General features: G+C 40.5%; 11 protein-coding genes across 21 annotated transcripts; 5 read left to right on the forward strand and 6 right to left on the reverse strand.

Moving 5' to 3' along the window:
* Positions 1 to 3,225: 3,225 nt before the first annotated feature.
* rd3 (retinal degeneration 3, GUCY2D regulator) lies at positions 3,226 to 17,829 on the forward strand. 4 transcript variants are annotated; one of them, XM_063902645.1, is made up of 4 exons: positions 3,226 to 3,285; positions 12,250 to 12,301; positions 13,864 to 14,176; positions 16,601 to 17,827. In XM_063902645.1, the coding sequence occupies exons 3-4, from the start codon at positions 13,887 to 13,889 to the stop codon at positions 16,956 to 16,958; spliced, it is 648 nt and encodes a 215-aa protein (XP_063758715.1). In that variant the 5' UTR covers positions 3,226 to 3,285; positions 12,250 to 12,301; positions 13,864 to 13,886; the 3' UTR covers positions 16,959 to 17,827. The 4 variants fall into 4 exon arrangements, with proteins under 4 accessions (XP_063758715.1, XP_063758714.1, XP_063758713.1 ...); XM_063902644.1 differs by lacking the exon at positions 3,226 to 3,285 and adding an exon at positions 12,050 to 12,105; XM_063902643.1 differs by lacking the exon at positions 3,226 to 3,285 and having other exon boundaries at positions 12,094 to 12,301; positions 16,601 to 17,650.
* si:ch211-22i13.2 (uncharacterized protein LOC553945 homolog) lies at positions 17,751 to 20,656 on the reverse strand. Of its 2 annotated transcripts, none has more exons than XM_063902648.1 (7): positions 20,475 to 20,656; positions 20,063 to 20,135; positions 19,579 to 19,740; positions 19,357 to 19,418; positions 19,148 to 19,238; positions 18,784 to 18,873; positions 17,751 to 18,690 (listed from the first exon to the last, which is right to left on the reverse strand). In XM_063902648.1, exons 1-7 carry the CDS (start codon positions 20,475 to 20,477, stop codon positions 18,683 to 18,685), a joined length of 489 nt encoding a protein of 162 aa, XP_063758718.1. In that variant the 5' UTR covers positions 20,478 to 20,656; the 3' UTR covers positions 17,751 to 18,682. The 2 variants fall into 2 exon arrangements, with proteins under 2 accessions (XP_063758718.1, XP_063758717.1); XM_063902647.1 differs by having other exon boundaries at positions 19,148 to 19,241.
* A 975-nt stretch (positions 20,657 to 21,631) lies between these two features.
* rhag (Rh associated glycoprotein) lies at positions 21,632 to 30,332 on the reverse strand. Its single transcript, XM_063902549.1, has 10 exons — positions 30,053 to 30,332; positions 25,829 to 26,012; positions 25,221 to 25,371; positions 24,958 to 25,105; positions 24,512 to 24,678; positions 24,288 to 24,425; positions 23,618 to 23,739; positions 23,398 to 23,471; positions 23,219 to 23,292; positions 21,632 to 22,968 (listed from the first exon to the last, which is right to left on the reverse strand). The coding sequence occupies exons 1-10, from the start codon at positions 30,234 to 30,236 to the stop codon at positions 22,894 to 22,896; spliced, it is 1,317 nt and encodes a 438-aa protein (XP_063758619.1). The 5' UTR covers positions 30,237 to 30,332; the 3' UTR covers positions 21,632 to 22,893.
* Positions 24,896 to 61,626, forward strand: si:dkey-12h9.6 (macoilin-1). 2 transcript variants are annotated; one of them, XM_063902547.1, is made up of 11 exons: positions 24,896 to 26,032; positions 53,425 to 53,566; positions 53,686 to 53,812; positions 54,044 to 54,167; positions 54,469 to 54,647; positions 55,622 to 56,069; positions 56,160 to 56,318; positions 56,955 to 57,125; positions 58,116 to 58,242; positions 58,847 to 59,021; positions 59,258 to 61,626. In XM_063902547.1, exons 2-11 carry the CDS (start codon positions 53,447 to 53,449, stop codon positions 59,446 to 59,448), a joined length of 1,821 nt encoding a protein of 606 aa, XP_063758617.1. In that variant the 5' UTR covers positions 24,896 to 26,032; positions 53,425 to 53,446; the 3' UTR covers positions 59,449 to 61,626. The 2 variants fall into 2 exon arrangements, with proteins under 2 accessions (XP_063758617.1, XP_063758616.1); XM_063902546.1 differs by lacking the exon at positions 24,896 to 26,032 and adding an exon at positions 51,434 to 51,638.
* On the reverse strand, positions 46,814 to 49,448 carry LOC134877127 (cysteine-rich venom protein TEL1-like). The gene is made up of 7 exons (XM_063902514.1): positions 49,249 to 49,448; positions 49,034 to 49,158; positions 48,681 to 48,771; positions 48,308 to 48,450; positions 48,059 to 48,153; positions 47,441 to 47,523; positions 46,814 to 46,999 (listed from the first exon to the last, which is right to left on the reverse strand). Exons 1-7 carry the CDS (start codon positions 49,445 to 49,447, stop codon positions 46,872 to 46,874), a joined length of 864 nt encoding a protein of 287 aa, XP_063758584.1. The 5' UTR covers position 49,448; the 3' UTR covers positions 46,814 to 46,871.
* A 125-nt stretch (positions 61,627 to 61,751) lies between the features above and the next one.
* Positions 61,752 to 70,027, reverse strand: nrbp1 (nuclear receptor binding protein 1). Its single transcript, XM_063902548.1, has 18 exons — positions 69,521 to 70,027; positions 69,017 to 69,272; positions 68,384 to 68,506; positions 67,434 to 67,535; positions 67,243 to 67,332; positions 67,072 to 67,112; positions 66,825 to 66,919; positions 66,578 to 66,661; positions 66,071 to 66,129; positions 65,651 to 65,749; positions 65,425 to 65,557; positions 65,028 to 65,118; positions 64,756 to 64,806; positions 63,978 to 64,113; positions 63,788 to 63,841; positions 63,609 to 63,672; positions 63,441 to 63,496; positions 61,752 to 63,344 (listed from the first exon to the last, which is right to left on the reverse strand). Exons 2-18 carry the CDS (start codon positions 69,239 to 69,241, stop codon positions 63,249 to 63,251), a joined length of 1,599 nt encoding a protein of 532 aa, XP_063758618.1. The 5' UTR covers positions 69,242 to 69,272; positions 69,521 to 70,027; the 3' UTR covers positions 61,752 to 63,248.
* Positions 70,028 to 71,400: 1,373 nt separating this feature from the next.
* On the forward strand, positions 71,401 to 83,043 carry capn3b (calpain 3b). 2 transcript variants are annotated; one of them, XM_063901666.1, is made up of 23 exons: positions 71,401 to 71,923; positions 73,507 to 73,576; positions 74,022 to 74,140; positions 74,573 to 74,706; positions 75,148 to 75,316; positions 75,693 to 75,776; positions 75,870 to 75,961; positions 76,077 to 76,154; positions 76,348 to 76,508; positions 76,644 to 76,813; positions 76,901 to 76,912; positions 77,150 to 77,358; positions 77,473 to 77,506; positions 78,412 to 78,435; positions 78,648 to 78,740; positions 80,044 to 80,121; positions 80,211 to 80,268; positions 80,349 to 80,413; positions 80,670 to 80,738; positions 80,815 to 80,893; positions 81,143 to 81,259; positions 81,405 to 81,463; positions 81,849 to 83,043. In XM_063901666.1, the coding sequence occupies exons 1-23, from the start codon at positions 71,612 to 71,614 to the stop codon at positions 81,873 to 81,875; spliced, it is 2,313 nt and encodes a 770-aa protein (XP_063757736.1). In that variant the 5' UTR covers positions 71,401 to 71,611; the 3' UTR covers positions 81,876 to 83,043. The 2 variants fall into 2 exon arrangements, with proteins under 2 accessions (XP_063757736.1, XP_063757737.1); XM_063901667.1 differs by lacking the exon at positions 78,412 to 78,435.
* Positions 82,247 to 92,054, reverse strand: LOC134876634 (zinc finger protein 106-like). Of its 2 annotated transcripts, none has more exons than XM_063901664.1 (21): positions 91,974 to 92,054; positions 91,495 to 91,625; positions 91,335 to 91,396; positions 90,782 to 90,985; positions 89,617 to 90,693; positions 89,179 to 89,527; positions 89,032 to 89,092; positions 88,081 to 88,235; positions 87,920 to 87,980; positions 86,905 to 87,685; positions 86,777 to 86,817; positions 86,548 to 86,690; positions 86,224 to 86,358; positions 85,859 to 85,975; positions 85,508 to 85,699; positions 85,122 to 85,184; positions 84,790 to 84,909; positions 84,374 to 84,445; positions 84,210 to 84,281; positions 83,877 to 84,023; positions 82,247 to 83,768 (listed from the first exon to the last, which is right to left on the reverse strand). In XM_063901664.1, the coding sequence occupies exons 2-21, from the start codon at positions 91,621 to 91,623 to the stop codon at positions 83,712 to 83,714; spliced, it is 4,038 nt and encodes a 1,345-aa protein (XP_063757734.1). In that variant the 5' UTR covers positions 91,624 to 91,625; positions 91,974 to 92,054; the 3' UTR covers positions 82,247 to 83,711. The 2 variants fall into 2 exon arrangements, with proteins under 2 accessions (XP_063757734.1, XP_063757735.1); XM_063901665.1 differs by having other exon boundaries at positions 91,858 to 91,992.
* A 363-nt stretch (positions 92,055 to 92,417) lies between these two features.
* Positions 92,418 to 94,382, forward strand: churc1 (churchill domain containing 1). Its single transcript, XM_063902480.1, has 4 exons — positions 92,418 to 92,628; positions 93,233 to 93,368; positions 93,838 to 93,908; positions 94,045 to 94,382. The coding sequence occupies exons 1-4, from the start codon at positions 92,590 to 92,592 to the stop codon at positions 94,135 to 94,137; spliced, it is 339 nt and encodes a 112-aa protein (XP_063758550.1). The 5' UTR covers positions 92,418 to 92,589; the 3' UTR covers positions 94,138 to 94,382.
* Positions 94,383 to 95,639: 1,257 nt separating this feature from the next.
* Positions 95,640 to 103,777, reverse strand: ttbk2b (tau tubulin kinase 2b). Of its 2 annotated transcripts, none has more exons than XM_063902479.1 (15): positions 103,341 to 103,777; positions 102,752 to 102,874; positions 102,519 to 102,666; positions 101,826 to 101,899; positions 101,596 to 101,736; positions 101,393 to 101,497; positions 100,846 to 100,911; positions 100,675 to 100,767; positions 100,457 to 100,582; positions 100,209 to 100,366; positions 99,768 to 99,957; positions 99,085 to 99,299; positions 98,536 to 99,001; positions 97,419 to 98,113; positions 95,640 to 96,909 (listed from the first exon to the last, which is right to left on the reverse strand). In XM_063902479.1, exons 2-15 carry the CDS (start codon positions 102,818 to 102,820, stop codon positions 96,561 to 96,563), a joined length of 2,895 nt encoding a protein of 964 aa, XP_063758549.1. In that variant the 5' UTR covers positions 102,821 to 102,874; positions 103,341 to 103,777; the 3' UTR covers positions 95,640 to 96,560. The 2 variants fall into 2 exon arrangements, with proteins under 2 accessions (XP_063758549.1, XP_063758548.1); XM_063902478.1 differs by having other exon boundaries at positions 95,640 to 96,912.
* A 1,051-nt stretch (positions 103,778 to 104,828) lies between these two features.
* mideasa (mitotic deacetylase associated SANT domain protein a) lies at positions 104,829 to 114,400 on the forward strand. Of its 3 annotated transcripts, XM_063902050.1 has the most exons (14): positions 104,831 to 105,385; positions 105,816 to 106,598; positions 106,713 to 107,545; positions 108,890 to 109,108; positions 109,668 to 110,013; positions 110,356 to 110,422; positions 110,507 to 110,649; positions 110,744 to 110,847; positions 111,049 to 111,124; positions 111,277 to 111,365; positions 111,850 to 111,993; positions 112,290 to 112,406; positions 112,538 to 112,704; positions 113,441 to 114,400. In XM_063902050.1, the coding sequence occupies exons 2-14, from the start codon at positions 106,064 to 106,066 to the stop codon at positions 113,712 to 113,714; spliced, it is 3,114 nt and encodes a 1,037-aa protein (XP_063758120.1). In that variant the 5' UTR covers positions 104,831 to 105,385; positions 105,816 to 106,063; the 3' UTR covers positions 113,715 to 114,400. The 3 variants fall into 3 exon arrangements, with proteins under 3 accessions (XP_063758119.1, XP_063758120.1, XP_063758118.1); XM_063902049.1 differs by having other exon boundaries at positions 104,829 to 105,385; positions 105,816 to 107,545; positions 108,893 to 109,108; XM_063902048.1 differs by having other exon boundaries at positions 105,816 to 107,545.
* The last annotated feature ends 15,210 nt before the right edge of the window (positions 114,401 to 129,610 follow it).

Below are 129,610 nucleotides of genomic sequence, written 5' to 3' on the forward strand. Positions count from 1 at the left end.
CACTGGCAAATACTGCTATGCTAACACACTTTCTGATATATATTTGCCAAACACAGACAAGCATGCCAGAGGAATCAGGGCAGTAGAGTAGATGAGCACACAGTGAAAACCAGGGAGATCCAAACTTTGGCATTAGGTTTTTTTAAAAAAAGAGAGAATCTCCCTGGGCTTTGCTACAGGATCGTCCTCTCCCACACCCCTCTCAGAAATGTTAATCTGACCACATGGCAGGTTTGCAAAGCCCCGTCGCTCTCCGAGAGAGATTAGGAGGGCAGGAATGTTAACTCTCTGCTGATGATGATGATGATGATCAGCGATGGAGGAAGCCCTCAAATCCACTGTGAACTAATATAGAAACACCACCATTAAAACTCCCCGCATTAATACTACATTAAAACTACTTTTCTCACCCCAACCTCCATTACAGTACTCAACAAGCTTATGTTAATCTTAACTTAGTATTGGTATACATTATGGTTTCAGTGGTGTATTTCCTACCTACTATAATGTCTCTGTATTCATTTCATCTCACAAGGCATGGGCAATATATTTTTTAAATTTAAATTGCTGTGTCCCTGAGTGTATCACTGTATTGTGTTATTGGCTTTGTATTGTTTCAAGTTGATTGCAGTCGTGTGTAGCATTATTGCTCAGGCAAAAGGTCCCTTTAAGATCAATAAAATACAGATCAATAATGACTGCAAAATGTGCTCAGTTCATAATAGATTTTGAAAAACCCATTAATCAGCACATCTGAACATGTTGGGTCAATTTTGCAGGGGGATAAGTGCCACTGTTTTATTCAAATGATTTGTTATGTGAAGCATGGGACATAATGAGTGTGGATTAAAAATAGAAAGTCACCCAAAATAGAAATATAATGTATAATGCAAAACTAATTATAATCCATAATCATAATGACATTATTCCGAAAGGGGACGTTTTGCAATTAAGTATGTTCTAATTCCAATCAGATGTGCTTTCACTTCAGAAAACATCTGAACCCATTACTATTTGTCGAAAAGCCGGAGTTCTTTGGCACTTAGGTATTGCAACTTTGATAATTGAGTCAATAAAACACATCACAGTGAAACGTATAAGATACTTCCTCAACCACGTTTAGTTTCCTCTCTGTGTGATGAACGCCACGTGACAAATCTGACCTTTTTTTTCCTCTCGGCTGTAAATGAGTGAAGGCGTTTGAGGGGAAAATACTTTGGGTTAATGTTTCACCGTACTGTACTGTCACTCGCCAACATCTCAGACTTTGATCACAGAGTAAAGTTGGTTCAACCGGCAATAAACAATTCCCACTGATAAAAAGGTTGCTAACAAGAAAGAGAAGAAGATCAACAGCAAAGTGAACCCACTCTCTCCCCTTGATTATGCAAAATGCCTACAGTAAAGATAAATGGAGTCTTTGAACAGCCGTTATCAGATACTTAAGGAGGGCTGCAGTAGCTCGTCAAATTCCGAACCAGAAGACACAGAGAATTTACATATCAGCAGCAGAATATTTAAGTTTGATTAACCACAATCAGGATTTTTGTCTTTGTTTAGCATCTTTTTGGCAATTTAAAGGGGCCCTATTATGCTAGTATGCATTTTCAGGTGTCATATACTTATTTTTTGCCTCTATGGTGACTTGTATATATGTTTTATTTTTTGATTTGTCAACCCCTTGGAGATGCCCCGCCCCTTAGCCTATCACGTACAACGTGTTGGAGAGATAGCCAATAGAGGAGTGTTTCATAGTGATGTCCCCATGTTACAGAAGTAGACAAAGGAGCCCAATGGAGGTTTTTAAGGCATGGGGAGAGAAACTCCCTCAGGAGGGAACTTTAGGATTTGAGCCTTTACAGACTATTTACATAAAACAACATCTTTATTACACAATACAGGAACGGGAAAACCCCTAAAAGCACAATAGGGCCCCTTTAACGAAGTATGAAGCTGGAAGAACTCAAAGTACAATCAGATGAATTACCTGTTCAATAAAAAAGCTTTGATTAAATTATTTGTTGCTTGATGTGATGCATTTTGTCGTTCGTCACGCTGTTAATTCTGGCTGTTTAGCAATGTGTGTGATGATGTCCTCCTCCTCCAGTTCCCAGATTTGTATGGTCCACATTTATCTTTGGAAACAAACAACTGCTGCTGTTGCACATACCTCATCTCCTCCCACGCACACACACACACACACACACACACACACACACACACACACACACACACACACACACACACACACACACACACACACACACACACACACACACACACACACGCACACACACACACACACACACACACACACACCACACACACACACACACACACACACACACACTGAAACGCGGTATCACAAAGATGTATGTTTCCGACAATAGACATTCTGTGAAAACAGCAGGCTCACTGTTGGGAATACGCTGTTTTGATACACTCCTCTCCTACACACACAAACACAGATTATACACACACATCTGTGGATATAGATGTCTCCCACACTCATGTCTCTCTGCCCTCTGTGTCCAACAGATTGTTGCTCGCCAGATTAAACCACATTTAGGGTTCATTTTATACAGTCATACTAACAGCATGGCTGTAGGAATAGACATGCCAGTTGATGAGTCTACCAGTTCGAACCAAATATCTCAACAACTGCTGGATAGTATTTTTATCAATTTGTTGAACTGTTTTTATTTGCATTTCCAGTATTTTAAGCTTCCATGTTGCATGTTTTTTATTGATTGTATTAACCTTTACAGTTTTAGATGCACACGGCTCCTGTTGAATATATTAATAAGATACATATAGAAATGTGCCCAGTTGAATAAAAACTCCTGACTTTGATGATCCTTTGACTTCCTCTAACAGCAGGTTTGACATTCATTTAGTCTAGGCTAATTTCCCAAGGAAAATCTCATCTTGTGGTGATCAAAAGTGATGTTACAAATGTACACACTTACTGAAACACCCTACCTCCTGATAACAAAGTGAATACAGAATTGAGTTCATGTTTGTTGATTGATAAATGAATCGTTTTATTAATATCACATTGCTATATTAAGACTGTTTGCTATGACACTTCAATTTATCTCATTTCTACACCTAAATTGGAGTCAACCTGTGGTGAATTCATTTGATTGCATCTGATAAGGAAAGGCACACACCTGTCTCTAAAGATCTCACAGCTGACAATGCTAATCAGAGCAAAAACCAAGCCATGACTTTGAAGCTGCTGCACAGCTCTGAGACGGGATGGCGTTGAAGCACAGATCTGGGGTAAGCTAAAAAATAACATGTTCTTTTGCATTGCAGGGGAATACTATGCTCATTTTCAGTTTCATAAAATTGTATTTAGTGCCTCTACTCTGACATGTCTCCATGCTTTAATGTTCAGAAAGCTCTTTATTTCTCTCATACTGCCTGTGCTGCAGCACCTCTTTTCACCCTCTGTCTGAAACCAGAGCCCAGTCTGCTCTGATTGGTTAGCTGGCTGGCTCTGTATGTCCTGCACCTTAACTTATCACAAACAATGTGTTGGAGAGTTAGCCAGTAATAACGCAAGTGTTACATAGTGATGTCATTATGTTACAAAAGTAAAAAAATGAGTCTGTGGGAGAGAAACTCCATCTTGAGGGAACTTTTGGATTTTAGCCTTTGCAGACCATTTACATACACAAAACCCCATAAAACACGGAGAAGAGCACAGCTGCAAGAAGGTAACACCCTTTTTGATTAAATTAAAGACCCAACAGGATGTACATGGGATGATTTTGCTCGGGCAAAAATAATTATTGATATAACACAATGGATATAAAACTCATGATACTAAAATGGGTCACAATAAAAAAAATTGTGGGTGTGGCTAAACTCTACCAAGTGCTGTGGTTGTGCTAGAGGGAGGTCACAATTGACCCAAATTGGATTACAATCGACCCAGTGTTCAATGGTTGTGTGACTAAGGCCTGTTTTTGCATACAGGCATGTGGGATTTCACTTTGAGTCCTTACTCACTTCACTACAGTTACCTTCAATCGCTGTAGAAATCTGTTGATTTAAAAAAATAAGATGGTAATATGATACCAAGCTGGATGAATGTGATAGTTATTTTGACTTTTTGACCCCTTATAAATCCAACAAATAGTTGATTAATTAAGGAAACAATATGCAGATTCATCTGTAATGAAAATAAGAGCATACCCACAATGATTTGATCACCAGTGTTTTGACCACATGTTTTGCTTTGAATCATCCTCTTGCAAAGTCCCAGAGGATATTATTTATTTTATCTTTGTGCCCTGTTATTCAGGTCTTAGGGTGCTCTGTGCTTTTTAGTAGGTCATAATGATATCTCAATAATTGGGAGAAAACACTCGTGATCCTCCAGCAAATGTTCAGTACCCATTGACTCGTGCTGCAGATGCGTCAAGCTGACAGTGTTTGCAGTGTTCTCTAAGACATGCAGACTCTCAGTACAGACTTAATCAATGTCCCAATAATTTGGCAATTCCCAGTCTTCAGAGATAACTTTCTGCACAGAGAGTGAACTCCAGTTGGCAAATAGGAATTATTCATTAATTTCACATCACATTTGGAGCCATCTGGCCCTGCAATATGGGCGTCCAATGGGCAGAGACTCAGGCCTCTGCGCCAAACCCGCTGTCTGACTGGAGGCCGGCTGTTGATCTGCACTCAGCCGGGGGAGCAGCGGAAAAACTAGGATATGTTTTATATAACATGTTTTTACAGAGTATGTAATCCCTCTTCTTCTTCATGTGTTTTTAGAGATGTTGATGCCTCAAGCTGCTCGGATAAGGTCTTAATTATAATGTGAAAGGTGTCTCAACAACAGAGAAGTATCTGCAGGTCCCCTCAGATCAGAATTGAATAACAATAATAACCGCTTGTTTGGCCGCACTTGATTAATATAGCCCACTAGTTCAGAAAAAAACTGTTTAACTTTCTTGACAACAGTTAGCCTAGACAAAAGATCCATAAGCAGCCTGATATGAACTTGGGTAGGCTACTAGCTTAGCTTAAATTCACTACAAGAGTTTTTAACTGAAAATTAAACCGTCTCAGTTTAACGCAGGAGTTTCAGAGGGGCTGGTGTTTTGTCTATTCAGTTCTTTGTAAAGGGCCAGGCTGTTTCCAGAAGACAACTTTATTAACCTTCCAGGGGAAATTGAGCAGCTATGCTAATCTAATAATAGAGTTGAATTTCATATCTTAAAAGTAACACTATCTACTTGACCCTGAAAAACAGACAAGAATGAATTATTTTTTCATTCAAAGTCCATTGTTTAAGGTAATTTCCCCTAAATTTAACAGATGTAGTGTATTTTCAACCATTACCCAACATGTTTACGGGTCATAAATATCTTTCCTATCCATACCATTCCATATGCTCACAGCCTTGGTCAAGGAAGCACTACCCACCATCTGCCCCATCATAGTAGACATAGTGAACTTGTCAATGTCATCTGGCATAGTCCCCCCCAGCCTCAAAACTGCCTCAGTTACTCCTATCCTCAAAAAGCCTGGTTTGGACCGGGAGGACCTCAACTACCTCTCCAACCTCCCTTTCCTCAGCAAAATCCTGGAAAGAGCAGTTGCCGCCCAACTCCAACAACACATGTCCAACCACAAGCTCTATGAAGCCCTTTAGTCTGGCTTCAGAGCCCACCACAGCACAGAGACTGCCCTCATCAAAACTACAAACAACCTCCTCATCGCATCTGATTCCAGCCTCATCAGCATTCTCATCCTCCTGGACCTCACCGCAGCCTTCAATACTATATCCCACACTATCCTCCTCAGCTGCCTGTCTGACCACCTTGGGCTCAGTGACACAGCTCTTGCCTGGTTCGAGTCCTACCTCTCGAACCGACAACACTTTGTCACCTTCAGTGACTGCAGTTCCCCATCAGCCCCTGTCAACCAAGGTGTACCTCAAAGGTCTGTGCTTGGACCCCTCCTCTTCACAATCTATATATTCTCCCACTTGGTCAAATCATCCGCCACCATGGTCTCAACTTCCATTCATATGCTGATGACACACAGCTCTATTGCTGCACCAAACCATCCACTCAACTCCCCCCTCAATCCCTTGTCAACTGCCTACAGGACATCCAAAACTGGATGTCGTCAAACCTACTTAAACTTAACAGCACAAACACAGAGCTCATGGTTGTGGCTCCCAAGTCACAACACCGGAAGGTTAGGGATATGCTCCTCTCCGTGGACGGCTGCTCCATCTCTCCTTCTTCTGAAGTCCGCAACCTGGGGGTCATCCTGGACACAACCCTCTCCTTCCAGGCTCACATCAAATCGGACACTAAATCTGCTTTCTACCATTTTAAAAACATCTCCCGACTCCGGCCTTCACTCTCCGACTCTGTGGCAGAAATGCTCATACACGCCTTCAACACGTCCCGATTGGACTACTGCAATGGGGTCCTCTCTGGGGTTCCCAGCAAAGCCCTGGAGAGGCTCCAGTATGTCCATAACTCTGCCACCAGAGTTCTCACCTGCACCAAGCCATGGCAGCACATCACCCCCACCCTCATCCACCTTCACTGTCTCCCGATCAAGACCCGGATCACTTTCAAAACCCTCCTCCTCACCTACAAGTCTCTCCATGGCCTCGCTCCACAGTACCTAACCGACCTCCTCCATCCTTACACGGAGTCTGCGGTCCTCAGACACGGGCCTTCTCTCTATTCCCTCGATCTCGCCTCCGAACCTTTGGTGACATGGTGTTCAGTGTTGCGGCCCCCACCCTCTGGAACGCTCTTCCTGCAAAGATCCACAATGGCCGCCTCCCTGGACATCTTCAAATCCTCATTAAAAACTCACCCCTTCACCATAGCCTCTGACCAGTAACCCATCTCAGTCCCCCGTTCTTCTACCACAACTGCCTTTATTTAGTTTTTTTTTCATTTTATTTCTATTTATTTTAATTGCCCTACTTTTCCGTTTGTTTATTTGTTTTTTGTCTGTCGTCAAACTATGGAAAGCTGGCTTGGGTACCTAAAGGCGCTTTCGATTTTTTTGAAATGATTATTATATGTTGTGAACGGCATTAGTTCTTATCCCTAATTGTCAAGTTACTACTATAATTCTATACTTGTATGCAGGAATGTTGGGAAAACAAGTCATGTGTTTGAAATGAGTCGTATTCAATGGTTTCACTTACTTTAAACCAGTAAATGCTGAACCTTTAGGCTGCTGTTCAGCTAAACTTTTCTATATGTCGCCTTATCCAGCAGTTCAGACCACTGTGAGAGTTATTAGCTCCCAGCGCAGATTCACTGACCTTAGTCCGCAGTCCACAGAGGCTTTTCTAGTGAAATGGGACGCTGGACAAAGGCCAATGAAAAAGGGGATGTCAGCATATCCAAGTTTTTTTCTTTTTTTTTCACTCATGTGATCTCTCCTGAACTTCCTTCCCTCTAGTCACAGCGGAGGGCAGCGGGGTGACTTTACCTCCAGTCATATGTTATAGAACATTTCAAGGCTTTGAGATTACATAATGAAATTGAAAGGGGGAAATTCTTGGTGACTATTGAAGCAGACAAGATAGAAGCACAGGAAATGAAAGAACTATAAGGCTATAGACAACGGTTAAGTTACACTACACTAAATAAATGTCTCAACAGCTTTGTGTTAACAGCTGTTAATGTCTTTATTATTTTATGTATCTTAATCCTTCTGTTTAGTTTTTTCTCCCCTGCTGTTTACAGGAACTCCCTTGTTATGACACGCCTCACAACTCTTCTTTTCACTTTTAAGGTCTCAACAAATGACCTCTTTTTAATGTATACTTATATATAGATAGAAGGGCAAACGTGTTATAGTAGGTCATTGTGAAGAATGACTTATTTCAAAGTGTTGAGTAGCATAAAATACAAAAAAGTACACAAGTACACTACTTAAATCCACCTTTCCAACACTTGTTTCAAGGGATTTCCCTTTTATTTGTTTAATTTAATATTCTTGAAATGTACACTGATCCTCCTCCACTGTCAGGATGTATGGTTTGTGCTCGGCTCATCATGTGACTGTTGCTCAGTTCACTTGAGTGAGAAGTGCACAAAGCCGTGTGTGTGTGTGTGTGTGTGTGTGTGTGTGTGTGTGTGTGTGTGTGTGTGTGTGTGTGTGTGTGTGTGTGTGTGTGTGTGTGTGTGTGTGTGTGTGTGTGTGTGTGTGTGTGTGTGTGTGTGTGTGTGTGTGTGTGGCTCAGTGAAGCAGCCTGACTATCCAACAAAGCTCACATTCAGCTGAGTGTATGTCCGTCGTGACACTTCACTGCTGGTTTCTTCCCTGAAGGATTCAAATGGCTCAATTGTCTTTTAATGTGCTGCACAACAAGCACTAACAGTGTATGTGAGGCGAAGCGTATCCCTAGTTCAGGCCACACTTTGCTGCACATGTTTGTCTAACTTTCCCTGGCAGGTAGTCTCCTGAAGCCCCCTGCCCTCTGTTCCTTGTTGTTATGGTAGCTCAGTGAGGAATGTGTTCATGTTCGTGGATTAATATTTGCTCAAGAGGTGTGGTGGAAAAACTTTTACATCTGAAGAATGTCAAATATGACTTCTTGAAACAAAAAGGTTCACACTCAGGAGCTCCCTTTTTTCTCCACCCAAAACTCCACCTGTGATGATATGTTATCCCAAGATGTTACAGCAGAGCTCAAGAAGAGAAATGAGGGGAACAGCTCAGATGAAGCCTCTCTGCAGCTCAGATGGTGAGAAGCTTCCCTCTAGTGGTGTTTCTGAGTGCTGACACACTACTTTTAGCAACGTCAAACATTTCATTTGGTCCTACGATCCCCCCCAAAATAAGAAAATGAAGGCCAGCGCAAAAAAAAACATGTACCGTTTTTTTTTTTTTATTCTTCTAAATTATGTATGATGTAAATAGAGACACTGAGTCTAGTAGGGATTAGAAGTGAATGAATCAACCAAATGACCTGCAATTTTCACCCATTTGCTCTGTAAGTGTTGTACTTTCAAAAGAAAAGCTGCGACAGGAGACTTCATTTTTTTATCTGTAACTTATGGAGACAAAAGACAATATTTGGCGTAAAGTTAAAATAAATTGATTTGAAATGACTTCAATTATCTACATTTTAATGAACATTTTAAAAGTAATATTTTGTCTAATTTGTTTTCAGCTATCTCATCAGCCACATAACATGAGCATGATGCAGTTTGTTACTAGCCTCAGTATTTGTGGTGTCGTTCAGGATCATGTGACCAATCTGCGCTTCCCCCTGAGCACAACTGAATCACTGTCTATATATGACGAGTCATGATCTGCAGACTAAGATGACTAGCTTATATATCAGGATCAGCTTCTGAGTTGTATTCTGTGTATATGAAAGAACATGGTTGCACTATAAAGCAACCTGTTAGTGCAGTTATCACATGAACAATGTGACCTTTGATAACCGAAATAACAGAAAGAATCAGTGTAGTTATCAGTTTAGCAGCGAATTTAATCATTATAATTATCTGGCAAGAAAGGAAGAGTGATAACATAGTAATGTTGGATTAAACGTTTTGCAAACAGAGCATCATGCATTTATTTAAATTTAACAACAAATGTGACTCCTATCATTCTTCAAATTGTATTTTTAAGAAGTACAAGCATCGTAGGAAAAAAACATTTGCTAAGTTACACGTGGGAGCCATACCTTACATACAGTAGGATAGTTTAAAGATCCAGCCTGCAGGTTAACTTAGCATAAAGAATGCAAAATACGGGTTATAGTGTTATACAAAGCTGCACTGACTGTCTACCACCACTTTGTGCTAAGTTAAACAGCGTCATCATTATTAATAAATGAGCATATTTGCCAATAAAACCATTCCTTTGAAATACACTCTCTGATTGGTTTGAATGCTTTTGACGCGTTACCTTTTCTAACATAATATAAAAACAATGATTCAATCCTGTTAAGGCTTTCAGGGTCAACATTAAAGGGTCAATTTTATGTGACTTTTCTGTAAATGACTAACTGAAAACCCACTAATGCAGCACGCTCTGTCTGATAACCCACTGAGGGTCAACACAAACACCTGGTGTGACTCACACTTGAGTGACTCATGCTCGGATCTCGTCATGCGTCAGCGCACACAGGTGTCTTTCCACCATTCACAGTAAATGTGAGCTCCCCAAACCTCCCAGACATGCAGCAGAGCCCGGGGAGGTTAAAATGTGTTTAATGGAGGAATCACTTTAGAGGATTAACGCTGTCATCTATGTGGATTACAGGGAGAGCTTACCTTCCCATCTGTCACCTTCAAATGAGACACACTGCCTTTATACGCCGCAGGCCTCACTCACTCTCTGTGGTCAGTCATTCATTAATTCAGACTTGAAGCACACAATAGCCCTGAACCAAAGCAGTGACTGTGCTCGTTATAGCTTCTCCTTTTGACCAAATGTAAGCACCGTCTGAATTATAATGTGCTTCTTTCTTTAATATGGTTATATTTGTTTGATTAATATGTAATTTGCTGTTTTGGTAACACTATGACATCCTCATTAGGCGTTATAATGAGTCTATAGCTATACAATTATAGTTATTAGCACCAGATGAATGATCTAAAATGCTTTCTCAATAAAAGTTATACCAAATTATAAAGTATTTAAAAGAACCTAGAAGTCACACACATAATTGCTGCTCGTTCATTTTTTTCTTGCAAGGATAATAATATATCATACATGGCATAGCACTTATAATGTGATTTATAAGTCATTTTAAATTGTCAGTGTTTGCTCTAAGTAAAAAGTATGTTATAATAAGATAAGATAAGAGGGAACTTTATTATCCCTTTGGGGAAATTGAGGCATAAAGTCATTTTAAATGGTAATTATTTGCTTTTTGGATTTCGATTACTGAAATAGCTCAATTATGTTATGATTATTAGTCACTTAGTGGCACATTGTTTGATTTAAGTACAGTGAAAAATATAATTGAAACTGTAAGAACAACACAAAACATGGTGAAATAGTAATAGATTTATTTCCAATAAATAATAATTGAAAGATGGATATTGTATTTTGACTATTTTTTAGAAGATGAGATTTATCCACATCGATGAGCGCTGATATCTCTAATTATTTAGTGCTATAAGCAGATTATAATGCATTTATACTTCTGTTTTATAATGCATTATAGATGTACATCAACAGAGTTACGGTTTCTTACTCAAGAAAACAAAAGATCGGCTCCATCTCTTCATAAATCTCTCTGTTTCTTTGTTTACACTGCTGGATGTTGGTGTTTCTGCACCGACTTAATAGAGTTCATAGTTCAGCCAGCATTTTATCTAGCTGTATAACACTGAGGAGGAGGAGGAGAGAGGAGGAGGAGGAGGATGTGTGACGAGCATTTCAAGGTTACAGTTAATGTGTGCAGATGGAAGGCTCTGCTCACACCTACACACACACACAGATAAGCCAACAAACCATGATATCCACCTACACAACCACTGCAAAATCTTCTCCATCACACACACACACACACACACACACACACACACACACACACACACACACACACACACACACACACACACACACACACACACACACACACACACACACACACACACACACGCACTTCTTCCTTGTAATTAGCACATTTCCTCCTATAATTCATGCACGCCCGTTCTGGGCTCATTATCTCTGTTAATTCACACCGGCTGACCTCTCGCACATGTTGCTCTCCACTTAGCAACACAGTGCACTAACCCCCCCCCCCCCCCCCAAACCCCCCAACCCCCCACAACAAACAACACACTTTGATTTATCTCCCTTATTTCCATCTCTGAGCTCTCTACCCACTGTGTCCTCTTTATCTGCCTCTTCATCGCTCTCAGGCTCCCTCTCAGCTGATGGAGCTTATTGTGGACAAATAGGCTTAGGAGCATCACTATGGCAACGTCCAATCGTAAAAAAGCTACATAAGCACTTCATCAGGGTCTGTGATCCAATGGCTCCCATTGGAGATGGTGCCCCCAACCTCCTGCAACAAGTAAAGGCAGGCCAGAGAGGCTCATGGGAGGAGGAGGGGGGAGAAGGGAGGTAGGGAGAGAGAGATAATGCTGTGTGACTGAGAGAAGACGAGAGAAACCATTCCTCTTCTCGTCTCTCTGCTTTTCTTTCTTGCCTCTACAGCATCCGTCCACACATCTGATGTCTGAGGACTTTTCTTTTTCTGTCTTTCAGTGATTTTGTTTCCCGTGGAGTTCCAAGAAAAACTTCAGCAGAAGAAGAAGAGGTAGGAAAAAGTGCTCATTCTCAATCCTGCTTTGGAGTAAACGGAAACAAATGATGTGATAGGTTCTGTGATGTTTCAACATGTGCTTTTAAAAGAAGGCAGCCGTCCAGGTGAGGATACAATCATTTGTAAAGCTGAACAGTATAGGGATATTATTGGGAAGAAAGAAAGTTCAAGATAAATGAAAATCTCTGGATATGTTATTAATTAAAAATACATCAGATTTGAATGGAAATTGTCTCAAACCATCTCCAAAAAAGAGTTTCAAGGATTAATCAATACACAGATATTTAATTATCTTTCCTTCCTACTTATTTGAGATATTTGTTTCAAGCCAAATACCCAAATGTAATGTTTAAGGTAGATGTGTTACTTCTCTTGATCTTGCTTTATAGAAAAATACTGTTGTGGGTCGGACTGCACAGAACAGGTTTTGTTGTTAGTTTTTTTCTTGAATATATCAAAGAAAAAATAGAATTGGCAGATCTATCAATAATACAGACCATGCAAACTATATTGATCATGTTTATTTATTTTATTATTTAAGTCTAATTTATGTACTACCTGTTTGAAAGACTGTATCGGCTGCATGTGTGACTCCATTTTGAAGGGTTAGTCAGCTCAGAGGTAAAAGCAGGTGAAGGCTGCGACTAATCTCTCTCTGTGGCTCTGTTGTGAAAGCTTTCCTCTCCACATGGTGATAATCAGCACCAAAACACCCCGCTACAGCAGCAGACTCATATCCTTACGTATGTATATAGATGATATATGTTGGACGACTAATGGTTGCTGATTGATTTTATTTTAATTGGTTATCATTTCAGCACTCACTGTAGTCATGTCTTGTTGTAGACTCCTCTTTTTGCCCTGAATAAATGCCTCACAACACCTGCATCAGAGGCCTCTTTTGTTGTGTTTTTGTACTTTCATTCAAAAGAAATGCAAACAAAAGACTACCTATTAAATTAAATTGACATCCGCCTGTGTGGGAGAGGATAAGACACCTGCATAACAAAGAGCTGGTAGACTAGGTCATCGGTTTCAGTTTCAAGCTCTGCAAATTACAAAGAGTTCAATAACTGTGCAACCTTCTTTTAATATGCATAATTATCAACTCAATACTTTAAATACAAACAGCCAATCTTCTTTTATTGGCGTGCAACATATATATTTTAAAACCCAACAGCATCAGTCGGCTTTCCTTTTTCATTATCTTGTCACACAGCCTTGAAGTTCATCAGAAGTCCTTTATTCGTTCCACAGCGGGGACGTTCACAATGTTACAGCTTAGAGACAATGCAAACAAAAGGCAAAATTGTATAAAGTACAGAGGCAAGCACACATGAATAAAGAAAGTATTTACTTTCTAAAAAGTGAACAAACAGCGCTGCAGCACAGGCAGTATGAGAAAAATAAAGCGTTTTCTGAGCATTAAAGCATGTAAACGTGTCATAATTTAGCACGTCTTCTTCATTAATAATTTGAGCATTCAGTTTTGCAGTTTTTGTGTCCTTTGAGGTCACGTCTCATAATTTCGCTGTGGTTTTCATACTTTCATCAAGGGGCTGTGCAGCAGTACAGGGCCATGACCTCTTGGTTCAGCTGGAATGAGCCGTACAGCCGGACCCCCCGACGGGACCCGGGGGAGGTGGTCAGCGACACCCTGATGCTGGAGTTCAACTGGCAACTGAAGGAGGCAGAGAGGCAGCAGAGAGAGAGGGACAACGAGTACCGGCGGCTGCAGACCGGAGTTGATTACAGCTGGCTGGCCAACACACCCCGGTCCTCCTTCAACATCAGCACCGGGGAGAACTTCGGTCTTGAGGAGCTCTGCTCCAGGGTCCCACCGCCCTACTGTGGCCTGGTCATACTCAAGTAAGGACACACAACTGTAGCTCAATATTATTGCAGGATGGCCAACTCATAATTAAGAAAATAACTAGGAAATATCAGGATTTCACATTTGATTTTAGCTTCAGCTTTCATACACTTAAAAGTGGACAATATGGGTCAAGTGTCTTCCCTAAGAACACCTCGACATACAGGATGATCCACTGAACCCCAGATTGAAAGACACCCATTTGTCCCTAAACCACAGCCTCCACAAATGAGATCAAAATCATATTGTTTTTTAACTATATTAAACTGTGTAGACAAAATACACACAATGTCCAAATTGAAACCCCAGTGTGTGATCCCCAGTCCAGCTCATTAAACTCAATGAAAGAGAAAAATAACATCAATACATTATTTTATTTCACTTTTAACCAAAACTGTTTGTCCTCCATGGACATTAGAGCTTTTCTGAACGGTTATTTAACTGTGGCTCAAATCCAAACTGTCCTCTAAAATCCATGAAACCTCTCTGTTATCCCTCACACGACTCATCTATTTTTTATATCTCTGTTCTATAATTTGCAACAAAGATGTCGTGAGCCTGTAGGAGCATCTGTTCACAGAAAGCTGCCGAGTCTCAGGTGTCTTGTTAGGGGTCGACAGATTTTTGGGAAGCAGAAGCACTGTCAGTGAGCAGCGAGGTGCTAAACGCTGAGTGGAAGTGTCACTAACTCACACCCACTGTGCGGCGTGTTTTTAATTATATACTGCACAGGGGATTCCTCTGTTGGAGTAATTAACCAACGCTTTCTCCGACACTACATCTGGGTTTTCCCAAATGCCGTCTTGTCCTTAAGATCTCTCACTCTCTGAAACCCCATTAACTTCCACAAAGTACACGCACAAGTTGATGATACATAATGATTTACATAATAATAAGTAAGTGATTAAGAATGAGAGGGATGAATTAAAAAAGTGGGAAGGTTGTAGGGATTTTAGCTTTCTTTTATCTTCTTCTGTGACAACTATAAGAAAAACATTGTCAAAATGCACAGATTAAATAAAACGCTCCAAAGACGGCTAGTAATTCGACCTTAAATTAAAATGTAAACTCAGCTATACTGATATCTGATGCTGTAGAGCTTATATTTCCAACTAAAAGCAGAATTATATTTGTTAGTTATTCTACATTATCAGTATTAATGCCAATAAACAGTAATGCAGCTTTGAGTAATATATTAAAAAGATGAAGAACTTGCAGCATAGATTCAGAGGCTCATCATTTTTCGCTGATGACCTTTGCTGGTCAATCAATAACTTTGATCGGGTCATTATCTAATGTTAATCCTCTACTTAAGGTCATACGATCCATTCTCTAGAGACTGACAGCAGGTTTTAGTACTGTATTTTTAATGGTGACATTAAGTAAAAGTAAGTACATCATAAATTGTGCCTTTAACTAAGCACTGTTTCCCTACCATTGGTAAACTGGTAATTAGACTCGTAACAATTCAAGTATAATAAATATGTATTTGGCCTCTGAAAGTGTCTTCAGAGCTATGATTGAATCATTGGTTGAGTAAAGCAGGCCAATCATCAGGTAAGCTGAAGCACTTTCTGGACAGCAGGTCCAAGACTGAAGTTTATTTAAAGGCTTGTTAAGGCCTCAGCACCCCTTGTCAGGAGAGGAGGAGGAGAAGGAGTAATTGGGTTGTTAGTAAGAGTGTGCTGGTTACACCGGTGGGGGTGAGTGCCTTTTATAACATTTGGCGTTATGTGAATGATGTTGTGCTTTTAAGGTTCTTTCTTCAATTCACCCGCAGTGCGCGAGAAAATGAGTTTGACTACTTCTTCCTCCAACCAGAATTTCCAGGTAGAGAGACGGTGGAAAGTAAAACATGATCAAATTGATCTGGGGCTCCTGAATGAACTTAATGGGATTAGTAGTCCCAATGAATCAAATGTGTGATAAAGATGTTGTAACCGGGCTTTAGTCGTGTATGTTGACAGGGATGGAGGAAGATTACTGATTGGTGTTAAACTGATTTGTGCGAGTTTATTTTTGTACTTCTGACCGGATTACTTACCTTTTTAGATGGCTATATTTGATATCGTTTAGAGCCTGTTACTTCTGCCAATCAGTGGATTAAAAAAAAGCTACAGCAAGGTTAACTTAACAAGGCTCAACAATAACGTTTCTGTTTTACCTCCTATTATACTGATGGATGTTGGGGAGTGTGAGCAGAAGTGCATTTTGTGGCACCTTTAACCCCATCCAACAGTAATGTTCAATATCCTGAAGTAAAACAGTACTTCACTGTAGATAGGTGAGAAATTAAACCACTGGAGGACACAAAAACTAGATTTTCAGGAGCTTTTAAGTGACTCATCTCAGGTGTTTATTATATTGAACGGACAGTTTGTACCTCCATGAACCAGCAGCCTGTGTTCTGTTCTGCACAGGTTCAGGGAGGCTACGCAGGCCAATGAGCCCGACGTACAGGAGGTGTCCGGCCTGTTTCGCACCGTCCTCCTGGAGATCCTGGATGAGCTGAAGGAGGAGCAGGAGGCACAGCGGCTCGCCAACCAGTGGAACAACAAACGCGCCGTGAGCATGTCCCTCATGAACTTCAGGTCCCGCATCAAGATCAACCCGTTCGGCAGCACCATGGGTCTGACCTCCTCTGTGACCGACGGGACGGGGCTGAGCGACCTGAAGACGGTGTCGGAGGATGTGGAGAGAGGGACGGAGAGATCCCAGAGGACGTGGAGCATGCCTGACTTCAGACACAAAGGAACCAGCAGTAGCAAGATTGTCTGAGGCGTTCCCGGGACAGTGGTGCTTGGACGTTTCAGTTGGACAGATGCTGATGTTCACTTGGCACCAAGCGAGGCAGGATAATTCCCACAACTCTCTCTGTCTTTGCAGTATGAGACCAATCAGCATTTCATCAATTTACACTCACACATTAAAGGACCGGTGGTGCTCTCAGATTCTCTGTACTCAACTTCACTTCTTATCGAAAGCTTTTTAACTAATAAAATGATCAGCTCTTACAGTGATACGTTTTATATTTAGTATAAATTCAGAGCTTTCTTTCATGCCTGATAGGAATCTTTATTCAACTGAAATGTTCTCTCGACTCATAAATGTTTCAGGAGCTTATTAAATATGTTCTTGATTCATCACACAACTCTAACTGGGTGCAGAGGTGAATGGTCGGTTCTGTCAGAATGTTTGTTGCTTGAGATTTCTGTATGAATTGTCTGTACATAACAAAATAACCGCTATAACTGTCTATGCTCAACATGAATGTCATTCATGTCATGCTCTCTACAGACTGCTCAGTTTTTTTCCAAGCAGCACTCCAAGACTCAGCACAATAATTCATCATTCAAGGTCGTGAAAGTTTGTCTTCTGTTCTTCACCTGCAACAGGGCTTAAAATAAAGACTCAAATAAATAAATCACTAAGTGTTCCTAAAAAGTTAAATCTTTCCAGCGGTCCTTTGCTGTTTCTTTTCCGTTTGTCACACTCCAACAATTCAACATTACACCAGGTTTACTCCATCATCTAATCAAAGCTTCTGTATTGATACAGGAGGGATTGTAGTATTTTTATATTTCAATTTAATAAATGTCTGATGTTGAAAAATATTCATTACAGAATATGGGGGTAATGAGGAAGACAGTAATACCAATACAGATACCATCAAACCAGTCAATTCTTCAATCATTTTAAACAAAATGTACATATTAAATATCAGTTATCACTGATAACACTTTGGCTCTCACAGCCAACATTTATTTGGAAACATAACAGTTTTAATATCTACAGAAATTAATACATGTATGGGCGTTCTTACATGTGGTAATGTGGACATAAGTGATTGACAGAGCCAGGAAGTTAAAACAAATATTTAACCTTTAAAAAGGAGAGGTTTGTAAATAATCTGGGGTGCAGATTTGAAAAGAGAGCTTACCAGACCTGTGTAGCCTACTCCTCACCACTAGCATCTGGTTACTAGCATAGCATTCCCCAATTCCCAGCCAAACTGTCGGCAGGAGAGTTGCCTTGTGGGTAATGTAGGTGTCTATTTTGACAAGAAGAGAAATGCAAGAAATAAAAAAGACAATATCTCTGGTCCATTATGAGTCCGGGAAATGCTAAATCAGAGGTGACCAAACGACCAAAGCTTGGTTACAGACACAATTTTGGATGACACTGCTAAACATAAACACTTTTCATATCACAAAAAGCTATCAGACTAAGCTGAAGAATTGGCCACCTGGGAAGTGCCCAGTGAAAAAGGAAGGTAGTGGTCCGAACGCGTCTCAATACTTCACTGCGAGAGCTCGTGCGCTCCGTCAGGCTTGCTGCTGCAAGATGCATCTCGTTGTTTCTTTCTCAGAGAACTCTTCATTGTTGTTCTCCAAATTGTTGTTTCCTGACTTCTGCAGAGTTTTCCGAGACCGAGCCATGACTGCTGTCCATAGCGGCATCACAGGGTTGAGTTCAAGAAGTCCAGTAGTTCTGCTCGATTTTTATCCCGCTTTATTTAAATAAAAAAAGGCAAATCTAAATCCATTCACAAACTATCAAGATACATTTGATTCCTTACTTGACAGCAAAAAGGAAAGATTACCTGTTTGTCTTTCTTTGACTTCTTTACTTTCATCTTTATCTTCTTCCCTGAAATCATGCTGAACTTGCCCTTTTTCTTGTCCTTCAAGTACTGAAAGGAAAACACAGATTAAGTACTAGATTACACAAAAAAGGTTGAATGAGAAAATGACATGTGATAGCAAATGTCACTAGGTATAAGAAGAGCATGGTAGCACTGGTTAGAGCTAGAAAACTTGTAAACGATAAAAACCACCACCCAATTAAATTGCTTTCAGGTATAAAAAATAAAAGATCTTATGAGTGAATGAGGTGAAATTAATCAGAGGATGTCCGAATGAAAACGGTGAACCTTCTTGTCTGATGGGACCTTTAAGGGCAGTTACCTTGGATATTTGAACAGGTCCCGTGTTTTCTTCTTCTTTTGTTGTTTTCTTGTCCTTTTTTACGTTTCTGTCGCTTCTCTTTCTTTGCTTTCTGCTGCAGGACATACAATAAGTTATGTTTGAGTCATGGTCAGTTTTAAAACAATTCAGTAACTTTTAACAGAAGCTTATTGTCAGTTATCTAAATGAGATCAAATGTCAAAGATTACTTTTTTGGGCTTTTTCTCCTTTTTCCTTTTCTTAGACTGCTTTCTGGATTTACTACGGGAGTCTAAAAACAACAAAACACATTGTAATAATACACGTATATTAGTACAGTTGTTATAATAAAATAGATCAAATTGAAAAAGCATTCATAAAAACAATTCAACACACATAAAGGTTAACCGGACAAAGATTCCTGCATGTGTTGCAGACTTTGAAGATCTTACCGCTGCTGCTAGAGCTACTCCGACTGCGGCTGGATGAGTGTGATGAACCGGATGAAGAGGAGGATGATGAGGATGTAGATGACGAAGATGACGACGATGAACTGGAAGAAGACGAGGAGGAAGATCTACTGCGGCTGCGTTTACGCTTCGTTTTTTCACGACCTGAATTATCAGAAGACAGAGATTAACTTTGTTTCTTTGTATTCGAAGTTAATCTTACAATATTATTACAGAAAGCAAGACTTTTAAAAAAACTAGTAACTTTTTAGATGAATAACCAACTGTGAGCTGATGCACCAATGAGATTATTAGGATGATTAATCACAATATTAATTACACACATTTTAAAATGAAAGTTAACCTATTCAACACATATTTTCAACCTGCAATAACAGCTTTTTACAAGAGATGAGGCTTCTTAAAAAGAAGTTCCATCGTACAGGACCATAATGACTGATATTTATTATTAGGAAAACTGTCGTGCCTGTGCTCCTTGATCTCCTCCGTTCATCGGTTCTGGAGCTCGAACTGGACACCCTGGACTCCGTTCTCGTTGACTAGAAAAAAACAAGACAAATACTTAAGCGAAGTGTATTTAAGTGTGATTGAGGTCATGAAGTGACAGGAGACACATTTATTATATTGAACTCTGATCAGCGTTTCAGGAAGAAGGCTCTAACTTATTAGGAAACACTGCAAATATCTGACTAATCGTCTAGAATAGATAACCCTGATAAATAAAACTAGCTAACAAACTTCTGTTTACGGACGCAACACATTTTCAGTTATTTAATGCCCTTTCTCTTGTGCTAAACCGGGCTACTATGCTAAAGCTAAAATGCGGTTTGTGCTATTTAATAATCTAATGCTGGGGAGAAATTAAGTTCTGTACTCACCATGGCGTCAGCAGAATACAGTTACTATATCAGGGATATATGTACTGCCACTATAACCGCTGTAAAAAAGGGTAAAAATATACATTTAATCGCCAGACTCTTTCGTAAATTAGCATTAGCCAGCACTCTTAGGAGACATTTTGTAACCCATAATGCACCGCTGCTAGAACGTTCAAAACAAGGGAGCGTAAACGGCCGAGAGGCGGTTAAATGGCGCAACCCAGCGGCAAGGAGCGGAACAGCACGCAGCAGGCATTTCAAACAGGTGAGTTAAAGTTGTAAACTAACATAGCATATTTCCAATTAGGACTTTCAATTTGTAATTGCATCCATATAAACTAAGAACCACAGAAGAATAGGTTCTAACTACCATGCTTCTTCACTTTCTAGAGTAACGTTTTATAGTGATTAACGTTAGCCTAGAGTTTGTTTATTATGCTAACTTTTACGTTACACAGGTAGCTTAGCTGAATAGAAAGCAGCGTAATATGCAATAAAGCAGCTTGGAAGTAAATAATGTCTTCGAAATGTTCGGGACAAGAACAGTTGAGTAGTGGTTTCAACTTCATGGTGATTTAAGAGGTGTGTTTTCAGTGTACCTAAGTGATATAAATATGGTAGGCTAAAATCTAATATCACGTACATTTTTGAAGTACGTCTTTCATGGTGTCCAACGGATAAAAAAACGACCTTTTCAATGACACAAAACTTAAAGTCTATGCAGAAAACCAATATTATGTTCTATAAACCCGTTATAACTTGCTAATATTAATAAGCATTTTGAAATATATTAAATATGTCTTACGTGATTTGCATTGGTTTCCAAGTCATGTGACCCACTGACTTCAAATCAATGCAGCATTGCATGACTGCACTGGACACGTGTAGGACACACTTTTTTGGATATTAGTCCACCTTCTAATTTATGTAAATACCTTTATGAAAATTCAGCAGATTTTAAATGGAAAACTCTTGGATTCTTGGACAAACCTCTCTTCCCTCTAGCACTACTGAGGCCTTATGAAACACCAGGAAATCACCAGCATAAATACTATGCAAATATTAATTGTTCATTTTGAATCAAGTTTTCCAGTTAATAGATTGATATTTCCATAACTATTTGCAGTTTTACTTCAACAACAACACATAAACACTGGTATTGTACAAAAACATATTTATTTTAACAGTATTAGTATATTATACAAATAAGAGCACAGGCCCACTGTATAAAAATACAAAATGTGATGTGTTTCTGTGTTCTGGGCATCATACATCGTTTGACAAACCAAAATATTGATTAACAATACTGTATGTGTAGTCAGTTTTATCTCGCCCTGCAGTTCTTTATTTTAATTTCACAACAAAAACATGTCCTTCAGCACTCCGACGGCAGAAGAAGAATATAGTTGAACACCCAAACATTTTAAAAAAGTTTATTGATCTTCACATTTGCGCCTTGTTTTTTATGTAACATTTTTTACTTGTAAGTTCCTTTTAATTATTTTAAAGGCATCTGAAAATATTCAGTACCAGTTGCTCTTTCACAACAATGCAGGACTTTGATAAAACTGACCATGTCAATCCGTCTAAAAGCTAACTGTATGTACATGTAAAGAATACATTGGATGTAAATAGAAAGCAGACAAAAAAAGAACTTTAGCTTGCCCAGTAACAACCAATTTAATGCTAAATACATTCATACTCTATGCATTAAAGAAATTGTACAGCTGCCAACACATAGATAGAAAACGATCGTACGCAGCGGGAGATAAGTTCATTAGTTACAACATATAATGCGACTATCCCTGCCCGCGTGAGAGCCCCGCTGCTGGTTTCATACAGGCTGACTCTGACTCCTTGCAGAAGGACCGGGCTCCAGTGAGGTGACGTGAGGCAGCGGATCAAAAGAGGTGTAACCCCTCTCTTTTGACCCCGGCCTCAGCAGAAATACATTTGCCAAGTGTATGGAAAAATAAAGAATGTATGAAAAGAAATACACACTATACTAATATCTTTAAAAAAACGTGCTTTAATGCTTTTGAGAATATAAAAATGAAATAAAGAATAAGCTTATGGAAATGCATCAGCAGTGAATCTACGCTGGGCCCACTGTGGTTTTAAAATCAGTGTTTCAAATTATTCAAATGTTTTGTCTTGGTGTCAAAGGGATTAACCAAATATTTATGTCAACAATTTTTAGAAATGTGAAAATATTCACTGCTCACACTGCTGGAAATATCTTTGCTCATAAAACAGTTTCGAAATTGACTTGTGTTGCTTGGTTGAGCAAATCGTCAAATTTCTTGAATGAATGTAATCACATTCATATCATTGACAAATTGACATCTGTTGACATGTTCTAGCTGATTATTGATCCTTCACATCTCAGTTTCTTGCTCAGGGGACAGAAAGCAGATATTTAAACCTCTGCTTTGTTCTTCGAGTGATCGGCGTGAGTCAAGCTCTCCTCGTGCTCCTGCTCCTCCTCAGGAACCTGGAAAAAATGAAGTCCAAATTAATTTTATGGATCATATTGAAAGGAAACTAACACCAGTGTGTATGTATATGGATATCAAACAATTAGTAGCTTATATGCTTTACCACCTCGGGGTGGTCTACCAGATGGTCTGAATTAATACAGGAAGAACTATTCTCCATGAATCACTTCAAAAATGCATCTTTCACTTGTGATGCTTGACAGTCAGACACCACAGATATTATTTATGAGGAGAGGGATTTCTTACCTCCCAGTAAAGAGAGTCATCGTAGCAGTTCTGGTCTGGAGGCTGGCCCCAGAATGGCAACTTCATTATTAAACCTTGAAGAAGAAAATGAATTGTTTGATCACTCAGGTTTTTGCTAGATCGTAAAACCCTCATCAATTTAAGTGTTCTGTCACATCTCACGTTTCATCTCCACCTACCTGTAATTGCACCTCCAACCAAAGCGAACCCTAGGGATGAAGCCAAGGCAGCAGCTTGCATGACAGCATCACCTCTGAAGAGGAGTAAGAGGAGGGGAGACAGGGATGAAGCTGACATTTAACGGAATCATAGCATTACTTCATAACTGCAATATAGTCACATGTTAATACATATTGTTTGTGTATATGAAGGATTAGTGGTGAGTGAAATGTTCCTTACCCCTCTTTCTTCCCCAGAGCCACAGCCACAATACCAGCCAATCCACCCAGGATCCCAGGCATGCCGTGCAGATTGTGGACTCCGCAGGTGTCCTGGATGCCCAGGTGGGATGCCAGGATGGGCTACAGAGGAGAAAAAAGATCTCTTGTTGAAACCAAAGGAGTGTCTTTTTTGAAAGGTGAAGTATTCTGATCTTAATAGAAGGGCATATGCCTTTTATATTACAAGGAGTTTTGCAACTAATGAGTCAATTGTATTATGTATTAGTCTAGCTAATATGTTCTTGAATTATCTGTTCCAAACTAAATATCAACACATTTCAGAAAATGCCCATCACAGCTTCTCAATTTTCAAATGTTGAACAGTCCAAATCCCAAATATATTGAAATCACTGTAGGAGAGTAAGAAAGCCCAAAAATAAAGGAGTATATTTGATATATTATATTTATATATATATAAAGGAATTTTAGACGGGATTATTTCCATGGTGACTCCAAAATGTATTATCTTACAATAAATTCATATTTAATATAAATGTATTGTACATTTCTCTGGATTCTGTTATTATCAAGATTTTCTGGAAAAAAATGAATACATTTTCGTCTAATGGTTTTCACCATGCACTTAAAAACAGCATTATTGTTTTTGCTCGGCTCTGACTTTCACTCACAGTAAGGAACTTGAAGCCCAGGGTAGAGACCGTGCCAGCCACTAATCCAATCAGCATTGCCCCATATGGCCCGATGTTCATGTCCGCACATGTTCCCACAGCAACGCCGCCAGCCAAAGTGGCATTCTGAATGTGCACCTTTAGTACATGAAGACATAAGAAACAGTTTAGTACTACATTGTTTCTTGAATTATATAATATTTCGGATATTAGAATTATCTGACCATGTCGAGTTTTCCTTTATGCTCCACCAGGCTGGAGATGGCGTATGCAGAGAGCACACAGGCAGCCAGGGAGAGGTATGTGTTGATGACGGCTGTGAGCTGAGGGTAGCCCGGTTCAGCGATGGCAGAGTTAAAACTGGGCCAGAACATCCAGAGGAAGACGGTTCCTGTAGTCGAGTGGGATGAGAAAACAGCATTTACATCAGTGCAATTCCTATCAATTCACACTGCGAGTAAGGAACTTTTAAATACATTTTGGCCTTACGTTTGATACACATTAACGGTCACTTTTTGCTGCATTGTTATTTGTGTCCACTAGGTGGCATAAGTCGTACATGTGCAGGCCAGTGATGAACCAGTGAGAGAAAATTACAGCCAAATAAAACATATCACTCTCGTAAACAAATGGCCCTATTAGATCTGTTTGAAGTGTAAGTGGCTCTTACCAATCATAGCAAACATATCAGAGTGATAAACGGATCCCTCGTTATCATGTCCGTTTCTCAGACCAGGTCGGTAAAGGACTCGAGCCACTGCCAGGCCAAAGTAGGCTCCATAAGCGTGGATGATCATGGATGCTCCAACATCACTAGCCTGTGGAAGAAAGGTTTATAAAGTTAAATGAAACCCAGTTTACACGGTGAATGTTGCATCCTATAATGTAGGATTTAATGTTATGGTTTGCTCATGTAGTTCATCTTGTACTTACTCCGAGCACTTCTGCCACTAGATGTTCGTTGATCGAGAAGATGGTGATCTCCAGTATGGTCATGATGAGGAGCTGCACAGGGCTGGTTTTACCCAGAACAGCTCCGAAGGAGATCAGAACTGTAGCTGTGCTGAAGTCTGCGTTGATTATTCTGCAGAATGGAGAAAACAACAAGTCTTTACTAGAGATGAACTTGTTGGTAAAGAGATTAATTGGGGTTGTTTTGGCTGTTCGTGTAATTTACAGGTTGGGGCGTATGACCATTTCCACTGAACTATACATTTGAATGATAAAGGGATTATTATTTGCGAGAATCTGTACCAATCAAAGACATTGCCTTTAGTCTGTTCATACATGAAGGCCAAGACATCTCTGTAGGATCATTATACTCAATGCTTTATACAAACTGCCTTATATACGATAATAAGAAGGAAACTAAAATCCATAGACCAACACAGTTAACCTTTTAGCATTTACAGAATCTCAAGGAAAATGCTTGCCTAATGATTTATTTAGCAGCTAATTAGTTTGTGATGCATATCAACTGCATCAATTATACATAATGGGGTTAACTGGTATCCATTAGGGTGCGGAAAAGACTTTCGTACTTAAAGATGCTGATTTTGATTTTGCCGTCGGTCAGGTGCCAGATGCCCTGCGTGAGGAGGCCCCACTGCAGGCCGAAGGCAGCCAGCAGTAAGTTGATGCCCACGCTGCTGAAGCCGTATCTCTTCAGGAATGTCATCAGGAACCCGAAGCCGATGAAGATCATGACATGGACGTCCTGAAACACTGGAGACATGAGAGGGAAGGTCAGTTCTGCTGCTGATTGAATGACAGGGCCCTGCTTTGTTTGAAGAGTCCTGCTTCAGCCTTAAAATTAAATCAGTTGAAACCCTTTTATCATATGCTGCCTACACTTTCAAATTACCCAAGAATTCGCTTTACATGGTGGTGTTTTTTCGACTTTGTAGCTAAAATGATTCATTCAGCGGTCACTGGACTTCACGTGAGTCATTTCCTTTAACACTGGCTGTATTGTTGGCTGTGACCCTTTTACTTGGAAAGAAATTCAATAAGACAGTGAATTGGATTCTGGGAAACGCTCCTGCTGTTTTATGTTGTGTTTGTGGCCTTGTACTGTTTTATATTAAGTGCATATGACCTTAAATGTTTAGCACACGCTTATTTATTACTCTCATTTGATAGTCGGACAAAGACGGCAGAGTTTGGATTCACATCCCATGTTTTATCAGCAGTACATGTTGTTTTCACTATATTCTCAGCAATGAGGACAAACAAAAAAGTCCAAGAGGAGATACTCAATAAGTCTGGTTTAAGGCCATGTCATTTTGGGCGGATTTGTGAAGGACCCCCGGGAGCCTCTATCCAAACAGGAAGGGGGATTCCTGTTTCCAGAAAGCCTTTGAGTTTAATATGATGAGCCTCTCCTCTGGAAAATTCATCAAGGTGGAGGTGAGCGCAGGCTGAGGAACAATGTGCTTCATTTCCCGACTGAGTAATGATCATAAAGGTAGCCACTATTGTCTCGACAGGACACACTAATGCTTGCACCGCTAGAGGATGATTGGGTGGATTCTGGGTCCGATCCACCCTTGCCAACAATTGAGGGGGGTTCCCAATTTGAGACTGTCCAGAACAGATTATCAGGAAACCTGTTGTGCGAGGTTTACATTGTCTACCTTGTTGACCCTTCTCATAAGCACCAGTTGAGCTCTCTGGGGTGCACACGTTGAGCTTTTAAATGATATTTACAATTTCAGATCCTGTTTTGCAAAAGGGACAGCAATTAAATGTTGAGCAATTAATTCTAATAGCCAATTAGAGCGAGCTGTTTGGAAAGCAAGTTTTAAGGCAACCAGCAGAGACTGTGAAGACACAGAGCATAGTAAACGATAGCCTGGTACCAACCCCTTGAAAATCACAACATGTTTGTACCATTTTTTTTATGGTTTCAACAAACAAGATATTTTTGTTTTGTGGGGGCCGAGATAAGCTAGCTGTAGCTTTTGTGCTAAGCTACGCTAGCCAGTAGCTGTCTGTAGGTTATAATGTAATGTTATAATACACAATTATTATTTATGATAAACATGTCTACTATACATTTTCATTTAATACACACACTAATGCAAGCATTGGTTGAAAAGCAGCCTTAAAACCATTGACTCATAATAGAGGTTAAATTCATCCACACCTATTTTCAGAAACATTATTTACCTAGAGAGTATTTCAGCACATTTTAGCCTTTGATAACAGGTGAATAGGCAGTATCTGAGGATGCTGCTGTGTTTCTTCATATGCCAGAAACACAGAACACTAAAACAGATGTTATTCTGACGGCTGCTTTAATCATTATCAGATACAAACAGAGCTGCTCAAATCAACTCGTCAGAGCGGTCGCCTGGCTGCTCCACATGCAAAATATTATTTCAATGGGATTAATGAGTTGTTTAAACCAATGAGTACCCTCATTCACTTAAATACAAATAATAACAATCCAAAACACTGTGTTACTAATATCTTATCACCACTCTGTATTCAGGGGTAATTAAAGAGACAGCTCACGTTGTCAACCTATCATATACATTCTCCATGCTCAGTAAATAATTTATCCAATAACAGTGGATAATCATTCTTTTTAAAAGCCATTCTGCTCATTGCATTTTGGGGAAAAGGTTTTAGCGTTCAGTGTCATATCATCTCTAAAGAGTTTTTAATATTTAACCAAACAATTGTGAAATGTGTGTAAATGATCAGCTGTAAGAATCCTGATGTGTGTTTAGTGCTGCAAAACACGTGGTCAGCTTTTTGAGCACTGAGCGCTGATATCGTCAGTAGTGAGTAAAAGTGTAAATATTGATTTGGCTCACATCCACTGAGCTGTTTGCCCCTTCAACTTGCACTTTGCCCCCCCCTCCCAGCTGGGCAAAAAGGACTTGTTTTTTGTAGAAGGGGCTTGTAGTGAACAGAATCTTGAGGATGGGGAGGAGGTAAAGTTGGAAAGCGGCCACATTGACTGGCACCACGCCCAGATGTTAGGTAACGCTTAGTAATTTTCTGAGCCAAGACGATAGGATCCCCTAAGGACCTTCTGTAGACTGTAGAGCAGTGATGCAAATATCACAATATAAGTTATTATTATTATTACGTTTATTTTATGCCGAAGCACCAAGTATCCTCTTCTCTCATTCTTAAAGCGAGCTCCTGATTAAGATACAATTGCTGGAGTCTTCATTAGAAACATATGCAGTGTTTCATCATCAGAACAACCAGAAATTGTTGATAGCTTTTCTGTGCTCCAGTCCTTACGTCCTTTGATCCTCCAACTGCAGATGTCTGGTATGCGTTGGATAGCAGATCTCTGCACGCAACCACAAGCATTTATGTTATCCAATACGTTTGAAATGGTCATGGCTCACATAACATAACAGAAGTATTTGATTCTTGACATTTTTTAAAACCGTTTGTAGATTTATCAGATCTGAACATGGACGTTTTGGATTGTTGGCACACTATGTAGATACACTTATTTTTAAACCACACTGCAGGTTGGTACTGTTTGTGACTAAGAAACTGTTTTGTGCTCACCTTCAATGTCAGTTTTACACGTAAACACATTACATTTTCATTTGATAACTTGTTTAGAGGTCAAATTTGGGACTTAACAAGTGTAATGTGGAAATATTCTGCATTACTAATGAGATTTAAACCTCACTAAGCAATATTTACACTTTCCTGGATGGATGATTCAATGATGTTAAAGGAACAAAATTTGCGATTTCTAAGAATTTTTTGACAATTAAATCCAACTTTTTGAGGAAAAACCTCATCAGAAACAGAGTATAATTCAAAGCAGAATACGTTTTACATGTCTTAAAACATGCCCGCAGGAGTTCCTTAAATTTGAACTCTGCGAAGTGTGATAACGGGTCAAAGAAGAAACCAAAAAAAAGGAAAATGAAATTCTGAAGAAGACTATATTGCTAGACATGTTTTAGTCTATCCTATCTGAATAAGAATATCTGTCCAGCTAATCTCTGTGGGTCACGCCTGCCCCGCCCAATCATGAACAGACTTTCATGCAGCACATCAGTTTTGTTATTGCATTTATCTTAATGTTGTCAAGAGGCAAAGAAAACTACTCAATAAATACCACAGTTTAGTCAAAAACTGAGCTTTTTCTGGACTCTTGTCCATCTGCCTTTGTTCTTCATTATCTGCACGACATGTTGATTTAAATCACATGTGGCCTCCACTGCTTGAGACTTGACACGTCTCCCTGCGGGACACTCTTTGACTCCTCAGCTGCAAGTGTATGAATAGACTTTGTGAGGGATGAGAATGTGACCCCATGACTCCTTTTATTGCATTCAGCAGACCTGCTCTGCAACCAGCCTCCAAATTCTTCTATTTCTGTTTGCAGGTAATTGGAAAATTACATCTTTAAAACAGAAATCCCATTAAAGAGTTCAGTGCAGTGAACACTTCAAAGTTCAACCCAAGAGTAGCAAAGCTGTGAAATGGGGAGGATTGGTAGATTTATTTATTTCTAAATCAAATAATAAAAATAAGATTAGTTTCAGGATTTCTCAAAACACTTCTTAATCTGACTTTTGTGTTTTATGCAACGTGAAATCATGAGACCTCAATAAGGGCATTCTTTCTCTGTTAACATCAGAACTGCAACAAAGCCACAACCATCAGACAAAACATCAAACTCCATTATTTTTTAACCTCCTTTAAAGAAGTGACCAAACATTGGGGCATCCAGTAGCAGAGCTTCCCTCAGCGTGCGCCCCAGGTAAACTTACTGGGGTAGAGATCCATGGGCATCAGCTCGTCATGGCCACTGTTGTTGGAGGGTGTGTCATGCTGGTCATGACTTTTCCCATCATCATAGACCACAAACACTGCAAACAGGATGATGGTGATAATCTCCAAAACCAAGGCGATGATGGGGAACTTCATCCTCATGTTGGTGGAGTACGCAGGCATCCTGACACCAGCAGTGGTTATCTCTCGCAGTCCCTGACTCGGCCTGACCCTCACTATCTGTCTTTTTTAGGGGTTGTGCTGTGTGAAGGGAGGGAGAAAAGTGGTGTCTGGTTTTAAACTGATGCAGGTTTTGTAGTGACCAATGACAGGGCAGAAGCCTGGGGCCTGGGTGGTGAACACCCCCCTCATGCACTCTGCTCACGGGGATGGGTTTCCTCTGTGGACGTCAGAGGGGACGAAGCCAAACACAAACATAATGACACTCGCAAGTGAGCGGACATGAGAAAAAATACCTAATGACTGCTCCTTCCTACTCATTCCTCACTGTCAATGTTTTGTTTGTTGATATATTTACTTTAACTTGAATGTTGGGACTGGAGTATTTCTCTATTTGTAAAACGTCTCTAAAAATAATAGCAACCCTAACACTAACAAAGCTTTCTCTTTCCTTTTTGGATTCCTCATTTATCCGCTCTACTGAACACTGTTCCTCTTTCTTAGTGCTAAAGACTTATATATGATATTAAACACTTTTCATACAGATTACTCTAGTGGAAAGTAGCAATACAACCCCATAAATAATACTAAAGTGCATGTCAAATTAATTTGTTTCGACGTTCTTTAAATAGTTACAGATGTTTTTTTATCTTGAAATGGATTTGGTTTAGTTGGGACTGCCCTTAAAGAAGGAAGTTGATTTAGATTAACAATGCTGCATTTCACAGTTGCCATTCAACATGTTACCTTTTTTTTTATACTGCCCTTGTTAATTGTGAAAAGGGATCTAGGGATAGACTGCTAATGCATCTAAAAAACAAGTATAACTCTCAAGGTTCAGAATGTGTCTTTTGTAGTGGAGTAAAAAAGTATTTGTTCCCCTCAAATTGTAGTAAATGTAGCATTAAACTAAAACACAATGAACAGTAAGTAACTTAGCAAGAATTTAGTTATTCCATTGAGTCGTTGGGAGGAAGGCGTCGCCTCTTAGGTTCTGTTGTCTGATGTTGCTTTAACAAATGCAGCAACTGATACACACAGTACATGCATGTGCTTCCTTTCCCACTGGAAACCATCCAACCTCTGATTGCCCTGCAGGTTCTGATCCTGTAAATGGCTCCCACAGTGACAATCTGAGGCCTCTCACCAAATTACCCCAGGCCAGAGGTCCGTCATTTGGGGTCCGAGATCTTTATGAATGAGCGGAGTACTTAATCACTGCCAGCAACACATTTCTGTTCGTATTGAGGCAGAGTGAGGGTTTTCCCAGACCCTTTGGAAAATTGCTTCCAAATGTTGAGAAATATCAAAAACTCTGCAGAACTGATCTGCTCGTGCTGAGCATGTGTTTACAGCATTTTCCTGTAATATTTGGCAGATACTGAAGGCTTTTTCAAGGGATGTGGCCATGTTTGTTTTTTCACAGTCAAGTGAGCTAACTTGAACAGCATGGGAGGATTTCTGGTCCAACTGCCACAGTCATTCATTCATGACGGCCATAGATATGCCCGCACATTAGCTGTCTCTTCTTTTAGCTCTTTTGTTATTGGGATTTAGTGTATTCATTACAAAACAAACTGTTTGTTTGATGCCTCACGTTAAACACACTGAATACTTTAGTCTCCAGAGTAGCTCTAACCCTGAGAAATGTTAGTATAACGGCGGAACCGCAATCTGCAATAATTTAGCCAATTATTATGTCTGTGGTTTTGCCATCAACTTTCCTCCGCTGAGCTTTAATCTGTCAGCAATTTGACAGAGAGCGTTAAAAAACTGTTTATATAATGAAGACTTTTCAATAAGGAATCACTCTCAAACACTCACTCATCTCAGCAGGGTTTCCCTCGAGGAACCTTAGGTTGTTGATTTTTGTTCCCCTTTTTTTCTCTAACCTTGCATATGCATGATTTAGTGTCTGGATTACAAGTGAAGACATTCAGACTGATACTATGCTTTAATCTCTTTTATATCACTTTTATACAGGAATTAATGCAGGAATAGAAAAAAATAAGATAAGAAGATTGGCTGCTGGGCCTTAAGAATGTGACTACAGGAAGGATACAATTATCTTAGCATAAAGCCTGAAGCAGAGGAGACTGCATGTTATTTGTTAGCTTCCTCGCTAAAGTTCTACAGGAGCTAGCCATGCGAGTAGGCTAGTCTGAAAGCTATCCTGCTATATTTGACTTTTTGTTTTTTGTCTTTCTTAGGTTGTTGTAGTTTACGGAGTTTCAAGATAAGAGTTCATAAAGGAAGCCCGTAATGTTGCATTACATCACATTTGGGCTACTCTCATTTGTTTCCCTTCTACACAGTGTTGTATGTAGAAAAGTTAGACAATTTCATCAAACTATCCAAATGATTGCTGCTGGAAAGAAATGTGTTGGCTTGTTTACGTTCACAGAATATGAGAAACTTTGAACGTTAAAGCATCAAAGCAGAGAGAAAAACAGTTTAGCTAAACAGCCAATTCCTGTATCAGCTCACATCAGTTTTAATCTAGCCTCCCTGTGAACTTACAGCAACATTCCAGGAAAACCATTAGGCGATTTATCTCTGCTCACTCGCAACCCCACCGTAAAGCGCAGATTTGTGGAAAATAAACAAGCCATCAAGCCTAAATGTCCTCCATCCTTTGTCTCGGATCTCCACGTGCCGTTATGCAACGTACATGACTACACCTCTCTGAGGTCCTGCTTTGAAAACACACTGACCGTACAGTTCTCCTTCACTTGGGCCATCTATCACAGAAGAGAGTCTCAATGTAAAGGCAAGATGACTCGGGGGTTTGTAAGGGGTCAAAGGGCGAAGGAGCTGGATGATGGAAGTTTACTTTTGTTCGCTTTACTTTTCAACATCAGGACAATCCTGAACAGGCTTTAATCTGCCACATGTAGGTCGATCAGAGGTTCAGAGCTTCATTGCCTCATGTACTGTTATAATATATTCTTTTTGATGAAAACTTTTACTTTATTTGAGCATTTAGAGAAGATAGCATAGAATTATTTGACATTTATTATCAGTTTCCCTTTTGAAAGGTTGTGTATCGGATCAAAATGTTGCCTTTAATCCATTAAATCTATCATATAACCTTTTTCTCAACACGTTCACCAGTGTTGTGGCTCGTCTCGTGTGGGGGGCACCACCTAGCAGCTGATGTTTTCGTACTAACATTCCTGTGTGTGGTTGTGTTTGTTCAGCTCTTTCTCATGCAAAGGTCAACTCCACATGCATCATTATTGGATGCCCTAACCCCTAAAGCATTTACTTCTTATCACTTGTAATGAGGACCATCAGATCCTCAAAAGGAGTCCTCCTCCCAACACTGCAGGACACAGACCTCTGCACTCGTGTGAAGCAACGTATATGCTTCTTGTTGGATACCCAAGGGATCAACACCACATTCCTCCGTTTGGAGGACTCTTCCATAAAGAGATATGTTTGTGGCTGATTGGAAACAGAGGCCAGCTGGTGTGACAGACAAACCCCAGGTCTTTTCTCCTCATTAATCATAACTGTAAAGAAATCTTTTGTTGGGTGGGGTAACATCTCATAAAGCTTTACATAAATGTGCGTGAGCTCTAAAGGGCTTTGCGTGAGGAATAGGTTTACCTGATTTATGAGGCCCGATTTAAAAAAGAAAGCGGGACAGTTCCTCCAGTGAATGTTGACCTCGCCTGAAACTGAGGCAGAGTAGATTCTTTGAAGTCTTCTAAGCAGCTAGTGCATCCACTGGGAAACATTTGTGATAGTGTTTCTCTTTATAATCTGCTGCAGGTTCAGTGCAGCGCTGCAGGGCTCAGAATGCCTCAAGCTGGAAGTAAAAAATACTGCGTGCTCGAGTACGATGGCATGTATCTGTAAAAGTTAAGAGCTGTGGTTATGAGTTTGTAGGTAACTTGAATAAAGAAGTTACTTAACTGTCTATCATTTTTATAGGTTTTAATGAAATCTGAGCTGATATAACATCCTGAATCATATAGCCACAAATAAACCACCTAAATATGTGATAGCTACTTTGGTTTGTTCAGGAGTTAGAAGGTCTAATGTCGAAACAATATGGGCTAGTTGTTTCAGAGTTGTTACTTTAAACTGAGAGGACATTTCAATTCAAATGTTTCCAGGTTAGAACTCATTTCATTATTATTCTGACACCACCTGAATCCAGAATAACAGCTGCATGTTTTTGCAAAGGTAACAAGTGAAACCTCATTTGTGTATCCAAAGTAATGGGTTCTTCTTTGGCCCATGCTACTTCCTTTGTTTCACCAATATTGTGAAAACCGGGCCAGCCGTTTTTCTCTAATCCTGCTGACTTGACAATCAAAGTGGAAAAGCTTACTTTCTTGACTGAGCTAACACATCATTCCTTAAACTGCTTTTAAATAACTAAATAAGCTGGGTGAGGAAAGATACATACACATACATAATGCAGGTTATGAAGAACACATCCCTGATAAGTAATTTGTCTGCACAGAAGGAAAAATGAGTTGTCATTTCTTTGCATCTGTCTGGGACACAGTTGAACATACTGTACGCATGTCACCACAGAGGTCGTGGCCAGGTTGGATCACGGTTCAGATAGAGTTCAGTGTTTCACTCAAGGACACTTTGACGACAGGTGCGGATATGTCGGCGCTCTCTGGGATCCAACTGACACTGGAGTTATGGAAGTTATGAAACATGGCTGTCCCCACTGTAGTGCGTCCCAGTCCCTCTAATGTAGTGTAGCAGTATTTCACCTGAGCAATGAGTGAGGAATCTCTTGGCTTATGAACAGTTATGTTAGGATTAGTCACGGAAGGGATCATATTCACATGTGCCGTGCATTTTTCACATTTCTTGCTGCAGAAGTCGTTTAGTCAGCAGATGTTTTTTCTGAAAAGTGTTGAGGAGCTGATATTCCCCAGAAACATGTGCTGGTTATTTTCTGTGAAAGGGTTTGGGCTATTTGCTTTGAGATCAAGTCGTCTTTCTTCCTGATCAACAACTGCAGCCTTTTAAGCTAGGTGTAATGTGACAGCAGAAGCATGGATCACTATGCTTACGGTGGGCTCAAAGAAGTGGTCCAACTCAGAGGCTCAGTGTGTGACTGCTGTTGAAGCTAATGATGAGTCCATGGCTGCTAGGAGAAAGGATCTGTTGTCTTGTTTCTGAGAAGAAACCAGAAGACACCGTACCCAGAATGTGCAGGATAGATCATATTGCATCTCTGTCCCGAATACAAATCCTTGAAATTACTATTAATGCTGTCCTAGTTTTTAAATAAGTAAGAAAGTCTGCCATGGGTTTGATCTTTTCTTCCTTGTTTACAAAGAACAATATCAGTCAAAGCAACCAATCATTGTTTTGTGATATTTAATTAACCTCATGGTATTTTCACTTTCAAGAGAACATTTCATTACCCTGGGGGCAAAACTCTGCTCAACAGCCTTCAGGTTAGTCTGCAAATTTGATTAAGTGACATCTTATTCACAGATGTGGCATCTTTGAAGATGAAATTGAACAAATGGAAATCATTAATCCTCTGACGAGTATGGAGTCCTCCGTAAATGTCACGCTAGTCTGCATTTAGATGTTGATATTCACTGTGATGGGGACGCTATAGCAAAGGTGAGGTAGTCTGTTGCTTGATGGTGAAATTGTGACAGTGAAGGTTGACTGTTTCACTCCGGATTTTTTCAAACTGTGGTGGACGGACTTAGGAGCCATCACCACATACAAAAATATAAGTCCAGGTACCACATGATTCATTTTGGCCATTTCATTCCCCATACCCCTGGTGCATCTTGGGGGAGTGAGCTTGAATGCAAAGGATGATAACTCAAAGACACTCCTCCTCTCTTACCGAAGCCCCCCTGAAGGTTCCCCACCCCTCGCTTCCTGCCGCCCGGGCTGAGGGGAACAGTTGCACACCCTGATAAGCCCGCTCGGAGGGAAGCCTATGCAGGCGGGTAATCAGCGTGTCAGATGCTAGCAATCAAGAACAATCACAAGCATTCATCATGTTTATGTTGCGGTGGCTCTTTTATGCTTTTTAAGTGAACTGCAATTGTTTGGCATCCCATAGTTTTAAGAGGCCATACATCTGGTAGAATCGGTCAATGACAGGTGAGATGAAAATAAACTATGGCAACACGTAAGGAAACATTTGAGCCTTGAATAAATCCAGATTGTTTTTCTGTCAATGAAACGATTCTTCCATATAACATGAACATTTCCTCTTGCATCAGCACTTTTAAAGGCTTTGTACACGAGATGCAGATAGGCAGTTTGAGGAATTCTGGGAGAACTCCAATGTTTAACAGGTGTGTGCAGGATTTTACGCCGTGCCTATCAAGTAACCGTGGGATATGCAACAGGCATCAGTCAAAGCTGAGCGCCGACAGAGGAGCGTGAGTACAGTATGAACGCTGTGGGACCAAAACCACATGTGCAGAACGTGATACGGAGAAATTGCAGCTATGTGTTATTCTGTGACAGCAGGAATATGTACAGTAACCCTCCGATGCACGCTACGGATTTTTTTAGCAGTGGGGTTATGGTACTTGAAAAAATCCTGGAGGGATAAATATTTAAACAATTTGGCGTCACATTTTAAGCATTTAGGAAATATTTTAAATGGAAAAATTCAACTTAATTAGAATTACGTAATACTTAGTTAGTTGGGTTCCATGAAAACCTAGTAGGTCTACAAATACATCTCAGACCGTGCTTACTGTTTACAGAAACAGTATGCGGCCTATTTGCAGGGGGGAGCGGTTACTTTGGTCACTTTGTAGTGCCGTGGGACGTCTTGCATAGAGATAAATCTTTTCTTTACTTTCTAGTTTCCTCAATTATAAAGATAACTCCAGCATGTTGTGGTCCCAGGCCACTGCAAGTATAAAATGCATGATAACACAATACAATTTAAATGGTGACATTTCTCCTGGTGAGAAAGTGACAAAAAACACATTTAAAGAGCATCATGTGTCAAATACTGTCATTTTGAACCACATTTTCCTTTTGGTTTTAAATGTCAAGCTTGTACGCTGCATTGTAACAGCATGAGTGGTTAACGGACACGTAATAGCACCTCTGTCTTTTTTCTCCTTCTGATTTCCCACAGTCTTTATCTTAAGACTTTTAAATCCACCAAGCCTGAAAGGAATTGCCTGCCATATTGTTTTTGGATGAGAGCCTTTGGTTATCAACGCTCGAGCTTCCTCAGTAGTACATCCTGATGTCATGCTGCCTCTTAGACACAGATCCCGCCTGCAGTGATGGTGTAATTGCTTTATCTAATGCAGGCTTCTTTAAATGACGCTTAATTGAGGGGCCTTCGCCGCACCCTTTCCTCATGTGGCTCCACGCGGCAATCAACCTACTACATTATCTCCACATCTTAATAAAAACTAAAATGATTGGACCACAACCCAGGACTTCCCATAGAAATAGGAAAAACGGAGGAAGGAGGGAGGGAGGGTAAAAAAAGCAACCAAAAAAAACATCCTGACTTAATGGAGACTGGGCCTTCAATGCACAGGATGTAGGGAGATTGCTGGTTTGAGGCATGCCGGTGAAGTAGAAAAGGGAGGACAAAATTGAAAATGACTTGTCACGCGAACGCCAGAGCAGACCACACAGCTGGGAGGAGCTTTGTGTATATATCATACAATTAATGACTACAGTATTTCAAACATTTACACATTGAAAAAACAGCTTGGTATGCAGCAGAAGGACTGGGTCATGGAAGTTTCAGCTGTGTAATGCATCCCATTTAAAGCTATTGATTCAAAGCAGTTAACTGATTATATCAAAGAATTTCCCGGAGCCACATGAAACAGAATGTATTTTAATTATGTATTCTGTATGATGATCCAGCTGTTTGAATGTTTTCACACATGTGAGCTATTATAGGAGGCATGTTAATTACATAAGGACTCCACAGATGTACAGTATAGGGTCCATTTACTGTACACGGGAGGCATCTGTTCCGATGTAACGGGCCGTGTTTAGGTTATACAAACAGCCTGATGTGATAATCTTTGCACTTTTCTATAACGGTATGCGTTTGTTTATGTGTGAGCATGCAATGTTTGTTCCAGGCTCACTGTAAAAGTCACAGGAATGATATTGACATGATATTATACAACCGTCTTTTATTTCCTATGGATTCTTCTTTGGTTGCTTTTTTTTTTCGGCTGATCATCCTTTTTTTGTGCACGTTATTTCTACAATATTTATTCATTTCTATTATTTAGTTTTTGAGTAATGCTTTTCTTTTGGTCCTGAAATGCCTTTGAAATCTACTTGTTGGGAAATGTAACAACACAAATACATCGATAAACCAAAAAACAAAAGACAGAATTAAGATGTGCTTACCATTGCATAACATTATGGCTGGGTTTATCAGGAGTTCAGACAGAAATTGCCTAGAAAAGACTGGACAACACACAAATTTGACCGGGGTGGCACTAATTGACGAGCACACAAGTAGAAAAATGGTCCTGGAGCTTTATAAATCTGTTTCATAAACATTAAGAGACAAGTGGAGAGTCTAAACTGTGGATACATTGGCTGTTTGGGGAGCATCAATGTTGACAGCCCAATATTACAATGAAAAGAGGATAAGTTACTTATTAAACTAAATCTTTGAGAATGAAGTTTCAGGAAGGAACAACTGTCTTTCATCAATGGATGGAACTTGTTTTGAGTACCAAAGGCCTTCTTTTTCTTCCTACCCGTCCACTGAATCATGCTTGATAACATCGATGCCATCCCAGTCAATGCTGTGACAAAAAGACTGTAGATAAAGTCACTTCATTAGACAAAAGAAAGGCTTAAAGATATGTTCAAAAGCTGTTGAAATAACTAGTAAGTAAGCAAAGTAAGTTAAAGCTAGTCAGTGAACATGAAGCGTATTGTAGGGAGAAATAGTTCCAAACGTGTTCTGTACATTTTTTGTCATGAAACTAACATGGGATTTAAAGTGTGGTTCAGCTTTGACGTTCTTACAATATTTAAACCAAAATTGTCGGCGTCATTATGAATTGCAAGGAGCCATTGAGAACGTATGTCAGGTTTTTTTTATTCTGAGGGTGAGCCAATCCTTTGAAATTAAACCCATTCATCTTTAGGGAACAGTGAGAATACTTCATATGTCTGCAGTGCAATATGTAGTAAGAGCTGTACTTGCTTATGACAGAAGTTTAAATTAGAGGATTCTCACCACATTACATGACATACTGTTTACTTGTTCTCATGTTGTTCATTCATGTAAGCATTTAGAGACCTCTATGAATCTCTCTCTGCAGCTCTGTCGTTTATATTCCCTAAGAAAGTTTGAACTGTCACTGAAAATATATTGTCTCCCTCAACCAGATGCAGATGTGTTTCCCTATAGAAAATAATAGAAAACATGTGAGGAATTCATAGGAATAATTGCATTTTGTTATTCTGGAGCAGACGTTGATACAATGCGCACTTGAATGATGAAGATTAAAAAATGTATTTCACTTTTATTGCAACGAGTAACGACTTGGACATGAGTGACAACTCAAATATTTACACATACTATTTGCCAGATGTAACTATAACATACTGTAAGTTAACCAAATTAGCTTACTGAGTGTTAGCATGCTACAACCCCTTTAGACTAAGGAGTTCAATCTGACCTGACATTTCAAAATACTGTCTCAGCAGTTTTTTTTTTATGTGATCTCCTTCCTTAAAATGTTTTATTTGTAGTTTATTTGAAAGCTTGGGATGCTACAGTGAATTCTTGTTTACTGATAGCTTTTAATTGACGGAGCTATAAATGCTTTATAGCAACTTTATCTCCACTAACTAATCTTACTGGTGCAAACTGATTTAGTGAATCACTAGTTTGAATCTAGCCCTATTACTCGTATGGTCACTCAGAACTTAATAAGGACTTAACACACAAATTAAGTTACGGATTACTAAATAGCTGGGGTAACCTAGTCCTGATCTTTGACCTTTCAAACTATCTTCTCTCACGTCACATAACTGCTGTAGCACCAATGCATTGGCTGCCACTGAAATAATGAACGGTGAGCCATTGACCCTTGCATGACCAAGCCATTCCTGAGTGAAGCTTATGGATTTGGTCCCTGCATCTGTCTGACACGGCTAATGGCAAACAGATTTACCAGGATGAGAAAGAGGAATGTGCTCGCCGTCTTTTGCGTAAATGTCAGGCCCGGCAAACGGCTGTGTCAGATTACTGAGGCAGCAGCGATAAGCAGATGTAAAGACCCGTGGGGCTTATTTATTATTAAGGCAGAGAGTGAGAGCACTGCAGTGAGAACAGCGCTCTGGAGAAAATAACGCGCTCTCATGCAATATTTGTCAGGACGTTGGGCCTCCCTCTTTTGATGATACACCGGGACTGTTAAATAGTAATTCAATTTTTCCCAGACATTTATTTTCAGGAAATCCATACAAAAATGATGAATATGAAAGGTGACAGTGAAGTTTAATTATTCACATGAGCCAACTTTTGAAAAGACAAGGCGGCTCTAAGAACATGTAAGAACGTATTGAGTTTCTGGGCAGAAAAAGTGTTTGACTCTAGCGGTATAAGATGTGGTTTCCTTGAAGTTGCAGTAGGTTGAGGATGATATGCAGCCAAAATGTGCATCTACATCCTCTGTTCATATGGTGATGATCATTTTTCCCTTAAAAATCGCATAATTATAAGAATCCTGCACATTTTACAAGGTGTGTACTGGAAATAGCTGTAACCTCCATTCATGTCGCAGTCAAATTCAAAATCAAACCTCAAATCCTGCGCAGATCTTTTACCGCTTTTTTACTTGTGTTGTCTGACTTATGGAATCCCATCAATTCCAATAACTCTAAAAGGTTGTTAATAAGGCCAAGCTAACATTTAGTCAAATAGCACTTAGCTATAAACGTAACGCTGGTTTCAAAAGTTCCAAGTGCTACATGTTGTGCTCATCAGTTCTGATTTGGTTACCAGGAGCTACTTTTTCTAAGTCCTGCAGGCTTCATAATGTTGTCAAGAGTAAATATACAGACTTAAACATTGTTTTTTACTGGTTACAGAATCTGAAGGCTGATATTTGGCCGTAAAAAAAGTGTCATTATGATCCTGTTACGGTCAAATTTCGACAGATATGACCATTGGCATGGGAACCTTGAAACACATAACACAGTCTTAATGGACGAGGTGAATGCAAAGCTGTATTAACACTATATGTGCATATGGCTTTAGTCATCTATAGATCAAGCCCGCTCTGCTCAGACACTCCTTGTTCAGTGAGGTTTAGGCGTTTCCATCAGGATGTCTTTGGGGCCCCCAGCCTCAGAAATTTCATAGCCAGGAACTCTTTCACTCCATCTGGCCCTTCACTTAACACACACGCACGCACGCACGCACGCACACACACACACACACACACACACACACACACACACACACACACACACACACACACACACACACACACACACACACACACACACACACACACACACACACACACACACACACACACACATCAGTTACATGCTGACAACAGGTGCCCGAATGCATTTCTGACTACATGCCATATTGCACCTGGACTCTTCTGCTGCTGTGTTGTTTTCCACTGGAAATAAATAAAGTTTCTACATAAACAAATATGACAGTTTACATTCTGGTGCTGAAATGTGTATTGAACCCAAATCTGACTCAAACAAGAAGGGAGAAGTTAAATGTCCTCCCTTAACACTTTGCACTGTCAGTAGCTTCAAGGTTGAGGCTGTTTTAGATTAAATTGACTTAGTGTTCATCCTGCTGGCAATTTGTCTTTGGTGAGTACATAAAAGTTACCTACAATACACATTGCACAACTCCATTAGAATATGCAATTATACTGCTCTGAATGTAGCAGCAATAAGTTATTAACAAAGAAATGTTTAGAAAACAGTCCTGGATTCAGACCTCATCGTTTGAATCATATAACTCCAGCCAAGTTTGTATTTGCTCTTAATCTTCATGAAGATAGTCTTGTTTGGACATGTTTATCTTGAGTTTAGTTTGTGTAGATAAGGCTAGATGCTGATCGGCTTGTTTTAAACAAGCTGCTTTTCTTGCATTTTGCACTGTAAGATGGATGTAAAGCTACTTTTGGCACCTCTTTCTCATAAAATACCCTTTGGAGCCGCTGTGTAAGCTATAAGCAATGGTTTTGTAACGGATTTAGGATGAACATCTCATAATCCTATTTGATCTTTTCTCTTGTGCTGCAAAGAATTTGGACCAAAATCCATTCATTAAGAACGTATTTATCATATTATAGAGATCTGATATGTCTTTATTTTCAAAGAAAATGGATTTTAGGATCCAAAGATATCCTACTATAAGCCAATTAAAAATAATAATGCACATACTAAATCTTGAAACCTCTTACTGAATGGATTAATGCCAGAAGTACTTGTGCAATAATCATGGCACAGTAGCCAATTACGGAAAACCAGTATAAAGTTAATCACAGACAACTATCAAACTCATAAACAACTCATAAATACGATTACAATAATTAAAAATCAACAGAGAACAGTAAAAAGAATAAAAAGGCGTCACATGGACCAACCACAACTAATTGGAAGCCTCTTTAAAACTGCAAAATTAACTTCTAAATGACTTCGCTTTCATTTCGTTGTGGTTGTATGTTTTGCTCTACATTGTGTTTGGGACACGCCCACACTTTAACCATTTCCTTTACTGCTGCCTTGGGACCTCTCTCCCAGTGTTTGTTTAATGTACATTTTCTGGAGAACTATTAAGTGAGTGTAGCTATCAGACAGGCAGCGACGAAAGAACAACACCCGTCTGCTGATGGCTGACATGAACCAGACCTGTTTGATTTAGCTGGGAGTGCTGGGAGAGCTCAGTCTTTGGCCACTGGTTGACCTCGAAGCCATCACGCTAGCTCATGAAACAATAACCACACCAACAGGCACCAGAGGAAGCACAGGGCGCTCAAAAGCACCCAGTCCATAGCTTCTCGGGACAATAAAGGGAAGTATGTGGTTACTATAGGACCCGTTACCACATACAGATTCGATATGAAGTGTTTGCCATGGCTACGACCCTCCTTCCTTCTGGCCTTTATCGATGAAAGTGATCCGTCAGTGTTTTGGCATGTGGCTGAGGAGATATGTTTTCTGTGTTTTTGTGATGAAAGCTCAAGAGGCCAGCTAACAAGTTTTTGTTGTGTTGCACTTAGAGGGAGGTCTGAATGCTCTCAGTGGGTAGGAGCTCACTCCCCACAGGTGACGCTTTGATACAGGGAGGATTATCGGGCCTTTAGCCCTCATTTAGGACCGTAGGGCATTAAGATCCCCGGGAGCGATGTTTCAGTCACTCAGGCATTACAAAAAATTCTGTTAGGAGGGGAGTGTTGACAGTTCAAACCTGATAGTAGGCAATCTTGTTAGAAACTCATAACCTTTCAAATATCAACAAAAAGTGGGTGAAAAAGTCTGACCTGACACTAAATAGAATATGATTCACTCCATTAAAGATGCATGTTAAATAAGAGATAGGCTACTTTGAGTTGTGCTCTTTCACTGCTGGTTTTCATTTAAAGAACTTCCTACATTTTATATAATATTATAGAAGTTAATCCTGACTTTAAATCAAACTCAATAACTTGCAACAATTATTCAGATAATATTTGCTTGGATTTAGTTACCAGAAAATAATCACCTATTTTCGAAATTGATTATTTGTTTTTAATGCAGAAAGTGCTTTTTAAGCCTCTTGAATATTTTGGTTTTGTGCTTTTCCTACTTGATATTTAAAAATACCACACTGGGATGGACATTTTCTACATTTTTCTGACTTTTTATAGGCAAAATGATTAATCATTGCAATCTAGAAAAGGATTGTTAGCAGCAGCCCTAAACTCGACTACTGTTTTCAATGAGTAGCTGGTCCAGCACCATCGAGTGTTTAATCTTGGTTTTAAAGTCAGTTGGAAACAGTCACTCAAATATAGTTTGCTGCACTGAGCCCTGAGATCCGATTCAAATGGAGTGAGGATATATTTTTTTCAGCATCCTGTTTCCAATCCAGAGGGACTGTGATGTGTGGAGATAACGGCTCAGACTAAATGAACTGTCTTTAGTCTGGACGGACTGATGTAACTGATCTCCCGGTGTCTTCCTGTCTATGACAAAGTCTTTTTGTGTCACCGCCAACTTTACAGTCTTGTTTCCACACCTGTATCTTAGCCTTTTCCTACATGAGTTAATTAAGAGAAATAGCAAGGGAAATGTATCCTCTGCACTAAATTACTTTCTCCGTCACTGGTCATGCACAGGGCTATTTGGCAGAGCTGTAGTCTGTGTTACCATATCTGATCAGTGAGGTTAGACGAGGTAACTGCAAAGCCCAGCTTTGCTGCAGAAACTTGCAGGACTGACCGGTTCACATTGTCGATATAACCTATATTTATCACTTTTTATACTGATGTAAAACCCGCAACAAAGCAAAACATGTGCAGGCTCATTATTTGTCCCTAATGAATCTCCTGTTCAGGAAGACAACTTGACGCCAAAGTTGTAAACATTTTCTGGCCCTGGGATCAACTGTTGTGGCTCGCTGCTGGAGTTGATAAGCCCCACAGGATGGCACAGTTGGGCTTATCGAGTGGGGCCAAACCAGAAGCCCTCTGCTATCGCTGGGCACACTTGCAGAGGAAAACCTCATCCCCTTATCTCCCCTCTGCTGGGGCAATAACCCTCCTTCTGTCTCCCCTGTCTGCTCACTTCAGGTGCTGTTCTGCTTTCTTCTTAGTGGACCACTAGGGGGGTTGCAGTGACGGAGCAGAATTAAGAGGCTCAGACCTTTCTATGACTCCTGCATGCTGAGGTTTAAAGAGCAAGTCTCCGTTGGCATGGACACAATATTGGAGAAATGAAGCCCAAGAGTTTATTTTGAATGCATGCAGTTTGCCATCACATAAAAGGCAGCTAATTTCCAGACAATAGCAGTGCGTGTGACGAGGTGGCAATAGGAAATCCAATGTTGAAGTTAGTTGGATTATTTAATGAGCCGAAATGAAAACAACCTCTTGTGTAAGTGCTGAGTGGAAACACAGAAAAAGCCAGTCTGGATGCGTTCCAACCAGCAGAGCCTGTGCTTCTTAGATGTATACTGCATCTGCCTTACTCATACAAACACAGCCTTATTTAAACCCCAGCCTGCTGTGTGGAACATGTGCCTCTGACCCCCGAGGAGATTCACACTGTCTCTGCCTCAGATGTGGGGAAGTAGGAGCATCTTTTTTTCAAATGAGCTGACAAAGTAAAAGCGTCGATTTGAAAGAAAAAGCTGCAGCCTGTCGTCACTGAGGGCGTCCTACTGGCCATGGAGGCTCATTCTGCCGCCCGTAATGACAACTTCAAACAGCCTCATGTTTTGCTCCTCAGCCACAATAACAACGTGCATTATTAATAGTCACACACACTCCAAACTCAGTTAAAGAACTTTTAGGAACCTCTTGCCTTCTTTTTCCTGTAATTATATATTCATCTTAGTGTATATATATTTTATAAATACTGAATAATCATCCTGTAGTGTGCGAACCAAAGTATAACTAAGAACCCCATTACAAGTTAGTGAGTCCTGCATTGAAAATCTAACTTATGAACATATACAGAAGTGTCAGCGGCATGTTTTCCTCAATTAATATTACCGACAGTTTAATTTACAGCAGTATCTGTCTGTGAATGGGGTAACAGAATGATGATTGAGCCTATGATCATTATTATCAACCTGGATTCTGTGGCGATATTCCCAGAAATATCACAAGCAACGACACTAGCTGTGTTTGGAATCGCATCTTAACGATTATTCTTACCAATGGGGATAAAAGTACAAAATAGGTCTAATTGGAAATACTAGTGTGTACAAACGCTATTTACTCAGTTGGATTCCAACATTTGTGATGCTTACCATACACATGCTAAACACTTTCTTTTGAAATGAAAAGGAATTTGTTTTAAAGACAGGATGTCATCATATCTAACAGGAAGTTACCTTTTCACCCTCCTGTGGAATTAATACAGAATGGATTCCACAGGAAGCCCTCCCAAAATCTACCTGCCTGTGTTATCAGTGTATCATAGTAAAACAAATAGGGTTTTAGGGATTTTTGGTGGTCTTAAAACAACAATCATTGCATATTTTAAATACTCCCAAATACTAATTATTTATTGCTTGGTGCTTGGACATGTAAGATTTAGGAAAACATTAGTAGGCATTTTAAATAGATGTTTTTCTAAATCAGCCACAGCCATCAGGTGTGGTCACAGACTGTGTTTGTTTCTTGGCTCTGTCATAGGATATCCATTTGAAATTAATTTCCCTCCCCACTCGTGCCAAATCCACCCTCTCAAAAGAGTTCTCTTCCTCTTTGTGCGTTTAATCCTCACGTACAGTCAAAGGGCACCTGCTCCTGGAGCTTGTGTTTGCCCAGTCAGGTTTCCTTCCTGTTCTCGGGTTTAATACTTTCAACTATTTCCAGGTTTTTATTATTCAGCAAAGGGACACAAGCTTCGAAGAGAAGTATCTTTTATTGATTCCGACTGATATGTCCGAGCCCACGAGGGCCTTTAAATGATCTGAGAGGTGCACTTGCAGGAGGCGGGACACCAAGAGGCCACGTCTGCGTTACTGCAGGTCCACTGCTTCTTCAGATCAGGACAGTTGCCGTACTTATCAGCGTAGGGACAGGGGTTGGCTGCAAGAGACACGTGAAAGGATAATGCATGCATTAATAAAAATAACTTACCTCACTGTTTGTAGTCAAAGAAAGTCTTGGTTATTACATTGAGAACCAGGAAGTAGACAAGGTAAAACTGGAGATAGCCAATATCAGAAAGATGGATGATCACCTTAATATTTAAAACTAAGATATAAAGAATAGCAACTATAGTAAGCAACCCTGCCAATAACGTAAATACCATCATTAATAAAACAAAAATGTGGTATTTATTTATTCTGTTGAGACATTTGATCTAATTTATAGTCCTTCTAATAATGAAAACTCGCAAACTGAAATACAAAAAGCAGTAATAGAATACACATTATTTTATAAAGTTTTACCCAAACTCTAATCATCCATATTTATTTAAAACTGGTTGATAAGATAAGGTCCTGCAGTGCAGTATTTGCCACTTACTGCAGAGTTTGTTGTTGCAGGCATTGGGGCAGTCACCGCAGGAGGGTCCTGATTTGTAGGGGCGAGCGTACTGGATGTTTCCGCTGTAATGTAGGCCAGAGCATCAAATATTAAACTTTACAGCAATAGACACTCCCACTCAGCCCAAACATGTCACGAATATGATCTGAGAAGGCACAGCACTGAGTTATTATTTAATGACTACTCAGCATGTGTAGAAAGACAAATCAGAGGCAAACTGCAGTTTTACTTCTCATTACTTTAGATCACCGTTCTTTTCGTGCCTCTAGTTAATTATACTGATGAAGTTGTATACATTGTTAGCGTTAGAATAGCAATTCAAGTAAGGGACGATATTCTCAAATGTAAAAAACTATAGCACTTTTATAAGAGAAGGAACATAAGGTTAAAGATTAATACTTTTTGAAAGCTTTCTCTTTTCTTTTTCCTAACTTAACTTCCAGATATATTTAATAATACATCACGGAACTTGATCTTGGTCCCTTTTAACTCAATTAACTCGTGCATCAATATATTCATATACGTTTCCATACTTTCAAGTGAGAAAGTATGCTGGACTTTTCATTTGAAAAAGAGGGGAAGATATGCTTTACTCACGGTGGGCAGTACTGGCAGACGTAGAAGTACTTGTATTGAGAGTTGGGACAGTAAGCCATACCACAGCCAACCTTGTTGGACCTGTACCAAACAACCTGTGCAGAGGATAAGAGTTCAAATCAAATCTTTAGAAATTCATAGCAATTATGTTACGATTCATACTGTTTTCATAGTCACTCAGTGTTCTCTTATTTGTTCGCAAGTGAGTCACAATCAACAAGTGCTCTACAAACAGAGATATAATTGTACCTGTGTGAAATGTCCGACCACTCGTCCATTGGTAGATCCCACTCCGTAGCGCCAGTTCTGCACCTCGTCGTACCAATTCTGGATAGCGTTGCTCCAGGTGTTCTGGAAGCTGGACATGTACAGGTTCTCTCCACAGCCGCTGGCTAAAAGTTCAAAAAGAGGAGGCAGACACTTGAGTCTTTTTAAAACCTATTATAATGTATGCTCAACTCTTCGGAATCGTCTTCTTTGTTAAAGTCAGGAAATTGAGTTGAACCGTTGTACAAGGATACAACCTGGTTGAGTAAAACTGTAGTTCTCATCTCTATCTGCTAGTGAAATGATGATGATGAAGTGCGTTCTTTTAAAACATTAGGAGTTACAATGAACTTACTGCTGATCACTCTGGAGCTGTCAGGGCTGTGTTTCATGGAGCAGGTGTTGGCCCATTTCTGAGCGTTGGCTGCAGCCTCACTGCTCCAGCTCTGTGGTGAGCAGAGGACACATCAGCACATGTAGACCACCACAGTAAAACACCAGAACATCTACAGGCGCTGTGTGCTTGCGTGCTTGCCTGGAAATCATTTTATCTTCTACTGATATTCTGCACGAGGGAACCATGTGTAAAATCAAATCAAACTCTAATAGGCTAAATCAAATGAGAAACCATGTTCAGAATAATAATCAGTGACGCACACTATGGTTTAGAAGTTGTGAAATAATTTGAATGCAACATCAGGGTATTACCATTTCCAACATGTTGCTGGCAGTAGGCTGAACATTTCTCCTCAGTTGATTGTGCTTGTTCACAATCTCACTCGGGTTACTTTGTAACTGGAGTCTGGACCCCCTGGTAGGTGGTTCTGCAGGGTCTGACAAAAAACACAAGGTTTTGTGAAGTTTGATATGTATGATTATTCTAAATCATATTAAAAACTGAAATGATAAATATATAAACTCACCCCCCTTCAGAGATGGATTTTCAGTGAAGAAAGAGGAAATAATGTTTAGTTTTTTACACATTAGAAGAAGAAATAAAGACATGAACAGATACAAAAATATACAATCACTGCAATGTGTTACCAGCCGGGCTCCTAACACCAAGGTGCCAGCAGCAAAGACCCCCAAAGCGCACAGGAAGGTGAAAGTGTTCGTAGCCATGGTTGAGACAAGGACTGTTACCCTCCGAGAGCCACAGGTGTCCCTTTATATATTCAGGTCCCCACAGACATGTGACAACTAAAAACACAGTGTCCAAACGTCCTTGATGATGTATGGAAAGGTGTGTTTTTGCATTGTACATGTGTTCTCCATGGTAACTGTGATAAAGGGGCACGCAGTGTGTCCCTGTTCTACGGCAAGGTTATGAGCAGAGGGTGTGCAGTTTACAAAAGGAAAATGCTATCTAAATTAAACATGATTATTAAAAAGGGTAAACTAACATTTGAAGTATTGATAAGATAAATATTGTCCCGAGTCGTTAATATGATCCTGTTCTTTAAGATGCATAATTATCTTGCACATCAAGGGATGGCCGACCTTTGAGGGTCTCCATATTCTGAGTATTTGACATTAATCTCTACACAAATATCCAAAAGGAACAAGTATTGCTGCTATTGCACAACTTCCATTCTAGTCTGATTTAAATTCCTAGTTTTCTTATTCATGTTATTTAGTTTTTAACACATACTTGAAATAATTGTGGTCATTGTGCACATGTAACAGAGCTTTGACTGTTGAATTGAAATTCTCAGTAAAATATTTTTCTTTTTAAATCAAAAACTTTTTATTGAATGAAATCTGGAAAAACTGAAAATGGTTTAAGGCAATAAAGCTATGGTCTATAGATTGACGAGCAATTCCCACAAAGGATTTATATAACCAAGTCAAAATAGTTTGTATATTGACATTATCATACTTCATGTCTTTTTTGCCGAAAACGTCCTTCATTAGGTTTTGAAAAGTGACCCTACTGAACATAGTGTTAAAGTGATGTGTGTCCTCAGAGGTTATTGACTTTGCAGTGACCTTATAAATATGGCCTGTAATGGCATACTATTTACAGATAATAGGACTAAAGCCAATTTGTATGAAAGGAAGTGTTGGAGTGTAACCAAGTACAATAACTGCAGTTGTGTACTTAAGTACAATATCGAGGTACTTGTACTTTACCTGGGTATTTGCTTTTCATGCACGTTTCTCCTTCTACACCACAACACATAACAGGAGAATGACTTATTATATATTTTATACCTTTATACAATTATTTGACTGTTATCAGTTCTTTTCAAATTAAAGATTTGCGAATTGGAAAATATTTGGAAAATCTTTATTTCATTATCTAAATATGCCAAACATTTACCAGTCAGCTTCTGAAATGTGAGGATTTACTGCTTTTCCTTTATCGTTATCTTTAATAATTTAAATAAATGTTCAATCATTTTGAGGTTTGACCTGTTTTTGGACAAAACAACAGAGTAAAGGTCTTGGGCTTTAGGTGATGAGATTTTATACCCATACACGTCATTGGATCAGTGTACCCATAATGACCATTTGATCATTTTGTTCTCATTCATGCCCACAACAAAACATATGAATTTCCTTTCCTTTGTTCTCTTGGCAAATATTGAGACACTTTCAGAATTTATCAAACGTTTGGCTCTAAACTAGGTTTTTCTTATGTTTCAGGAAAAGAAAAACAGTAGTCCCATATGCACAAAGACGGAATAAAGTATGATAACAAAAATCGCTTTAATTTGGAAGGATCAAAATCAAGCATGTGATATATATGAATATATAACACATTTCATATCTAAGATGTGCACACATATGTGGTGTAAGAATATTTTATATGGAAGATATTCATTTAATAAACACAATGGGTTTTTTATTTTTTTACTATTGATCAAAATGTGATTTCATGTTAAAAAAAAGATCATTTGTTTTGTTATATATACTTGTCCAAAGGTTGCGTCATTTCTCCTTTTCATACTAAATATAGTCTTTGGGCACAAACGGGTTAAAATATTAGGTACAGTGTGTACAGTGTGTTGTTCTGCTCCCCTCCTGCGATGAACACTTGTAGGTACAACACCCACTGCGCATGCGCACGGTCTATCTGTTTCCAGACATCATCATCATCACAGGTTGAGCTGCACATCCTCTTCCACGGCGAGGATCTGCTTCCTCTATTTCGGCTCTTTTTTTCTGCCTCCGCTGCCGCTTCTGCTGCTGCGGAGCGAAAACTACAGCAAGGAGGGAGTAGAAGCCATAAGATGAAGAAACGATATGTGGACGCGAGCAGGCTACGGAAAATGAAAAAGCTGAAAATAACGGAGAAGCTGTCTGAAAGGTAGCGTCGCCTGGCGGAGGAGGCTGCTGCTTTTGTTGTGGTGCTCCGTCGTCTTTGTGTAAATTTCAGCCGTCGTCATCCAGCTCACCTGTCTGCCTCGCATCACTTCATCCCTTGTCTCACATTTATATGTATCAGTCTGCAGCTTTAACACGCTGCGTTAGGATTTCACTGCGCACACAAACACGAGCGTAGAAAATGTTGCGCGAGTTACTTCACCCGACATTGTTTACGGAAAGACAGAAATCAGCAGCTGTGCAAGTTAACGTCGGCCTGCTTCCACTCAGGCATGTTACATCTGCTTTTACACTGTCTCCTGCGTACACAATCAGGCCGAATTACGCGAACAATTAACGCATTCTTTTTATTTGCTGTATATTCCTGCTAGGCTTTAAAAAAGCGCCTGTAATTTTGCACTTACATCATTTGTTATAGTCTAGACAGAGTCCAGACAAGAAAAGACTGCCTCAGGAGAAAGAAACCACTTGTTTCACATCAGCCATACAGTAAAATAAAACAACAACACTTTAATTGCTTACACTTTATTTTCAAAGTGTAAACACTGGCTTCTTTATTTTGGTGAATGTGTAATCAGATTTATAATTGTTGCTCCTTTTATTGGGAAATTGTATGCTTTTATTTATTTTTAGTTATATTTGGCATCTTTTATCAAATGTAAATAGATTAAAATACTCTTTTCTTAATAGCAAAGATATATCTGACTTATTTGATGAATTTATCATGCGGTAACGCTCAACTTATTTTTTTAGTTACTCTTAAAAATGTAATATTGCTTTTTTGTTGGGAAATGACTTGCATATGTGTCAGTTATATTTCAATTATAAGTAAGATCAATAAAGAAACACTCTTTTTAAGTAACCTATAAAGACAATTATAACTTGTATGAGGAATTAAAGCTCTTCAGATAAAATATAGGTTTTATTTTTGCATATTTAGCATTTTCCTATTCTTACAAAACACATGTTGGATCATTTCAAATACATTTGGTAACGGTGACAATAAAAGGGAGGTTTGTAACTGGCATGTGCAGGAGGATGCTGGTGCTCCCTCTCTCCTCCAGATGAAATATTGTCATGGTAACCAAACAAAGAGGGGGTGATGTGATGTGCAGAACAAAGGAGGAAACCAAAGCTCCTGTTTGGCTCGTGGTCGCCCGACAAAATGAATGAGGGAACAGTCATTGTTCTGTGCTGCCTCTACTTAAGAAGGACGGACCGCAGATTTAAGACGCAGCTGCCCAATTATAGGTTTAACGACGTGTATCCGATTTCCTGCTTTGTTTTGGATTCTGTGTGCGTTAAAAAGGCTTCGCTGTATCTGAAACATGTCAGAGTCTAGAGTACACATTTGTTTTTAATTCAGAGAGTATAATCACCCCGTAATTATGTTTAATGTGTTCTATTTAAATGTACTAAATCTGCAACATCGATTAGTTTTTATCTATTAAATTAATGACCTACTATTTTGATCATTGTTAAACTGGTTTTGATTAATGTAAAAATACACAAACACTTTTGAAATGAAGCTTCCTTAATGAAAGTGTTTCTGTATGTTTACTCATTTATCTCGTATGCAAACTAAATATCTTCGAATTGCGAGCTTTTTCCTTCTAAGGATGTTATCTTGGTCTTTAAAAAAACACTTATCAACGTTTGTTACGTTTCTAATGATTTGTTATAATATAATTAACCAATTACTGAAGAAAGTATTCATCAGAGTTATTAACAATGAACATTGTTGGACCTTATTCTCTGTGTTTCTGCAGTGCGTACACCTTCCTGAAGTTTATGATGATGTGGACGCTGGTGCTGCTGGCAGATTTCATCCTTGAGTTCAGACTGGAGTACTTGTGGCCGTGCTGGCTCTTCTTTGGGAGTGTATACACCACATTCCACTGCCATGGGCTGGTGAGCACTCCCCCCCCCCTGTGTGATTTGATATGGTGTGCCCAGGTCATGATAATCCAACATAATGTTTCCAGTGCGTTTTACTGAAATGAGTGTGTTTTGTCTTTCTTTGTCTGCAGGTTATTTGTGTTGTGTTTGTTTGTGCTGCCTTCACTCTGGACATCTTTTGTTTGATTTTTGTTCCTTTGCACTGGCTGTTCTTTGTGGCCAGCACTTATGTGTTATTCAACTACATATGGCACACAGGTGAGAAATGTGGAAATGTTTTGTTGCCAAAAAATTATATGAATAATAATTAGGTTTTGTTTTATAATAGATATGCAGCATTTAGCATGAACAAATCCTGAGAAAAGGTGTATACTTGTAACTGATCAAGCATTACATAGTGTGTAACTAGCAATTTGAGTGAATTACCTCTGATTTTTATTTGAACAAGGACTCCCCCATCACATCTGATTATTTCTCATTTTTCTGCAGAGAAAGGCATCTGCATATCCACGGTGTCCCTGTGGATTCTGCTCGTCTACACGGAGGCGTCACTCCGACTAAAAGACCTTAAAACCTCTCATGCAAACCTGTCTCATCTTTTTGCTGCACACTGGTATGTTCATTTAACACATATCTCCCTCTCTGCCCTTGTAGGAATATTCAGAATTTATATTCCCCGTGTAGAATGAATTGCAATAAAATGCATTAGCATTAAACTTGTAATAATTCTCTGTGTGAAATGAGTCGAGCTACATGTTTGTGCACAAAAGCATAAAGGACTAGATTCACTTTATCCTGCCAAGTAAGAAATGAAAGAAGTTGGGTGTGTTTTGCTTTCCAAGATGTGATATGTCTTTTAAATATTGCACTCATGTTCCTTCTGTGTTATTTCCCCCCTTGATTTTCCCATTCAGCATTGGGTATCCTGTGGTGTATCTGGGGTTCGATGCCACCTGCTACTTCACCAACATCTTCAAGCTACGCATACAGAAGGCTGTGCAGAGTGAGAATGACTTCCACATGCACCTCCTGCAGCACTCGCTCCCTCCAGGCCTGCAGGTTTTCCCAAAGACGGGAACAGATGGCAGCAGCAGTGAGTCTTCTGCACACATTTCACTACACACATGTATCCACCATTCGTACAACCTGCAGGGTGTTCCTAATTCATGACATCAGAGGACTCCAAGTATACTGCATATTCAAAATGAACTTGCGGAAAAATCTACCAGTAACTGTTGTGCACAAAGTTAGGTGTTAAGAAAGTGTAAAAAACGTAATTGTATTGTTATGATGTTTTACAATTTGAATAATACAACCATCAGTCATTTATCAAATCTTCAGCCAATGAGAATTGATCACTGCAACAAATGTGGGTAACATTTAAAGAGTAGGTCATCCTTTTCCAGAAAGTTAAGTATTTCTTGTACCATGTAATTTCTTCTCCGGTACAGTTCCTCGCAGAAAATCACACATATTATAATTGTTCTCAAATATTTGGAGTCATATTGCAATTGTAATATCATTACATTTTTTTTCCCCCACATTTTTATTTCTGCAGCTAATATTTGTAATATCTTAATGCAGCAAACAGAACTTTGTGTCTAATAATAATACAAATATATTTTATTTAGAGGCCCCTTTCAAAGCACCCAAGGGCACCTACAATTCAGAAATTATACTTAAAATCAGTACAAAAGGACACTAATGGGGAACATGTAGCACCACAGTGAGTAGGCTGACCTGGAGGGACCTGAATGTGGTGATTGTGCCAGGGTGTCGGATGTGTGGGGGGGAGGGAGTTCCAGAGTCTGGGAGCAGTGCAGCTAAAAGCCTGGTCACCCATGGTAGCGAGGCGTGGGGTGGGTATGGTTAGCAGACCAGCAGAGGATGAGCAGAGGGAGAGAGAGGGGGTGTACTCCTGAAGGAGGTCGGCCAGTTGGATGGGGATGGGAGTGATCTGGTGGGAAGGCTTGGTGTGGGTGATGGCCCGGCAGCAGCGTTCTGTTTGATTTTGAGTTTATTGAGGAGTTTGATTGAATGTATTTGTGTTTCCGCCTGTATTCGCAGGCTCGAAATGGAAGATAAAACCTGAGTCGACTCAGTATCAGTGTCAGAATGGAGCTGTGGTGGCCACTGACGAGGCTCACACTGTGGACTGCCTCCAGATCCGCAGTGAAGAGAGAGTGACAGAGAAGGGAGTGCAGGAGGGGAAGTCCGCTGAATCGAACCGGAGGCTCTTATCATCTAAACCTGCCGAGTCCAGAGATCTGCTTCACTGCGGGGCAGGAGGACCGGAATCCTCCGCGACCCTGGAAAATCTACCTCAAGATGAGCCAGGAAGCAAAGCCACACGGGCGACTAAAAGCTCCTCGCCAAAAGCCCGCAGAAGCAGCACAAACACTCCCTCCCCCCCTGCAGGGAGGGCGGAGAAGAAGCAGAGATCCAGCTCAAAAACGGTCAGCCCCAACCGGGACGTCCCAGAGAAGAGCAATCATCACGCTGAGCAGATGAACAAGTACGCCGCCATTACCTTCAGCATGGGACCGTGACATCGGAGATAAAACAACCTTTCTTTTCCTGAACCTCTTCCTGTGTCTTCTCTCAGGCTGGAGCAGGAGCTGAGGAGGCTGAAGGGCGAGCTGCAGGTGAGCCGGCAGAGCGAGCAGGAGCTGCGAAGCCACATCTGCAACCTGACCAACAGCGAGCGGAGCCTGAGGCCGGAGGTGTCCCTGCTCAGACAGTCCAACATGCTGCTCCAGAGCAAGTGAGTCATCCACCAGATCCACCGCTGAATGCTCTCTGGCTCCTCCTGCGGGCCGTGCCGCACATTACATCAGACTATAAATAACCCTCAGACAGGGCCATGTTTATCCATGTGGAACGCAGACCGTTTGTGGGCTGACGTCTTAGTCTTCACAGAGATTGATGTTTCTCTTTTAAAAAAGAGTTAATATCTTATAAAGTCATATTTTATTTTGAAGGATTTTGGCTCACAATTCTCATTCATAATTCTAATCCATAAATGAATGATAGATACTTAAATTTGACTGAAGTCTTTCATGAGATATAAAATTCATGAGAATATTAAATTGTATTTGGGGCTCTTACCCCTCACGTTAGTGCAGTTCTCTTGATTACACAGTAGCATAAATGTGTCTACAACAACAGATTAACACATTTCCCTCATCAAAGCCACATCCAGCACCCAGAGGCTCTAAATCTGGTCTCAGATGAGCATTTGATGCAAAGCTTTGATCAGCACCAACACTTCTGATAAGACATGCTACAGTTTTAAAAGCAAGGCGCTCTCCAGCAAACATAAGGAAGTTAATCTCAAACCCACTTCTTTTTGGTCTTCCTCTTCACATTATGCAAAGTAAGATTAACGCTTTTCCTTCAGGGTCATGTGTCTGTCTAAAACCAAGCAGAGGGACAAACAGAGCAGCGCCATGCTGGAGAAAAAGACGAGAGCAGAGACGGAGGCCAGACTCTCTGTGGAGAAACAGTTGGCTGAGCTACAGGCTCAGAAACTGGAGGAAGCAAACAACACAGCACGGAGTCTCAACAACAGGTACATCCCACCTATCAGACTTCAAATTCCTCGTTAACGAAGTGGCTTTGTGCCTGGAAAGTATAGCTGCGTCTGCACCTGTAACTCAATGCTGCTGTGAGTGTATGGACAACATTTGAAGAAATAGTTTGAGTTATGTTTATTCGCTGATTTGCCAAGAGCTAGATAAGGAGATTGATTCACACTCATGTCTGTGAGTTCAGTGAGAAGCTGAAGTTTAGCTTAGCATATTACCATAGCATGTATTAGCAGAGTTTATTTGAAACAGGGGAAACAGCTAGCTTGGCTCTGTCTAAAGGTAGGAAACAAGCAGGTCTATCAGAATCAGAATCAGAAATACTTTATTCATCCCAAACTGGGAAATGTTATCGTTGCAGCCAGCAAAATACAACAATAACCTACTAACAAACAAATGATGTCTTATTTATCATGTGTACACAAAGAGAAGAGTAAGAGGAGGGCTACAGTATATGCCAAACTATTGTTTTGGAAAGCTCAGTCTTTGACTTAGATATTACATTACGTTTCATTTAGCTGCTGCTTTTCTCCAAAGCGACTTACAATAAATATAAAGAATCAAACTCCAAACAATAGTCCCAAGAACTTTTGGCTTTAAACTTTGGTTTTTGAAAGTTTTTTATGAGTGCTAGTTGGTGAATGTTGCAACCCTAGGACAGATGTTTCCACTTGCTCCAGTCTCTGTGCTAAGCTAAGCTAACTGTAACATCAGCCTTATGTTGAACCCACAGATATGAGAGTCGTTTCAATCTTCTTGGCCAAGTGAACAAGCTTGTTTTGCAAATATCAAACTACTCCTCTGACTGTTAACACATTTCCTTGCATTTTATGTTACCATATTACTGTAAATGTAGATGAAAACAAGGCCAATGACAATGTGATGTTTCTCTTTGTGTGAACTGGTTTTTATTTTACAAATGAAGCTCCTCTCTTTCCGCTGAAAACTGTTATTTTCTCCATCCCCTACACCAGGCAGGAACACTGTGAGACCCAAATGTTAAGGAAAAGAGTTAAAGATCTAGAGACAGAGTACAAACAACTACAGCTGGAGTGTCAAGTCAAAGAGAGTCGTGTGCTAGATCTAGAGAGTGATGTTGAGGTATATTTCTACTCTCTTTGGGAATGAACTTTAAGTGTCTGTGAGTCTCAAGTGGTCCAGTACTTGGTTGTCCTCAGTTTGGTCATGTAGCCGTTTTTGCTGTTTCAGTTCTGATTTGGATGTCTGCAATTCTTTGTGTTTGTTAAGTCAGAAACCGAATCATCCACTGGGGACCATTTGGTCGTCTTTTTATTTTGGCCTGCAGTCAACATTTTGCACTTTGTCATCGCAGTAATGTGAATGGTTGTTTTTGTGGTCTCAGCTGTGGACGTTGTGGTACTGTGTTGTATTTGATTTCATTTTAGTGACCCCCCCCCCCCCCCATGAAGCATGCTTACACAGCCAGGTCTTTCATACACATGTTGCACTGCTTTAATCAACATTTCAGGTCACCTCCCTCGAAATGTTGATTTAAAACTGGTGTTAACAAAGAAATAACCATCCGTCAGAGTATCGTAATATCTAATCGATTGTGGAAATAGTTTGCTCTCTGTGGTGCATTGCTTTCCTAAGACACTTAGGAGACCAAAGCATTGCATCCCTCTGGTTGATTGATGTTTTGATATTTGATGCCCGTTCTTACTGTCTGTGCATTTGGTCTCAGGCTCTGGGAAAGTACCGCTGTGTGGAGAAAGAGACAGACATGCTGCTGTCCACTCTGTCGGCCATGCAGGAGAAGGCTCAACATCTGGAGTACAACCTGAGCGCTGAGACTCGCATCAAACTGGACCTGTTTTCGGCTCTGGGGGACGCCCGCCGACAGCTGGAGATCGCTCAAGGTTCACACTCTCTTACCTAATCATTTTTTATTTCATCTTTGGAGCAAAAAGCATTATTCTTAAGATACTCTACGACCTCATGGCTGCCATTCACACATCAGTGAAGTAGCTGTTAGTCATGAAAGTGTGTTAGTCATAGCATATTATGGGGGAAAAGGTCATACAATTCAGTGCTATGTTGAAAATTAAAAAAAGGATGAGCCCTGCCTCATGTGGTGCCTCTGTTTGTCCGACAGATAAAGTGATGAGGCAGGACCGGGAGATAAAGGAGATGAAGCAGAAGATCGCCGAGGTGATGGCCGTCAGTCCCGGAGTTTCCTACATGGCCCCTCGGCCTCCGGTGCCGCAGTATCTCACCAAGTTGCTCAGCTCAGAGCGCTACATGCTGAATCCACGAGCACTGATGTACCAGTGCCTGAAGAAATAAAGGATGTCGTCGCCTTCTTCTGACCCTTCAGACCCCTCTGTGATAAAACAGGAGGGGAGGGGCTCACGGATATTTATGACAGAGCTAAATGACACCATGAAGTCACCTCCTTCCAGCCTCCGGTGGGAACAGGAAGAACCTCCACAAGTCGAAAGCCTTTCGCTGCACTGATGGTACCAACCAAGGGTTTCACTCCAAAATACTGTCTCTCTCTTTGTGTAAAGATACAGCAAACACAGATAAGAGGCACTTTATTAATCCCAATCTAGTCGGGATGCATCAGAGAAAAGCACATTTCTCCATATTCAGACCCTGTTAATTTATCTAAAGCAGTGGTGTCCAAACTTTTTTCACTGAGGGCCACATCCAAAAAAACATACAAAGGTGTGGGTCCCTCACTAGAGGTGAGGTATATTGCCTCATATGTTAAGTTATAAGTTAGCAAAAACAATCCAATGTGGGTAAATTCTGCTTGATTCTTGAATATGCTCCATCACAGCTCTCCAAAGGGTTGTATTTATTTTTTGGCAGCTCATTCCTTAAAACAGAAGCCTCAGATTGTTTATAAGAAGGGGAAATATGAAGGGTCTAATTCAAGCTTGCAAATAATTTATTGGGCTTTTTTAAATGAATTTAGAAAATTGGACTTATTAACACATGAATACTACTGTGTCATATATGTGTTGATATATTTAACAATATAAGACAAGCACAAGTTTCAGGTGTGTGCCCTATTCCATTATACTTTTACAATTTGCTGCGCGCCAATTAGAAATGGACTACGGGCCGCATTTGGCCCCCAGGCCGTAGTTTGGACACCCCTGATCTGAAGGAATGATTTCTGGAATCCTGCTGTGATGTTAAAAATACACACTCGTCAAAAGTATAATACTTTAGGGAGTTAAAATACGTACTCAAATGTTAGCTTTGATTACTCATAACACACCTGCTGGAATAATCAAAATAACATGGGTTTAATCCTCTTATCCCTTTGAGTCAAATTCATTTCAGAGCAAAAGGATCTAATAAGTGTTTTTCACAGCACACATTTTGACTTCTCAAAAGAGAAGCAGAGGTGTTACTGATACCATGAACAAGGCTCTGTTTTATTGAAGGGATTTATCCCTGACAGCGAGCCCAGACCCATGAAACTCAAATGGATTCAGCCAGTTCATTTATGTTCCTGCTGCGACATGTCAAAATGTCGTCTGGGGAAAGCTCATTAAAATATGAAGACATCCTGCCGTGACATGTTCTCAGACCCAACATGAATATAGAGAGATGATAAATTACCACTTTTATTTATCCAGGAATCTTTGATTATAGTCCTGCTTTGAAGCGTACGAATAAAAAGATATTAGGTCCAAAAATTCAGAATTTTCTCAAAGTATATTTAGGACCAATTTCCGCATGCTGCATTCTTAAGGAGTGTATGTATGAGTATGCATTTTCAAATCCCTTCAGAGTTGGCATTTTACAGGTGTCTTTCTTGTGAAACAGGTTGAGATCTTGATGTTTCTTGAGAGCGTTGTGCAGTGACGTTGATTGTTGGGAGTGACCAGAAAAGGCAGATCCCAGAGAGCGGCGATTATTCTCTCTGTTTGGTAGCTCATCAGTGGAAACGGTGATAGAGCGACTCTGAGTTACAGCGGAGTGGTTCATGTGGTGTGGTTCATGAATTTAATTACTGTGCCTATATACATTACTTTCTAACTGGAAAGTAAAACACAAATTTAATGTGAAAGAGTAATGTGTTTGAATTGAAGTGCTATGTACTGTTTTTGTAGTTCCTTTGATTTATTTTCTACTCACAAGGTACAGAATTGAAGCAGCTGGAAACACTCATGAACTGGATGTCGCCATTTTGGTAGCTTTTTATTTAGAGTGTCTTTCTAGGGTGTTTTATATCAAAACTATTTTTTAGTCTTGCTGTAATTTTATTATACTGCTGTCATTTTGTACGGCACTGTGTTTTTGTCGGCATGAAATGTGTTTTATTCAACTGTGATTTGAGCACACATTGTGACTTTCAGTATGTACATGAATATACTTGTACAAGGGCTACAATTTCTTAACATTTTGAACAAATAATTCAAATAGTGATGCTCTGAAGGGTAGAGGTCACGCCCCTGACGCATCAGGAGGATTTCTTTTGTATAAATAATTCAAACAATTGAATTTAGTTTCATCTGTGTGTTCATTATTTCACCAATATCAGCTTTTTCTGCAAGGGGAAACTCGTATAATGGCTTTCAAACGGCATCGGAAAGATTCCCTTTGACACCAAACAAAGACCTGAGTGCTGATAGTGTAAATATTTATTTCAGGAAGTGAAAAAAGGGGGTAAATGCATTGCAGAAACAGCAGTGTCCAGCATAAAGTGTACAAGATGGTTCCTAACATGCCAGGCAGCTCCACTCCTGTATCTACAGACCAAGGCAGTCACAGCGAGGAGTAGACTGATCACTGCCTACCTTTCAATCATTCTCTAAGTGCTCCCTGCTGCAAAGAAAAAGAACAAGCCAGAGGCCACATGACATTTCCAACAGGATATAAAAGTGTACAGCAGTGCAAAGTGAGAGATCCTCAAACAGTTAACATAAGGGCCGTGAATATCTTCAGGGCAAAGCTTTCTCTCTGCTGCCACACAGAACACCGCAGCCATGAAGAAACCGAACACTGAGAGCTGCCAAATCTAAATGTTGACAGGCCTAAACTGACCAAACTGAAAGAGCTGAACCAAAGCATCAGTTACTTTTTAGACAGAACACCAGACATGCATTCCCCCAACCTGCCGACAAACATCCTTTAGATCGTTTTCTTTAATGCGAAACATCTTCCCATTAATTCTCCTGTGTAAATATCCCCTAAAGACAAATGTATATGGACCTAGATTAAATGTTTAAGACTGCAATGAGCTATTAAACTGAACCTAAAGTAGACATTGGACCACAGTCAGGTGACAACCCCCCCCCCCCACTCACTTTTCTTTTCAATAGAAAATAACAGCACGATTCAAAGGATGAGAGAAAGTAACGCATTCAAACAACCACTGGCCTTAGTGCTGGAAGTGATTTACAGTACACACACTCAAGAAAAAATACACAAATAAATAGATTTGGAGTTCAGATCGAAGCTGTGGCTCTTCAGATTGGGTTGTGGCTGCACATTTTATGAATTTGTTTTATAATCACATCGTTTTAAATTAAAAGTGACGTAGCATCTGTTGCATTACGAGCTTAATGCATCCGAGTCTTCAAAAAAACCGATACAAGGTGGGGCGCCGCCTCACTCGCGGCTCGAGGAGGTTTAAAAGGGACCAGACAACCAGACTTAACCTCACAACACCATAACACACACACTTCAGTATGCCGGGACAGAGAATGTGATTTATACAGACAACTATTCAACAGTTTAAGTACAAATCTTTAAAATACAATTGTAATACTGACTCAAGGAAAATACTGCAGTAATCCAGATTTACGTTGCTTACCTCCTTCGCTACTCTGTAACTGAAGGAGAAAAGCCAAAAGGTGAACACATTTGTATTTTCCTTAAAGTCGCGACTAGGATTCCCTCTGTCAGAAGAGAAGCAGATGGCTGTTTTGGTGTGGGAGGAGGGAAAAATAAGATAGAAAGCGACAACCACTTAGTGGCAACTTTTCCCACCAGGAGATCTGACAGCAGGACCCGCAGCCGGAGCAAGGCTTCCTCCTGTCCTCGCTAAGCTTCTGCAAATCAGAGGCAAAAAGCTAGTCCTGTTGACGAGGAGGCTAAGAGAAGGCCGAGGGAGTCCTCCGCTACGAGGACACAGTCACCGGGTTCAGAGAACCGTTCCGGCTGTAGAACTTGGAGAAGGCCTCTTCAAGAACCGACGCAAGTCGTGGCTGATCGCCCTGAAACAGAGAGGCGGGGGGGGGGGCAACATGTCAGAGGGTGCTGAGGTCATGATAGCAGGAGTGTTCAGTCTGAGGGTCTGATGAAGAATTTACCTCACTGATGAACCCGAGCTGAACCAGTTCCACCGACAGCTCGTTCACGTTCTCATCTGAACAGAAATACAGGGCGGAATGGTTTTGTAATGACGGCACAATGCACCGTCAAAGATCAAGTAAAAGGATTCAGCCCTGATGATCGAGGCGATAAACAAAGATACTCACTTGGTAACAAATCGCAGCTCAAGTGCCTGTTCAGTTTATCCTCCAGCTTCAACAGTAAGGTCAGCTGAAAACAGAATAAAATAACCATTACAAAAGACAGATCAGAAGATAAAACTCTTTCATATATGATTAATAATACGAAGCAGAGACAGCTTTAATGTATCAGAATGGAAACTCACATGATGCTTGCTGCCCTCGTCCACAGGCTCAATATTGCACTGCATCTGAAGGACCTGCGAAGGACAACAGATTAATAAACGATGTGCAGACTAGGACAATTATTAGAAAACAGCAAACATGCAAACCCCAAAACAATTCACACAAAGAGAAGCTTATATCTCCAGAAACATTATCAACTCAAGATCTCACCTTCCTGGTCTCCAGCTCTGCAGGTTCAGGAGTCGGGGATTTCACTGAGGGCGGCACAATGGGCGACTTCACCGTCTCCTGCTGAGGCTGCTGAGGACACGGTACCCCAAACGCCGTCAGAGGGTAGATCCCATTCCTGATGCATCGAGGAAAAGAAGAGACAGGACTTCGACTGAAAACCAGTTCATGCGGTCCAGCTGCAGGATATCTTTAGTTAAGGCTCTGCTGACCACGGATTTGTGTGTATATCCAACATCCAAAAATGTCCTATTTCTGTCCTAAAACTGTTCAGCAGAATGAATAAACTTTATTTATATCAGCCACCATGAACAGAATTGAGTCAAAATACCTTAAATCGGTAGCAACACACTATTAACACAAAGATTGAAAACAGAAAGCTGATCATTTTAGGTTCATTCAAAAAGTACGTTTTTAAATGTTGTTTAAACCTATCTGTACTAGCCAGCTAAGACTAAATCCAAAGACAGAGTGTTCCATATCTTTTGGGCTGAAAGTGGCTAAAAGTAGGATCCCCTGAGGGTTTTGTGGCAACCATGTGAACAGTTAGAGGACCTAAGGGTTTGTGGAGGTCTAAAAAACAAAAGGTAGTCTGTGTACATTGGCTATGGGAGGGGAGGCCAGAGTCATAGAGTTATATGATCAGTCATTTTCCATCTGGTTTTTCCAGTTTAAAAACATAATTATTTACCAGCATGAATACAAGACAGACTCTTCAAACACACATTAGTTCTCAGCTGCAGCAAGGCCCTTTTCTTACCTCACATCCTCCAGGAACTTGTCCAGCTCAAGAGCCGGGAACTGAGAGAGCCTGAAGCAGAAGACAACACGTTACTCCTTCTGAAGATTCAGCAAACCAAAAAGCAGAGCCTTTCAATGCGTTTCAAAAGGTAGAAGAGGTACGTTCAGGCGCTGTATCATTCAACTGTAATGCAACCTGGAGCAGGAAGAGGTCTATCCAGATAAATCTTGTCAGTGTTTTGTGTAATTCATGTAAATATTAATAAGGTGTCTCGGTGTGGTTTCACTCACTTCATCTGAACGCCCTCTTTGGCCTCGACAATCACCAGGTTCGGGTCCATGTTCTTCGTCATCTCTTCTAAAGCATTTTCTGGAATCATATCTGCAGGAAACAGAGAGTGATCAGAAGCACCATTCACCTGAGGGACTTTAATGTTGGTGTTCTCTGGGCTGTGTTTAAGTCCCAACAAAGTAAAATAAAGTGAATAAAAGTCTCCATTGTTTGGCAAATGAAAGACCTTTATGAGGAAACAGATCATCTTCCAATCTTATTTGTAATATCTGTGTATTTGGTTTGAACAAAAGGCCAAAACTGTATATTTAAAATATGAATAGCCAGGAATCAGTCAGACGACAGATTTTGTGAGTGTGTGTTGGTGTGTGTGGTGTGTGTGTGTGTGTGACTCACGTTGGTGGCTGACGATGCAGTGTGCAGCCAGCAGCTTCAGTAATGGCACCTCGAACAAGGCCTGGTGAAACAGCAGCTCCTTAGCAGTGGGCCGCTTACTGGGGTCCACCTCCAGACACTTCTGGATAAATTCCTGAGGAATTACCGGGGGGAAATATCTCTAGGTTATAGATTTCTCTCCCAGACAGCTTTACAGGCTTTGTATACTCGTGTATCGCTCACTAACCCGCTGCAAAGGGTCCTCCAGCGACTGAATGGCACTGTTTATGGCTTCTTGGGACACATACGATGAATCTCCGTTACTCTGGATTTCCAACACAGCCATCTGAGGGGGGGATCGGACAAAGAGGGGTGATTGGAAGTGACGCATCAATACAAAGACCAAAGTCAACAGCAGTCATTGGTCCTCCCTGCAGTCCTGATAGTATGTTTTAAAAGTCTGAAGGATTAAAAACAGCAGTTCTTTTTTTCTGAGTGAACTGACATCCTGATTTCTATTTCAGTAATTACAGTAAAAGGCAAACTTTGCATGTCGAAACCTTTGGTGACATTTTTGTTTAGAATAAATAGTGACATGCTACAGCAGGGCGATCAAATACATGTTCCATAACCAAAGAATGAGTCCCAACAGCTGCTTTCCTCTCACCTCTAAGGCGCACATCCCAAAGGAATAGATGTCCACGGCTGTGGTGACATTGGCAACAGCTGAAAGCAGAAAACCAAACCCATCAAAATCACAGAAACTCTCGGATATCTTTTAAAAGACTATTTTGAACAAGAAAGAGTTTCTTAAAAAAATAAATATCATTTTATTAATATGTTTTTTAAATTGAACCGTTTCACTGACCCTCAGAATCTGCCATATCTATGTGAGGAGTCAAAGTTCAGCATGAGCTACAAAATAAGTCAAAGGGTGTCGTACACTACACAAAATATGCAAGCTGCTCATGTTTTGAATTGTTATTTTATGCCTTTACTTACTTGTAGTTGGCCCAAATGTTGGTTTTTGCATTATGTTTAATCCCAATCATTCTGTACTGCTTAAGCACAGAGATGGGGAAACGTGCAACAAATTTCCCAGGCTATGATGCAAACCACGGTGTAACCAGGCTCTCTCTCTCTCTCTCTTTGAGGAGAAAGGTCTGGATCTTACCTCCATATTCCGGAGCAAAGAAGTGAAGGCTCTTCTGCTCTTCCCGACACGTTTTCACATGGTTGTTGATGGTGTCCGGAGCAACTGAAAAGGAGGAGGAAAGTCTTATTAACAATGCAGCTAATGCAAGGTACTACTCCTAATAATAATAGTGAGGGCATCTGTAACAAAATTGGCCAGAGAGGGACGTAACCCTGGCTTTCCAACAGGCTCATCTTAGAGCTCTGTTGATTTAAATGATCTGTACCTGAGCCGATCTTGATGAGGCCGTTGTGCTGGATGAAGATGGTGTCACAGGTCAGGTTTCCGTGGATGATGGGAGGTTCACAGGAGTGCAGGTAGCTGGAGACAGACGAACGAGGGGAAGGTCAACAAAATCACTGTTACCACAAGAAAGAACATGGCCACATTTGAACAATAGCCAGGGCCCCATATCACAATGTATTATTGAAAACGACATAGCTGAGAGAGAAGAACGTTTCTGTTCTTCTTACCTGAGGGCAGACAGTATCTGTGTGCACCAGCGCTTCCAAGCCTGTCAGACAGGAAGTGGGTTACAGAAAATTAAAGCTGGATGAATAATGGATTTTATTTTACAACAGTTAGTGACTTGTCAGCATCATTTCCCAGTCACCTCATTTCAAAATCTGTGGAGGACTACATACCTTTTCATTCATGGTCTTGTGGTTTTTCTTCGTCTTCTTCAAAAACTGCTTGAGACTTCCAGAGGACATGTACTCAGTGATGAAAATGACCTGCAGGAAAGAAAAGGAATGACATCAGATCAACAAAAAACCCATTACAATCATCGTGTATGATTTAATAAAAAGGGGACTCATTTCAGATGATAACCCACCCTCGCTCTGTTCTCTTTGACGTCCGCCCAGTACTTGTGAAACTTCACAATGTTCAGATGCTCCAGCTGGATCAAATTATCAAAAACTGCTTTGACTTTTTCCTAAAACACAAACAGAAAAGATGTCATTAGAATTTCAGTTTATACGTGTCACATTTGAACAGAATTCTACATCTCTCTTGTCAAATGTAATGTTTGTAAAGGCCAAGTGAGCTCATCATCATGTCTTAAAATAGAATCATGATAATGCCCTGGGCTTCTCTTTAGCAGCAGCTTGGACCAGTGGTCGAACAGTGGTCGTGTAAGGTCAAGGTCAAGAGAAATGTCGACAGCTGTGAACGAGCGTCCATTAAAAGCAGCTCTGGGCTTTACCTCATAAAAGACCATCAGCTGTTTGATTTCCATGAAAAAGGTTGATTAAAGGTTCAATAACACAGAGCGCCATTCTCTTTCAGTCATGTGCACGTTGAAATACAAAAGCTGCATGTTGAAATCAGTCTGGCACCAACTTCTGTGTTTTTAAATCAGAAATGAAGCTACAGACTAGATCAGATGCCATTTCTCCTACAGGATAAGAGTGGGTTAACAGAAACCACTTCAGAGTATTGCAAAACCACCAAAGAAAAATGAATAAATGTCAAAGAGTTTAAGCCAAGAAAAAAATGTGTCTGCCTCTACTCAGCTTACAGTGTGTGTATGTTGCTATGGTGCTGGCAGCAACAAGTCTTACCACTTGCCAAAGAAGCTTGAAGCCATACGGGGAAAAAATGAAAAGCAGTAAGCTGCTACATTGTTTTGAGATCACAGTGGGAAAAGTAACCTCACACAAAGAAAGCACAACCCTTCTAACCTCTTCAAAACATTGAACTCCCCTGTGCTCAGTTGACAAAATAATGTGGACATAACTGCTTCAGACACGACTGCCTTCGTCCACAAAGCGCTGCACCCACCTCCTGTAGCTTGAAATTTTTCCTTTCTGAGAACATGACCTCATTCCACACCACCTCCACTCCTTCCTCCGTGTCCATGGCCAAGTAAGCATTATCGATCCCAGGGACATTGCGCTGATTCACCTAAAGGAGGAAAACAAAAGAATGCATCAGGCTTACAGGTTTTCATTTTGATACCCAACATGCCTTGGTTAAAAGTGTTCTTACAGTCAGCAAAAACAGGAGACGAAGTGGGCCAACCTGTGAACCAGTTTTCATTGCTTTCACACAAAAAACACTCAATGACCTCCAGAATCCATGTACTTAATAAAGGTAAACATGAGGCCTCCTCAGACATATTTCCATGTATATAGACTCCTGCATTTAATACTACACTTACAAAATTCTCTGCGACATTAAGCTTGCTGTATTTTTATTTTTTGACATGTTTATAGCTGACTATCTGCAGTACTTAAACGTTGTTCTAGCAGGATCATCTTGCACCATTTTAGTGTTTCATGTCTTATTCGTGTTGCATCGTATGAGGAGCCTGGGACTTACAATGTCCAGATCTACAGTGACTATGACAATAAAGCCTTTGATTGAATATTTAGCAAAAGGTAAACACGAGCCGTCTTCAGATTCATCCCATACCTCTTCTCTGCGTTTCTGCCAACGTCCACAGGGGCTTTCCTCCAAAATCTCCGACTCATCCTCGCTCTCCTCTTCCTCATCCTCCGTGGCAGCAGTGGCTGGAGGCTGGGTGACCATGGACACAGGGGGAGACACGGTCTGACCGGTGGGAGCAGCTGCCACCGACTCAGTCTTCACTTCCTGGGCTGCAGAGTCGGAGGCCTGCTTGTTATCTCCCTCTGACATCTTCTTGGTGGTTGTCAAGCCCAACAGCCAGCTGTAACACCAAAAGATACACCCAAACACACCATCAGCACCATATTCAACATACATCTTGACTACTGTTGAAGTAAGAAAACACAAAGTGGCAAAAACATCGCAGTGCGAAGCTAGCTTTAGAGCAACGGAGTGCACTTGGTGGGTGTAGCTGCAGCAGAGGAACAACCTTTGCAAAATAAGCTTAATTAGCACTCTACATCAAAGGACATTATAACCGGCATCTCAATTATGATTAAAAGCACATACGTTTTAAAGACGAAAATATAGCGATGCCAGCTCCAGGTTAGCAGACTTCCTCCTGCGCAGACCAATCCCAGCGTCTTGTTTTGATAGCTTTGTTAGCAGAGCTAGCTTTGCGACGATGCTAGCTCCTTGGGTAACTAACTGTACACCGACAACATGTAACAGCGTTTACTGTCGGTGCTTTATCCACTTATATTAATATTCCTCGATGTGTCACTTGGTCGCCAGCTAGCTAGCCTTAGCAGCCTGACGCCCCTGAGTGCTCCTCAAGACTCCGGCTAATGTGTGCTCTGAAAATTAGCCACCGCTAAGTGATTAAAACTACAGAATTGTACTGCAACGCCTGACGTGGACACGTGTACTGATTAATATCATCACTACAGTTAACATACACCCGACAGGGGAAACAAAGGGATGTTAAATCTATCATTAATTTTATATCCTCTGACCACAACGGCTGACTGACTTAAGGTTAGCTTAGCAGTTAGCCAAATATGATGTCGACAACTTCCAGATGCAAATTGCACTACGAGCTCGGTCACAGTGTGGTTGCCAGATAGGGTTATCTCCATCCCCCTTCTGAGGTGTTCACATTATTTCTAATAATATTAATAATTATAATATTTTACTGGGTTTGGTGTGTAATGTGCTTCAATTGGTGTAGGTTAATGTGGCATATAATTATCTGAGAATTTTGCCCTATATAATTATAAATGCAACATTTCTTCATCAAGAGCACCATCAACTTTTTTCTGGAACATCAAAAAACCCAGATCAAGATCAAGGAAATGTCATTAAACATAACTGTACAATAAGGTAATGGGGAAGTCCATTTTTGACAGTGAAAAGAATATCCAACCCCTGTGAAAAATGTTTAATATTCCTTCTCTTGAATGTCTTTATTTTATCACAATAATAGTACTGGACTGAATAACTGAGTGAAAATAAACATCTTGAACCACAAAGCCGGTTTCTTTCAAACCTGGCAACCCTCCTCTGTACAGCCTTGCTCGTTTTATTTGATATGAGAATGGATTGACAGACAGTCAGACCAACTGGATCCTGAATACTGGATATGATGACTGGTGGGACAGGTCGGTTATAAAAGACCATTGAAAAAGGAAACGTCAAGGCGTTTGTTTTGCCACTAGGTGTCAATATTACTCGAAATTCCTCATGTTTGGAGTAATTATGATACAGTGCTTGTCTGTTGCGTTAGAATAAAATCAAGTAAACTGTTCAAATATCGGATTCGTTGGTAATTATAAGCACAATCATTATTCAATTATATCAAATTGGTATTTTAGTACGAACATCTACATACATAGCGAGACACTAGGCTACATCATTTGTTCAATGCACTGCAATTTTGAGTTTTGTTTGCAGATGTATGGTAGACAATTTGACTACATTTTTTCTAATGCATCAGGCGATTACTGCTATATTCATCTAATTCGGATTCTTCTGAAAATATAAAATACATATATCTCAAGGCCAATTTCACAAAATGACAAAGCGCATTTTTGTTTTCTTTCATACCCAGAGCAATGAATCCCAGCTTCAGTATATGAGCACACACTTGATAAGATAATGCATCACTTGCATATTTAAACAACACATTGCAAAAGATGTCTAAGTCATTATCAACTGGGGAAGCTTACAGTGATATCTACCAGTTAAAATGTGGACCCTACTCACTGTTACTGTCTACAGGCAACACACTTCCATTATGTTCAGTTTGATGTACAGATTTTTGGACAGCCGCCTTCATCAGCACATTGAAACTGTTGTGTCAGGGTCTCTCTTAAGGAGACCCCTCCCCTCCTCGGAAGAGGCCTATATATAGCTGCAGCAATCAGCAGATTCACAACAGAGACCGTTGGTGCTGGTGGAGTGAAAGTGGTGACTGTCCATGAGCAGTGGCAATATTCATAGCAAGAATAAGGAACTAGAAGTGATCATCGGTGTCAGGAAGGACACAGGAAATTTCCTTGGGCTGTTTTGCAAGTCCATGCTCTGTTTCGCAAATAAGGAGTTTTGTTGTGCAATTTGTAACCTGATTTTGAAAAACAGGAACTTGCTTTCACTGACAAGATGGGGGACGAGCAACACAAAGAGCCTGTTGTTGAGGAGACACAGGTGAAAGTGCTTTATGAAACTGAAGCATCATCTGGGCCAGATGAGAAAGCTGCTTACCCTCCTGCTGGAACTAACTCCATCTACTCTGCCATTCTTAGTCGAAATGAGGCTGTCAAGGATGCCAAGCGACTAAAGACGTTTTTGGAACTTCGAGACAAATATGTGAAGAAGAAGGTGGTGTTTGAAGACCCCCTGTTCCCTGCAAACGACTCCTCTCTCTTTTACAGTCACAAACCCACGATGAAGATTGAGTGGAAGCGTCCCTCGGTGAGTGCCGAACTTCAGTTTCAGATTGCTCTTAATGCAAAAGTGTCTTAACATGTTCAGAGAGATGTTTTCTAAATCCCTGTGTATCTCACCGCTCCCCAAACAACACATGGCTGAGGTATCAAGTGGCTGCATGCTGTGGATGCATAGCTCTGGGTTGTCACCTTCTACAATCACACACAGCTGACTGTCACACAGGAGGACTGTCAGTGCTGGGAAACATCGTGGGAAGTCAGTGCTGGCCTCGGAGTTTCATATTTTTCGGATTGCGCTAGCAGGAGTTTTATTTCTTTTGCCAAAAGTCTTGCTGTCAAGGCTTCTTTTATATGTAAACTTGAACAGTTACATCAATCAGTCAAAGCTATAGCAGTTTTCACAAATGTTCAACAAAAGCAAACAAAACAACAGACAATAAAATGAAGCAATGATACAGATGACTGCCAACCTCAATTCAAAGCCAGGCTCAAAAGACATGTCCAAAATTTTCTCCACGGTACCTAACACACTGAACCAGAACCAAACAGCAATATAAATGCAGACACAACAAATGACACAAACCATAACCTAATACTTAACACTTTTGTCGCCTGATTGCTTAGTGATTAGTTATTAGTGATAAATGGTTAGTGATGTGTGTTGTTTTTTGACTTACCGTTTAAATTGGTGATACATGATTCCCTTCAGGGGGTCAACATAGAGCACGCTCTAAATTTGGAAACATGAGGCAACATTTTCACAGTCTCAGTCATGGTGAATCATTTAATGAGAGAAACAGATCCCCTGCTGTAAATCCCCCTGATTCAAATCTGATTTCTTGTGCAATTTTGATATACGTGCTGAATAGTTTGTATACGTTTTGTGTGTTTTCAAAGGCTTTTAAAGTAAAAGCATTCTCATTTTTTGATGGGTTTTTTTATTCTCTAAATGCTTCAGTTGGAGATTTTCTAGAGGCCTTATTCCAATCCAACATTTCACAAGAATTAAAGGCAGTGAATATAAGCATAATTTGTGTATCATACTGTAAATATGTTTTCCTTCATCACCTTCCAACATGAAATCAAACAATACGTGCTCCAAAACAATTTCATGGCAACTGCCTGAGAAGAGTAAACCATAGAATCCCTAATAGGTGTCTAAAAATAAGGTGCCTTGATGAATCATTTCCCGTAGGACCACAGACAGTCAGACACTTGGTTTTGACAGATTTGTAGTTATAATCAGAGGGCTACTCTGCACTCAGCACAACGTTATCACTAAAGAGGTTGTGACCAGAGCAGTGACCTAGAGCAGCTGCTACCTCCTAAATTTGCAACGAATGCAGCCAGAAAAAATTCTCCAACTCATTCTCACTTTCAGGATCATGTCCTTATGTTGTCCATCATCCCATGTGAAGTTTTGTAAATACAGTTTTTAAATAGTGGTAGAGTTTAATATTTCACCTGATCCGTCCAAGTATAGTTAAAAGTCGATGCATCCATTCATCTTACATGGTATTTCAGAAAGACAACAAATGATTTAAAGTCTGGCACTGATATTTCCCAACTTAGAAATACCTTTAACACTTGCTTTCTTTTCTATGACAGGAAATATGTGACGACCCCCAGTTCATTGTAGATGGAGCCAACAGGACAGACATCTGTCAAGGAACACTGGGTACCTCTTAAATTACTTCTGCTTTCAAACAAGTGGTAGAAAAGCAATTGATGTAGTCTTTTTCATACATAAAATAGTCTTACAAATTACACTGATCTCCATGTCTCTCTATATGGTGCACACACAGACATAGGGATTTGTTCAAGCCTGCATGTTTTTACGGTACTAGAAAAAAACAATATTTAAGAGCAAGAGCGTGGAGAGAAACCACACATTTATCTGGTGTCAGATGGATGTTCAAGAAACAGGTGTGCAGAAGTAAAATGTGTCTCAGACAACATACAACATACAGCACAGCTAAAACATGGGCGGAACTGGAGCCAAGAATACTGCAGCTGAAAGGACCATGAGATTGAGCCCTAATTTAGTCACCTCACTGATGTTCTTTATGAAGTGCTACGTTTGGATCAAGTGTTTCTGCAGCTCATAAACCTGCCGTTGACAGGGGACTGCTGGCTGCTCGCTGCCATCGCCTGCCTCACTGTGAACGAGAAGCTGCTGTACAGAGTGATCCCCCCCGACCAGAGCTTCACTGAAAACTACGCCGGCATCTTCCACTTCCAGGTTTTAAATAGATATTTGACCCATTGTCTAAAAAGCAATTGAGCCTGTATCTTCTGACAGATAGTTCAGAGGATACAGTAGAAATTTTAAAAAATGCAACCCATTTATTCAAGGACAAGCAGACATGATGATTCAAACATATTACACTGAAGTATTTTGCATAGGTTAAACATGAAAAACACATTATAACTTGCATGCTAATTTCCTTTCTGGTCCTTCATTTTTAGACAATACAATAGATGATAAAATAGAAAAGTGAACAAAGCATAACATGGACCATTAACAATATTCATAGTTAGACACATGGAAGCAGATTCTTTTTCAAGAAAGAAAGAAATAAAGTAACTTATTCACCTTTGTTAAGAGCTGGGAGATTTGCTATGTCTGTATACTGCCTTCCTGTTTTTAATCTGTTCTTTTTTTTTCACTCAGTTGTGGCGTTATGGAGAATGGATCGATGTGGTGGTGGACGACCTTATCCCCACCTGCAACAACCAGCTGGTCTTCACCAAATCCTTCAGGAAGAACGAGTTCTGGAGTGCTCTTCTGGAAAAAGCTTATGCCAAGTGAGTGTAGTCTATCAGTTTTCACTGCAGAGGGAAAGAGTCTTGCAGCTCTCAGCGTTATATCTTTTTTTCTTGTTAAAAAAATGAAAACCTGGGGAGATTATTTAGAGGCAGCGAAAATGCCTCCATTGGCGTCAAAATGATGCCACAAAATTTCAGAAAATCTGTCAAATTAGATGATTGACACCTGAAACCATTGACCTCTCGCCCTGCTGTCATAACATTTCTCCAACAGATTTCAAGAGAAACAAGTTTTAAGATTACATTTTGACCTAAATGTCTCATTAAGGTCAATACCTTTTTGCAGTGTATTGACACTCACTTGGCACATCACTGCTCTGTCCTCAGCAAATTTGCTGCAGACCCTGTAAAAAAATCCAATGCTCGTAAAGAACCGATGTATCAGTACAGTGAGCAGAATGATTGATCTCTTTCTCTCAGGTTGCACGGATCGTATGAGGCCCTTAAAGGGGGCAACACTCTGGAAGCCATGGAGGATTTCACCGGAGGGGTTACTGAGTTCTTTGAGTTGTCTGAAGCACCCAAAGAGCTCTACAGCATCATGAGGAAGGCGCTGGACCGTGGCTCGCTGATGGGCTGCTCCATAGATGTGAGTGGTGACCAATCAGAGCAGACTGGGCTCTGGTTTAAGACAGAGGGTGAAAAGAAGTGCTGCAGTACAGGCAGTATGAGGAAACATGCGAAAATTAAAGCTTGAAATATTTCACATGAAAATGAGCATAATAACTCCTCTTTAAGGAGTTGGAGGATATTAGAGATATTGAGACACAGAAACTCAAAAGTCTTGTCCCAATATGAGCTCAAATAAATTGCAACGTTTTTTTTATAAATATTGTTACATTTTGAAAAGCATATTTTAACCATCAAATCCAACATAAATTACTGAATAAAAATGATGTTTTAAGAACATGTATTTGCTCAAAGTCCAGTGTGTGTTTTGCTCTGACCTCTGTTGTATCTGTCAGATTACTTCAGCCGCTGATATAGAGTCTCGGACTGAACATGGGCTGGTCAGAGGTCACGCCTACTCCATCATCGGCCTGGCAGAGGTGCAGTATAATGTCCACTGACTATGGTATGAATGCAGATTTGATATTCTTGGTTAATTAAGGCCTAAAATACATAAAATGTTGTTTTTCTAGTGTGACGAGGTGGCAAAGGATACCAGGATTCGCCTGATTCGCTTACGAAATCCCTGGGGCTGGGTGCTGTGGAAGGGACCATGGAGTGCTAAGTAAGATTATATCTGGGAACCTTTATTTACACTTTTTTCATATAACCGTTGCAAAGGATACTCATGTGCTATGGCTTATTCTTGTTGTGTATTACATTGTGATTTTGTTTTCCAGTTCAAAGGAATGGTCGACCATTTCCACGGCAGACAAGGAAAACCTTAAAAAACAGACTGTAGAGGAGAGTGAGTTCTGGTGAGTAAAACCACCATGGAATACACTTCTTCACATCTTTGTCTTATTCACAAAATAAAATATACATTCTTTACTTCTATCAGTTTTGTTTTTTTAAGCCAAACTGGTTGTAAAGACAAGAAATTGCAAAGACGTTTCCCTTTTCAAAAATATAGAACTCTAAAGAACTTCCTTTTGTGTGTTCCCTCTCCAGGATGTCTTTTGATGAATTCAAAAAGAACTTCACGAAGCTGGAGATGTGTAACTTGACACCGGACACCCTGCAGTGTGATGAGAGGACTAGTTGGACAGTGTCGGTCAACGAGGGTCGCTGGGTGCGCGGCAGCTCTGCCGGAGGCTGCAGGAACTTCCCAAGTAGGCCTTAATGTTAAGCTAAATATATTCCTCGTAAAGCCAATAAAGATCAATATCTTTCCCACGTGGATCTTGTGTCGTCACTGCTATCCTGTGACCCCTTGTAAATGCGAATATGCTTGTTGTGTTTCACAGACACTTTCTGGACGAACCCTCAGTATAGGCTGCAGCTGTCCGAGGAGGACGACGACCCCGAGGACCATCAGGCCGCCTGCACTGTGGTCGTGGCTCTGATGCAGAAAGGTCGCAGGATGCAACGCCACCAAGGGGCCAAGTTCCTCACCATCGGATTTTCCATCTACGAGGTAGCCTACTGCTCATACAAATCCCAAACACTCTCTAAGCTGATGGGCATTCAGTGAATTCAAATGTCTTCTTCTTTGTCCCTGCAGGTGCCGAAGGAGGTACGCCCATGTTGAAAAAAGGACGTTAGTTTGATGAAGTCAGTGTTTCCTCAGTATTAGCTGCTCCAGAGATTCTAGTCTGTGTGTGTTTAGTTTAGTAGTTCACGTTGTAAATAAAGAGTATAACGCTCTTGTGAAACTTTATGTACAGCTGACTACACACAACACAATTATTTAAGTACAGGATCTCACAGGAGTGTATTCCCATCCCACCATCTGATGTATTCCCTTCCATAGATGGTTGGACAAAATCAACACCTGCAGAAGGACTTCTTCCTGTACAACGCCTCCAAAGCTAAATGTAAGACCTACATTAACCTGCGGGAGGTGACGGAGCGCATCCATCTTCCTCCAGGAGAGTACATCATCATCCCCACCACCTTTGAAGCCCATCAGGAGGGAGAGTTCATCCTCAGGGTCTTCTCTGAGAAGCAGAACATTACAGAGTAAGTAATACAGGTACAGCTGATGTTATTTTGGGAACTGTTGACAGATATAGCAAAGTCTTCTTCTTTATCAGTGACTAAAATAAATCCTAATGTGTTGGTTTTTCCTCACAGGGAGGAGGATAGCATCGGGTCGGACAAAACACAGGTTTGCAACGTTTTTGAATAAGTAGTGGGGTCAAAATATATCTGATCATTCTGGATGATATTTCAGTGCTGAAAAGATTCAAACAAAGGATTGATTCACGTTGTATGTCCAATATGTGTTTCAACATTGTCTAAATTACATTCAAGTTGATATGTTAGCATATCTTGGATTGACTATAAGATGCTGACTATTCTTTCAAACATATTTAAAAGGTCTACTTTCTGTCGCGACACTTTCTTTTTAAAAAACATTATAAATATTCTGAACTAAGAGAGACTTGGATATATAACCGGACTAAGATAGGGTTATTCTTTTTTCTTCAACAATTTCACTAGCACTGTAAGGCATTGTAATCCCTTTAATATTAAAAACAGTGAGGAAGAATGTTGAAAAAACAATCCTCTGTTAGTAATTATAACGTCATACAATATTTCCAGGAGTGTTAAGTCATCTTTTTCAAGTCCATAGTGCTGCCAGAATTATTATTATTATTATTTTTACCTGTAACCATTGAGCTCCTTTGGAAGTAGATTTAACATTTAGACAATAAAAACAGAGAGAAATTAGACAATAACACCAATACCACACATTCTTGACAATAAGCTTCCCACTTCCCTTTAAAGAGACTGAATATACTGTATGAGAAATACCAAAACAATGCAACGCCGATGCCTTCGGTTGGAAACACACTTTAACACTGAAATATTAGTTTGCTTAATTTTCTAAACCCCAACTGTGTAACACACATATTTAATCAACATTGTTTTCCAAAATGAACTGTCATGTCCGACTTCACACTCTACTCATTGTTTTCCCACAAGACTGACTAACTGTCATGACAAGTGTTTTGCCTCCTTTTCATCTCATTTCATCCTTCTGTCCTTCCTTGTGTTATTCGTCATCAGCAAGGCAACACAAAGAAAGAGAAGGTAATGCATGCATGCGTCAGAAGCATTGCTAGATGGCTCTGCTTTATCCACTGCTACTCTCCATTTAATGTTTTCTGTTAAAGTGTGGGCCATTATTGCATTTAAAGAAAAAAACTGTGGAATAAATATAAAATAACCCTTTCTTTTCTGTTTCTGTTTTGTCTTTTTAACCCGTCCCTCCTTTTACTAACTAATGCCGTTGCCCATGCCAGCCTATTGTATTTGTGTCGGACAGAGCACGAGCCAACAAAGAAATCGAGCATGATGGCATTCGGGGAGACAAGAAGAAGAAGAAGAAGCCAAAGGTAATCCACTGGCTTTGGGAGAGAAAACTTTGACAATGTAGACACACAGCTATGAGGTGATAGTGACCTTTGACTTTGGCTCTGACATGCAATCCTGACCAGGTCAAATATCCCCTCTGAGAATAAAACAATTGAGTTAGAAGCCAAATGATCTCAAGTGTCTCTGCTGCAGCAGTTTTGCGGTAAGGCCTCGGGTTAGACAGCCCGAGTTGTTTATGTGTCTCTAACGCACCACTCTCCTCTGCTAAGGGAAAGCATCCAGAGCTTTAACGTCATAAATATAGTGATATTTATAGCAGCGGGAACACATTAAAGAAACACTTTTCATATTTTAGGATGACTGATCACTCAATAAACGTATTGATAGGAAAAGTAGTCTCATTTGTGCAATATGTATTTAAGAATCTGGTAAAAAATCATCACTGAAAAACTTAATCGATCTACTGCAGGGGTGTCCAAACTTTTTTCACCGAGGGCCACATACAGACAAATATACGGAGAGCTGGGTCCCTTATAGAGGTGAATATTGCCTCATACGTTAAGTTATAAGTTAGCAAAACAAATCAAATGTAGGCGAATAATGTGCTATACTTTCAAATGGTTTAAGGAAAAAACAGCCTACATCCCGTCTCTCTTTAGGGTTTCATTAATTTTGTTGGCAGCTCATTCCTTAAAACAGAAACTTCAGATTGCTGATAATAAGAGTAAATATGAAGGTTATAGAAATAAGTTATTGGGCTTTTTTTTATCAACTAAGATTTGTTAGAAAATGTTTTAAATTTGAAATGACTGAATTCATTTCAAAACTGGGCTCATTACTATATTTAACATATATATTTGAGAAGTACAATATAAGACAAGCAAAAGGTTTAATCTGTAGGCCATATTCCATTATACTTTTAGAATTTGCAGAGGGCCGATTCAAAATGTCCTGCGGGCCGCATTTGGCCCCCGGGCCGTAGTTTGGACACCCCTGCTCTACTGTATTGTTTTAATATCAGGAAGTCCTTATCTTGCCAAAAATTCCCAATTCACTCCAAAACCACATCACAGTAACTACATATTTGGGCAAAACCGCCATCAAACGTCCATTTTACTGCATAAATAAATATTTTAAACTAAAGAAAACATATTTATTCTTATTTTCCTCAAAATACAACATCCAACACATTACATTTAAGGGGTAATTATTCTGTTATATGTGTTTTAACTTCCGTTATGAGCAAACTGAAGCAGATTGAGTATAGAAAGGAAATATTGGGCCCTAACCATCTTAATAAATAACTTCTTTCTTATCCCTCAGCTAAATCTACTCCAAGAGGGGGAGGAGACTGAGGAGGAAAAACAGTTCAGAGCCATTTACCAGAAGATTGCTGGAGATGTGAGTACAGAGAGGAATAACAGGCAAGACTGTGATTCACATTTATATTTATTTTACTGAATGAAACAAATTGTCCCTCCCTCTATCAGGACATGCAGATCTGTGCCAACGAACTCAAGACGATCATGAAGAACGTGCTCTCTAAACGTGAGCATACTGGTTGATTTACATCAGTATTATGTATTCTGTGTCAGGGGATCCATCATACCGAGCCTTCCTTTCCACAGATAATGACATAAAGACAGAGGGCTTCAGTCTCGAGACATGTCGGAGTATGATCGCCTTGATGGATGTATCCTTTCAGCGGTGGTGTTTGCGTAGGATTGTTTCTGACTCTGAATGTACCATTTTTGCAGAGTTGTCCAATTTCGGTGTTTTATCTAACCTCATATCCCGCTTAAATCCACATTTGTTGGCAGTCAAAAGAAATGTTCTACCATTATAAAACCGTTGAGTATTAAATAAATTGCATGTGGTGCAGCCCTTCTTATTTCCTTTATAATTGGCCTTACTGGCTGTGTTGGTTTTCCATAACCGACCCTCTTTAGACTGACGGGACAGGGAAGCTGAACCTGCAGGAGTTCAAACACTTGTGGAAAAAGATCAAGGAGTGGCAGGTGGGACTATCTTTCTATATCTTCTGCTCATTTTTAAAACAAACAACTGACTGTCTCTCTCCGTGTGTGCCTCCAGCTGGTCTTCAGAAAATACGATAAAGACAAATCTGGCTCCATCAGTAGTTTTGAGATGAGGAACGCTGTTAATGATGCAGGTGAGCACAGCGTAAACAGATGTGCATTTCCAACAGATATCCAAAGATAACTACAAACATTACCAGAATTGTCTCTAAATTCAAATGTTGAAGTTATAGACTACACTTCACAACTTTTAATTCAAATCATAATAAAACCACAGCTTTGTCCCCACTTGTGTCAGAACTAACATAATTGCCATTCTCTTTGAAAGAAACTGTAAATAAATTCTCAACCATGAACCTAATCTGAGTCTTCCTCACATGCAGGGTTTCACCTGAACAAGCAGCTCTATGACATCATAGCCATGCGCTACGCAGACGAGCACCTCAACATCGACTTCGACAGTTACATCTGCTGCTTTGTGAGACTAGAGGGCATGTTCAGTAAGTACACAACATCAATATTTTGCACTTTATATGAATCTTTCCAGGGCTAAACTTAAGTTGCATGAGCCGGTACCTGCAGACTAGGATCAGTGTACGTTTTTCTAAGAGTTAAATGAAGACTGACTTGTTGCGTCTCTTGCAGGAGCTTTTAACGCCTTTGACAAAGACGGAGATGGAGTAATAAAGCTCAATGTCCTGGAGGTAAGCCTGCTTTGGTGTTCTCCACAACATGATATTCTGTTCCTTTGGGCCTTTATACGGTCTGTGGTTGCGTACAGCACTACAAACATGTTCTTTGTGAGACACACTTGTGAGGAAGGTCATCAATGTTTTAAAAGCAAGAGTGTAATAGTTTGACTGAAGTTTTTAAACACAACAGTCTTTCAACGTGCCTATTGTTAGTTACTACAAAAAGAGAAACACCAATTGCTTTTTAACAAACACTACCTAACTTGTAAAACCTACCATGCATTACAGTACAGTTTAAGGCGTCATGTAGTTTTGAAGATCCAGTGTGTACTGTAAGTGCACTTTTAAATTGAAACACCATTTAATCTCATGTTTGTTTCTCTGTCTCTCCTTCCAGTGGCTTCAGCTGACCATGTATTCTTAAGTGACCTTCCTGACCGCTGACAAACCTGCTGCCAGATGGAGCTCATGTTCATGATTTAAGACTTCATCTCTTTTTGCACTGATTTTTTGTCACAAATCAAGACTATGATGATTTATCCAGCATTTATGTCAAATGTTGACTTCACTGATCGTTCAAACTATGATGGTGTAGATGTGGGTCTATGTTATTGTAACTTATGTTAAGGTGTCAGTCATGTTACATCAGTGGTGGCATGGTGCAGCAATGGGCAGTAAAGTTGCTGATGCTAATCTTTGAGTATTGTTAACAAATGTTTGAATATAAGAACCAAAATTGAACCTTTTGTAGAGAATATATAATGTTTTCAAAAAAGCAGAGGCAAAGCTTCTAGATTATATTTGTATTTTTTATTGCTGTACACATACAGTAGGTAATAAACACAAATCAAATACACTCTGTACAGTACAACATACAAAACGTAAGGCATGACTTTGAAATGGCTTTCTTAGAAGTTACTCTCTGGACAGTTTGGTCTTACCACTTTCACTACCACTTCATTGCCAAAAAAAAAAGTTCTCAAACATATGAAGGGATACAGGGGACAATGCCTACAATACCTCGGAAATTTAACAATGAAAAGTGATGAATGAATAGATGGTTTGTATGTGATGATGCTCAACACATTTTAAACCGCCCGACGGGACAGAGGACAACAGTCGGAAATAATTATGGATACATTTCTATATCAGGAAAATACCTTTTTTGATAAAAAAAAAGAGGAATCATACGTTACAAGTGAGTGTGATGACATTACTATTCTTAAAACAGTAGGTACAGGTTGCTAAATATTAGCCCTAGGTTTCTTAAGCTCTCCACAAACGTCTATGCGTGTACTGCCCTGTGAGGATAATCTTAGGACTAAGTTTTGATCAACTTTAGAAAAGGATTTAAAAATCCTCCTGTCAATACTTTGAGCCCTGACTCTTCACCAAGTTGTTGTTGGGTGGTGGAATTATAAAGCATTTCAGACACCTTTAAAAAAAAGGGGAAAGCGACAGACGTTACAGACGGTTTACAGGTATTGGGAGAACTACTGTATGTGGTTGTATAAACCAACTGTTGAGGGTTGAGTTGCATTGTGGGTATTGCAGGTGGCTGAATGCAAGGAATAAAGACAATATCCCCGGTTCTGCTGCCTCAATGATGACCCTTTTTTTCCTTCTGTCCGCAGTGAGTAATAATGTGACAGCAGCGCAACACTAGATCGACAAAATAATCTATTCAAAGATCAGGCTTTAATGTGTAAATTACAGTGAGTTGTGCAGGTTCAGAAACTTCCCGCCATGTCTGCTGGGCTGTTCCTCAGCAGACACACAAAATAATAAATATAGAAGTCAGTTCACACAATAAGCTGCTTACTAAGTAAAGCTTATCAGAGGTGTTTGAGTCGATGCAGCATAGTTGTAGAAATGTTTGTCAAAGGTGGCTTTATATTTACTAATGACATTTCTGAGGAGGGTAGTTTATAAAACAGTCATGACTTCACAGTTATAACAAAAAACATTAGAAAAACAGAGTAATAAATCCTTTTACACTAAAATAATGATGAATGAATAATACTTTGAATTCTTCAGGGGTCAACGAAAAGCTGTCACAGAGATCACAGAGTACACACAGAGAGGTTATCAGCACTTTAATAGCTAAAGAATAAAAGAAAAGTGCCCCCCATTTGAATTCAACACAAAGATTTAACCCTAAATTCTGAAAAGAACTTTGAAACGAAGGATTCAGCTAATGTACTGTAATGTAAGAGACTCCAACCTTATCTGCTGAACCGCTTCAACACCGCCGCTGCTGTCAAGTCTGCACTTCACTGTCTTTCGCCACGTGGCTCTGCATGTGTTCGGGAAGCTTCTGCACAGAAAAACATACAAGACTAAGTAACAGCTCTCATACTGTCTCATCCGTTTACATCCTCACGATCGGGACTCTCACACTGTAAAATAAAGAATGACACACCACCTCTCTAACAGACTGCTGTGTGCCAAAAAACGAGCTGCAGCCTCTCCAGCGACACTTGACCGCCTGCAGGTTTGGGCTTCTGTGATCTCTGATGAGGTGCTGAGAGAGATGCTCCGCCATGCCGAAGAGCAGAGTGCAGTTATCCCACTGCAAAGGTCACAAAGTCACATGTTAAGATGCATTTAGAAATGGCATGTTCATTCAATATCTTGTGGAATACGTCTCTTGGAATTTGAGCAGAGTAAAAGGCACTGATTACATGGTTAAAAGTCATATATGTTGTATATTTCATCCGACCTAAAAGCTTTATGTATAATGACTTTGATTCGTTACCCAGCAGCGATAGTTCTTCATCAAATTGAGCTTCACAGCTTGAATGGAGCCATCATAACAGCCTGTGTAGATCTGAGTGGGACAAACAATGTCAGATATTTAAAACAGTATCATTAATTAGTAAAGATTAAAAATGATGACTGAGCCACTATTAGTCCACGTACCACACTCTTATGTACGACCATGCACATCACCATGTCACTGTGGCCCCCGTACACCTGCAGTCGGTCATGGGACTGTAAAGACAGGTACAACAGTTATCTAATAATTCACCTGACACATAACTAATTAAGGTAAAACACTAGATTTCTAAAGGTTTTTCAAATATGGACTGGTTTTCCTTCATTTTTAATGCTACAAATGAAAACTATAAGCAGTCTTTTAGGGATTAGTAAAGGGAACAAGTTTGTTTCGAGTATTCTGCAAGGATGGTAACCTAAAAGGAAGACTCATTCAAATGATCTGAGGTTAAAAATCCAATACCTTTTCTTTTATATTCTATAAACTTAAAAAAGACTTGCCTTTCATTAAGAAATGTTTGTCTAATCATTATTGCATACTCGAGTCTGGAATACTCTACCTGCAGTTCATAAATTCGGACCATTTTATCCAGAGAGGCTGTCACCATCACTTTCCCCAGGATGATTATCGATGTGACGGCATGATTGTGACCTTTGTAGATTCGGACCAACTTCCCCGTCTGCAAATAAAGATGGACGACAAAAATAACGTCGACAGTGAACGAATGAAGATGAAACAGAAATAACCTTTAATGCAAACCCAGGGAGTCATGTAAAGGTTTCAAGATTAAGAAACCAAATAAACTTAAGCATATTTTTGTCATGTTTGTTGCTCAGTAACTTCCAAGACTCAACCAATGTTCAGTTATTAGATTTAGTATTTGACACTTACGTGGATGTTGTGAGCCTGAACCGATGTGTCACTGGAGCCGCTGAAGACCAGGTCGTTCACCACCTGGAAACGAGAAGTGCAAATCAGTACATCTGATACACAAGTGAAAGTCTCTTTAATAGAAACATAGTAGTACTGACCCTTTTTTATACAAATGTCAGTCGCAATTTCAAATCATTTATTGTCCTCATCTGAACGGAGACCATCATCATGTTAATGTACACTTTCAATACTATAACCTGGCTGCTATCACACTATTTTATACATGCTACACTTACTGTATACCGTTACTGGATGTGTATTTTGTAAATTGTAATTGGCATGCTCCTTAATTAATATGAAGCTATTTTTGGGGGATGAATAAAGGCATTGGTATGTCTCCTCACCTTCATACAGAGGACAGTTTTGGAGTGACCCTCCAGCGAGCGCAGCAGCAGACCGCTCTTGGCGTCCCGTACGCTGATGGTGCTGTCGTAGGAGCCGACCAGCAGCACCTGGCGGGCTCCTTCCTGAGCCGTACCCAGACAGCTCACACCGCGCGGGCCGTGGCACTCAAACACATCCAAGCTCTTCAGAGTCTACAGAGAGAGATCAGGAGGAGGTTGAGGCAAGATGGAGATAATTTGTATATAGATAACAAACACTTTTTTTTGTGTGGTCAATAAAAGTTGAAGAACAACAAATCCTGCAACTGAAATCATGAGCAACTTCCCCTGTGTTACTATGATGTCACTCACCTTTAAGTCAAAGCTAGCCACTGATCCACTGGCGAGTCCAGCATACAGAACGTTCGAGGCAGAGTGCAAACACAACACTCTCTCTGACAGCATGACCTGCTCCAGACACCTTGAGGTCTACAGACGAGAGGAATAAAACACAAAAAATAAATAGTGCAAAACTGACAATAGGAGAGAGTACTTTAGATGTATTGTCAAAAAACCCATAAGCAATTAGCGTGTAAATTATGAATGCCTATGCCAGTAAAGACTCTTTTTTGGGGCAAAACAATGGATGATTCCCTGTCTCATAAGGGCGGAAAAGTCAAATACAAATTACTAGGGGACACGCGTATCACAATATCACTTGTCGAGGCATTTTGTACCTTTATGCTGAAACAGCGGATCTTCTTGTCACTGGATCCGGTGAAGAGGCGGGCCGGTGTGTTTTGAGGGGATGACACGAGCAGACACTTGACTTTGTTGGTGTGACCTTCAAACACTGCTTGGCACTCCTTAGTCTGGATACACAGGGAGAAAATATCACTTGTTTTTTAGTTGAATAAATGATATGCTATACCAAAAAGCAAGAGTGAAAAAGCTGAAGATAAAGTCTGCATAATACAGAGGGGGTTGTTTTAGTTTGATTACATTTGCTTATTGTGGGGAAGGGAGGGATGAATTTATTAGCAAACTCCTGATGAACATACTATCAGACAGTAGGCCCGCGCTGTGTTGTCCCCTGAACACGTGTACAAGCGGCCCTCGTGAACATGGAGGCCGTGGACAGGGCCAGTGTGATTAGGAAAAACTCCAACTGATGGCTCCTCATCCTTGAGCGCTTCACTGCACGCTGGGAAAAAAAAGTAATGACGTCTTTGCTTTGCATCTAAAAATATCTAGTGTGAAACTTCCTGCAAGCAGGAGAAAAACGCTCACCTGAAGGAACAGGGGGATCTTTAGGTGCAGGCTGACATTTTCTATGTGGCAAAAGAGAAAGAACTGTCACATTTATCAGTAAAGGACTGCTTGTAATGTTTAGGATCTTGCATTAAACGCAATCTCACCTCTCAGCTTCTTGTTGCTGTAACTTCTGAGTGCCTGAAGAACTGACGACCACACTGACAGAGCTCTGAGGAGGCTCCTGTTGGACGGGGACAGTTTGTACTTCCTCAGTGTCCGATTCATCGATATTAATGACCAGCGGGATGGAGGGCTCAATCAGTTTTACAGAGACATCGCTCTCATTCCCTCCATCAGTGTCTAATACAACACATGCATTTTGAACTTTTTTTGGTACAGAAGTGGAGACGGGCTTCTTTGCTGCTGGCAGTTTTTTTTTAACTGATGCTATGCAGACAACTTCTCCAATCTCTTCCACAGAGTCGCTGTCACATACCTTCACTTCTTGTCTCACTAACCTCACTTTCTCCTGCCTGGGAGAGGATTTAGGAAAACGATTGGATGACCTAGAGCACTCTGGTGCGAGTTGTTTGACAGAACTGACAGCCATCGTAGGAGAAGCTAACTGTAGAGGGAGGAAATCTGAAGGTATCGAGGAGACAGGAGGCCTTACGGGAACCCGAAGTGTGTCAGAGTTACAGGAGACTAATTGACTGGCTTGTCCAGAGGTGGATGGCTGGGAAATGTCCTGCTTTACTGGCATGGTTGGCAGGGATAGCGGGCTAATGGAAGATGCTGTGTTTGTTGGCCATGGTTGCTGGCTCAGGGGGGAGGAAGGGAAGCTATTTGACGAAGGCGGAGGAGACAGTCTTGGCTGCATGGTAGCAGAAGGTCCTGCAGGTGAAGGAGTGGCTTTCTCTACATTAGATGCTGCTTTGTGTATTTCTAGAAGAGATTTAGAGAAGAAAAGTCAATACTTGCTTATAAAACTTTTTAAAATTTGTTTTTAATTCTACAAATTCAATATTGATAATTCATGAGACAATCACACAATATCAGTATGAGGACAGACAGACAGACACACAGACAGACAGACACAGACAGGAACAAAGGGATTTTCTTTCTTGCCATTATTCTGGGAATACCGATGTATGAAAGCGCAAAGTAAATCTAACATACCTTTAATCCCTTGCAGGATTTCAATGCGCTGGGCTCTGAGGCTGTTGACCTCAGCAGTGAACTGTAACAGCAGGAAGGAAGAACAATGACATCTTAACCCATGAAAATACAACCAGGGGAAAAGGTAAAAGAGATTTTTAACTCTTCATTCATGGTGGTACCTGCTGCTTCGATAGCATGAGTTTTTGGACTTCAGCATAGGCGGCCTGCAGGGTGTTGCGGGCTTGGATCAGAGACATGTCCAAATCCTGCAACGAGTGGCACACCTCGTCCTCCCTCAGAGACACAGCCAGCAGCTGGTCCATCTGGTCCTGCTCTGATAGGCGGGACACAAAAGAAAATACACTGTGAGATTTATGGGATGACTATCCGATGTCCTGACTGGGATCAAAACGACGTCATTCTAAATAAATAAAGGGCTCTAGAGTTTAAAACTAGTTCATTTCTCTTCCCTTTCCGTTTAAAACTGCATTATGTAAATTCCCTTGAGCAGTTTCTTCACGAGAAATATAATATTTAAATAAACTTGCCTTTGCAATTATGCAGTTTCCAAATACACTTGCATCTATAATGTGATCTGTGTCACCGGTGGGGAAAATAGGACCCAGGCGCAGTACAGAGACAGGGAGGCAGATATCCAGGTCCAAACAAAAGGCGAGCTTTACTCAAATTAAAGCTGTACTTTCAAAGAAAGAAAAACCTAACCTACACTAACCAGGGTACACAGGGACACCAGGAGCAGACAGACGGACAGACAGGACCAGGAATGGAAATGACGACAACGGAACAAAGAGCAAAAGGGAAGACAATACAGTCAGGAGGGTAATCACAGGAGGAGACACAGCTGTGGAGGGGAGGAGAAAGGCGGGGCAGCAGGTGAACACAATAACACAATCAGGCACAGGAGGGAAACTCAAGACGGGAAGTAAAACTAGACAACACACAAAGAGGGGAAGCATTTCAAAATAAACCAGGAAACTACAAACACAAAACCGAGATCATGACTTACTGTGTATATTAACTCTCCTACCATGAATTCATCCACAGTGTGTCAGAATTATAAATGATAAGTTAAGTGAAGTGGAATAATGCAAACAATATTTGATATTTACCAGTGTTTGACTTTGTTTTCTTTTTCTTCACACTTAGCTCTGTATCTGACATGCCATCACACTGTAGGAAAACATGATATTCAGGTTTAAATAATACAAATGTATGTTTCAGCGGTGCTTGACTGAGAAACACTGTATACTACTCACCATTTTGTGTTTCCTCATGCTGGTATCACTGTCGGCTCTCAAATCTATATACTCTACGCTCGTGTCAACATTCACAGAGACAGCTTCGACTGTGTGAGTGCTGCACCCTTCCTGTGTGGCATCAGACTGCTCCAGAGGCTCCAGCTTTTGAGGGTCTGACTGTATTTCGGTGCAAGAGTTGTCATCTGTTGTGATCTGGGGTGGAGGAGGTAGTTCGGTCCAGTGTGCACCTGAAGATGTGTCTGAGAATGCCTCCCAGTGAAATCCCTCTGACAGAGTCATGTCATTTCCCTCTGCTCGTGTTGAACTCTCTTGTTCAGACCGACGCTTCGATAACTCAATTCCAAACCTGTTACCACACAGAATTAAAAACGGGTAAAAGAAATCTCTAACTCCTGTTCGACAAAGGGGCAAACAGATAGTTAAAACAATGTTTACCTGGGCCTGGCTTTGCCTTTGTCCTGCTTCTTCCTCTTCCTGTCCTCATACATGTCCCTCCAGTTCGACTTACAATTGGGTACTGATAAGCTAAACAACTTATTGAGGGTTTGTTTCCTCGCAGCGTCTTTTCCTCCATGAACTTTGGCTGACTCACGGGCAATTCGGACCTTGTGGGCTAATGTTGGTCTATTTGACACATTTTTACACATTGAACTCGTTCCTTGAGTTGTTTTGATTGTTGTCTCAGGAGGAGCAATGTTGGAGGGACCAACGCAAGCATTGGATGAAGAAGCAGGGCTGTTGACATATGAAGATTGCATAGATGCAGCAGCAGCAGAGGTAACATGAATCTGAGTTTCCTTGGCTTTGTTCCTGAAGGAGCCACGCTGCTCTCTCCCAGCTTTAGCTTGCCCACCCGCCTCACTGCTCTGTTTCCGGGCTTCACGATCCGCCCTACATGGCTCCCTCACACCCAGCGCTCGTCTGATCTGCCGCAGCATCGCGCTGACGTCCACATCCCGTATCGGCGCTGCGTCGGCGGATTCGTTTGCCGGAGCGCGTTTAGCTGAAAATTCCTTTCCTGAATGAGAAGACTCTGAACCCTCACTCTGGCAAAGACCAAATATTATGGCTCCGTTATGAGGAAGGTGATCGCTGGTGAAGTCTCCATCGTGTGGCTTGTTGTAATAGTCATTCTGTCTGTCTTTTTGGGAGCTCTTGTTATTAACGGAAAATTCACCATCGTACCTCGGCAGCTGAGCTGATTGGTGAACAGGAGCGTAATGTCGAGTGTGACCTGGCTCTCCTGACAAACAAGCCGATTTTCCACTTTGGTTGAGCAGAGTTGATTCTACTTGGTGAAGAGGCCTTTGCACACTGGACAATTTATTCTCTTTGTTTTGAACAACAGCAAGGTTACTTCCATGCTGGTAGGGTCCCTTTTGCAGTGTCCAATTGTTCACTTCTTTGTACTTTATTATCATTGCTTTGGACACCACTGGGTTTCTTCCTTGCACTTCTGCACGCTTCTGAACATCTACCTGCTTCTTTTTCTTCTTTCTCGTTGCTTTCTTCCTGTAATGCAACAAAAGCCACAGTTATTAAAGCGCATTGAATCATGGAGAGAGTAAAATGCAAACAGGTAACAAGATGAAATCATTACTCCTTTTTTTTCAGGGTCTTGTTTCTTTCCAGGATCTGGTTCATGGCCTCATTGCTCAGAGTCTTAAACAGAGGTAGGGGCTTTATTTTTTTACACTTTAAGCTCTCCAACTTGGCTTTGTGTTGAGGGGTGGAGATGTGCTGAGCATACTCATTTAGACCCATGGCGTGAGCGTTACACGCCTGACATTCATGAAACGAATTGCTGTCAATGGAGGACACAAAAACAAATAACAATTGTATTAGATACGAGTGCTTTAAGCCGGTCAATGCATGTTATGATTATTTATCTCAGAAAGACAGTTAGAAATGACTTATACAAGTGTGGACACAAACCAAGTTTCAGCACACAACCAACCAATTCATATGTTCTTGTAGTGTTGTTTTACAAATGAATAAACTGAATGGAAATAAGAACAGTCAATCAATGCATGAGTTATAGATATGTATACAAAGAGGTTTAAACAAGTGCATTAAGTTTGTGTACTATTGTTGCATCTAAGGATTGTTTGAAAGAGAACAGGTTCATATTTGTATTGTGAAATATCACTCACTTGCCCAGCACTGTCTCCAGCTCTCTGTGGTGCAGCATACCATGCACATGATCTTGAGCTTCCTGTAGATCAGAGACATGTTGTCAAGATATGTAAACATTTAATGGCTGTTGGTCGGAAAAAAACACTTAAATATCTTTGTACATTTGGATCCACTTACATCTTTCAAATGGATCACGCGACACAGCATACAGTAGTTGCTTTTGGCCTTCTGGGATTGTTTCCAATTGTTTTTCTTCTTAAAGTGGGATTTACCCACATTATTATTTGGTGTCTGAACCTTTGCCATTTCTGAAAAGGTGAAACAACAATTATAACCGCACAAGCTTTTCAGATAGGAGCCCAACTGCAACCACTCTGCAGCATAGTATTATCCCAGAATAAAGCCAACAGAAAATAAACACCTTTGGGGGTTTTATGTTGTATAGGTACTATGGTGAATGCTGTACCAGTTTATAACCAATACAACAATGCAATCATGTAAACAGCGTTTGGTTAATCACATCTATCGAGTTGGACTCACGTTAATCCGTTGGCAACAATTCACCCATCGTGCCAAGTTATCAGCATCTAAATACATTCATGACGTTTTGTGCTCAAACAAATATTATGTTTAAGTTGCTAATAAATCATAATTACCAGATGTATTTCACATGGCAACAAACGTCAACTGCAGTACATCCGCCATGTTTGCCTACGTAGATTAAGTAAGGTCTGCGGCAGCCAATCGTGTGCTAAAGATGACACCGGAAGTTTTCCTGCACGATTTTCACTTGTTAAAAGTGTCTTCAGTGCTTATTAGTTTTTGTTATTGACATGAAACTATGAACAAATCAAATATATGTTGCATAAGTAAAAAAGCCCAACAATTTGACCAATTTCTACACTCCATAATTCCTTATTGACCCCTTTTGTTTATTTTCTTTTTTCTTGTTTATGTGTATAATGGCCTCAGTTTTAATTAATTAAATGAACACTGATGTGATGTGCCTTTTTCTGATATTTTTGAAGAATGTTTTTAATACAGTTTTGGGGGGGTGGCGGGAAATGACACCGGAAGTGTAGCGTCACCCTTCTTAGATCTATAAAACATCTGTTGAGAGGAATCTTGGGCGTTTACTACGAGCGCGTATCTACAGATCTGTGAGCTTTGATGACCACCTTTCGATGCGGAAGAGGAGCTTTTTACCCAAAAAGAGGAATAAGAAGAGCTGTTTGTTAGCAGATTACAGTGTATTTGAGATCGTCTTTTAAAATGTGCAACGGCTGTGTGCAAAAGGAATACCCGGACAGGGTGAGTTACTAAGGCAACATACTGATAATGTAACTGAATGACGTTACTGTAGTTAGCTTGCTATGCGTGTCATGTAAAGATAGGTAAACAAACCGCTTCAAAAGATCAGAGGTGGGAAGTAACGGTCGATTTAATCAAGTGCACTTTTTACTTCAATACATTTATTGTGTACCTTTAATTACTCAACAGATTTGGAATAATAATGTGAAATATAATCAACACTTAAAAAACCCTTTAGTTACACCTGAAGTAACATTCACATGCTACGAAGCAATTCAAATGAGTTCCACCTTTACCAGCTTTGATGAACACATCAATAATTATAAGCAAAACATATTATATATATTACTCTGAAAAGAGTACTTTTACTTTTGTCACTTGAAGTATATTTTGATGTTAATACTTGTCTGCTTTTACTTGAGTAATCTTTTGAATGCAGGACTTTTACTTGTAACTGAATATACATTCACTCTGGTACTTCTACTTTAACTCAAGTACAAGATCTGAGTTCTTCTTCCACTTCTGCAAAAGGTGAAGCCGTGTCAAATTCAAGGTTTCATTGGGACAGCAAACATGTGATGGTATTCCCTGACTTTCTGCCCAGGGTAACACCTGTCTGGAGAATGGCTCCTACCTGATGAACTACCAGTGCTGCGCCAGCTGCCATCAGAGGGACTTTGTGCTGATCGCCAATAAAGCAACAGAGGATGAGGATGGAGAGGAGATTGTCACATATGACCGTGAGTCACTCTTGTTTATGCTCCTGATACTTTTATCTAACCGTTTTTATTGTTGTAAGGAAACAATAGTCGAGGTTGTGGCCATCCGAACACTTCCTTGTTTTTTGAGTTTGGGTGAGGCCCCAATCAGTAACCTCTGAGGAAAATGTTCATGTTGCAGCATGCAGGGGTATTTTCTGTTCTATATCATTAACATTTTGAGGAAGAAGTGTTTTTATCCCTCTGAGAGGCATAAGAGAATACTTAATATGTGCAGATCCCTAAAGTTCAGGATATTTTAGATTTCAGATTGTTATTGTAAAATCAAGATTTAAGCTTTGACCCTTTTTAAATGTGAGGTACATTTTTGATTAAGATAGAATTCCTCATAACTTATTAAAAGCTAGGGTATTGTGTTGATAATTCCATCTTTCCAATAAAACATCATCCACTGCAGATTTGTAATAAATCCAATAATTTCTCTTTACAGATGTTTGCAAAAACTGTGACCATGTCATCGCCCGGCATGAATACACTTTCTCCGTTGTTGATGAATACCAGGTGAGAGTCTACACTGTTTTATTGACCATAACTAAGTCAATTTGTATGTAAGGAAAAAGCTGCTTGAACTACCATACTAATTCAGCACTATTCATGGATAGTCTTTAGTATATTTAATCTGTGGTGTGTTGTCCAGGAGTACACTATGCTCTGCATGCTGTGTGGAAAGGCAGAGGACTCCATCAGCGTGTTGCCAGACGACCCCAGGCAGTCTGCTCCTCTCTTCTGAGTGTCACCACCGCGGACCTGTTCCTGGAGGCTGGCTTTGAAGATCCAATCCTTTTTATTAAATGCATGCAATATTTTCTTCAATGAGTACACCGTATTTTAAATCTTTGGCCGTTTATAAACTACTGTATGCTGATAACAGTTAAGCAGGACATAAAACTTTTTTATATTCCTTGGTGACAACAACAAATATTCTGTATGTGAATTGACAGTGTTCTGTAAATAAACTGTTTTTAATACGTTTTATTATGGCCTGCATTTTCCTGTTCAACACATGATGTTCGAAAATAAAAACGACATCTTTCAATGCAGCTTTAAAAGTAACAGTTTTTAATATCCAAAATGTGTAAACAACTCAAATTCAGTGGCTACACGGTTTGTTAAAAAGAAAGCCTAAGTATTATCTTCTAGTATCTTTCAGCTTTTTGTTTTGCCAGACAGCTTTCCCCGAAAGAAGTATTGCTTACAGGGCTTCAGCAGCTTGAAGCCTTTTGATTATGTTAAGCTCTGGGCTCAGCTGTGCAGTTCCAATTTGGGAAGGACATATTTTATTGTATTGCAGTGAATCTGCTTGAGATTGTCTATATTCTTGACATAGCAATGGCTTATGTCAAGGATGAACATTCAAACACTTATTTTTAAGCTTGTAGACGAGCAATGAAGCATTTCTATTTCCATGACAAACTAAGAAGCTACAGAACAGCTACTTAGTGGCCATTTTTGTGAGATTGTTTTTAATGAAGTTTCTTGTTATAGAATCATCTTTTAGTTTATTGTGTAAGGAGTGGAGATACATAACTGACCTGCACTTGCCATACTGCACACCTCATATCTAAAACATCCATTTCCTCTTGTGCATAAACACAGATAAACCTGTCGTCGATGTTTGGGAATAGAAAGTTAGTCTTCTTGGTGGATGTTGTGTGACAAGAAAGCCCAAACTGTGATCAATTCTGCTGTTATTTAAATGATTTCAGAGCTCGACACATTCTGTAACTTCATGTCATTTACTGCTGTTGAATTGTACACGGTGATGGAGCACCACAGATGGAGGCGTCTTCATTTTACTGTTGTCATCTGGGACCCCCCCACTCAGTCACCAGCCTGTCAGCGGTCACTCGTATGTGCGTTCAGGGACGTCTGTCAAAGAAAACCGCTGCTTCCACAGAATCTGAAATGGGATTGTTCTCAACTGACAAATTGCAGTCTGAGTTTGTGTGACTTTAATTTAAATTGAGTATAAACAAATTAGTCAAGCACTTTAAGTCAAAGTTGAAAGGAATGTTTTTATCCCATTTATCTGGTCACTGATATCGCTGCTAAGCTCGGGACGACATCTCGTTTCCACTGCCATTAGAGCCACAACATATATTTCATAAACAGACATCTTAACACTCAAATAAAACCCAAACTATTCGGGAGCGAATGAAAAAATAGTGAGAAAATGCAAGTGCACTTTAATCAACAATGAAAAACTACAGCAAGTGTAGCCGTGAATTCAACTTTTGTTTAGAACTGGCATTTATTGAATTGACTATATTTAAAATAGTGCTATAAAATAAAATGCAACAACAATGAGACATGATGAACAGGTTCCATTTTTATCAGTTTTCTTCCTTGTCCGTCTAGTTTGTGGAAGAAATAAAATTGCACATCTTTGCTGGTTCATATTATGATGTTCTTTGAGATCATAAGCAGTTCAATAAAAATACACATCTACGCGGATTGTACAAATGAATAAAATATAAAAAAGATCCATTGCAATGATACTCATGCTCTTTCACAATACTTAAGTATGCACTCACATGTACATTCTAATATGCGGATGCCTTCTGCATGACAAGTCTAGCAAAGTAAAAGCACACTACTACACTCTGATATGCCAAAATTAGCAATTCATTGTCACATATAATAATTAATCCAGCTGTTTTACAGGAGTGAGGTCGAAGCTGCATGCCCTGTTTCTGTACATGTCTGCCGATGTCGGTATAATGCATGTGGTGTCCTTTATTATTAGTGTTCTTAACGTGAGTTCATGGTTTCTATTAGGGTTTACTTTTTTCCCTCATGGTACATATCTACAGTAAGCATCATTTTTTACATCCCTCAAGTATTTAACATTATCTTTTTGGTCTCATATTAGGCCTATATGGAGAGTTAAGAGGAGTGAAATGAGAGGTAAGAGTTGGCAATCTTAAGGTTTTCTCAACCTTTCTGTTTCAACTGCAGGTATCAAGCCACATCGTCAAGTATTTCGGGAGACAAATGAATAAATAAATAAATACATTTTATACATTTTACATTACATACAGTACATTCCCTTGAGTAAATACTGTATTTACACATGCTATCAGCGACTGGATGTGAAACAGCCTCTCGCTACAGTTGCACCATCCCTATCAGTCACTTGTGTTTCATATACAGTCATCGACTCACTTTTCCGGAGCCTTTCACCTCCTGGATGACACCCCTTCCCCTGGAGCTGTGGCCCCACTGAGCCTGCAGCCCGGGCCTGTCATGTAGGTGAGAGTGCCGTGGAGGAGGGGAACCGGAGAAGCTGGATGGAGAGCGGCTGCGTCCCTGCATCACCCCACCCTCCCGGAGCTCCTGACGGGAGGGGGAGGAGCTAAGGGAACGCTGCAAAGAGGAGGAGGAGCTGCGAGGGCGAGGGGGAGGGCTGAAGAGCACCCCGCTTCGGTCCTGCATCAGCTGAGTCAGACTGGCCAGGAAGTCTGCGTCGCTGGTGCTGCTGGCTCGCACTCTTAACCGGCGCCTTCTTGAGAAAAGACATCATGATTATGATTCTGTGTTATGATTCGTCTTGCTCTTGAAATTTTTCTGTGAAGTGAAATTAAAATTAAAAACCTTCAAATGTTAAAGAATCAAACTCTGTTTTTGACATGTGAATATAGACATATTATGCACATTTTCAGGAGCATGCTTCATTATTTTGTATTCTAGGTTTCTTCACTAGCACATTCTGTACATGTTTTAATGCAAACTGCATTTCGATGTATTCTGACAATGACAATAAAGTTGAATCTATCTTTCTATCTATCTAATGTTTACATTTTTTCTGTCTGAATACACATAAAACTTCCTGTTTTAGTGTGTTTCAATGGCAACAGCCTGGGTCCAGGTTTCCTGTCATTTACATACACTTAGTAGTGTCTCAATATTTAAACTGAGGAGTATGGAAAAATGCAGTTTGTGCAGCGCTGGACACCTATTACCTAAATAAGTACATAGTCTATAATGTAGATAGTTTTTACAGCGTTATACCTGTTGTCCACACCCGGGCGGATGGGTGGTTTCCCAGGCGGTGGTCGAGGCAGAAACCTGCTTGTGAGTTGCTCCGGTATGAAGGTGGCGCTCACAGGACGGGGGATCTTACTCTTACTACCCGATGAAGAGGACAGAGAGAGAGGGTCTTCTCCGACACAGTCAGACCTGGATCCTCGCTCTGAGAAGAGCCGGTCTCTCGGCAAAGCGCATGGCAGGTTGTCACAAGACAAAGATGGAGAGGGGGAATGGGTGGGTGAGCCGGGGACTGGGCTGCTCCAGCGATGACGCCTCTCCATGTTCAGGTCCCTGCTCGGAGAGTCCAGGGGGTTGCTGGGAACTGGGATTCGACTTAATCTAGGGGACGAGGGAGAGTCTCTCATCCGAAGCAGAGCTGGGGGTGGAGAGGAGGAGACGGTGACGGTGCTCTCCATAGCGCCCCCTGCTGTGTCGACTTGAGGCTGCTGATTCGGCTCTGAGGAGCGGTCAGGCAGACCAGAGTCACTCTCAGGGTCTCTGTCGTTCGTCAGATGAGCGGTGTGACCTTTGGCTGAGCTTGGCACTGGAGCTAACTCCAACTTCTCTCCGTTGTTTAAGATTTCCTTTGGAAGTGTTTCAGATTTCTCAGATGGCGCCTCTAGTGGTATTGCATCGCTCCTCTCATGCACAGGGGACTGTAGCGCACAGCTGGATGACTGAGAAGAGTATAATGAGCGTTAGAGGGTAAGACAATACATTTCAAAAATCATCCTATTATTTATCTAGAAAGCTCTTAATGTTCAAATAACATTCAAACGTTTATCCAAGTCCTGGAAGGCTTAAAATCATAAAGTTTGGACATATCTATGGTGCTATGGCAAATATTATTTGAGTTCCTTCATGACTCATTTGTTGGTTATTAGAGCTGCAACAATTAGTTGGCTAATCAATTAATCAAAATTCGAACAATTCTGAAGATGTACTGCTTTTTTCAATAACAGTAAACTGAATATATGACAGGGTCTTGGATTGACAAATCAACACATTAACTAGAAGACTGTGATCGGCATTTCTCACAACTGTCTGACATATAATGACAAAGATATGATTTATTTGGCAGATTAAAAGTCATCCCTACCTGGTCCATCTGCGATCTTCCCATCATGACTGAGGGCAGTTGTCCCAGCATCCCTGGCAGTCTTCTGTGGCCCAGTAACCACGTGCCAGGCATGGACATCTGTGACAGGACAGGACTGCTGGGCACCGCTGCTGACTGACCCTCCTGCGGCTCAGAGGACTGCTTTTCAGACTGAGTGGGAGTGTCAGTCCCAGGCTTGTCCTCACGCTGGGCCTCGCCTGCAGGCTTGGTGGCTCCAGAACCGCCGCCTTGCTCTAGCTCCAACATCACCCACTCCTGAGAGTCTCCCTCTTGCGGCACGGGGCTGAGGTTCACGGCGACAAAGCCGCTGCTGGCTGCGCCTTCCTCTTGGTCAGGGGTTGCTGTGCCCGAATGTTCCTCGAGGCCGAAAGGCTGCTTACCCTCCCCCCTCTCAGGAATGGCTGTCTCTCCGACTTGAGAAAGGACAGGGCGCTGTTTGCCCAGGCTGAAACAAGATCATGTGCACGTTATGTAAATGTCTCCCAAAGAAGCTGTATATAATTTCATTTGATTTTATTGAGTACTAACTAGGCCTCAAGGAAGCGTTCGATGGTGGGCTTGGGTTCAGGTGCGAGCCTCTTTTCAAACGCCAAGCTCTGACTGTGTCTCATCCTCCGCAGAAGAGGAGCAGCCCGCTCCAGGAACATGGTCTCTGATCGCACCCGTCTAGGAGAACTCTGCATGGACCCAGTATTGGGGCTTTGGTTGCCCTGGTTCTGACTGTGTTCATCCTCACTCACCACCTGAGGAGAAAAAATAACCATGGAGCAAAAATGTTAATATTGCATTTGAGTCCTCCGTGTTGTTATTAAACGTCCTTTCGTTAGATTAGGCACAGATCACACTCGACGCAGGCAGATAGAAGTGCATTGTGAGGCAAGGCTTGTAGGGAACCAATGGTGTTATTATTTTATAGCAGATACATTGAGCAAATCCTAATATCCTGATAAGCTGAAGAAAATAGGTTGTTTTAGCCACACTAAATCTGAAAGCAGGGTGTCAGCAGTGGGTTTGCAGTAGATGTAGTAATAGAGGTTAACCACGATAATTGTCTAGGCAAAGTCAATGTAGTCTTGGGGATGTTTTTCTAGCAGACATCCACTGCAGTGCAGATAAACTACACATTAAAATGCATGTGTGAAAAAACAGTTACATAAAAATCACATATAGAACATTCTGCTTAGCGATTACAATAACTACGTTGGCCTGACCTTCCTGATCATCGGCTGGACATGTTTAAGGTTGCGGTTGCGGTCCATCTCTTCCCATACATCTGCACCAGGGGTGGTGGGTGTGGGGATGGGGGGGCAGTTGTCAGCGTCACTGAGGCGCTCCCCTTGCAGGACATCCTCAGTGTTCTCCCTCTGCAGCTCGCCTGGCAGCATTGAAGCATTGGCCATGCTGTGGAGGAGAGGAAAGGTCACCCTGCAGCTCATTTTCACAGCACAATTTAGAGCAGCGATTTTCTCAGGGATCACTGACTGTGCAGAATTTGAGTCTAGAAAAAGCTGCAGCTATGCATTTGAACACATTTTCAACCGAGAAGGGAGATATTTTGAATAACATAAGTGAAAGTACAAACTTTAGACAGCAACTTCTACAATAAATGTTTTTATGTCAGAACAAATAGAGCTTTCTGTAGCTGTAAATACCCCAGGTACGCTGGTGTGAGGCGAGTGAGCTGCTGAGCAGTGGTTGTTGCGGCAGTGAGGGTCAGCATATCCTCCGAATCACATTTCTCCCAGTCATAAGGGTCATTCTCGAGCACACTGTGGCTCTTCATAGCGTTCTCAAACACTGACATCAGGAGCTGTTGCAGAGAAACCACAGGCGTCAGCATTTGACAGCCGGAGAGGAATAGACAGTGTGTGCAAAATAAGCCAAACAAGAGATGGCCAACCTGATAGTCTGGCTTAGTGAAGTAGTCCAAGGTCAAGATGTGATCGAGGAAAGTAGTAAATTCTGACGGAAGGTGCTTCAGCATGAGCCGGTGGTCATACGTTTCTTTTAGGTTTCCTACTTGTTCCTGAGAGCAGAGAGGGGGAAATTAGAATATGAATTAGAACACATGCTGATAATTAATAAACCACACAGACAAAAATGTGTGGAGGCTCATACTTTGTCTTTGATTTTCCTCCAGGGAAGCTGACCAACAGTGAACTCAACTAGCATGTAGAAGAGGGACCACAGGTCGTCATGTCGACCCATTTCCTACAAAAATTGGGATACGCAAATATAAGTAAGTTCAAGTGTAAAACTAAATAGGATATTATTTTAATCTGTGCTTACCTTATTCTTATGAGCATTGATTGAAGCATATCGCACAGTTCCTCGGAAGCCTGCCACAGGACGGGGCTGTAGGAGAGAATAGAGGTATAATGGAATAAAGATATAGTAGAATGGAATTAAATAGCATGGTGATGTATTTATAAAAAATGTGTTTAAGGCAACTGGCTTTACTGTTTTAGTCTTAAAGACATTCCCAATACAAGGCACTTAAACCCTCTTGGGATGGTCCCACACTGATGTCACATGGGGTCATTAAGATGAAGCAGTGTTCATGTGAAAGATGATGTGACGTCACATGAATTTAATTCTAATTTGGTGTGAAATGTGTACATTAGTGTGCCTTTAAATTAGCGTTGGTGTTTCCCTAGTGCTGTAAAAAATAAGTAATATTTTTTTTCGTTTTATGTAATTACACTATTATGTGTGAACATGCTACACCAAACCTCTAGGACTATACTCCAAACAGCTTCTCCAACAAGAAATAACATGTGGGATCTTTGAATAAAAAAGTCTAAAACATTGCAGGAAATTGACGCAGTATACTTACTGGACGGACTTCCTGGCTGGAGTTGGTAAATTGACGGGCCAAGCCGAAATCTAGCATATAGCAGCATCTGCAGGTACTGGCTAGCCTTCCCATTGCAAAGTTGGACTACAATTTTAACAACACAGAAAAATAACAAGCAGGTTAAACGATAAACTGACTGTCGTTCAAATGTACAAACCTTACAGTGTGTTAGGTGAACTTACGGGTTTGATGTCTCGGTGCAGGAAGCCTACAGAGTGGATGCTTTCAATGGCCTCTAAAATCTGTTTGCAAAGTCGCAAAGTTGTGGAGACGGAAAAGGTGCCGCGGCTCATGGTTCTTCGCAAATCTGCCAGATTCCTCCCCTTAAACCAAGAAATCAGTGTTCAGTCACAGAGTCGCAGAGTGATGGTGTCAGCAAAATTTGAGTAACATTGCCTGGTGAAAATCCTACCTGGAGTTCCATCACAACATAGTTGAAACGATCATTTCGGCCACAGCCTACAAAGCGGCACACATGGTCTTTGCCTGTCAAAGAAATAACTGCTGTATAAATACAAATTCTGATTGCCTGAAAAATGTCAGAATGAGTAAGTTATTCAATCATTGAATTCAAACAAGTTCTTCAGTGTGATTCTGACACAGCAGGGCTACTGTGTTTTGTTGTTACAAAAACAAAGACCACTGCTTCCTATATCGTATAAATGTTTAAATATTTATTAAAATGGGCACTTAGAGATCACTGTCCTCTGCCGAGGCCGTGCCCCATCTCGCAATGTCAACGAAAGTGAAATATAATTTGTGTATCCGCTCCGTGTTTCGGATCAACTCCAAAATGTAATGGATTCTTCTTGGCTCATGCTACAGCCTCCTACTACATTTCATGAAATAGTGCTAGTAGCTTTTCCCCTAATCCTGCTGACATACAGACAATCAAACCTAATGAAAATTTTGCCAAGGGTAATAAAACATTCAACTTCATGGAAAACGGAGAGAGGTTATACAAGGTAGCCTAAATGCAATGTGTGAGTTTGCTTATTGCGAGGCCCTTATAGTATACTTTTAAATTGCATTTTTAAACTGACAAAATGCACAATCAAGTGGGGATATGCCACTCCGTCACTGACAAGGGGACAGCATCACTCACCCTGAAGTTTCTTCAGCACAGCCACCTCCATCTTCAGCACCTGTTTGGGTTGTTGAGCAGACTCCACCTTTAAGGCAACCGTGGCCTGGCTCAACTGATCCAAAACCTCGTAGATCTCCCCAAACCCGCCTCCACCAATCTTCCTCGTCTGCAAAGAAGATCATTTTCATGATTAACCCACAGTGTGATCTGTTTTTAGTTTGTTTTAAACCTGATTTTATGATTTCCCTTACCACTTTCCATCTGTCTCGGACCACGTCTGCCACTGACAGGATGTCAGTGTGCTCTCCAGCCCCACTCATCCTGAGTGCTCTCAGCTACAGCCTGCACCTGGCATCAGTGACGCAAGCCCCTCACTGAAAACACATTTTAAAATTCATGTCCATTTTATCTTCGAAAATCTCTGCACACTGCATTCCTCTGTGCGTGCAAACATCTAAGGATGAAGCATTACATGTTAAATGTTTTTGTGGCCGATAGAAACATGTGGGGGACTGCCATTTAAACTGCTGCAAAGGTTAGCTAACGTTACACCTCACGTCTCAAAGGCTCATTGAAGAAAAAGCTTAACAAAGCTTAATTGTCATAAAAAGATAGCAACTGGAATTATTTGACTATGTGCCAAACACACAACCAGGACGAGAGCAGTGGCAATCTCCTCTCATAAATGGCCATAAACCAGTCGTTCGAAAGGATTAGTCGTTAGGAAGCTAATCTAGCTAACTGGCGGCTTTCAATGCGGCGCGTCCGGTAGTCCAGTAAACAAGCTAACTAGCTTAGCATGTTTACTAAAGATAACCTCTTCTCATGACCCATTCTTACCTCGCTTCGTTGCACCATTGCGATCTCAGTTAAAATCCAAACAGTCCCCATGCTCCGTGTCTGTTGCTAGTAACCCATGTCATTCCAAGCAGTTGTTTATTTTAGAAATTAGATAATAACGGTGATGGACCATAGCTGACGTTAGCCGCAGTTAGCCAGCTAGCCTGCTAATGGATGTGCAGTGATGCCCCGTGCTCTGCCTCACAGCGCTCTGACGTCACAGCGCTAGTCTCTCCTGATTGATCTGCAAACTCCTGCTGCTGCATCCTCAGTGGAGCAAAACTCTGCAAAGCTTTGCACATTACAACACTGCACAGACCAACTACATGTGGTCCAAATACAGCAATGTACATGTGAATGAACACTGCATTGCAAGCATTGTTGGTTCACTATGTGTGGTGTTGTAGTCGAAACATACAGCATTAGAGAGGCAGGGGCGTTGCAGTACATTCTGGTAGTCCTTATAAAATATTAATAAACATTCACCCCACCACTCCTCAACACCACCTCTTAGTGGCGCTCCCAGAATTTTTGGCAAATGAAGCCACTGACAATGTTTGATTGGTACAGCAAAACCAAAAGCCGAGACTGAGATTTAGGAATTATATGTTGCTGTTTTTATATATTTTTTGTTTTATCCCCCAGGCTATAAGACTGCTAAACCCCTGAGCTCTATGCCTTCACAACCTCATACCATTCATCTGTTTGCACATCACACATGTATATATTATTATACATAGGCAGGATTTTATTTCACTGTACAGCATTACATTTGATATTATATGTGTAGCTCATCTTATTCACCATTATTCATCATGCATTATCCTCCTGCACAATTTTATTTCTACTTTGTTTCTTCTTGCTCTATTTTTATTAATTTTTCATTTAGTTTTATGTCTAATATATATTTATTTTTGCATTGTTGGAGGAGCCTGTGACTGCAGCTGTGCATATGACAATAAAGCCCATTTGACCTTTGAACCTGTTGTAGAAGACTAGATTGTTTCAGGGTGGTCGGTCGAAGTACGCAAATGTTTTACTTAAATAATACTATAATAAGTTGAGCCAAACTCTTTTACAAGTCATGCATTGAATATTGTGTGTAAGTACAAATGTATAAGCAATGAAACATTCCATAATAGGAAGTAACTTAAGAAGACCATTAAACATGGAGGTATTTTATTACTGAATTTATTTCATTTCTATATAGCTCAATTTTTTTCTTCAAAATATGATAGTGATCTTTAAAAAAAATAAAATTGTAAATATAAAAACATTCATTTTCATACATTTTGTCAACCATTTAAACAATCTAATAGAAGTTCAATATTATAGTTCTACAAATATCCAGCCACAGTTCTCGGGTATCATTACAAACTGTTTCCGTGTTATGAGCACACAGTCTATGGGTATGAGCCGAGCCTCCGCTTTCCGGGCAGCCGGGACATTAAAACAAACGGACACAGATACAGCGATGGGAGTGGCCAGACAATCGGATTGGATAACAGGATGTGAGTTTAGCTGTTTTGGGGTGAGGCGGTGCGTTCTGGGGTGCACAACTTTCTGCGTGTTTGCGCAGTTTCGCAGCGCTTCATATATTCTGGATAAACCTAAACACAACATCTGAGTCCGTGAGGCTCGTGTGCAACGTGTTGAAATCTGCGGAAATACCCGAGCAGGCCGCTGCACGGCACAGTTTCTACAAACTCACCGTCTCATGTGTGGGTCTACTCGTTTATGTGGAGAGAAAGTTGTGGACATTTTTTTTTCCTGGAGTGCAGGGTTTCGCTGATCCAGTGTGCAACATTATTAACTACAGCGTTAATGAGCCTCTCCAGCCTGTCCGGACTTTGGATTATGTGCTATTGGGATTGTAAACTCGCTTGTTCGCCATATTGTGCGCTGTGAAACTCGAGGGAAAGTTGTCAGAGTTATGACATTTGCTGCGCACAATCCCTTCATGGAGCTGCATGTAATCGACTTTGATCGAAACCAAAGTGACTCCATGGAGCTGGACATGGAGAGCTCCGTGCACCATTAATAAGGTATATGCACTAGTTTTAACTCATGCTCACTGTTCTGTCGTATTGCCTAATAGATCTTAAAACGCTTCCTTATTGCTGTTTTTTTTCTTTACACAACATCACTGGCTATCGCTCGGGTTATTGCATGAGCCCCTTCGTTTCCTGTATTTCTTGTTATGCCAAATGGCAGCTGCACAGTCAGCGCCTCCTTGTTGCTGTCGTCTCAAAACTTCTTCAGTTTATTGCGTCCTGTCTGCCATTACTGTACGTAAACATCGATTATATAGGTTTTGATCACAAGACATGCTCTCTGACTGAGTTTCACTTTACTCACTGGGCTATTCGCTCGTGTAGGCCTCAGTTTCCTTACCAGTGGAAACGAAAACTGAAAACTTTGTGTGCTTGTCTTCAGAGAAAAATAAAGTGTCTAACCCCTCCTTTCTCTCACAAGGTCCGGCACCATAAAGAGGATGAGAAGAAAGAACAGCAAACCTCAGATTTGATTCTGGAAGGAGGGTTGCATGCTCCCCACCCTGCACTTTCCTTTGGGATTTCTATTTCCTCCCAAACACCTCTGTATACACAATTAAAGAAAGAGTTCTTCGACCACAGGCAGTCAAAGCACACTACATTAACAGTTTGCACGCTCAGAGATCAAGATTGAGAGCTCAGACTCCAACATTACCGTACAATATTACTATGAGTCTTCCCTCTCAAGTTAATACTGACAAGAGCGGCAAGCATCGGGCTGCAGCCATGAAAGAGCCTGTGCAGCATTCAGGGGAGGTTTATTACGGTATGGGACCTCCGTCTTTAGAGTCAAGCCACAGTGACTCTGCTAGCAGCTCTGCAGTTTACAACCCGGAAAAAGGGCCCCAAAGTTTACCCCACTATCAACAGGCGGCTCCAGTAAAGTGGATGCACCAGGACTCCGTACAAGCCCCTGGCTGGTCTCAGGAAGCTCCTGCTCCAGCCTGGGGGCAGAACTTTGGCCCTTATATGAGTGGAGTGAATGCCAGGGGGCAGATGGCATTCCACAAGGGGGTCCATGAGGGTGTAGCTCTGCCAATGGGGGGAGAAAATCAACTGCCAGGAGGACCTGTTGAGGCTTACAGGGATGCCACCCAGGCTCAAGCTCAGGGTAGGGGGCTGGAGTGGGAGCAGCATGCAGCTGCAATGCACCAGGCTCAGCTGCAAGTCTATCAACATGCCCACAAAGGCGTTGAGCTCCAGGGTCAGCCCCATGTTACCCCTCACACTTTGCAGGGGCCCATGCTGCAGCCCTTCCAAACAACATTTAGGCCCAGCAAGCAACAGTTTTCATCAGGTTATTACTCTGTTTTTCCAGGGAACAAGGGAATACCAAACCTGGCGTACACCGAGCAGCCTAAAACTCAACAACATCAGCTGCTACACCAGATGCAACAGCAGCAACAAATGCACCAACATCAACGTCACCAGCACCAGCACCAGCACCAGCACCAGCACCAACAACAACAACAACAACAACAACAACAACAACAACATCAGCAGCAGTTGCAGCAGCAGCATCATCTTCAGTTGCAACAGCAGCAACATTTGCAGCAACAACGGCACCAAATCCAGCAGCAGCAAATACAACTGCAGCAATATCACCATCAACAGATTCAGGAGCGACAGCAACAAATTCAGCAAATGCAACAACAGCATCAAGTGCAACAACAAAATGTGACGCAGAAAGAAACAGCACAACCACAGGTGCAACCAAAAAAGCAGCAAACCCAAAACTTTGTCCCTTTTCATCCTCCTGAGCCTGACACTGCGCCTAAAAAGGAGGTTGTCCAGTCACTGGGACCAGGGGCTCAAACCTGTGACACATCACCGTTAGCTGATCCATTCCCTGAAAAGGTAGCCACAAATCCTGCTGAGTCTTCAGATACAAAGTCGGCTGCACCTAGGCGTTCCCGTCGCCTTTCCAGAGACGGACAGTCTCCACTGGGACCCCCCTCGACAAACATTTGGTCTCAAGCATCCAAAGATCCTGCACTACCACACAACGGAGTAGCAGGCACTCAGGCTGTAAAAGGAGGGGAAGTGGCAACAGGAGGGGTCATCCGTAGGAGAAGGAGGGCGTCTAAGGAGATCAACTTGGAGACTCTGGCTCAGAAGGCGTCAGAAATGGAGTCCCTACCCCCCAAAAAGGTCTTTAACTACACTACATCTGTGTTTAACTTAAATCTATGGCAGTTCTACAGTAAATCATGCATTTTAAATACTTTGGCTCAGTTTAGTTAAAAAAGAAAGAAGTTAGCAAGCAGCTGCACAAAGAGGAAGAGCCCTGTTTCAATGCAGCACTTCCCCATGGTTTACAAAATCATTATTCTTGAGTCTGTTAAGTGGATTGGAACCACTGTCACACTTACTAATAACAGGCTGTTTAACAAGTGTAAAGTCATACTATACATGACATATAGATACTGGTGCAACCTGAAAAACAACCATTATCACAGATTGCTCAGATTTTATCGCTGCAAGAAAGACGATTTACTTTATGCTGCTATTCAGGATAAAAAATGTTGACATAGTAAGTGGCACACCCTGAAACTGGCTTCTTTATTTTCTCTATAGCCGCTTTGTTAAAAATGCACTAAGCACAAAAACTAGATAAACCCTGTTTGGCGTAATTTCTTAACTCTGATTTTTAGTACCCTACCCCCGGGGGTTATCAGGTAGGTTTAGGTAGGTTTTTTTTGTGCAAAGTGTGCATGCTGGATTTACAGTTGGAGCAGCTGCATGTCTGCACACCTCCACATTCCTCAGGCGCCCTCCCAGTCATTCAGCAGAGCCAGGGAGGGGCCGCGCTGTCAACCTGCACTGCTACACTCCTGTACCTGTAAACACACCCCGAACAGGTTTAATATTGTAGGAACAATCCAGAGCTGCTGTAGTGTGGTTAGCTCAAAGAACGTCTGAGGGTGAATAGATGAGATTCAAATATCTTAACATAACTTTGCATTCAGTATGAATCATAAAACCGATTTATATGTGTTATCAGTTTGACTAAACATAGCAGGGAGGCGTCAGCAAGGCTCTGAAAACCAAGGAAATGCGTAGTAATCTCACAACTGTTGTGAACGTGTAGCTGTTGGTTGTCGGTTGATGTAATTCAGTATTTAAAAATGAAGTCAAATAATTAATCACAGAAAATGTAAGAGCAACATTTCAATCATTTCAGGTAACTTGAAGGATCTTAAAAGTAAGGATTTGGTGATTTTCTCAGTTTAATATTCTTTACAATTATATTGTCTCAATGTTTCACATTTCTTTTCCTTTCACAGACTAAATGAGTGATTACAAAATGTGCTAATATTAATCTATAATAAAAATAATCTGAAGATGCAGCGCTTTACTGATCAAGTTGATTTGAGAATGTTTTTTATTCTCAAACCATCTCTATGCTTTCTATATCTCAATCCATATTCTATTTTCTCTGCTTTCCTCCCATTCTCCTTGTTATCTTCCCGTCTGTTTGCGTTGGTGCCTCAGCAGGAAGAAGCTTCTTCAGGCAGACAGGCCAGCATGATGCCCCTGGTCATGCCTGTATCAGTGCCAGTGCACAAGAGTCAAACAGATCCTCAGGGAGCCTTAAATCAGGGACGTCTCGGGCAGTCTGAGCGACCTGCAGGACAGACCCACAGCAAACCCTCGGTCATTGTGGCTCGTCGACGATCACTCAGGAACTCCTTGAGTGAGAGTATGGGTCAGGTTAGTATTGTAGGGAAACAACATTTGCATCACATCGTTTTGCTATGATTTAATATCCCAGTATTCACACTTTTTTTGGGGGGAGGAATGTGACAAGAAGGTTTTGGGAAGAAACCTATGCATGTCCGTTTTGGAATCCTCCATGTGAAAATAAGAGTGAATTTTAATCTTCAAAATGCCTTGTTTATTTGGTAGAAGCAAACACAAATTCAGAAGGTTTTTCATCTTAAGTTTAGCAGAAGAGCCACAGGTGTTGTTAGTTTACAGCGCAAACAACCTCAAGTTGTTTGTCTAAAAAGAAAAAGTGTAATCTTTGCAACTGCCATGCACGCAACAAGTAGTTTTCCACACCTTGTAGACTGTAGCCTGCAGCTCTTCCTCTAACATAATGTATCCAGGTGTTTCATTCCTCAGTATTTCAAACTGATCTGCTGTCAGAAATTGCAGAAAATAACCACAGAACATACAAGTGCTTCATGCTCAGTTGTAGCAGAACATGCTTTACTTTTTATTAGACTGATATTCAAACAAAGTGAAATCCTTAATATATTCTGTCTAGGAAGGGGAAAACGATCCAGGAACGGACGAGGAAGGAAAATCCAAACTCAAGCGCCGACCTCGCCCCGAGCCTCTCATCATCCCTCTGCCCAAACCAGCCACCTTCATCCCTCCGTCCCTCTACTCCAGCATCTCTTCCTACCAGAGCAACCTGCGCTCCCCGGTCCGCATGCCGGACAACCCCCTCACTCTGCCGCCGTACACTCCTCCCCCCATCCTGTCTCCTGTGCGCGGGGGCTCGGGACTCTACTTCTCCACCTTCCTGACCAACATCGCAAGCAACCAAATCTTGCCACCGCCGCCGCCGCATACACCTAAATCTGCGTCGCGCAGTCTGTTGCGCTCCAGTAAGTCTTGCGTTTAAGGATGATCCGAGACAAATTCTACTGATGAGATTTAATTAGATAATGTTCAACTAATATAAATATATACATCTGACCGTATTTACACTATGAACAGTATAAGGAAGTATAAACATTACAAACAGCAGTGTAGAAGGTGAATACACTATAGATCAGGTATAAATAGGATTGTATAATACAGAATAAATAGGAATATATTATAGATCGTTATTGTCATTTTTAAATACTAACAATACGTTTCAGTATGCCATAGAAAATATAGTTGTTTGGACAGTTTTGAGGCAGTGAAAATGCTTAATAAGGAGATTTCTTTTTTTGTATTTGCAGCAAGTTCAGAGATCACTCCTCCCGTTCTGCCCTTGATCACTGATGCTACAACTGCTAGCCTTGAACCGTAAGTACAGACACAGGCCTCCAAGATTTTTAATATCTTGCCAAAAAATAACCAGAACCCTTCTTTCTTTTTTTACCTGTTCAGACGTATAAACATCGGGCAGCGGTACCAGGCAGAAATTCCTGACTTGCGTGATCCAGCTTCCTCCCAATTTGACCAGCACAAGGCGGACGTGGTTTGGCTCCCTATAGATGACTCCAAACTCAAACATAGTGACCAAGAGAGCAGTCAGTATCTCACACCAGTCAGCCACTAGTTGTTGTTTCTTATTCATGCTCTTCCTTTTTTAATTCTTGTCATTTTTTTCCTGTTTTGTTTTAGTGGAGGATTTCATGAGCATGGCTTGTTGCAGTGTGCTCAGGGGTGGTGGAACCAACCAGGAACTGGTTTTACACTGTTTTCATGAATCTGGGGGGGATTTCATTGTAAGTATACTCATAGCATGACTCATATCCTCTCACTGAAGTTTGGCCTCAGAGTTTTAAAATCGTCTTTACGGAAATGCATTTTCACTGCAACTTCATACTTGTAACTGTCAGAAATGTATTAATTGTTGTACTTCAATGAGTAACAAGGAAGTGGTCAAAGAATGGATTGTAACTGGGATTCAAAATGTTTATTTTAAGGAAACACTGGAACGTTTGATGCTCCAGGACCCAGTTTTCCCCAAAGGTCATCAACTGGCAGGTTATCACTACTCAGGTGAGCTTTGGCATTACAGGCCAATAAAAGCTGTATCATTTTAATCATTGCCGTACTATTCCATGGTCTCTTGTTCTTACTCCGTCTGTCTCTGATTGGCTAACCACTCTTTGAGTATTTCCTCATTTGTTCTGTGTCTGATTGACTCCCAGGCTCTGACTGCTGGACTGCAGAGGAGAAGCGCTACTTCAATAAAGGGATCTCTGCCTACAGGAAGGACTTCTTCATGGTGCAGAAACTGGTACGCTCATTAGTTTTACCCTACAGCATGAACCATTATGAATCAATGTAATTAAATATGTAAATGTTTTCTGTGTCAACACCAATAAATCATTAGTTATGAGGCAATGCTTTAAACAAAACGGACAGAAATACAGATTTTCTAATGTAGCTTTTCTGTGTCTGCATTTTACAAAAAGAGGCCATGTTATGATGTAATGGAAAATGTTAATCACAAGCTTAATGAATTCCAAACATGCAAAACTGGAGACCCATCCTTTATGTGTCAGGAATTAAAAGGATTTATGGGAAATGTGGTTTTCATTTTAATGAAGCTTTAACAGCTAGAATACAACTGGCATGAGACACAGACTGCCGACCCTCTAAGCTTGTTTGCATTTACATTGTGTTACAATATGAACATACAACCATTTTTAGGTAATTGAAAGATGATTCATTTATTACATAAAACCTATATGTGTTTTTTTTTGCGTCTGAATTTAAAGGTGCAGTCCAAGACGGTGGCTCAGTGCGTTGAGTTTTACTACACGTACAAGAAACAGGTGAAGATCAGTCGTAACGGGATTTTAACCTTCGGCCCTCTGGATTCACCGGAAGAAAAGCACACAGATGCTGTCGTGGACGTAAAGGTAAAATGTAGTTTACCTGGCTTTAATGTGTATTACGGCAGAATCAGTTATTGTAACAGCATGTGTGTGCCAAGCAGTAGTTTCAGTGAGTGAAGGAGAGACTGGGATAATAATATATTTTTCTCTATACTAGTTTGGCTTTTTATATCTATTTATTTGGTTTGAGAAAGCAGACTATCTAGATTGGTAGATAGCGCCTTAAGGAAAATCCGTATTTTTGATTTTGGGGTCGCTCTTTAAGTTTGTATTTTGATGCTTCTTCTATTAACTTGTGCAATGATCTTGTATTTTTGTAGTGTGAGACGTTTCAGACTTCGCAGCAGTCAACTGTAACTCAAGGAGAGACAGATGGAGACGACAAGAAGGATGTTTCCTACGGGAGCAGCCAGCAGGCACTAGAGACTCATGACTATGTAAGTATTTCACTACATGTTCTCGTAACTTCTCGGATTTTCTTTGACTAATAGCACACTGGCTTTCTTTCACTGATGGATGAAGTGAAAAACTGTCAAACTAACATCTTCTTTTTTATCTGGTGCTCCAGGCAGGGACAGTGCTGGTGATCAAAGAGCCGCACCCGGTGAATAAAGAGGTTCTCCATGCAGCCACACCACACAGGCCTCGAGCCGACCCTGCAGCCAAGAAGCCCAAAGCGCCGGCGAAGCCCCCAGCGGATCCTGACGCAACATTTCCATGCAAGAAGTGTGGCAGGTAAGTCCGACTCAACGGAAAGAATAAATGTGTCCTCATTTATAACCTAGACTGTGTTGTCTGGACTTAGATTGATATCTCCATCCCTTGTGGTTTTTTGCTCAACCAGTGTTGCAATGTCACCAGTATTTTAAAATATGTAGCTGCCGTCGTTCATGTGGTTCACCTCATTGTGTTGACCTTCATGCAGTCAAAAAATATGGTAACCCAAATTTGACAAAAATGGTACATAATGTAGGAATTGATCATAAGAAGAAATGCAAATAATATATATATATATATATATATTATGGCAATTGGATTGGGAACTAATCTGCTCTGTTTTGATGGATATTAATAGACTTTGTGATCATTATGGAACCAAATAGTGAAATGGTGTTTTGAAATGTGTAAAACAAAGAATTGAAAGAACATCTCTTTAGATTTCCCAAATTGAATGTTCCTCCTCACAGTACAATTAATACATAAAAATAATAACAATAAACTTAAATTTTATAGCACATTTCAAACATGGTTAAAAAGAGCGGTCAACAAAAAAATAACTCGTGTAAAACAGTCAATTAGATAAACTAAACAGCAGCAACGTAACACGTAGTTACACAAAGAGCAAACAAAAACAATGGAGTTTTTTTGAAAGTGCACTTTTTTTAATCAGATATCAGTGTTGCATCATTCTAAACTGCTGCTATGTGCGTGTGATGTTGCATTATCATTATTATTATTCTCTGTATCATAGGGTGTTTTATAAAGTGAAGAGCCGAAGTGCCCACATGAAGAGTCATGCAGAGCAGGAGAAGAAGGCTGCAGCGCTGCGCCACAGAGAGGAAGAAGAGCAAGCAGCTGCTGAAGCTCGGGCCAGGAAGGCAGCATCGATGGCGGCAGCCGCGGCAGTGGTGGTGGCGGTGGCAAATCAGGGAGGAAATGGCAACGGAGTGACAGAGCAGGGGGAAGTCAGCAGCCAGGAAGACTCATCTGAGGAAGAGGATGACAAAGATGAAGACTGGCGCTGAGAGACAAAAAAACAGGATAAAAGAGAAACCAATGAGAGGATGGATTTGTGGGTAAAACGAGGGATGAAAAAAGATGTGCCCAAATGAGAGCACAATAAAGAGAAGAAGGGGTGAGTTCAAGTCTTCCTGTTTATCTCAACACTCCTCCCACATCACACTCTGTATCTTCACACATTTTTTATCTTTTAAATATTCAGAGGAAGTTTATTTTTTGTAAATGCACTTATCCCCTATGCTTCTGCTTTTTTGCCAATATTGCCTTTTTATATCCTTTATTTAATTGAATATATGTCAAAAAAAGTATACATTTTCATTGTGTGGACATGGTTATATGATATTTCATAAGATAATCAGGTTTAGCGGTAAAACATCAAGATCAAAGCAATTTTTCACTTTACAGCAGCAGCCCGTTTAAATTAAGATGGAGTAAGAGCTTGTATTTATCTTTTTCTTAGGAAAATACTGTGCTGAATTTTGCAAAATTAGGTTGGTTGCACTCTTGTTTATTTTCTACAACCAAGGGACCTTTGAAATGAATATGTATTATTAAAAACAAAGTATATGAGATGGCCATATATTTATGATACTGCAATTTTGCAATGATTTTGGTAATATAAAAACGAATCGTGTCAGCTGCAATAAGATTTGTGAATTGAAAAGTTTATTAAAATCTCTACTGTTCTGAAGCCTGTCTTTTTTTCGTCACAAAAATGGTCAGCGTGTCATTGCAAGAGTTTACTGATCCAGCAGGGGGAGGCAGTGCTTCAGTGTGATGTTGGGAATCTCTTTCACACACATGGATGTACTAGAGAAATAGTAAATGAGTGGTCTGTGTACACTAGATAAAGATAATCCTGTTTGTCACGTCTTCAAAATCCTTAAATGTTGTTTAAAATTAACCCCGCATTAATATCTACGGAGCAAAAAAGATTAACCAGACAAAAATATATCTCCAAATTCTGTATGTGTGGGTCGTATTCAGTATTTTAGAATGGCTTCACAATAATTTCCAGCTTAAGGGCCGGAAACCCAACTCGGGTTCAGACTCGGGGAGTGTGGTGAACATTTTCATTGATCAGCGGTGACATAACTCAGCCATTTAAAGAGCGTGCTCAGTAAAGGGACGTGTAGCCTGTCGCCCTCAGGAGATGAGCGGTAAGGCATATTGCCGTGAGACCATGAAGGTCAAAATGGCCTTATTTCTGTCTCCCACTCAACGCTAGTCCGCTTTCTTTTACTTTACCTGCAGAAATTAGCTGGAGGAGCTGGTTCTCATGTGTATATCACTGATTCTTGAACCAAGAGCAACCCACTGTCTTTTCTGCATTTATGTGGTCCCTAAATTAAATTATATTACAGAAACACTTGTCACAAAATGCAAATGTAGTACAGAATAGTAGTAGTACATCTTTACCCTCTGTAGGCAGCGGAGCTTTGAGTTAAGGTAGGTAGGTAGGTAGGTTTGCATTATAAAAAAGGCCCTGTTATGCTTTTTTTTGGTTTTCCCTTTCCTGTAGTGTGTTATACAGATTTATGTGCATGTAAATGGTCTGCAAAGGCTAAAATCCCAAAGTTCCCTCTAGAGTGAGTTGGTTTTGTAAAACCAACTCACTCTAGAAGGAACTTTCCTAGCCTAGCTGCTGGATCATTTGTTTGGGTTGCAACAAACATGGCTAAATTGGGGGACTGTAACAAAATGATTAGTGTGGGAAGTTGAGAAAAAAATGTATTCACTTTAACAAATTTAAGATGAATGAACTTTAATTAAATGTACTTCATGTTGCACCTTGTTCCTTTATGTTCAGAGGTAGAATAAAGTGAAAATAACTGGGGATTGCTTGGAGCTTATGAAACCCTTTTTTTTATTCTCAAAAGACAAAATCCATGTGTAAGGCTGCTCATTGTGGATCTACTGTATGTGTGCAGGGAAATGTTACTGGCATGTGATGAAGCATTAGAGGTTTACAGTGAGGATCAATTATCTTCACGACCAGTGTGCACGCTATTACACCCCCATTAGAAACCACGCTACATGGATACAGTAAAACAGGTTAGGGATAGAAGAGAACATGAAGACATTACCACATGGAGATGGAGACAAGGGCAAAACTCTGGATCAATGTCACTAACTGTCTGGAAGACGAACGATGAGATCAATGTTTCTCCCCCGGCAGGGTAGAGGTTAAACAGATGCAAAGCAGAAATGTACATTAAGATTATTTATGTTCAGCCTCTTAGCAATAAAACTTTGATCATTTTCTGGATGTGACCTGCAACGCTGCAGGTCAATGTCATACTTACGGTAAGCGAACAGAAGGAAACATGGGCCACAGTTCACAGCATGCTCATAAAGTGACTGCACATATATACAACACATCTCTATCCACCATCTGGGCTCTTCTTTCATTTCTGGGGTTAAAAAGAAGTGGAACGATTTCTGTTTAATTTGTGGTTTTGTTCGTTAAAACCCTGTGAAAACAATCCTACAATAATGTTTAAAGATTAATTACAGATGTATAATATGTGGGTTTTCCGATTCACACTTAAAAGGGAAAAATTACATCTAATTATTTCAACTCTGCCTCCTAAAAATTACATTTGCCCTTATATAAGCCTACCACTAATTTGCAAAAGATTATGTTGGAAAATGAACGTAAAAGCAGCCTGGATTATTGAAATTATCAACATGGTAAAAGTCACAAAATAGTGACAGAAAAATGCCAGCCGTTGTGTGGAGAATGTACATAGAATCGGTCCTAATTGGCTTTTAATAATATAGATTTAGTAAATATTAGGCCACATTTACTGCATTTAAACTAGAGAAACTGGATTCAGCTTGTGCAGCACATAATAGAAGAGAAGCTGCTTCACTTTAACGTCCTGTGAAGGCTTTCTGCTGTATGTAACCGGTGTAATCTCTGCAGCATTGCTTACAGCCAACTGTCCTTGACGCCAAACCGAAACCGCCACATGTAATGGCACCAGTCGCCATATAACTGACAAGCCACTCAGCTCATTTCCAATGTGCGGTCAATGGCCTTGAGGGATGCAATCTGTCAGACTGACCTCTTGACCTGTGACACTTCTCGTTTCGATTGGTTATCCGTCTGGCATCTTCACCCACAGCGCTCCAGCATTTAACACGGGTTCAGAGCAGTGAAGGTAAAAGAGTCCCGCTGCTCTGCTCCAGGTCGGCCGCTTCTCCATCCCAACACAGTAGCTCAAGTAATGGAATTGAACCCATCCATCAGTATTTGAGCTGGAGTCAGCAGCATTACTCTCTCAGTTATGCAAATGGCCCCTCGACCAGCAGACCATTCATCTCCAGTGAAGAGAGGATGTGATGCCTCAGAAAAACAAGCTGCTGCTGACTGACACTGGCATGTTTAGTGAGATCTGTATCACTGCTCATTTAAATGTGACATATGGATCTTTGCTTCAATCTGCACCTTGAGGTGTTGCCTCTGCTTTTGAATGAGGAGGTTCCTTTTCCTGCTGCCAGCTACAGCGAGAGGCATTTATCGCTGTGTCCAGGGTCCCAGATCTATTAAGTCCTCTCTGAGGGGCGATATTGAGATCCAGCATCTTAAAGAAAGAGGACGGAATTAAAGGAATAACACCTATTAGCTTTCTTGCAGGGAGTTAGATAAGAAAATCAATACCAATCTCACATTTCTATTTGACGACCCAATTAGTGAGCTTCAGAGGAGCCAGATTTTCATTAGCTTTAGACAAAGTCTCTCCCTCTTGTTTTCAGTCTAAATGCTAAGCTAACTATGATCTTTCTGTAGCTTCACATGTATAGCATCAATATCAGATATCAATCTTTACTGCAAACTCAGGGCAAGAGAGAGAAGTGTTTTTCCCAAAATGTAAAACTATACCTTTAAATCTGTCAATGTGTAGTCATAGAAATACATACAGCAGCAAAGGCAGACACTAACAAGAAGCAGCTGTAAATAAAGCAACATGTACTGAATAAGTAAAGAGTAAAAAGCAGAATATATAGACAGGCTGAACGGTTGGATTCACAGTATTGCAAATAGGAATTATGGATAAGGAGAAAGAGAGAGATACTTGACATTTCAATACCAGGTGTGGAGGACAAGGGATGCGGAACTTAATCTAGCTTGAAAATGAGACACATTTAAACAGGATTTTAATCACCACAGAGACAATATCAGGGGGAGCTGTGCTCATTCACCTGCTTCTTCCCTTGTAAAGTCACTTTTGCTTTATTACAGGATCCTTTGTTATGACTCTGCAAAATACGCAACTTAGGTGGCCTCCATGCTGAAATTTGAAAAGGATCCAGCAGTGAAAGAGGTGGTGGCTGTAGCTCGGCCAAATGCACTCACTCACTGTAAGTGCTCTCAATTCAGTCCTCATTTCCTGACTCCTGCCGATCTTCCCTTGAGAGAACAAGAGCCCATCCTCACTGAGCCAGAGCTATAACATGGAGGGACATTATTAACGGCTTATGCTGCAATAAAACAAGCATGTGGACTAGAAATGAACACAGTGGTGACCTCACGATACTTGTTTGAAGGTATAATTAAATGTTGACCACATCGGGACGCTTTAGGTGTCACATTATCAGAGGGACATATACTGAGGAATATAAACGGTGCTTTAATAAATGTTTCTTGCTTAACTTTGACACTGTTTTTCCATTTGAGGATCAACATTGAGCAATGAACTTTAAGAGGAGCATCATCTTGATAGTTGAGGTGGGACCAAGTCATTGTTTTGCACACAAGTACATCTCAAGTCTTTACACACACGTCCCAAGTCAATCCCCACTTAAGGAATTACAAGCCCTTAGTCAAGCCCATATCCTAAACATGTCATGAAGTGCTCTTTACCAATGTATTGCCATTTTAACAATGGAGTGATAACATATAACATTTATCAAAATCATTCATGTTGTTTTAATATTAGGATTATTTTTGCTCTAACAAATGTGACTCAGTGTATAAAGAAATGGAAGAATGGAAATAAATTCCACTCATTTTAAGTCTATAAAAGGAATCAATTATTTTCAAAAATGCTCAAGTCGAAGATAAGTTATGATGCAATGATCTTAAAGTGCAAATTGGGTTGAAAATATATGTATTTGTTGTGCCTCTAGTCATGCTTCTACTTTATAGGCCGTAAACACTAATGTCCAAGTGTTTCTGTATTATCAATGTGATATTGAAACAATTTCATTCAGCCTTCAAATAAAACTGTGTGCTAAAAGTGTTTGTCTTATGCATTTTAATGGGTTATGAATTAATGCTAAAATGTTAAATTAACCATAAACTTTACTCTATTTAAAGATATTTGTTGAGTAGAAATATGTAAAACAAACACTGCCACTGATCTTACAAATTTCACATACTGTAACTGTAAATTGAAAGGAATAATATGAAGTTGAACCTAATCTGAATTTAACTTAATATCACAGCTTTCCACTAACCTAAGACAGTTATGTGAAATCTGTTGACATAATACATTTAATAAAAGTCAACGTTTCAGTTTTTCCAGTGCACAGTGGATGTACATAAACCATATCAGCATGTTTTCTTTCTGCATGAGGATGTTCCCCTCAAACCCCTGAGCCAACAGTTTTTAGCTCAGCCAATATCCCCGCTCCTGCCGGCTGTGATCCATCCCCGGATCTGATGGATACTGAATCAGTCATCCATCATAAAGTCATCAACATGCAGCCTTCTCCTCTCAGAGGGGAGGTGATGTAGTGGCCGGATGCTCTGATTTATCTTCACCGGTTCACCTGCACCTGCCCCCCCTTCACCGCCGTGATTAACCGACCCTCATGCGACAAGATGTAATAAAGTGTCAGCCAGCAGCCGTGTGACGTCACCTGGAGGATAAGTCCTAACTGGGATCAGGAATCCCTCAGCACTATGGTGATTTGATTGATCCAGGCATGCAGCCAGAACTACATTAGTGGAAACACTGAACTGATAGCTGATGAGAGCATGACAAAGTTTCTCCGAGGGCCTTTCCTCAGTTTCCCATTATTCATTGAAGCATAAGTCCTGCATTCATTAAAGAGTTTATATTTAGCATATGGTCCTTTTTTAATCTGTGAGAAAATCAGCAGTTTTTTAAATTTCAAACTCTTCATTTCACTAGCGTCCCTGTCATGTGACCTTATGACTCCAAATCAATGCAGTATTGTATTACTGCACTGCACAAAAAGTCTTGTTTCTCTTCAATAGCGCCCTGTGACCCAGTGTCTCCAAATCAATGCAGCATTGTATTACTACATTGGCCAATACGATACACCTCTTTTTATTGGATTTGCAGTCACAGGGTCAAATGACATGCAGGCTATTTAAAGAAATATAAAAACTCTCCAATGGGAAACTGTTAAACTTCTCATACAAGTATCCATATAAAACAATAGGTTGTAATTGTAGATAATACAAAGTTGTGTTAAATACTTGTCCTGTGTAAGGCAAGGCCAGTTTATTTATACAGCACCTTTCAACACAAGGCAATTCAAAGTGCTTTACAAAAATGAAAGACATTAAGAGCAGTTAGAAGTAGTGCAGCATAAACACATTATAAAAAGGCATTTAAAAAACAGTCATTTAAAAGCAAAGATAATATAATAAACACTACAGGTATAAAATACATGAATACAAGTTACAGTAGTTCAATTAAAAGCAGCAGCAAAAATAAATGTTTTCAGCCTGGATTTAAAAGTAGTAAGAGTTGCAGCGGACCCGCAGGGCTCCGGGAGTTTGTTCCAGATATTTGGAGCGTAATAACTGAACGCTGCTTCTCCTTGTTTAGTTCTAATTCTGGGGACAGAAAGCTGACCCGTCCCAGAACACCTGAGAGTTCTGGTGTAGTAATGCTGCATTGATTTAAAGCAGGGGTGTCCAAACCTTTTTCACCAAGAGCCAAATACAGAAAAATATACGAAGGTCTGGGCGCCTTACTAGAGTTGAAGTATATTGCCTCTTAAGTTAGGTCATAAGTTAGCAAAATCAAACAAATGTAGGGAAGTTATGCTTGATACTTGAATATGCTTTAGGAATAAATCAGCCTACACCACAGCTGTCCGTAGGGCTCGCTCAGAGTGCTTACAATAAGGGGAAAATGAAGGGCATATTTCAAGCTTGTTATTTAAATCAGTTATTGGGCTTTTTTTTAAATCAACTTAGATTTGTTAGAAAATGTTTTCAACTTTAATTGCCTGAATTTATTTGAAAAGTGGGCTCTTTGACTCATGAAAACAGTGTAATATATGTTTACATATCGCCTTGTGCTTGACTTATATTTAAGTACAATATAAGACAAGCACAAGTTTCATTCGTGGGCCATATGACATTATCCTTTTGATTTACCATTTGGCCTCCGGGCCGTAGCTTGGACACCCCTGATTTAGAGTCACTGGATCACATGACATGGAAGATATTGTAAATAAATTAGACTTTTCAATAAATAAACTGCTTTATATTCATACAATATTCATACAAAACAGAAGGTGGAATAAAATCCCATGCATTGGAATCCATGTTCAATCTGGCCCTTCACATTTTCTGTTTCTCTGAAGGGTTCACGTTTCAGACTTTGTTGTGACTTGAGGAGTGTTAAAACACAAAAACATCGAGTATTTCTCACATCACTTCAGTAAATTAAGGACAATAACAACTTAAAGCACAACTTTTGGTCTATGCTAGACAGTTTGTTGGACTAAAATCCATAACACATACAAAATTGCCTTTTGTGACCTTAATAGCAGACTGTAATTTGACAGCAGTGATTTACCGATGGACCCGCATCCTTCTCACAGCGCTGGTTAATTCCTTTGTTTTGACACATTTGTATGCAGAAATGAAGATGACACCACATAAATCTTGTTTTAGTTACACTTTATTGCACACTCGATCAATAGGAAAACATTTCTCTGGGGCCTGGGAACGATCTAAATCAGACTTATTAGTCTCTTAATGGCCGCACAGAAAGCTGTTATTTCAGTCTGAGCTCAGTGGTTACACTTTGCACCCAGTGTGTTATTAGACAAGACAAGTGTTTCGTCCAAGAGTGCTTTCTCTGTTTACACGTTCAGGTAAATACGCTGTCGCCGTCCATTACACTGAGAGGCTCTTGTTCAGCTCTCTGGGCTCTTATTTAAATTGAACTGACAACTCTGATAACATCCATATCTGCAGTCCAACATAAACAATCATGCTCATTCTCCAAAGCCACAAGGACTTTGTGTTCGTAACGCTGTATGGATTTTTGAAACATGTTACGTAATACCCTATTATTGTCACGAGGATGAAGTGTTTTGCACACTCCCAACACCATCGCTGACGGAGCTAACTTGCTGATTAAATGCATTAAGCAGCAGCAGGTTGGGAAATTTGTACAAGCTAGGAACATTTGAACTCTGCAATAAATATGTAAAGGATACTTTTCCTCCAAGGCAAACAGAGTCATCTCTGTTTCATTTAACAGGCTTAAGTACAACCTAACAAAAGAGACTAAGATGTGCTGATTAGTTAAATCAAGAAATTGTAAATGAATAGTGTGCTGACAACAGAGAAGAAGATTGTTTCATTTAGATTCAGGTTTTATTCTAAGCAGGATCAGGTTTTATTCTAAGCAGGATCAGGTTTTATTCTAAGCAGGATCAGGTTTTATTCTAAGCAGGATGCACCAAATTAACTGATTAATCACATTGGCTAGATCCCCAAAAATGATTTTCTGGACCATTAGACCAGAAGCAGTCCAGGAGGGGTGTGCTTTTATTTTAAATGAAATTGCTGTTCTCAGTTGTTTTATATTTAAAGAATAAAGCAGGGACGAGTTTTGAAAGTGCACAGATATGAGGAGATTGCAAACAGTAAGTAGATGTTCTTAAAATGGCGTCAATCGTCCTGGAGGAGATATAGTTCACAAATCAATTACCAGCAAGGTCATTGAGGACTAGTCAAAGTAATCACTGGGGCACAATAACGCTCAGACATGCAGAGGACAATTACTCACTAGTTAACGTCCTCAGAGCTTTGTTAAGTGCTTTATGGTATCAGAGCTAATTTTCATTTTAATGGTAAATCGACAATGCATAGCAAACGCTGCTTGTAGCTGACAATGTAAACTGATATGGGCGAAGAGACTTTGAGAGCTCGCTGTTTCATAACAGTCAGAGAAAAAGAAGTTATTGAGAGATAGAGCCTTTGACACACTTTTTTAAGGAAATGTATGGGGTAATGGAGAGAGCAATGACTCCATTTGTCCTTCTTTATTCAGTGTCACATTGTGACTGTGTGAAATGTACATCCTCTTTATGGCACATTAATCCTTCAATGACAGAAGCAGTGGCCTTTCACACAGAATTCATTCAATAAATATTTCAACACAACTTCAGTTTCTGGTGACTTGCAGATTTAGACACCACAAAGAAATTATGATTATAGGTTAAGCTATCCATAAATATGTAAGTTGGTTAAAATAAGAACTTTTCATTCCAACCAGATCTTTTAACACTGTATTATTGCTTAAACAGCAGATTTAGTGGACAGATATCGAGACCGTTACATTTTAAAAGCGCTTAGGAAGGATTGAGGGCAGTGGTCATAATGTCAACATCATTCCTATTAACTTTACGAGATGGATGGTACGATCCATCTGTTTAATCAAAAGCACTTGCTTGTTATGCCTGCCAAAAAACGCTCCAGAGCCATACATCTACAAAAGCTGCTGTACTGTAAGGACACATTGCACAAGATCTCTCAATAAATCAGATGAGAGGGATATTAAACCATGATACATAACTTAATAACTTAATCACTGCTGGGATACAATTCAATGAAGGTGGAGATTATCATTGATTTTTAATTACCAACATTTATTGATGCTCTGTAAGACTGAGTGGACACAATTACGCAGCACTTGGCAGAAGCAGCTCACATCGGTGACTGTAAAAATCTGCAGCTGAGGTTTAAAAAAACCTGCTGCAGGAAGTTTCCAGGCTCTGTCCTGGTGGGGTTTATGGATGCATGAATACATTTTATCATCATAGGCTAAAAGTAATAAAGTCATCTGTAGCTATCTGCGGACAGGGTGTCCCGAGCACATACAGGACATACTTTAACATGCATGAAATAAGTGCAGCAGCTACTGAAGGTCTTCAGGTTTAATGGTAAAAGTTGTTCATATAAATATAGTTACAAATACAAAATATGTATTGATAACTAGGAACCCAAACTGATCATATGAATATGTACAAAAGGCAAACGAGAGTTTACAGTTTAATATCAGCCACTAATTAAAATATGAATTTTAATTTAAAATGATTCAAACAATTACACAACAAAATACATCTGTTTTTCCCCAATGGGAATACAGATGGTCCTAAAACAAGGCGGTGGGGTTCCTTAATGTTTGAGACAGTACAGTATGTGGCTCATTTGGTAGGAAAAATGATGGTTTGTTCCTAACTCGTCCATTTGTGTCCTTGTTGAGTCTCTAGGTATTTCTTGTGTCAGAATATTCCGTTTTAGAGCACAACTACGCTTTTGGAGTTTTTCCCTTTAGTGTGCTGTGTACGTTTTGTGCAACTAAATGGTCTGCGAATGGTCCCCCCCCCCCCCCCCCCCCCCCCATAACATAGTGACACCACAATGTTAAACTTGCGCTTCTATTGGCCAGTGCTCCAATACATAGTACATGATAGGCTATGGGTCGGGGCAGCGGTTGACCCACACACACACGGCCGGCCAGCTAACAAATCAGAACACACTTGGCTCAGGTTTCAGACGGTGATGAAAAGAGGTGCTGCAGAACATGAGAAATGAGAAAAATAAAGACCTTGTTGTACATTAAAGTATGTCAATATAATATGTGGGCATAATAAGGCCCCTTTAATCACAGCCTTTTTAAAATCATTGTTCAGTTGAATTGAAGTTGTTTCCTGTAATAACAGCTGTGTTCTTTCTTTAATGTAAATGTGTTTAAATCCTGTGGCTGCATGCAAATAAAGGTGAATAGTATTTGATTGTATCCATGTCAGGGTGGTTTGCAGAATCTCTTTTTGAGTCTTTCCCTGGCCCATCCCTCCCTATTCAGTCTTCCTCTCGCTCTCCTCACCCTCACTCTGATTCATTAGCAGGACTCTGAGTCCTACTGCCCTCTTTTACTGCCTCCATTAAATCCCTGCTCTCTCCATTGCAACTCTCCATGGATAGCGAGTGAGTCAGTTCATCATCCCAGCAAAGAGCCGCAGCCATGTTCTCTACATTTTTCATTCCAACCACTCTGTCGTTACTTAGGCCCAGCCCAGCTCAGCACTCTGTCACTCTGAAACGCATTAATGATATGTAGATTCAATTCATATAATGTTTATGAGCCTGTGATTAACACTAAGAGAGCTGCAGCATGTCCAACACTCTGATATTGAGCATATGTTTCCCTTATATCTGCTCTGAAGAAAATTAAATAAACTAGATTTATTCATAAATGATGTGTAAGTAAATATTGAAGTGGGGATACGGCTAATAAATAGTCCCTTAAGCATTGACAGAAAGACGGATGCTGCTGCTGGTGGGTCATTAAGCTCACGCTGCACAGCTAAGCATTGTTCATACTTTATTTTAAATTAAACTGATGATCCCAATATTTCAAAAGAAAGCTATCCATGCCAGACTGAGTTTTGGAAAGAAGCGTGTTGTCAATGCAGAATACACGGAGGACGTTGTCAGACACTGTGGAATAATATATATCCGTCTCATTCTATTTTAGCTTAGTTATTGTATTTGTTTGGCCTTTATTGACTGTTTTAAATGTCATTAAATGTATAGTATTTTAATCAGTGTTTCTTTTGCACTTTGTTTAAAAGGTTTTGATGTTATTAGTCAACATTTGCCTGGTTATGCCACATAAAGGGGGGATGGGGCATTTTTAAGTGGAGTTTTTAAATATCTCACCTACAAACTAAATTGCACATGTTTGTAAGATGATCAGCAGAGCAGTGTCTCCTTACTCCTTGTATTGTCAGGGGTTTTAAGCTGTGCAACATCCTTGCAGAGTTTAGGATGTAACCTCACGTAACCTGTCCAAACAAACAGGAATCAAATCCGTCTGCAAGACAAACAGCTCGGGGTCCCTGGGGAGCTGACGCTGCAGTGAGCTGGAGCCTCGTTGAGCACAGGGGACTGCGGTCAGGCTCTGCAGAACCCTGAACCCCCCCTCTGAGATGGATACCAGGCAGGGGACTCTGGATTATCTGCTTATCTCTGCCTTCATAATTACTGAGGGCATGACTGCCATGGTGGCCAAAGAGGCTAATTGAAATGCTTCAGTCTTCTCTTGTTCTTAATGTGATGAGTCACACTGCAGTGTCCAAGGTTAGCAGAAGGTGAGTTTGGCCCAGCTGTTTTTTTTTTTAAAGTCCAATTTGCTTTTAATTTATCTTTGTCTGTGTATAACATTTGACATTAAGATAATCGGGTCAATAAGCCTTTTATCTAGGGAGCAGCCCACGTCAGAAGCTAATAAGCTGAATACATAAAGGTTAATGGAGAATGATTTAAAGTGGCTTCAGGAGGGGGTTACCTGAGGATGTAGTTAAGACCCATATATGTAACTGCAACATCCCCTGTTTGATTCTAGCTGTGGACCTTTAGTCAAGATCTGCATTTAATAATAAATGCAACAAACAGAACCAAATATGTCATTTAGATTCCAATCTAAGATTTAGAAAACATGCAAACACTATGCATGTTGCACACATAGACTAATTATTATTAACCAGTTTATGCTAACAATAGTTTGAAGCACTATTTTTTCACATTTAAGTGCTTGTGCGATTTTCAAAAACATCGGAAAATCTCACCAAGTATTTTCATTCTTCAACTTAAATATTTCGACCAAGCAATCTCCATTCAAGGTGCCCTTACTAAATATTGCTGGAGTTTTCAACCACAACTTTTAAAGCCAACACAACCACTGAAGTCCTTAAAATGATGCGAGTAAAATCAAGACAACTACTAACAGGTTGATTTCCATGAAAACTAAACGACCTCCAGCCAAGAAGGACAATATGATGCAGTTTAAGACAGATATCTATTGATTTGGGATGGAAAATACAGTCTTTCTGAATCTGAAATGAGGAGGAGTAGGCTGGTTTAAGAATGGTGAATGAAGAATGAAACCATGGCTTGTTCACAATAAAAGTTTAAAGATGCCTGACTGAATTACAGCAGATTTATATGACGCCCAGTCAGAAAGTCAGCTTCCATCGGAGTAATACATGATTATGGAAATGCATAATCAAATTGTCCATCAAGCCTCGTTATAACAAACCTGCTTGGGCCAACAAAGCAGGAACCCAATATAGACAAAGTGGTTCCTTTGTTATACCTGACCCTGAGCTGAAACCACACTGATACTAATGGAAGAGTAAAAATGATCTGGCTGTACTCTGCGGTGAACAGGACTATTCAATGACTCGGATCAAGACATTACAGATTAACTTAAGCTGCCACAAGTCTCTTGTTTTTCCCTCCAGACAGGCATCAAATAATCATGTTTCTGCTCATTAACATTGGTGTATGACACTGTGCTGTTGTAATAAACCTTATTATATACAAGCTGGTGTCTCTGGAGACTTCTTCATCATCTTCACAAACATCGCTACAAGATATACCTCACATTCAACAAGCTTTTTCTTTTTGGATGGGGTCATTATCGAGGCACTAGCTGATATACATTGCCCGGCCCCAAAAAAAAGGTCACACGCTCTAATATTCGTTGGACCGCCTTTGATTTACGGCACGCATTCGCTGTGGCATCGTTTCCACAAGCTTCTGCAATGTCACAACATTTATTTCTGTGTTGCATTAATTTTTCGCCAAGATCTTGTATCGATGACGGGAGATTCGAACCACTGCGCAAAGTGTTCTCCAGCACATCCCAAAGATTCTCAACCGGGTTCAGGTCTGGACTCTGTGGTGGCCAATCCATGTGTGAAAATGATGTCTCATACTCCCTGAACCACTCTTTCACAATTTGAGCCTGATGGATCCTGGGATAGTCATCTTGGAACATGCCCGTGCCATCAGGGAAGAAAAAATCCATTGATGGAATAACCTGGTCATTCAGTATATTCAGGTAGTCAGCTGACCTCATTCTTTGGGCACATAACGTTGCTGAACCTAGACCAGACCCACTGCAGCAACCCCAGATCACAGCACTGGCTTGTGACCTTTTTTTTGACCGGGCAGTGTATCATACAGACAGTGGCTCAGTGTTCAGACACCTTGACTATTTGCAGACTTTGTCTTGGATGTAATAATAAATGTACATTTATGTCCCATAAAAACTTCAATCAATAAAACAAGGTTTTTCGAGCAATTTTTGAACATTAATTAAGAATTCACACGCTTAATCTTAGTTAAGGCCATCTTTGTAGAGTCCCATTTGGTTCTTGGCCAATTCTCTACAAGTTTTGAATTGCGTTTCTATCTAATAAAACTCAATGACTTTACACATATAAAGGTGGTAAAGTAGGAGACTTAGAGCTGGGGCGATGGGATCCTGCAGTATTTCACACTACATAAAACTCCTGTTTGCCTTTTGCAAATTCATCACTGCAGTGACCTTTTCCTCCATGTGTGAGGTAGAGGGACAAATGCCTTCACAGAGTCAGAGGCTTTATGTAATATATACAGTATATATAACGTATACCACCCTGAAAACAGATGTCAGATTTTCATCCAAGATTAATGTACTCTCTTGCAAAAACTTGAACTTCACTTCTTTCATCTCTCTCCATTCTTCTCTGAGTTTTGATAAACATTGTGATCCACCAGCCTCTGCAGGCTGCAAGCTGAGAGACATCGCTGTCACTATTCTGCACAGAGACAACTCTATTCAAATCGGCATCAAAGTTGCTAGCGATCACAAATACACAACTCAACGAGAAAAACCTGCTTAGATAATTGTTATTGATTTGTTTTTATTTCCCCCTCATGGAAATGACCCCTGTCTTTCTGACAGGAACTCGATGATCAGTGACACCTTTTATCCTGGTGGTTTAATGCTCCACTGCATCCAATCAGCAGGATTAAGACTTCATTTGACCGACAGAAGTATTATGGTGAGCAACTTTACTACAGCCCTAATGTAATGAAGGTTGTTTTTTTTCCATCTAAAGAAAGGAATAAAAAGCCTAAAGGGTAAGTTAGAAACACGATTCACCTTGTCAGTTCTGCAACATTGACATTTGTGCCGACACCCTCACTGTGACATTTACAGGTAATTGGCTTTTTCTCCCCTTTACATTAACAACCCCCTGACTCCACTGTTCCTCCCCTCTCTCTGTGTGATGCATATCTTGTTGTCTTTAAAGAGAAACACAACCCTACATCCACCTCTTGTGAGTTTGTTCATTACATTAACAGTGGCCTAAATATCTGTAGATAGCGGTCCTTTTTTTATTCTTTGCAACAAATTCGGGTTTTCTTTTTCCCAGGTATTCTGAAGGACCCCCTAAAAAATGTCTTGTACTGAAATGTACTTAAAAAAGAAAAAGCTGGGATATATTGTCTCATTAGCAAAAGAGCTAATTAGCCTGCTCGCTTACAGTAGGTCATTATAAACATAATTACAGATAAAAACTTTTACTTATAACTCAAGGTTAATGTTCTTATCTTATTGCATACGATTAATGTAAAGGGTCTAATTTCATGCAATGTTGTTTTCTCAATTACTAAAATGTTCTGTACCTGTGGCTTCATCTTGATAAATGCATTTAATAAGCTTAATAAATAATCTTGATTTTAAAAGTAACTAGTATCTAGAGGTGTCGGATAAATCGGGTGGAGCAAAAAGTACAATACAGCATGTTGCCCCTTGGAATCAAAGTGTAA

This window comes from Eleginops maclovinus, chromosome 15 (genome assembly GCF_036324505.1).
Source record: "Eleginops maclovinus isolate JMC-PN-2008 ecotype Puerto Natales chromosome 15, JC_Emac_rtc_rv5, whole genome shotgun sequence".
Taxonomy (NCBI): domain Eukaryota; kingdom Metazoa; phylum Chordata; class Actinopteri; order Perciformes; family Eleginopidae; genus Eleginops; species Eleginops maclovinus.

Excerpts from the sequence above, each read along its gene's own strand:
- rd3 (XM_063902645.1), top strand. The coding sequence starts at position 13,887 with ATGACCTCTTGGTTCAGCTGGAATGAGCCGTACAGCCGGACCCCCCGA. Across the intron at positions 14,177-16,600 it reads TGTGGCCTGGTCATACTCAA|GTTCAGGGAGGCTACGCAGG; the intron begins GTAAGGACACAC and ends TGTTCTGCACAG.
- si:ch211-22i13.2 (XM_063902647.1), bottom strand. Across the intron at positions 19,419-19,578 it reads GAGTAGCTCTAGCAGCAGCG|ACTCCCGTAGTAAATCCAGA; the intron begins GTAAGATCTTCA and ends TGTTGTTTTTAG. Across the intron at positions 18,874-19,147 it reads GACCTGTTCAAATATCCAAG|TACTTGAAGGACAAGAAAAA; the intron begins GTAACTGCCCTT and ends TTTTCCTTTCAG.
- rhag (XM_063902549.1), bottom strand. The coding sequence starts at position 30,236 with ATGCCTGCGTACTCCACCAACATGAGGATGAAGTTCCCCATCATCGCC. Across the intron at positions 23,293-23,397 it reads GGTTGGAGGTGCAATTACAG|GTTTAATAATGAAGTTGCCA; the intron begins GTAGGTGGAGAT and ends TTCTTCTTCAAG. Across the intron at positions 22,969-23,218 it reads ATGACTCTCTTTACTGGGAG|GTTCCTGAGGAGGAGCAGGA; the intron begins GTAAGAAATCCC and ends CATTTTTTCCAG.
- LOC134877127 (XM_063902514.1), bottom strand. The coding sequence starts at position 49,447 with ATGGCTACGAACACTTTCACCTTCCTGTGCGCTTTGGGGGTCTTTGCT. Across the intron at positions 48,451-48,680 it reads CAGCTCCAGAGTGATCAGCA|CCAGCGGCTGTGGAGAGAAC; the intron begins GTAAGTTCATTG and ends TTGAACTTTTAG. Across the intron at positions 48,154-48,307 it reads TGGTCGGACATTTCACACAG|GTTGTTTGGTACAGGTCCAA; the intron begins GTACAATTATAT and ends TCCTCTGCACAG.
- si:dkey-12h9.6 (XM_063902546.1), top strand. The coding sequence starts at position 51,562 with ATGAAGAAACGATATGTGGACGCGAGCAGGCTACGGAAAATGAAAAAG. Across the intron at positions 51,639-53,424 it reads ACGGAGAAGCTGTCTGAAAG|TGCGTACACCTTCCTGAAGT; the intron begins GTAGCGTCGCCT and ends GTGTTTCTGCAG. Across the intron at positions 54,168-54,468 it reads CATCTTTTTGCTGCACACTG|CATTGGGTATCCTGTGGTGT; the intron begins GTATGTTCATTT and ends TTTCCCATTCAG.
- nrbp1 (XM_063902548.1), bottom strand. The coding sequence starts at position 69,241 with ATGTCAGAGGGAGATAACAAGCAGGCCTCCGACTCTGCAGCCCAGGAA. Across the intron at positions 67,113-67,242 it reads ACAAGACCATGAATGAAAAG|GCTTGGAAGCGCTGGTGCAC; the intron begins GTATGTAGTCCT and ends CCTGTCTGACAG. Across the intron at positions 65,750-66,070 it reads TTGGGATGTGCGCCTTAGAG|ATGGCTGTGTTGGAAATCCA; the intron begins GTGAGAGGAAAG and ends TCCCCCCCTCAG.
- capn3b (XM_063901666.1), top strand. The coding sequence starts at position 71,612 with ATGGGGGACGAGCAACACAAAGAGCCTGTTGTTGAGGAGACACAGGTG. Across the intron at positions 80,122-80,210 it reads ACCAGAAGATTGCTGGAGAT|GACATGCAGATCTGTGCCAA; the intron begins GTGAGTACAGAG and ends TCCCTCTATCAG. Across the intron at positions 80,739-80,814 it reads AAAAGATCAAGGAGTGGCAG|CTGGTCTTCAGAAAATACGA; the intron begins GTGGGACTATCT and ends GTGTGCCTCCAG.
- LOC134876634 (XM_063901664.1), bottom strand. The coding sequence starts at position 91,623 with ATGGCAAAGGTTCAGACACCAAATAATAATGTGGGTAAATCCCACTTT. Across the intron at positions 87,981-88,080 it reads TCATGCTATCGAAGCAGCAG|TTCACTGCTGAGGTCAACAG; the intron begins GTACCACCATGA and ends CTGCTGTTACAG. Across the intron at positions 84,024-84,209 it reads TGAAGAACTATCGCTGCTGG|TGGGATAACTGCACTCTGCT; the intron begins GTAACGAATCAA and ends TGACCTTTGCAG.
- churc1 (XM_063902480.1), top strand. The coding sequence starts at position 92,590 with ATGTGCAACGGCTGTGTGCAAAAGGAATACCCGGACAGG. Across the intron at positions 93,369-93,837 it reads GGAGATTGTCACATATGACC|ATGTTTGCAAAAACTGTGAC; the intron begins GTGAGTCACTCT and ends TTCTCTTTACAG. Across the intron at positions 93,909-94,044 it reads CCGTTGTTGATGAATACCAG|GAGTACACTATGCTCTGCAT; the intron begins GTGAGAGTCTAC and ends TGTGTTGTCCAG.
- ttbk2b (XM_063902478.1), bottom strand. The coding sequence starts at position 102,820 with ATGAGTGGGGCTGGAGAGCACACTGACATCCTGTCAGTGGCAGACGTG. Across the intron at positions 99,300-99,767 it reads TCCAGCCGATGATCAGGAAG|GTGGTGAGTGAGGATGAACA; the intron begins GTCAGGCCAACG and ends TTTTCTCCTCAG. Across the intron at positions 99,002-99,084 it reads GAACGCTTCCTTGAGGCCTA|CCTGGGCAAACAGCGCCCTG; the intron begins GTTAGTACTCAA and ends ATCTTGTTTCAG.
- mideasa (XM_063902048.1), top strand. The coding sequence starts at position 106,064 with ATGAGTCTTCCCTCTCAAGTTAATACTGACAAGAGCGGCAAGCATCGG. Across the intron at positions 107,546-108,889 it reads AGTCCCTACCCCCCAAAAAG|CAGGAAGAAGCTTCTTCAGG; the intron begins GTCTTTAACTAC and ends TTGGTGCCTCAG. Across the intron at positions 110,650-110,743 it reads ACATAGTGACCAAGAGAGCA|TGGAGGATTTCATGAGCATG; the intron begins GTCAGTATCTCA and ends GTTTTGTTTTAG.